At 37.2% G+C, this 144179-nt stretch overlaps 1 long non-coding RNA gene and 1 pseudogene across 1 annotated transcript; one reads left to right on the top strand and one right to left on the bottom strand.

The window, feature by feature from the left end:
- The first annotated feature begins 6035 nt into the window (after nt 1-6035).
- Nucleotides 6036-113119, top strand: LOC140632535 (uncharacterized). Its single transcript, XR_012030135.1, has 2 exons — nt 6036-6170; nt 112985-113119. It is a non-coding gene; the product is annotated as an uncharacterized lncRNA (long non-coding RNA).
- On the bottom strand, nt 67518-68391 carry LOC140631600 (leucine zipper transcription factor-like protein 1; annotated as a pseudogene).
- Nucleotides 113120-144179: the final 31060 nt, after the last annotated feature.

The raw sequence follows: 144179 nt of genomic DNA on the forward strand, positions 1-144179 counted from the left end.
ACAGTAGGGAAGGAGAATTTCTTCATATTCTGGAACCCTCAGTCTTTGCCTTTAAGGTCTTCAACTGATTGGATGATTTCTACATTCCCACATTCTGGAGGGTTATCTGCTTAACCTAAAGTCAACTGATTTCAGTGTTAATCGCATCTACAAATATCTTCACAGCAATATTTAGACTGGTGCTTGACCAAATAACTGGGTACCATAACTTAGCCAATGAGGAACATAAAGCTAGCCATCATACAGTAGATGCAAATATCCAAAAGGAAGCACTAAGCAATGGAACCTAAATGTTGATCAATCAGAAAAAAACCTATTATGATCAAATTAGTTTTATGACAGGAAATGCCAGAATGGCTTCACATCAGACCTGGGCTTTTAAATCTTATTCTTTGGATTTCAATTAGCCTGTTGATGATCTACTCAATGCTTCCAAATTGATGTACTTAAAATTAATTTCAAATTCTAATACTTTGGTTGAAATTCGCCTTGGAAACTATGGTATACTGCTGGATGGGATCTGAGAAGAAAGATGACAACGATGTGGGATATCTGGGAAAGGAAGCTTCCATTGACAAGCACCTCTTCCTTCTTGGTCCTTCACATATCTTTGGTGACAGATGGTCTCAGTGAAGGTCTGCATTCTTACACATCTATTGGTTTTGGATTGAAGATTCTGTTTTCTGAAAAGCTTGTTGGATTTTTCTTGCCTGGTTTTAGAAAGAGATGTATGCTATGTGTATGATTTTTTTCCTCCAGAAGATACTAATATATATATAGTTGTATAAGCCTTCAACCAAGAATGACGTCACTTAAAGTGGAAGGATACCACATATTCACATTGACCTTTCTTTTGTGATCCAAGTCATATTCTGTCCATACTAATTTACATATGAGTGCTCAAGTTAAGAAAAGCAAAAAGGCAAAAAATGTCCTTGGACCTTTGCAAAAATGACTCAAACTGTTAAAAAGGTGACAGACATTTTGAACATGGGCAGTTATTTGATATTATGGAGTGATTGTTAATTGTTTTAGTTGGTGTGATGACTTTTCTGGCAATTTTGAAGCATAATTATTACATAGATAAATATAAATTATAGAAATATATCCTGAAATATTTATGGATGAAATAATATGTCTGGGATTGCTTTGAAATAATACAGAAGGAGGAAATAGGTGGGGATATGGGTCAACTAACTATGAGTTGCTGATAGTTGAAGGTGTGTCTTGGGTATATGGGAGTTCATTATTAATTCTATGTACTTTTGTTAGCATTTAAAACTTTATGAAATAAAAAGCTGAAAAATAAAGTCAGAGTTTTAAAATGCTCTACAGATAATTCAGATCTTCTTCCTGCTGTCAAGTCAGGTCTTGGTTCTAGGAATTATAGGGTTGAATAGAGAGAGGAAAAAGACCAGGCACAGAGCTGGTTATTGCAGGTTGTGATTGTGTGTATTTGTGTGGATTTTTTTCTGTAACTATGTGTTTGGTCATCCATATAGTTCATTGATTAACTTCAAAATTTCAAATATACATCAAAAGCTTAAGAGTGTATGTACTGTTTTTATTTTTTAAAAGATTTTATTAATTTATTTGAAAAAGAGAGAAAGAGCACAAGTGGGGTGGGAAGGAGCAGAGGGATAAGGAGAAGCGGACTCCCTAGTGAGCAGGGAGCCCCACATGGGGCTCCATTCCGGGATTCCAAGACCTGAGCGGAAGGCAGATGCTTAGCTGACTGAGCCACCCAGGTGCCCCGGTATAAATGGGTTTTTTAGATGGATATATTGAATTGTCCTTATCCCTTTTAGTAGTTATGTGCAATTATATAGTAGCAATTGACATGTGAGATATCTTTAGTTCTCATATTTATTAACCGTGCTATCACCAAATTTTCAGGTAGACATTGTTACTTTTGCTTAATCATTGAAAAAAGTTTTAAAGATTAACTTTCCTTAACATTCATTGAGTTAGTATAGGCAGAAAATAAGACCCTGATAGAGATATTTTTAGCTCCCAGTTTACCAAATCTTCATGTCATCCTAACATTCTCATGAGTTTTAGTCACAATTTTTGTTTTTTTACTATAACAAGTCAAATACTTTAAAACTTAGGCATCATGGAACAAGTTCTGATAATGAAGTGCCAACTGGATTTTGGCCCCATTCCTTACATATTTGTCATCAAGAGTCAAAAGTAATAGGAAAGAAATTAGGCAGATGAAAGCAGCTTGGTTTTGCAGGAACGGAACTGACTTACAGTCAGAGCTGTGGAATTCTGAATTTTGCCACTGCAACTACCACCACCATCCTCTCTAATCAGTTTCAGCAGATGTGTTAGGTTGAATTAATATCCGGAAATCCTCTACTACAATGAAACTAAACATTTCTGCCTAAGTCTACAGTATTTAGTCATAGCTCATGTTTTTCCTTTTACGTTCCGAAACTATTATACATGGCCTGTCATTGAATTACCTTCAATCAATATTCTCTTATTGAGTTTTGCCAGGAAGGCTGCTTGGTCTTTTGACCAACTAATATGGTATTAGGAGGCTTTTGGAACTTCTTTTTTTTTTTTTTTTTTTAAAGATTTTATTTATTTTTTCACCAGAGACAGAGAGAGAGCGAGAGAGAGAGAGAGGCAGAGACACAGGCAGAGGGAGAAGCAGGCTCCATGCAGGGAGCCCAACGCGGGGCTTGATCCCTGGTCTCCAGGATCATGCCCTGGGCTGAAGGCGGTGCTAAACCGCTGACCACCCCCCACCCCCACCCCCGGTTGCCCAATATAACAATGTTTCCAAAGTCAAAATTTTAAATGAATTCTCTTTGTCTGCTTCTTTGATTTCACTGACTTGAGTACAAGTTGATTCTATTTTAAGGTAATCTCTCTGTTATGTTTAACCACCAAGTATACCATTTTTTAAAAAAAGATTTTACTTAGAGTAACCATTACCCCAATTTCTTATATATGATTAAGTAGAAAACATTTTGTAGCTACTTATGTGGACTTGGAGGGAGTTCACCACTTGTTATAGAAAGACTTACTACTTTGCCTAGAGAAGACGTGAAATGTGTATACTGCACTTGAGATCTCCATAGGCTAGAATGAAGAGCCACAAAATGGGTAGAAGAGTCAATAGTCATTATCTTTCCAGGTATAGTTTATTCCTTTTGTTTTTGCCTAATTCACTCTTTCAGTGCCAAGTTGGTAGAAGATTCCATAGGGGGAAAATCGATATATCTCTCTCATCTATTTATCTATCATCTATTATCTATCTATCTATCTATCTATCATCTATCTATCTATCATCTATCTATCTATCATCTATCTATCATCAGGTAAATTGTGGGCAGGGAACAAAATCCAAAGCTTATTTTTGCTTATGAGTAATTTTTAGGTAATTTTGAAGATGTTATACTAGTTTTTATACCATGGTAACCAATGTAGTTCCTCTGGAAGCCAGTTTGCTGGTGACAGAATTGCAAAAGTCATGAACAAATAGCATTTTGCCTTTGTATAAATCCATATGATTGGTTTTAAAATTAGGGAGCTTCTACCATTTTCAATGAAAGAGCCTAAGGAAAAAGGAAAGTATATTAATGACACATTATGGTCACATTGTTCCTCCCTAGCCATTGAAGAGCACATTATAATAATAGAGGTATTAATTCTTGCTTGTCCCACCATTAAACAAAGATATAATGATGATCAGGGTTCTGAATGGAAAATTTCATTTGTGTAAGTAAATTATCCTACAAGCACTAATCCTTAAAGAAGCACAGAAGAGGTTAAAACAAGAACAGAGAAAATTTCAAAATGTTTCTATGGTCATGTAGATGGCTGCTTCAGAGTTTAATCATCCTCCATTTGCCTTTTAACAGACTGGGCCCCTCATTTAGGTATCACTTGGAACAGCCAAGTAACAATTCCTCTGCAGCATGGATTCAGGTGACAGTGTCCCATATCCTTCAGTGGCGATGCTATTAGAGGTCAGATCCAACCACAAAAATATACACCACTGAGGTATTGGTAGGAAATTAAATCTAAGAACTATTCTCTTCTATTTCAAAGTCGTTCTTTCAGAATTGGGTCTTTTTCACTTGAAAAGATCAATATGTTTTAGAAAATGCCTAACTTCTTATTGAATAACTAATTTGCTGAATAATAAAATTGGTTCAGAAAAATCTGAAGTTGCCATCTATACAGTTTTCACTCACATGATGAAGAACAAACCAAAATAATCTTTGCATTAGGTGCCCAAACATGGAGAATAAAGAAAAAAACCCCAAAGACCACTGTTTGTGCAATTCTTGACCAAGCATTGAAAAGTATGATATGAAATGCTTATTAAACACCTTATAGACACATATTAACATTCTCATTAAAATTAACCTGATCTTGGTTCAATAAACTTGTGCCACCAAGAAATGTGACATCTGTAAAATGTTTAAGCTCAGTAATTGGGTCACAAAAATACTAAACAGAGACCTAAACTCACTTGGAAATGTTTACTTTTATTTAAAAACAGAATTCTCAAGTGCCTCTCTGCTTTGTGATTTCATCCAGGACAAGAATGAAAATACTGAAATGTGGCAGGATTTCTAACAGGATGAAAGCCAAGAAACACTGAAAACACAGTCTTGAGATTTCCGGTTTAATTTCCAGGACAAAGAGATTCATTGTCAGTTTATATCATCTTTGCTACATGGATACCTGGATCAACAAAAGCTGTTGACCTCTGTGGGGTCACCCTGTGCCCCATTTTGGCTCTGATTTTGCACTATTCCTCACAGTAGTGAAGTGCTGGGATGAAGCCAGGCTTTCTTTACCACATTGGCTCCTAATCATTCCCAAAGGAAGAGCTGGAAAATATTTGGGATTTTTCTTCTATACTTTCACATTGGTTTATTCTCAGAGCACTTATCATTTGTGTTTTCAGCCACATGTTGGGTAAAGATGGAAGAAGCATTTAACTACTTTTTTTCCCTAAAGAGCAATATATTTTTGTTAGTATAGTGCTTTGTTTTGTTTTGTTTTGCTTTGACACATGGCTTCTGTAAAAACTTTAGTCTTTCTCTTTGGACTTAAGTACCCAATTCAAGGGAATAAAAACAAACACCAGTGCCTGACTTTTTCATGTTACGAATTCAGTTGCTTTTCATGATCAATCTTTTTTATGGTATCATTCAACTTATTATCATCTTATACCTATTATATGTAAAATATAAAAAATATAAATTTTGTGAATTTTGTGACAAAATTCATTAATGCTATGGGTCTCATGTAGCTTTATTCTTCATACCTCATTTCCTTTCTTTGTAATCATACTTCATTTTTATGGTCAAATGTGGGAATAAGATAAAAAAGCAAGATTTTGTTAGCAGTCAAACCTTTCATATCACCTTGACAGATACAGTTTCATGAAATAGGACAAAGAAGAAGACAAAGAACTGTAAAGGGAAACAGAGGTTATTAAATTTGTCCAAAGGATGAAATTTGGTTCTCTACTCTCCTGATTTGTTTTGGGTCAGAATGCATTGAACAGATGTTATTATTTGTTCATTGCTGAAATCTGTATGTGGCTATGTTCTGGCGTGTCAGTGTATTTTATGATACTTTACCGTGTTTTTCATATCCATTTCCTTTTTTACATTCCCATAGCCCCCGCTCTGTGTCAACTTTTAACACCTTACACTTCAGAAATCAGCCATAGTTTCCTAGTTGGAAATGACAAACTTAGGTGACTGTCCACAAGAACAGTAGGGTTAAGCTGGGAACAAGTTGACCTGAGAGAGGCTAGGCTCAGTAGATAAAAGTTCTGGAGTCACCTTATTGCTCATTTGACTTCCTATCTTGAACCACCGCTGCTGAATCACTCTATCTATACCCATTGTCTTTTTACTACCTGAACCACTGCTTCCTAATAGATTCCTCCAGTGACTCAGCCACTAAACCAAAAGCTCCTGGTTTGACTTCAGTTTGGCAAGTAGGAATGACTGCTCTTCCATGTTCTATCCTGATATCTATCCCTCGTTTTTGTTCCCCATTTATGCTTCCCAGTCTCCTTCTGCTCTGCATTTGCTTTAGAGAAGCAGCACTTTACAGCATGAGACTTCAGCTTTCCTTGACATAGTGAAAATTATGGAAGAATTACGGCTCATCTTGATACTCAGGTATCAGTCACCAAGGGAATTGTTCTAGTGATTTGTCTTCTGTGTACACTGTTTGTTCCCTTTTTGGAAACACTCACCAATTATGTCTTTATAAATGCAAATTGTTCTCTCTATTGGAAGGGAAGATAGATGGTATTAAAGAATGTTGTTGTTTTTTAATCTGGCAAATTATCAAAATGAAAGAGAGGGTTTCTAAATTGACTAGAAGAATCTGCCAGGTTACATGATATCTTTTAGCGCAGTGGCTTTTTATGTTCTGATATAATTCATTTTAAAGAAATAAAATCAGTTCACAACACATCAATATTGCTATCCATTCCATGGCCTTGACTTATTTATATTTGTATCTTCTGATTGATCATTGAAGGAAATGTGTTATATGGTTTATGGCATCTTGATCTTTGGGTCTTTGTCTTGCTTCTCCCTGTTCTATGCTGGGTGTTCTGCTCTGTTCTTAGTTTTATACTAATCTTTTCTTTTTCCTTCTGGTATCTTTTTTTTTTCCTTCTGGTATCTTTTGATACTGAATAAACCACAGACAAGTCCGCCCTTTTGGCAAAAATTGCCAGTCACCCTCCTTTATATAACCTGGCCCTTAGTCCCCAACTTATATCCCAATTTTAACCCATCTGCTATTTTTAGGCCTGTCTGCTAATCTGCTTTCCCCAGCTCTGACACGTTTTATGGTTGAAACTAATTCCTTTGGCTCTTTTCTTTTTTAAAATTTTATTTATTTATTCATGAGAGGCACACAGAGAGTGGTAGAGACATAGGCAGAGGGAGAAACAGGCTCCCTGTGGGGAGCTGGATGTGGGACTCCATCCCAGGACCCAGGGATCATGCCCTGAGCCAAAGGCAGATGCTCAACCACTGAGCCACCCAGGTGCCCCGCCTTCAGCTGTTTCCAATCGTAGTCACATGGGATGGGATTTCCTTTTGCCCTGTTCCCAGTTCCTGAGAGCTTAAAACTTGATAAGTTTTACTTTTCTGGTCCAGAGAATCTTGATCCTCTAGTAAGGGCCTTCTGACATGAAATGCTGCTGATTACTTTTCATTTTCCTCTCCAAATTCATTCTTTACCCTTCTCTGCCAAGCTTTATTTCTTGAAAGCCTGACCTCTTTATGGATTGTGCCACCCAAACTCTCTTGCCTTCTGGTTTTCATGTGAGCTTAGTAATGATGGAAATTAGCAGACAGAAGATAAAAGAAAGTGGAATTTTATTCTCTCTGTTTCTCCTTGCCTTGTTTGGTCAATGGCCATCTTCCTTTACCTATAGTTCCAAGTATTTTAATTAGGTGGTCCTGTTCTTATGACTCTGGCCCTCACTAGGGTAACATGATCCTCTTTTTTTATCTCATCTAGTATGGAGGAGGTAGAAGCTTTTCATGATAGCTGGTCCTTGCATGTTTCATCATTCTTCATTGGTAGTCTTAATCTGGTCCACATTTTTTATTTTTTAAAGTCTTTATTTATTTGAGAGAGAGAGAACATGAGTGGAATGGGGGAAAGGGCAGAGGAAGAGGGAGGAGCAGATTCTCTGCCGAGCAGGGAGCCTAACACAGCCTATCCCAGGGCACTGAGATCATGACCTGAGCCAATGCAGATGCTTAACTAACTGAGCCCCCCAGGTGCACCTGGTCCACACTTTTGTAAAGGTACATTATTAAGGCTTCTTCAGTTAGTCCTTTGTAGCATCTATTTCTTACAGGATTTCTGACTGATACATAGGTTTGAGAATAAGACACAAAGCATATGTAATTGATGCTAATAGGTCTTTATAAATATGACTGCCCTTTGGGGGATGGTGATGTGATGGTCACAATATATGTCCCAGAGTTATATGTACATACATTTTAGGCAGATGAAAAACAGTTACTGTGAAGAGAGGATTGCTTGAGGAATATGGAGAGTTAGGATTTTCTCTCTAAGGGGATGAAATATTAGAATGCTTACACTTGGATAACATTCTACTCTTCTGCTAAGTTAGTACTTTATAGAATAGGCATAGTAACAGGCAATAGAATAGGCATATGGAAGGTTAGAGCAGAAGTTGAAGTATATGTGCATGAATCAGTTAGTCCACCCAGAGTAGATTTGGACTGCTTTTCTCCTTTGAGAATAATGAATGTCTACCATGCTAGGGTCAACTAGTGAATTAAGTGTAAAACTGCATAACCTTGGTGATTGGCTTTCCCCTCTGAGGCAGAAAGAAACAGTGGGCAAAGCTCCATCCACACCTCAAATAGGGAATAGTTGGAAGATTTTAGGATCCTGTTGAGGATACAACAGAGTCATTTCTGGTGGTAATTAGACTTTAGTGGCTCTGTGCTTCATAAGCTGAGCAAGAAGACACACCATGGGCATGCATTTTGTTAAGGGTAATGACACAGGATGCTGAAACTTTCTCTAAGACTGGTGAGGCTATCAGAGCAACAGGAAAAGTGGGACCATTAAGAAGTTAGATCATCCTGATGTGCACTCATTTTATGGGGAGACCTCTTTGTAAACATGACAGTGATGCTACATTCAAAGTTCAATTGTAGGTTACCAAATTATTGCCTTAATCCACTGGTCTACAGCCCAAACATGTCTATGTATCTTTAAGCCTATCAGCAGAAAATTTGGGGTATTCAATCACTGTGTGCAGACTCCAGTACTTTTGTCAAAAACGTTGAACTACACAGCCAGATTTAGGTGGGGAGTTTAGGAATTATCTGGTAAATTACTTTGTGCCAACAGTTAAATGGATTCATCCTGGACCCAGGTTGATTTCTTGGGGGGTGGGGCTCTTCAGCCAATCTGAACTGGCTGTCTATGGCAGACCAAATTTAACAGATCATGGGCTTTTAGACAAGGGACTATCACAAGCAGAATGAAGTGGAGTCATATTCAGGGAAATAATGAAATCCCTGTGTTTTAGCTGGGATTAAAAAAGAAGAGCAAAGAACTATATGTATGTAACTTTTTTTGGGGGGGGGAATATTGATTGAAAGTTAGTATTAAAAACAGAGTTCCATGTTCTAAAATTTCAGGTCACAGAGAAAGGGAATAGCAATAAATATTAATCTTTTGACCTGTATCAATTGAAATGGCTGATAATACAGACCCAATTCACCAGGTTTTTGTTCTGTGTTTATTGGGCAAGGGTGATTCCAGACAATCCCTCAGCTTTTGTCTGAATTAAATCTCTACTCTTTATGTTTCTCCAGTTTTGTCCTACTCAATAAAGAACCACACAACCCACACTCATAGTGAACAAAGCTATTATTTAATGGAATCTTTCCACTGTGAAACCAAATTATTTTAATTGGCTTAAAATATTACTAAATGCTGAAAGCCAAGTACATGACCTCCGGCCCTGCTAGTGTTTAAGATATCATACTCTTCATACTTTCTAGTGAAAGTCTCAGGCCTGTTTCTGAAGAAGGGCCAAATGTAAATAAATTCATATTGTTTAGATCAGGGTTTTGCCAATGTATATTATGTCTCATATAAGCCTTTATTATATAACTTCCTTCTTTTGGTTTTATAGAGTTCTTGTTTGTTGACATTCAGGGTGTGTCTAGAAAGTATATTTTTGATTAATCCTGCTCACCTAGGCAGAGTGCCCTGGACATTAGAGGATCTGCTTTATGCTTCATGGTTTATTTTTTGTGGTTGTATATTTCCTACATTTTGTTCATGTGCCCTTGGACTTCTTAGGAAAAGCTTGACAGCTCATTTTTATATATCAATAAATAAGTAAGTAATAGATCATGGATCAAAGGCCACAGCAGCAGTACCGTAGAGAGAATTATATTGTCCTAGGCACTTATGTACTTATAATGATGATATCCTTGGACTCAAGGCCTAACACATTTTTCACTAGGACTATTAGATTCCATACAAGATCAACAATTACAAACACTCTAGTGAAGAATATTAAAATTCAACAGACTTCTTTTACAGGCTTCAGAGTTTAGTATTCTCATATCTTCCTCTTTGGCCTGACTTCTTTCTGTATTTCAGAATTCCCTTGTTTGATTTCCAAAAACTACTCTGTTAATACCTCTTAAACCCAGGGGCATAATTGAAGAAGAATGAATCTTGGAATTTTCGAATCTTTAAAGGGCGACCTAGGAGGCAGGTCCAGTTTAGGAATTCCATCCAAGAGCAAGCATGTCTATCACTCTACATGCTCCAGGTCAAACTTTAGCACCTCTAGTCCAGAGGGGATTTTATCTTTTGTAAAATCCACCAGGTTTCCTTTGGGAAGAAAAGAGCAGGCTTGAGAGGGTGTACTCTTCAGAAGCTGTGTTCTAGAATGTACTTTCTGCATATGTGGATATTCATCTCCTTATTTAGCACTGTCTCCCAGCCCCTAGTATAGTGCCTGGCTTAGAGTAGGATTCACACATTATTTGTTGAATCCATGAATGAATAAATATAATTTTTAAAGGCAGGTAGAAAAAACCAACAATTTTGTAGGTAGTCTTAAATCTTTAACTTACACATATCACCTACATTTTAAAGCAATACAAAGGACATTTTATGAATAAAGGAAAATAAAATATAAGGAGATGGGGAAAAAAGGAGAGACAAAGTGGAAGGCAGAGAAGAAACAAGATTATAACACTTTGTTCAGATAATGTGATTGAATATTTTAGTATGATAGTATGCTTAGTTGTCTGTTAAATTATCTTGTTTTGACTTTTTCTGTTTTGTGGTCAATGTACTGGACTGACTTAAGCAAAATTACAGTCATTGAAATTTGTCTTAAAAGCATCTTCATCCCTTTCATCATTTCATTCCCAAGTAATTAGAATAACAATGTCAACATCAATAAAGATAGCTCACATGTTTAGAAGCTTTACTCTGTGCCAGGCATGAGCTTAATGGTGCTATATTCATAATTGCACTGAGTCCTCATAACTATTCTATAAACTAAATGCCATGATTTCTTAAATTCTACAGATGAAGAGATTGGAGATGAGGAGATTTAGAGACTGAGTTCCTTTGCCCAAGGTCACACAGAATGCATGTGGCAGGTTGGAACCTAGGTAGCCTTTCCCTATATCTCCTTTCTGGGTGTCGAGGGTCCTTAATGCACCCTCCTGGTATACAACCACACTACAGTGCTCACTCCTGCTATGAGGCCTCAGGGGGCCTACAGTGTATCTTGGCTTTCCTAATCTTACACCCTTCAAAACTTGTTTGTCTTGTGTGCTTCAGAGCCCCGCACTGAGAAATAAATCCTTGCTAATTGATTAAGAGCTGATAATGAGTTAATTTGTTGTTGTCATTCCAAGGAGATTTATTTATATATTTAACAGAGGCTTCCTGGAGATTGTGCTTTGCCCAGAGGAGTTACTACAATATTGAAAAGTTTAGACAGTTGGTAGATCTTTGGAAGAGGGACACTAATTTGGTCTAGGCTGACTTTTCAGTGCCCTTCACATCACACTAAAAAAGCAGACGTCTTTTTAGCATATGCTCTGGGAAGATGTGATGAGAGAGTAAGTGTTGCATGTTCCTTCATTATTTATAAGTAATTCTAGTCAGGCTCATTCATATGTATTACTCATTTCCCCTTTTGGCTATGAGAGCACCCAGGGAAGTTTTTGCCTGTATCCTTTGGGGTTTCTTGGGAGAGAGGGCAGTTTGACACTGGAGAAGAGAGACTGCATTGCTCTTTTTGATTGACATTTATGCTGATGCAGCAAGCAAACAAGTTTCTCTGTGGGTGTGTGTGTTCTGAATCAATTCAGAATTACTGTTTTTGTGGTATTGTTTGTTGTGTATGTATGTGTGGGTGGAGAAAAGGAGAGAGAAGATGAGAGAGGGTAGAGAGAGAGAGAGAGAGAGAGACAGAAGGAGAGAGAAAGAGAAAGAGAGGATAAAGCTCTGGATTTAATTAGAATTTAGTTCACATCTGTGCCTTTCTTTGAGAACCCTCCTGTATCCTAGCTGTGACACCTTGGGCAAGGTAACCTACTCCTCTGATACTCAAAATGTCTATCAGCTCTGGAGTGTTAGTTGTGCCTCAGTGTTGTCACGGCATGAGGCAAGGGAGCTGGGTTTTCTATCTCTGTTAGTTGTTAAGGGGCACCTTGTTTCCTCTGTTCATCTTCTCCCCAGTTCCCTGAACTTCTCATATCTCCCAGGTATGCATGCCTGAATACAAAGGGACTCTAGCAGCCTGAAGATAGTTCTTTTGAAAAAGAATGGGTGCTAGCAGTTAGAAGTTAAAGCATATTCAGTTTACATAGAGAGGAAGATGGTAAATAAGACTTAGAGAGCAATCACTCTCTTTCCAGGACTCACCAGTGAGGCCAGTTGCCATTGTCAAACTGAGTCAATTCTTATCCTCAAATCTGATTGCTAGCAAAGTTTCAGGAGACATGGGAAAGGCTGCAGTATAGAACTTTGATTCTCTCCTAGATCAGTATCCACCTAAGGCAGAGTTAGCCTTAGGACAAAGGTTATCTGCTCTTGGGTTGTCTGGGTGGTTCAGTTGGTTAAGTGTCTGACTCTTGATCTTGGCTCAGGTCAGGTTCTTGGGATTGTGGGATTGAGTCCTGTGTCGGGCTCTGTGCTTGGCATGAAGCCTGCTTGAGATTTTCTCTCTCCCTCTAACTCTGCCCCTTCCCCCACTTGCTCTCTCTATCTCTCTCTCTCAAAACAAATAAATAAAATTTTAAGAAAAAGTTGTTTGCTCTTTGTGTATTATGTCCTGAATCTTAAAAATGAGAATATTCTAAAAAAGAATCACATGAAGGGTAAAAACTAAAAGATAACTGGGGGAATCTATGCATATTCAAATATCCTTAAAAGCCAAGATATTTATGTTCAATTTTCAGGCAATAGTTTTATTCTATTCTCAGACATACTTATTTTTTTTAATGAGTTACTCATTTCTTTCAAAACATCTACATACTTAAAATGTTTTCCTTATGAATCAATTTTTTATTTGACAGAAGTGAAGATACTTGTGCCCATAAAAAATGCCATGTGTTTTTGAAGTGTTAGAAAAAACAGCTCTTTGGCACTAAACAAAGCTGAGGCAGGAACGTAGGAGAGCAGCTGCAGAATGACAGAAAAAATGTAAGATAATGAGACATGTGAGAGAATGTATAATTTAATGTGGGGCTTGAAGCAAATGGCGGGAGGAGGAACATAAATGAGAAAACAGTTAAAAATAGTGACTAAAATGACTTTAAATCCAATAAAACATAAAATGAATCAATTAGTGCTTAAACGTTGGAGGAGGCATGATGCTGTGAAAGAATCTGGAAAAGGCTGACAGATTTTTAGTCTATGAATTTAAATTCATAGGACCAACAATTTCTCTGCCTAGAGAGATTTATCTGCTGTTTTTTCTTCTTATACTAGTTGACAAAATGACTTCCTTTCTTTTCCACTTTCTGAGATGTGAATCAATCTGTTATAGAAGCCTCGGTTTTTAGTTTTCTGAAAACATTCCACAAGATGTATGGAAAAATGTGTTCAAGTTTTAGAAAATTCTTGGAACTCCTGCAAAACTGTGGATCTCCCTGCATATGGATATTAGAAGTACTTCTTAATTATTGACCAGAGGTGGCTCATTGTGCTGGGTTGATGGAATTCTGGGGAATGATGGCAAGTACCATGTGGCCCCCTTTGATGTCTATTTACTTCTCCCTGGTTTTTAATGATACTGTCCATGATCATTAGATCCTGAAACAAGAATGTTCAGAGACTTTGCAGTGACTGTGTATTCCACGGGAAATTATGGGAAGCTTTTAAGAACCTGAAAGCTTTTAAGAACAGTCTATCTGTCTTCCTGGAATAGTTTACCTGAAACTTGTATTCATGGAAGTAAAGGGCTGGATAGTTTCTGGAAATACTTCCTGTTTCTAGGAAAATAGTGTGTTCTTCATAACAAGTACTCACTCAGTACTGGTTGGATACATGAAGGGATAAAATAATAGGAAATTGAGGTTCACAGGTTATGCCAGCAAAATGACAAATTTTCACTTAGTATTAGGGGGCAATAAGAAATCTTTTATTTTTAACTAAAGTCCAGTCTAGCAAACATCTTTGTCGCACTTAGTTTTTTACATTTTCAAAAATCTAACCATTGATTTCTCTTATAATAGATGTGTGCCTCTAATGGATTAGTTTTCTAGTTTTTTTTTTCCAATTTTCCTCCAAACCAACGTTATGTGTAACAATCAGCTTAGCATGAAAGAAGCATGGTAGGTAACATGTTTCTTTCTAAGAGCTCTGAAATTTCCCTCCTATTATCTTATTCATTGCAAGAATATACTTTGTGGAGAAATCTGTTCAGACTGTTGTGACCAGCTATGGTCTTCTATTCCTATCCATTTACATTTAAGGTAGTATTTCTAGAACATGTCTGTGAACACACTGCCTCAGAATCACCTTGAATACTTGTAAAAATCCAGATTCCTGGACTCCAAGCAAACCAATGAAATAGATTTCTAGGGCTTGGGATATGAAATCTACATTTTTCCAAGATCCCAAAGTAATTCTTGTGAAAAGTTGAGAACCACTGGCCTAAAGCGTAGAGGGTACCTCAGGCAAAATTGTGCAGTAGGTTTTGTCTTCAGGGATGTTTGGCTACTCTTCCATATTTCTTCCCTGCCTTCAGCCCCTCTGCTTGTTACATCAGTGCACCCAAATATATTTTACAATGAATTTATACTGTTGTGTGAATGACATGATTTGTTGCCTATCTTAGATTGTATATTTTAAAAATATGACTGCTAAGGATAGTAAGCTAGGACTAAAAATGACTGCCTTTCTGATGGTGGGTTTTTAGTCATTGTAACAAGAGTTATTTGTGCGGGGGGGAGGGGGATGAGTAACCTCCCCAGCAACCATCACATCACTAAGGCAACCTTCAACCATTCACCTACTCACCAGATGGCCCTTCTAAAGTCACTTAGTGCAAGGTCTCTGGAAGCAGGAGTCTGAATAGGGATAAGGCAAAGCCAATAGCAATCTTTTGTTTCCCACTGTCACTTGAAAACTATTTAATTAGGGAAAATTCTTGCCCTATCCCCTATGAAAACTTCTGCAGTTTCATGACATTCTGGTCCTTCAAAGTAAAAAAATGCAGTCTCAATGGAGTCATTCACGGTGTCTAGTTTCATGTAATAATCAAAACTTTGAACTTGATTTAAAACTAAATCTTCCCTTTTCTCCAGCTAGGCTTTGCCTTGGGCCGTCTGTTCACAATGGCCTTTTTCCTTTTTTCCCATCTGGTATTTCTCCTCCTCTCTTAGCTTGATAACTACTTGATAAATATTTCCTATCCTGCCAGGATTGAACTAAGGGAACAGTGGAAGAGTAAGAGGGATAGGAAAGTTCTTATTGGATTGGTACTATCTCAGGATGGTTTGGCATTCTGAATTATAGAGTGCTTCAGTCAGTTCTTCAGAAACTGCCATTGGACCCATTTGATTGTGTGTCTTGTGATATGGATGATACTTAAGTTGTCTATCCCCTTCTCAGCTCATGGACCCCCCCGCCCCACCTTCATTCCTTCTTTCCTGCTTTTCTTCTCTTCTTCCATCTTTTTCTTTTCTCTTTGTTTGATCACTCCACACAGATGTGCTCACCCCAAAGTAATTCTCTCAAGCAGTATTTTAAATGGCTTCAAATAATATCAAATGCTCTCTTCCTTTTGTGTCAACACATATGGTTCTTTTTCCTCAATAAATCCTGGGAACACAGTCAAATTACAGTACAGCCGCAGCCTCTCCTTTACATTGTACTAGTTAGCCAGCTGTTTCAGATATCTATTGCTGCATAACAAACAACCCACACAGTGACTTAAAATAACAATGATTTGTTATTTCTAATGGTCCTTTGAATTGACTAGGTGATTTCTTTGCCTGTTTTGGCTGGGTTTGCTCACAAGCTGCATTCAGCAAGGGGGTTGGCTGGATTGGATCACCCAAAATGGCCTCATATGTCTAACAGTTGGTACTGGTTGTTGCCTGGGGTGTCCCTCTTCTCCCCTCAACCCGTGTCTTTCAGCAGGTGAGATTGACTTTTGAAGTAGCAGTCTCTGTATAACATCCCAAGAGAGAACAGTAGAAGTTGCAAAGCTTTTTAAGGCTTAGACTTCTAAGTCACTAAATGTCACTATTGTCACATTTTATTGGTCAAAGGAAGTCCAAAGACCAGTCCAGATTCAAGGAGTAAGGAAGTAGATGCTGTGTCTTGATGGAGGAAGTGACAAAATCACAATGCATAAGAGCTTAAATAGCATGATGAGAGGAATCTGTGGTCATATTTTGCAATTACCACATTGACTTTTTAGAGTTTTTCAGATTTCTGACAAATACCAGTTCACTGTGTCTCTCTATAACTTGCAGAAGATATATATTGAGTTCTCTTAGTGGTTCCATTGAAGAAACTCCCTCATCCTGGGCTTGAGGGAAGGCAAAACAGGCGACAGAAGGACACATAAAAAGCTCATCCCAAAGAAATCCTCTTTATAAATATCTCTCTAATTTCTGATACCCCATCTTTTTATTTCATCTGTGTGGCTAAGAATCAAGTAACCTGTTTATAGGAGACTTCTTTGTAAATTCTTTATGTGGTCTCATACCTCCTTTCAAATTCAATATTTATTGCATTTTGGCATCTTCATCCAAACTTTATCTTAACATTCTCTTATCTTATTTGAAAAAAAATTTCCCAGACAAGCTTCTCTCTAACTTCTGGGCAAACAATAACGAATAGGGTAGCTTTGGAGTCATATGGGCTCTGGTTTGACTCCCATTTCCCACTCAGTTCTTGTGTCTGAACCTTATGCGATCATCTCTGTAGTGAAACTAATAAGACATATCTCATGTGAGACTTAACGTGCATTTTGACAATCCCATTTCTTTTTATCAATTTGTCTACTGTGTGGTGTGACCCAGTTCTGGCTAATTACATGTGAGATGAAGATGAAGTCTGCTTGGGGTTTGCAAGAGAGCTCTAAAAGACAATGCCTCTTCCCTCCTTTTTAAAGTTAGGATGCTATTATGCAAGGACATATCTGGAGCTAGGGTAGTCATGACCATTCATCATGACCATTCATCTCATGAAGAGGTGTGAGACTCGAAGAAGATCCTGAATGAGACACTGAACCAGCCAGAAATGCCACTTCCAGAATCTTACTAAGTGAGGGAATTAAGTTTCTTTATTATTTTGTTACTGAGTGCTGAGTATTTTACTTGCAGCCCAAAGTATTCTAATTGATATATGATTATTATTGTATGCAGAGAAGGGGTTAGTACCTAACTTTTTCAGATAGATTAAAAGAAGAATAAGTAAACAAGGCTGAGAGACCATCCTATTAATCAATAGCAGTTAGGAGACTAGGGACTTTTGACTTCCGGGATATATTTCCAGTCAGCAAATATTTTACTGAGCACCTACTAAATGCAAGTCCTTAGAAGGTACTATTTCCATCATTGGACTTGCATATCAGGAGGCAGTGTGATGTGGGGAGAACACAAAGGTGGCAAAGTGAAGAGAACACAGGCTTTGGATCCATAGATAGCCCATTTCTGTCGCTTAAACAACATGTAATTTGGGGCACGTCCCCTTCCTCTAAGCCAAGTTCCCACAGCTATCATGTGCATTTATACTGACCTAGCAAGGTTGTGAGGAGGATTATATGTAAAAATAAGTAACGTAGTGTCTGTGAATTGTGTCCAAACTAGCTTTATTAAGATGTCAACAACGTGGTTGCTTTGGAATTTGTTCCCCAAAGGATGGTAAAACAATACAAAATTGTTCTGAAGGGCAATTTGGAGTCCTTGGAGCAGGAAGCAAGCCTATCTGGGAAGTCTTTATCCTAAGAGCAAACTCAGGGGTCAGAGACCAGCTCCAGTTGATGACAAGAGTGGTAGGTGGAACTGGAGTCAGAGGGGGCTATATTGTCTTAAAAATATATATTAAAAGCCTTAGGTCCATTCTTTTCTTCTCTTCCAACTGTTATAATAACAACCAGTGTATAATATACTTGGTTTCTTTCTTTTTCCTTCCTTTTCACTTGGTTTCTAAGATTGGTATTACCTGTTATTTTAACATTAGCCCCTGAGATAAACATTTAATGAGTGACTACTATGTGTTCTTTACTAAACACTTTCTATGTATTTTTTCTTTCAATCCAGGCACAAGCTCTATCAATTAGATACAACTATACCCCCATTTTATATATGATGATACTGAAATGTAGAGGTGAGGTGATTTGCCCGAATTCTTGCAGCTAGTGGCAGAGCTGTGGTTGGAACCCACGTGGTTGAATGACAAAGCTTGAGTGCTATCCTTCTACAGTGCACTGGTGATCACTCAACCCTATCCCAGAAGTTAATAAGAAAGATATGAGTAAATACCTTGATCTCTAGAAAATATAATGCTATTACATTTAAGAAAATAAAAATTAAGAAATAAACTTAAGATTTTTAAGAAAGGGCATAGAAGTACTATTTGAAGATCATTTATACGTACATCAGCTGCTTTGCATATCCAGCATAGTTTGATACCATGGGTGACTGGTGCAGACCCTCCATCTGAAGCAGACCAGACAGAGTCCTAACAGCAATAACCTTTAAATCAAGAAAGTTTACCCCAAATGTTCTCAACATAGCCTAAAGCCAGAAAAGTTCACAGCTCTACATTAAAATGTTAGAAAAAGATCACATTGCAGCAGCTGCTTATGTGGATTACCTAGTCTAGCCATTCTGCTAAGACTTAAAAAAACCTGTCTGAGTTGTAGGAAGAAAAAAAAGTAAGCCTCTAAAATATCAAGTTGGTGCTTGTTGGTAGAGCTGTGATTTCCCATTTGTTGCCCCAGAAGACTCAGGTGTATCTGAAATAGAGTCAAGATGTTTTTCCAGACTCTAAGGCAGTGGAAGGTTTCATTTTTGTACTTACCCTCACTCAGTCCTATGCTGTTTCCAGAACCATAGCTTCCCTTGAAAAAAATTTAATCCTTGAGGTGTTTCTCAGTGATCCAAAGCATATTAGGAAATCATAGTCTTATAGCCAGTTTATGCAACTTCTTTTTAAAACTTTCCTAAAAAATAAGATGAAATGGACTCTGACCTTTAATGATGTCTTCTGAATAAAAGCCAGTGATTCTATTATTTTGTGTGTGTGTGTGTGTGTGTGTGTGTGTGTGCGCGCATGTGTACACACTTGGCCCTTTTGAGATTTAATGCACCTTAACATTAAGATTTTTATCTTTAAAATATCAAAGCATGGTCTACAAGACACAGTATGATCTCCATTTTATAGAAGGGGAAACTGAAGTACAGCCTTGGAAAAGCTCTCACAATGGAATTAGAAACCGTTGTTGGGCTTTTCAGCTACTAAATTGTATATCTCTTAACTGAACTGCTTACATTCTCATTTCTCTCCATAGACCTCTTTTCAACAATATTGGTTTCTTGACTTTCCTTGTTGCTATGGTTATTGTTGGGGATTAATCACAGTAAGAAAAATGCTGAAAGTAGATCCACCAATAGAATATTTCCTTGTGTGGTGTTATTAAAGACCTGAGTTGTGACATCATAAATTTAATTCCAGTATTGCCATCTAGACTCATGGTAATGAAGTAGAAATAATTTTCTTTTCAGAGTTAAGAGATGCATTGAGAGGGAAGAAAGTATTAGAGTATAAAGGTTCTGGCCCCATACTACAATCTTTTTATCACAAGGAACAAAATAAAAGCTAAATCGTCAATCTAACATTGAGGATGTTTATGAAAAGTTGGGATTACCTGTAAAGTATCTGTGAACCTGAAACAGAGAGATCATATTTCTCATTTTGCTGCTTTTAATTTCAGGATATTTAGGCTTCTGTTGTGAAATGTTTTCTCAACTTAAAATTCCAGGTTTCCTCATGCATGGAGAGAAGTGGCATAAAAATATACACAACTGATGTCACTTCAAGAAAGGCCAATGAAATTCATGGTGTTGCTCTTGGAAGATAAACAGACTAAAAAGAATCTGCATGATAGATCTCTTGGTTTATCCTTTGCATAGTTTATTGGTTAAAATTTTGTTTGGCCACATGTAACCTATAGTTGAACTACAGTGGCTAACCAAATATGGGTTGAGTTTTCAGAGTGATCAAGGGCTATGGAGGTAATCATTCCAGGGTCAGTGTTTGAGGATGTCAACAAGGAATCAGGATCATTTCTTTTTTTGTTGTTTTCTCCCATCCTTAAAATATGGCTTTCATCCTCATGGACTTAAATTTCATTTTTAGGCATTATGTCCACATGTCAGGCCAAGGGCAAAAAGCAAAAAAGCAAAGGCACACATGAGCTTGCTCTATTCCTTTTAAATAATAAGTTTTAGAAGTTTTTCAGAATCCCATCTAATAAAGTTGCTTTTATATCTCATTGGCCAGCTGCAAAGGAGTTGGAAGAGGTATTTTAAAGTGGTAATATAATCACCCTGAATTTTGATGTTTTTTATTCAGGAAACAGTAGAGAGTAATTATTGGATGGGAAGACAGAATTAGGAATCATATTAATGCCTATGGGAAGGAAACATTATATTTTTTTTAAACGTTATACTTAATGCATTATATAAACTTATATGTTCCATTTTCCATAAATTTTTTCTACATTCTTCTGCTTTTTCTGGATTTCTGCGGCACTTTTTCTATTCTGTTAAATAGAGTATCATTGATCCTGTTCTATTCAGGTTAGTTGTTCACATGCTTATTTTTCTCAATCTAAATAGTGAGCTCCTCAAGGATTAGAGACCTCATTTAATTCACTTTGGAAATCTCATCATTTACTACCATGGCTGGCACACCAGAAGGAACTAAAAAGATTACTTGAATAAACGTAAGGACAAGGCAAACCATGGTAGGTCATGATCTCTAGGAAATAGACTCTGAGATTCTAGGGTCTATCTACATGCCTCTTTCTTGGTCTTTCATTCTTCCTCCTCCTAAGCACTTGAACATTCATAACCTTCTTCCCCCATCTGCACTTCTCACCCCAAGATTCTGCATACACCCTTGCCTTGGGCCAATTTCTTTCTACACGAAATGTATGCCCAGCATTACCTAAAGTCCTGTCCTTGGAAGGATTACTTCTCACCTTGAGCAGGATTATAGCACAGCAATAGCCCAGTGTTGGCTTGCACCACACAGCAAGTTGATTCACCAGCCAATAATGCTCACTTGTTTTTCTTCAGAGGAGTTTCTCACCCCCATTGCATTACAAGAGGTAAGCTGAATGAGGGGCTTAGATGCATCAGTTGTAGAGGACATGGGGGTTGGCTGTTTGCTTAGGGCACTTTCTTGTACTTTCTGGCCCTGTTTGTGCTTGATCTTTACTGTTCCACTTTTATCTATGATTTTTTATTTGATTGGTCTGAAAAAACTTTGGCCTGCTGGCTGAATCTGGTCTATTTTTGTAAATAAAGATTTATTGTATCAGAGCCACACCTACTCACTTGTCTATTGTTTCTATCTATAGCTGGTTTCATGACACAAGAGCAAGGGTGAGTACATGTGATAGCAACTCTATGGCTCACAAAGTCTAAAATATTTACTATCTGGCTTTTTATGGAAGAGGTTGGCTGATCTCTGGCTCAGGGAATCTGGGAATTCAAGATATTTGACTGAATCAACTGAGATGTTCTCATTCCAACTTTCAGAGTTCCATTCTTTCCCAATCGGGACCTTGGCCTTGGTAGAACAAAACTGCTGAGATTGAGAATTCAGCTCTCTTTGGAGCTATGCTACTACAGTCATTAAGTATTCAGTCTTTTCTGCTCTTTGGTGGCAGGAGATGGGATTCTCATTTGCCAAAATGCCCTCTGTCTTTCTCATTTCACCTTATGTTGGTGACTAATCATGATCAGCCTTCCATTGTCTTTCTCCAGTGCATCAATGGCTCCGGTAACAACCATGCAATTCCATAGTCCTTACGAATCTAGCAGATGCCTGAGATGTTTCTGCCAGTATATTTCCTTCTCACAATGTCCCGACCTAGTTCACAGTCAAGGCTAGCATTATGGATTTGCAACCAGCAGAACTGCACCAGGATCCGGAGCTTAAAGAAGTCCTAGGCTTGGCTTAACCTCATGCTGTCACTATCTTGAAATTCTTCTTCTCCTCCTCCTCCTTCTTCTTCTTCTTCTTCTTCTTCTTCTTTTTTGGAAATTCTTAATAATTTTATTTTTGCACTGTATTTTGTAAGTGAAGTCAAATGGGGGCAATGGGGTATGTGAATAAGCAGCAGAGATAGGTGCATTATATTTGACCATCATTCTTCACCATTTTATTAGCACAAAGCATTGGTCATGTTTCATGAATACAGAATTCTCCCAGCATATGTGGGAAGTCAGGGAGCTGCAAATCAAGTAGAAGATAAGCATTTTAAGGTTACAGCTAAGAAATGGGAGCTGGGATACAGAAGGAAAGAGAAAGATAGGGCATAGCTTCTTTTCTTTCCAGTCCTATATAACTCATCAATAAGCCAAAGATAGTGTTGGTAGGATATGCATATATAAAAAAGTTAAATGAAAACAGTAATTTTTGTGCAGTGTTTCCACTGTTCTGCTAAGAATGAAATACAGATATATGCGTAAGTTAGGAAATACAAATTGTATTATTTCACTGCCTCTGCATACAAGTTAAATAATCTTATATTTGCATTTAAAAATGATATTGCACAATATAAAAATGAGCAGTAAGACTCGAACTAATAATTAAAACTTTTAATTGACCACAATAGATAGCAAATTAAAACCATATGAGAAGTCAGAGACTGCAGAAGAAAATGAAAAAGCCTTATATTTAAGCAAGACTTCTGCTCTTCCCACTTTTATTTTGAACAAGGGGCCCCACAAAATCTTAAGTCTTTGCAATAGGTCCTGCAAATTAGATTGGTGGTCCTTTCACTTCTGAAGTTTTTCACAATTGCATTGCATGTTAAGGGCAATCAGTGTACCACTTACCACTAGCCTTCATTGCTGTCCAGTTGGTGATAAATCCAGCTCCAAAATCTTATTTCAGGGTGTGGTTCCCAGAACAGCATCTAGGAGCTGCCATCAGTTTGGTTACCCAGGTGAAAAATCTGGGATAGAGATTTGCTCATAGGTGCACGTGGGTATGATCTCAGGACTGTGAGAGGTGAGGGAAACAGGAAGTCAGAGGGAAAAGTTGCATTGTAATACAATTGCAACAGAAGCTTCAGATGATCTTATGGGGAGTTCTGGAGTAGGGATGGTCCTTTAGAGTTGTTCCCATTGAGATAAGGGGCTTGTGACTTTCTAGTGTCACAGTGATCAGACATTAGATACAGGCTGTATCTGGGGGAGGGGAGGTGTCATAATTTTTGGTCAGGCTTTCTCCTTCAGCTGAGGGCAATTTCTAGAGAACCACTTGGTTGAAAACCTCCTAGTTGAAAGCAGTTAACACTCACAGCAACTGGGGAATGAACACCTCAGTCCTGAATGCTGTTAGATATACTGTAAGATTATTTCAGTGGATTAATTATTATTATAAAAATAGTTGGGCAATACTAGTTTTAGTACAAGAAGACTCGTACCTTTTTTTTTTTTTTAAATAATTCCCTTCTACCCCTTTTTTGTTGTTATTGTTTCTCTGTTTCAGGCTCAAAGCCTACCCTATCTAGACTTACAGAGAAATGTGGAAGCTAGCATACTCTTTTTAAAAAGTGTTAGCCTTGTCACTCTATTATAATAGTAAACAAGTTAAACATATCAATTGCATGAGACAACTGTTGGGGCCCACAGTCTAAAGGTTACAAAACCATCTGTAGTATATAATGCAGTTTTAGAATTAAAAATAAAATACTCCCTTATGATTGATGAGATTACATATGGGATGGGCTGAGATGGCATGTGAATGTGTGCATGTGTGTGGGTATGTTGGTTGGGGGTAGAGTGGAGGGGACACACCTACAAGTTTGAACTGGGCAAGCCCAAAGGAATCATGCTTGGCCTAAATCCCATGGTACAAGTTTGTACTGGGCTGAGAAAGATGATGCTTGGTCCCGTGTGTGACACCTGGTGAAGAGGCTGAAAGGAAGGCATGCCTTGTCAGGGATTTTCCCAGATGTTTTCTGGCTTTCTCCACCATTGTCAGTGGCTCCTTTTAGACATACAAATCATGTGTACCATGCATTGCCAGGGCACTGTTCCCTCTGGGAGGAACCTGGCAATTGTTCATTCTCATTGGTATAATCTGGGTAAAGAGGGAAGATCAGCAAGAAATCAACCTTTTCCCTCCACATAATCAAGAACTCTGTATTTTCTGGTTTGAAGGACAAAATCAGTTTGTGCACTGGACAGAGTATCCAGGGTTATGGTGAGAACCAGATTGTGTTTCTTTGTTGGCTTGTTTTGCCCAGGGTAGTAGGATCAGAAGAATAGGTCAAATTTTCAGGGCAATAGAGGGAAGCTCAAAGGCCTGGCTTTGAATGGGAAAGACAGGTTGAACTTCTCAGACCTTTTTTTAAAATTAAAAAAAATTAAAAAAAAATCTTACCTCTCCCTCTCCAGTTATGGGCAAAGGAGTAGGAAGAGGAATGCAGAATTAGATCTAACCATTAGTTACAATTTTGATAAAGGAGCAGAGTATTACTCATTTCAGACCTTGAGACTGACTAATTTCATATGGTTAAGTAGAGTTTGAATTGCCATTAAATGAACTTAAAATAGAGGAAATGTATTTCATGAGGTAGGGAGAGATGCTGGTACATTATTGGTGCATCCTGAAAGACCAAACTTGGACTAAAATGTATCTTCATGAACAGAGCAGATTGTCCATCATAGTATCTAGTGAAAGACGGGACCACAGAAATATTCCCTGGTGTTTACATGCATCTTCATTGCCACAGAAACAAAATTCTGACTCCAGAGATTAATACAAATTCTTGTAAAAGTGGAAAAAAATCTCATAAATGCCTCCTTGATAAGGCATTCAGCCACTAGACTTTTCTCTCATTGAATACTATGTCCCTCTCACCTTCTAGTTTTTCTGGCCCCTAGGAAATAAAATTGTCACAGCATTCAAGATGACTTCTTTTCTCATAAAACAATAATTGCATTGTAAACCCCCAAGAATGCTGCAATAGGTGTCTCTCTGGTCCTTTATTAATGCTGCTGGTATTTGTCTAGCCTTAGAAAAGCTTTTGGCTCAATATCCTACTCAGATTTTTGGGCTATAGCTTGCTAGAGTTGTCAGGACAAGTAAAACATTTCCCTTTCAACATTCATTACAAGCAAAAAAAATCCTATTGTATTTTTTAAAAAGTGGCTTGTGACTCATCTCCTTTTTTGGGATGGAGTTATAGCTTAAGATTTATTTGGTCAATGGTACTTTTTGGTTGTGGAAGTAATGAAAATGTTTAGAAGCTGAGAGATGCTAAAATTCATATGAGTTTTATTCATTTGCTACACCTATAGGATGCTGGAGGACTGTATAGAAAGGTTTTAATGAATATATTTTATGGGTTCTTAGTATAACTTCCCAACTTAAGATTGAACTAAATTCCAGGTGAAATTCATATTGAGGGAAAATAATTAATTGACACTTTAGTGCAGACTTATTTTGACTAATATTTTTTCTTTTTTTTTAAGGATTTATTTTATTTATTTATGATAGACAGAGAGAGAGAGAGAGAGAGAGAGAGAGGCAGAGACACAGGAGGAGGGAAAAGCAGACTCCATGCCGGGAGCCCGACGCGGGACTCGATTCTGGGATCGCGCCCTGGGCCAAAGGCAGGCGCCAAACCTCTGAGCCACCCAGGGATCACCATGAGCCACCCAGGGATCCCCGACTAATGTTTTTTCATTTCATGTTTTTAAATGAAAAAAAATTTGTTTCTTTATAATATTAGATAAATGTTTATATGCTTAAATTTAAAAACTACTATATTTACAAGCAGGAAAAAACAGTCATGCATGCTGCCTTAAACATTTCAGAAAAGACTGACATGTAAGGAAAAAAATATATTCATAATCTCATCAATCAGAGATAATCAGCAGTAAAGTAGTGGTTTATAGGTTTATAGTCTATTTTTCTATGTGTATACATGCACAAGGAATTATATGGTACATGTTGGTTTGTGGTTTGCTTTTTAAAAAATTCATCAATAAATGAGCCATATCACTTCTTATCTTTTTAAATGAAATAACTGTATCCCTCTTTAGACGGCATGCTGTGGCAAAAATGGGAATATTCACATAGCAAATGAATTGTTCATTATTTTGTTAGCAATTTGATGGAAAAACTGGATTGGATGGAGGAAACAGCTTAAAACTTAAATTTTTTGCTTTGAATATCTTATGTAATTATATTGAAGGAAAATTTCTAAGGACAATGGGTTTTTGACTATCATAGAGCCAAAGTGGCCAAGAGTTGTCAAAGGCTCTCAGGGTATTATAGTGTTGTGGGTTTCCTGGGGATCTGCTGGACCTTGTTAGGAAATAAGAGGATGTATTTTTTCACAGATGTTAGTCTGGGCCTTCTATCTGATAGAAAGCATATGAAATACATTTTTGAGTCATTTTTTTGACTGCCAAGAGTCCATATCTAATTCTATAGTATTATTTGCTCCCAGATTTTTCCTTTCATTTTTATTTCTAGCAGTGTATAGAACCAAGACTGAATTAAGGCCAGGGATGGTTATGTGGAGGTTATAGGTATGTTATGTTTGAAAGTGCTTGGCTTATATAGACAAGATCAAAGTTCTTTTTAGTCAAAATGTAGTATACTTCTTTGCCCTTGAATCACGTGTTGTTTATGTAAAAAAAAAAAAAAAAAGATTATACAATGGAACTAGAGTCCAGTAAAAACTTAACCTATTTGGGGTTTTGTAGAAAACCATAGTTGACCAAACTTGTCAAGTGCTGCCAAAGGTGAGAAATGTGAATTGGTTGAAATTTGTCTATGTCTCCTGAGTGTGAACTCACTTATTAAGTGAATATCCGGACTGAGTCATGATGGGAATGCTCAAGAACATATAGGTGTGACTGCTGAGGTGTAACTGCATAGCCCACGTGGCCTTCCAAGTTGATCCAAAAGGAATGCCTGTTTGCTTTATCATACTCATTTCCCATATTTCTGAAATGAAGCTTATAGCCCAGAGAGGATAAAACTCCTGGGAAAATGTTGAAAGACATTGAAATTACCAGCAGTCTTGGCTTATGGTATCACATGACTCTGAATGCCTTTTGCTGATAGAATCATACGGTTGGAAATGATAGAAGGAGGTCATTTAGTTTATTCTCTTGCCCAAGACAGAACTATAAATGTACCACTGGTAGCTTTGCTCCTTGTGAAGATGGTGTTTCTTTAACAAGAAAATACCCCCCCCCCCAAGTAACTACTAATTTGTGTTTACTTTGGTTTTAGTCACAGTAACTCTGTCTCACTGTTGCAGAACAAAAAAGAGATATTGGATACTGAGTGATTAGGTTTCTCATAGAATTAGTTTGTAACACCAATGAAATTAAATGGTCAAAATGATCTAATAGAATAATAACAAGTTAAAGTAGTTAAAAATGCACACACACACACACACACACATCATGTCATCAGCAATAGCATAGTGTCATAGACATATTTTCAAAACCCTGTTTCCCAGTAATTAAGTTAAAGTTTGGGAAAAAGTGTATGAAAATCTCCTAGAGCATTTTACCACATCCAAAGCTTTTACCCTACATTCAACTGTGAAAACAATCAGCATTTTTCCATTTTTCTCATTCATAAAAACAACCAGTTCTCAAAGAAACAAATGGAATTCATAAAATTTTTTGAGGCTTTCCTAGGTTGAATTCATACTGTTAAAAATAAAACTTTCATGTTTTATTTCTTCTATTTCTGCCTCCAAAATGTATTTTGAACAAAAAGTCTTGTGCAAATCAATGCCAGATTTTCTGGTTACTGGCAATGAACATTAGACCAAAATAAACTTGCAAATAAGCACTACCTACAAGAAGATTACAGTTGGATTTGGGAATTAAGAGATAGGTAAACTAAAACAAATAGCAAATTAAAAGATAGCACAATACTGTTATAGATAGTGCATAATGAATTACCAGATAGGTGGTAAAGACAATAAAGACAATTGCTTAAGGTCAAAGGTGGAAGCAGATCAATCATATAATCTTTATTATAAAAGAGATTCAGAATAGATGATAACCTTTAAGGATCCTGTCAGGTAATAATCAAATGATACCCATTTAGCCAATGAGATGCAGTATGACTGTACTCACTGAGGTTTTCTTTCTTTCCTTGGAACTACAGAGAAAAATATAAAGAAAAGGCTCTTTCCTGTGGAGTTTATTGCCTATCCTGTTTATTGTTTATTATCCTCCTAGGGGAGACAGAAGTTTAAAGATATAAACAATGTACAGAATTTATCTTGATGCTATGCCTTTGTTTCAGCCAACCATGAAGCCCATATTCAGTAAAAATAAGCACAGAATTTTCAGTCCCCTTTGGTGATAGCCATCTTGGCCCACTTACTTGCTTCTGCCTTTGCTCTTCATGCCCTGTTTCATCACTATTAACTATATCTCCCTTAATCAGATCTTTTTGGATTTGTCCTATTTTCTTGCCATGTGCTTGCCCTTGAAGTTGGTAACAACTTGGGCTTCCTTACTTTTAACTCTGGGCAGCCTCTGGGGGCTTCTGGCTCTTCTGGCTGTTGAACCTTCTGTCTTGCCATTGACTCAGTACCTGGGGGGCGTGGGTGTATTTGGATTGTGTCTTGAAGGATGAACTGAATCCATATAAGATAAAATAGAAGAGCATTCAAAACCAAGGCAATAGCATATTCAAAGATAGAAAGCCATGAAAGAAGTTGGCACATTCACTATGCTGTGATAATATATTTAGATATTAAATCATCTTCAGAGGGACTTACATGGCTTCATATGCAATTTGACGGATTGAATCTTGGCAGAACCTACAAAATGGGCTGCTACAGTTGCTCTAATGCTAGGTATGTATAGGTTGAACTTTAGGAATGTTATCTTAGTACCACAAGTCTATCTTTGTCACCTTTGTCACTTTGAACAAGATTACTCACTTTGAAGCTTGTTGTAGGTCACCCATGATCTTTTGAGATGTTTTCTAGTTCATCTGCCACCTTTGCCACATCCCCTCAGAGCAAAGCCTTCAATTTTCATCCTATTTCTAAAAGGTCATCTTGAAAGAACTTCACGTTTGCGTGTGCTACTTTACCTCTACCCTTTAATTAATGCCAGATTTTCTGGTCACTTGGAAAGACCTGGAAAAACAATTAAACTCACATGCAGACACTGCCTACAAGGATATTACCGTTGTATATGGGTGATATTCCTTTAGCATAAAATATCTCCTAATATTTGAACAACTGATCCACCTAACTTCTCAGGAAAAAATTATAGCAAGTTAATACATGCTAGTTCTTTAAACAATACTTTTCCTTATAGTTTAGTGTACCTCACCTCCTACTTCTCAGCTCAGTTGCTGAATGACCCCCAAATACCTAATACATTTTAGAGAAATCCTTTTTTTTTCACTTTTGAGAAATCTTAACAGATCTTTCAAACCACTTTGTATTCTTTAAAAAGGTAAAAGGCCACAACCAAAATGCTATGCATGGGTGGGGCTGGTAAGGTCTTATGGTATGAAGTAAGAGAGCAACAACTATGGTAGTGAGTCATGGCAACATAATAAGTATATATGGAAATATAGGAGGTGGAGGATTTGGGAACCCGTGGCTATTGAGCAGAGAGGGCCTGGTATTGGTTTTATGGAATTAGGGTCTATGCAGAGAACATATATTGTAAATCATCTACATATTACCAACATGAAGTGAGAGTGGATAAAGTCACCAAATGAGATTGTGCAAAGGAAAGTAAGAAGAGAAATGAGGAAAGCATTTGAGGAACATGAATGTTGAGGCAGTTGAAACTTAATCAACTAGGATATCATCAAGTAGGATATGGCACCAACATAATAAGCCTTAGTGGTAAGCAGGAACATCACTAGAATTTGGCATTGAAACATGAGATACATAGGGGACATTCACAAACAGATATTTAGTTTTGATTGACAATATTTATCATCAGTAAAGGTGAGGCATAATTACAGACTGATGTCAAGTGGACAGATGGTAACATTTTTAAAAGATCTTTCATGGGAAACTTCAAATTTCAGAAAGTGACATTCCTAAATATACAAAATGGCAATAAGATCCAAGGTAGGAGTAATGAGATATTCAGGAAAAAGTTCAGGAGAAGAATGTGCTAAATCATATTTTGCTACTTTTTTCAAATTCTCACATTCTGACTTTAGTATAGATGTTGACATATTTTCTTTTCTTAGGCCATCCTTTCTCCAAAAGGCTAAATGTCCCTAAAATTTATATTCTCACTCTAGGTTGGTGATATGGCAGTCAGAAATTTTATTAGGAAAGGCCGATTTATTTAATCACTTTGCACAGGCAAGGAGTGGAATTAGACTTGGCTGTTCCACTAAAATGGACATCATCTGATGAAAAGATGCCTCATTAAGCTTCATGGTCTTCAAAGCTCTCTCTACTCTGTAGGGCATTCCCTGGTTGCCTCTAATTCTTACATAAAAACAAATACACAAACAATATGGAAATATGCTCATTTCTTTTTTTTTTTTTCACGATACATAAGGTTTTTGATTTTGCATTGGCAACTAGCTGGTCTCTTGAGACATGGTACATGATATCCAGAAACAAGTTTAGTGTCTGAAGAGGAACATTATGAAATCAGTAAGAGATCCTTGATGATCCAACTGAGCAAAATAATTTTTGTTTTTTTTTTCTGTGGATGCTCCACGCAAAAAAACGTATGGGAACCTGAGAGTTCTACTTCTCAGTTGACTCAGGATCAGTTAAATTTAATTTCTGTTGAGTCTTGGATCATGATTGGATAGAACTGTTGGTCGCTATAGGGCAGCTCACTCATTTCCTTTGACACATGTTCTTGTTTTGCCATGAACACTAAGTGACCTCAAACACATTTTTTTCTAAAATTGTAGCAACAAGGGACTTGAAAAAAAATGAAATTCATGAGACAGCTATCTCTTTTGGCTCCTGAAAAGGCTACTTCTTAACTGCCCCAAGAAAGATGAAATGATGTTACTGATCCTATTTCTCAGGAATGATAAATGGATGCTTCGGCAATAAATGCAAGAATAGATACTGGCTAAGAATGCTTTCAGAGATTTATTTTTGCCTTATATGTTTATCATAGACTCAACCAATTAAAAGTTAAACCAAACTAGAGCTTAAGACATCATTTTTTTTTATATTACAAGGATTTCAAATATAAAATCACCAAAGACCTCATATGCACTTTGAATATCTCTTCCCCTCCCCCAAATTCCACGTAAACAAAGCATGTTTCTTGCATTATACCATTAACTCTGCCAGATTATCAATTTTTCTTCTGAACAAAGTTGGATGCTTTCCGTACAATTTCCTTGTAATATAATTATGATATTTTGAAGGAAATAAAAAGTCATCAGGAAATATTTTTTAAAGATTATTGGCAAAGTTATCTGCTTAATTCTGGAAGGAATCAGGTTTAGTGCTTAAGGGACAAAAATGATAGAAGTCTATCTCTTATTTGGTCATCTGGAGAGAAGGCATCTTTATTTCTTGCAAAAGGAAAACAAAATCCTTCATCTCTAAAGAAATCATTAAGTAAAAGTTCTTTATGTGGAGTGGTGATGGTAGTAGGGTTCCGAAATCTTTTTGTTTGTTTATGTGTTGATCTATACCTCACATATTTTTTCCAAAAATGATTGAAGGTCACCAAGAGAATATGGTTGAAAGATTCAAGAGGTTTGTTACAAAAAAGATCAAAGTGTGTTACTTAGCAGGTGTAGTTCAGAATTAGATAATTTTTTAATGGGATAAATTGAAGGATATTTTCTTCTATCTAGGTATCTATGTATCTAATACATCATCTATCTATCTATCTATCTATCTATCTATCTATCTATCTATCATCTATCTATCTACTTTGGTGTTTATTTAACAAATGTTTATCCATTCCATTCTTTGCAGTTTTAAGTGCTGGGTACCAAAGAAAGTATAAGATTGAGACAGGCCTTTAGCTGCTATGTGGGAGATGAGTTGAGTGGTCTTCACTCTGTTGAGAAATTACATAAATTATTATTTACGATCAAAGAGAAAATTGTTCTTATACTCATCAGATGTTTGTTTTACTAGACCAGTGTTTCCCCAAACTTGACTAATCATCAAATTATCAGAGACATCCCTAAAACGTGAAGATTTCCAGCCTTCTCATTGGACTTTTAATCTAGTGGGCTTGGTGAGTGGGGGTGGGAATCCCTAGTTTTAACAAAGAGCCATGTGATTTGATACTTCGCAAAAGATAACATGGTACAGAAATATGAACTCAAGCTGGGTAGGGACCATATCTTGTTTACCTTGGTATTTGGTACTTAGCATAGTGCTGGGCACATAAAAGGTGCTTGATTAATCTTTGTTAAACAGAATATTTCACATCTGTACAAAAAAGCCTTTTTGGAAGGACTCATTTTTTGTTACAGTTCTAATTTCATTGCTATCTGGATTCTTCATCTCTTAATGCTTTTCCCACATAGTATAAACATTCTTCTCTGCTCACCATGTCTTAGCAGCCTCATGTCATCTGGATCAATAGCATCAGTTTGAATAGAAAATTAATGACCTAACAGGATATTACTCAGTGTCTTTTGGCCTTCAGCTGGCTGATCTTTATGTAGCAAATCAGTGTCTACAGAGCTGGGTGTAGATCAGTATTAATAATATCATAACCCGTGTTTATGTAATATCTTTTCTCTGAGTACTGAAATCCTTCTTCAGACATTATTTAGCAAGTACAATCTATTCAATCCTCTGTAGGTGTGTATGTTGTCTTAAGGATGCCTTATACATGAGTCTAGTTGATTGGACCACCAAGAATTTAGTAGCAATGATTCTTCCACCTGGCTGTAGGGCCTCCGGGTGCCTGAAAAAGGTGTGTCCCAACAAGCAAAGGCATCTCCCTTTCAAACGGGCAATAGTTTGACACTTAGTTTATAACTAGGTGTTACCTTAGCTGGAGGGGTGAAACAGGGCTGGGGCAGGCCAAGGGAGGGGTGTCTTGGCAAAGGGGATGTGGTCGATGTGGTCGATGGTAGAAGCTCAGATGGGAGGACAGGAAGAATCTGACCCAACAGGTCAAAAATGAAAGTGAAATTGAAGATTGGCATGCTGAAGAGATTTCCCTGAGGTCACTGACTGGTTGACATACCACGAATAAAACTGAACTCTGACCTAAAATCCAGTCACCAGACCACATCCTGTAGAGGGAATACTCAATGTCCTCAAAGGTCTAATCAGTGAACTTGGCTGGGATATGATTTGACATAGCTCTGTGTTGTCTGGGCAAGGTTAATTGAAAATTTGTTCTCTGAGTTTTGTTTTTCTTTTCTCCCTATTGAGCCTAGATTCTAGGAGAAAAATTCCTGGGGTTATTCATTCCATTGCTTCTGGGAACACATATGTGGAAGAACATATCTTAGTTAAGATAAATTTCTGTAGAAAATTAACAGGCACTGAGGCCTTTCCTGACAAGGCACATATTTCTGTACTGTTGGTTAGAATTTGATACCAGCTAGGATCAGATATTACATCAAATTTTTCTTTAATTGTAGATTGACTTCTGCATATTCTGAGAAGACAAGTATGAATCACAGGCTATCTAACAAGTTCCCAGTATTTGCCAATCTCTGTAGTAACTTGAAATTTTCCCAGTTGGCTTATAGCCAATGAGCCCTGTAGGCAATATAAGGTGTTTATGGAAATCTATTGTGCAGATTACTTCCAGGATCTTTTAACCCCAGGGATAGTAAATGTTTTACACAGTGAAGAATACTAAGGAGATGTCTAGTCCACTCCCCTACAACTTCAGCCTTCTCCCAGGTATAAATCTTACTTAGTATTCTCATTTAACTCATTACTCTCTATTAAGGCTGTGGCTGATGGAGTGAGAATTAGCTTTTTCAGAGAGTTTATGCATAGTAACCCCTTCAGAAACAAATCTAATGAGATAGTCATTAAGGAGGATTGTTCTAGAATGGAAAATGGAAAGTCTCATTGTCAGTACAAGGGAAGAGTCACACATTGCATGTAGCACAGTGACAAACCCAATTATCATTTTTGACTTATTATGTGATATTGTACAAGCTCTTTTATTCTTCTCCCTGGTCTCTGATAAGCCTTAGGAAAAGCCTACCTTAGAATACAGTGAATCTTTATTTGTTAACTATCATCTAAGAGCAGGGAATTAATTCCTCATCGCAGCCCTGTAGGATAGGTTTCTTCACTTCCATTTTACTACAGAAACTAAGCCTGAGTGAGGTTAGATAATTTTCTAAGCTCACACATTTATCAAGAGGTAGTAATAGGACTTTAATCCCAGCCTGCCTAGCTTCAGAATCCAAGCAGCACAACTGGTAATGGAAGTTTGGGGAAATAGATGAGTTGAAGACTATAGTTTTCAGCTTGGTTTCATAACCAAGTGTGGACCTAATGGAATTTTATTCTTTCCAGTATCTATCCCGATCTACATGCTGGAGCTCTCATTTTATCCCACAGATAAATATGACAGTCCTATGACAGCCCTGGTACTAAAGGTTCAACCATAATGAGAGACCCAAGAACATCAAAGAAAACTCAAAGTAGCAATTTTCAGTTACAGAAGACAGAGACTAACAGGTTTGACACAGAGAATATTCTCCAAAAATGAATATTTAGGTAAATGCCCAGTTGTATCTTACATTTTTTCTCCTAAACTCCCGTGTCCAGTGGCTGAGTGTAGTTCTGAGGGTTATTCTGTCTCTAAAGCCTTTAGAGAATTTCTAGGCCTGCCTTGGTGGGATAAAACAGTGGTTTAATGCAGTAGTTAATTTAAGGACAGCCAGCATTCCCTTTTAAGGTTTTCTAAACTATTAAGTGTTTTGGTACCTAGCATAAATTGCTCTAAAATTTCAAGTTTCATCTTTGAAGAAAGTGAAGGAATATATGACCTGAAAATGTAAACTTTATAAAAAAATTAGAGAAATCACTGTATGTCAGCTTTTTTGTTTTTTATTTTTTATTTTATTTAGAATATTTTAAAATAGGATTTAATTTTCAAAAATTTGTTTTTTCACATGACTTTAATAGGAGATACCTGCCTTATGCAGCATCTTGCAGTGGCAGTGATCTATGTAGTTTGTCAGAAGATTTATGTTTTTGTTTTTGCTCTCCCATTAGTTACTGTGTGTCTTGGAGCAAGTCACTCAACCTTTCTGAATTTCATGATCATTATTTATAAATGAGAAGACTGGGGTCCTTGAGATCTTATGGTCCCTGCCAGTTGTTAAATTCTTTGATCTTATTTCATTTGGTTTCTCATTTAAAAAAATTCCCTGTGGAATTATATTATATATACTATTACTGCTAATAATTCCTTGTTAATTGTTTTCTAGAATGCTATGGTATGAATTCATTAGTCATTAAGAATGAAGAGTTCAGGAAATACAGCCTTACATATACATTTTTATTAGGGGGAAAAGAGTGTGATTCCAAGTATTTTATGAAGAATCAAGTGTTGTACTTCTCCGTTAAGCTCTTTTACACACATAGAGAGATGAGGAATACATGGGTTGTGGGAAGCTGGGAGTAACTTTAATTTTATTCTGGAATGAGCATTTTATTTCCCAATATTTTAGTGTTAGAATTATAATCATGTCTTTGTTCTCTTCTTCTTTACTTTCTGGCCAAATAAGCATACATGTTGTTTTACATAGCAAGGGTGTTGATGGTGTCTGAAAGGAAAACAATCTGATTTTTGAGCAGATTGTTTTTTATGGGTCAGCACTTTTGTGACCATAACAGACCGTGACTGATTAAGACAAATGGTTGTTGGATGACTTGAAGGAAGGAGAGGTTCATTCAGTGAGTGACTAGAGAGGATAATAATTCTGGGTTTTTGAGAGCTGCCAGGAGTCTCCAGCCATCAAGCACAAATCTTAGTTATGGACACTGAAGCTTGGCAAAAATCAGGTCTCATTTGGAAAACTTCTTACACTTCAATATCTCTGATTCTCAGCTGAAAAGAAGTAATACTGATGATATCCTAATCAAAGACAACTCTGATAAGACTAAAGAAATGTGAAAACTAAATACAAGGCATGATCTTGGGATGAATTCTGGGCTGACAAAAAATGTATAAAGAATATCCCTGAGACAAATGGCAAAATTGGATTACTGACTATGGATTAGAAAATAAAATTTTGAATTTCCAAGATTTTAGTTACTATACTGTGATTATTGTCAGAGAATGATTGTGTTCTTAGGAAGTACACACAGAAGTATTTAGGAGGAAACAATAGTTGTGTATGTAATTTATTCTTAAAAAGTTTATAAAAATAATATATATACACACGTAGAAATAGTAACTGATGAAGCAACTTTGTAATTTTTTGTAAGTTTGAAAATAATGAATTACAAACAAAAAAAGATAAAAGATAAAAGACTGCCTGATTTGCAGAATTGGGGGGGGGGGCGGGGTGGAATGTGAACAGTTCATCACATTCCCTTTGGCCAGAACTGGTAAGCTGGTGAACTTCTAAACTAGAAATTCAAGGATTTAGCTGAAAATAAAAGCCTTAAGCTTATTGGTACCATGAAACCATAAGCCTCACTCTCTCTCCTTACTCAACATCACAACCTGTTCTTTTGTATCATTATCCTTTGTCCTGAGTCAGTCTGGGTAAGAGCTTGAATTAATCAGTTCCACTCCTTAAGAGAGACTTTCTAATACCTTGACCTAAGTCAGAAGAAATATGTGTAAAAATCTCCACAGGAATTGGGGGACAACTTCAGTATTTTTTAAGCTAGTGGGCCTTTTTTGTTGTAAGCCAAGGATTGTGGATTATATTTCACTTCTCTTCCACTCCAGCTTAGTCTTTTACCTTTTCTCACTGTAAAGGGAAAAACCCAAACCCTAGCTTTTATGGAACCGTTTTTTTTGGTCAAGTTCTACCACTCCAATCATGAGGAACAATACTGCACAAATAATACTGCACAGCAACCTATTGCCCTACTAAAGGTCAAATTAAAATTGACACATCTAATTCTATTTTACCTAAGACTCATCCAAGTTGTAAGGGGAAGGCATTGATGGGCTAATCGAAGGAGGGCAACATGTTAGGGTCTTTTATTTTAATGGGACTATTTGTTTTTACATGTGGATTTTAATTGCTTCTAGAGTATTAACAACATAATGCTGACGATACCAGTCTTGTATTTGCAATTCCCACCCAAAAGCCACCTTTGATCTTACTGGAGTTCATATTCTTAGAGCCCTGTGGAATAAAAGTTTTTTCTTCCTACTTCATGGCTACAAAAGCATGTCTGATTTGGGAGCTTCATATAAGCTGCCTATGAAGTAGAGGGTGCTTTGAAGGAGTCTGGTCAGCTGTAACATTCCTGGAGGAGCAGGATATTCAGATGGTACGATTTTTTTTTTTTTTTGAAACAAAAATCCACATCAGAGTTGTGAGGCTGAAGGAGGTTAGAAGGATACTTTTGCCTTCAGGGTGTTCCATCTCAGCCTCTGGGTACTAGTCTGGGCAGGTAACTAGTCTGAGCAGGCTATGCTTTAGTTGACACCTTCAGGATGAACAGACAGGGAGAAACTTGTAGTCATTTTTCTTGGCAGAAGCCACAACCCAGCCCAAGTTAATTATGTCTGAGAAGAAGAATAGTGTCTGGGCACCTGCAATTTTCAATTTGGTACCTCATTTTCCAGTGCCAAGTATTATATCAAGGCATTCAGATGTATCTTCACAAAGTTTCTTCCTGGTTTCACATCAGACAATGGGAATACCGTGTTTAGAAACTCCTATATAATTGTCACTGTTTACTGAGAACTTCATATATGCCAGAGCTGATTAAATGTTGTACATATTTCCTGTCATTTAATCGTCATAACAACCCTCTGAAGGAGATATGATTACTGCTCCCACTTAATAGTTGAGAAAACTGGGGCTTAGATAATATCTTGTCCCAAATCACGTGAATAAATAATGCAACACTGGTGCTTGAAATCAAGCCTACTGGACTGAGACACTCGAAGATTTGTATAAAGTTCTATCTAGGAATATTTTTTTCTCTTAACATTCCTATGAATTAGAGTGTGGGCATTGTTGGTTCTGATTTCATAGCAAACTCTTACTTAGGGGTATTTGTCCAGAACTACAAATTTATTAGCGTTTAACCCATAACAGTTATTTTATATATTATTTAAATATATTCCTTTTCATAATAATAAATATTACTAACAATGTACTGTCTTTGGAAAAGCTCTGAGTTAAGGATTAGGAAAAGCTGAGAAGATTACATTCAAGAGTATTTAACTTGCCTCTTTACTGACTCCTTCCCCACAAGCCATAAATATGCAAGTTTCTCATCTAAAACAACACAAAATAAAACAAACAAAACAAGAAAGCAAACAATGGTTACCTCTCTTAATCTTGCATCCTTCTCTAGTCATAGTCCTATTTGTCTTTTTTCTCTTAGCAGTCAAGTTTCTCGGAAAAAATGTCTACAATTATAGTTTCCTTTTTTTTTTTTTTTTTTTGGCATCCTGCTCATTCTCAAACCTACTGCAATCTGTTTCTTACACATATCTCCCAACTGCACTAAAACTTCTCTGGAAAGGTCATCAATTTACCCACTGTCAATTCAATGGATTCTTCTTCCCAGCAACATTTTATTATAAAATGTTCAATCATTTAGAAAAGTTGGGACAACTGTACAGTGAATACCCCTGTACTTAATACCTAAATTCTATAATTAATAATTAATGGTATTTTCTTTTTCTATCTATTGCTCTATCCATCCATCAATCCATACGATTCAAAGTAAATTGCATATATCCGTTTACTTCACTCCTAAGCACTTCAGCAGATATATCATTGAATAGAGTCTAATGCTATCTTTCTTGCTTGCTCGCTCACTTGCTTGCTTGCTTTGAGAGAGAGAGAGAGAGAGAGAGAGCAGGAGGAGGAGCAGAGAGAGGGGGACAAGCAGACTCCATGCTGAGCCAGTGCAAGGATTGATCCACAACTCTGAGATCATGACCTGAGCTGAAATCAAGAGTCAAATGCTAAGTCCACTGGGCCAGTTGGGTGCCCCTAATGTATTCTTTTAAATATCCTTCTTTCCTGAATTTCATTTGGTGTGGTAACTTATCACATCTTTATGGTAAAACTTCCAAATCCAGTCTTAACCTCTCCCATTCTTGTTATCCAATTGCCTAATGAACAGTTGGATATTTGAGTCTTATAATTCTCTTTTTTTTTTTCATTGTTTCTTCTTTACCTCTATGTCCTTTCCCCTTTCAATATATTTTCTTTTCCTTTTCTTTTGCCCACTCCTTACACATTGGTGTGTTCAGTCTCTCTGATTTTGGCTATATTCTCTTGAATCTCTGTGAATTTCCTCTATCTTAGATTTGGTTTCCCAAGAAATAGATTATAAGATGGAGGTTTACCTGTAAGAAGTTTACTGGGGAGTGCTCTTAGGGAACAACACAGAGGGAAGGAAGTGGGATTCTGTTATTGCAGAGGTCACAACTGACTCCAAGAAGAGCCTTAGAATTTGGATAGCACTTCAGAACTGTCCCAAATCAAGGCAAGATGGCTAGGTTTTTACTCATATATCAAGCAGTGATTGGAAACTCGGTGTCCACATTGGGCCTTTTTGCTAAAGCCTCTGTGGTGTTACGATAAACTAAAATCCAAACTTTGGGAAATCACAGCTCTGAATTGTTATGTATTATGGCTTTCCCTGATTAGAGACTGTACTATTTCTGAGAATCATTGTTTGCTCAAGAGAATCTGTGTGAGTGTTTGTGTATGTGTGTGTGCACACACACATCTATTCAAAGTTACCAGTGAGAAATTAAGGTATTCAAGAAGAATCTTGAGAGAAGGACATATCTTTATCACTCATTAGTAGAGAGGCCCTGAAGTATAATGAGATTGGGAAATGAGTATATCACATATGGCAGGGACACTGTACACTGCCGAACTCCAGGGGTTGTCTTTCATCTTATAACTAAACCTATTACTATCCCATTCAAGTTACCTGTCTTTCCCAATTACTTTATAAGACAAGCTCACAGTCTTGAATTTTGTATTTTTCTTCCCCTCATTTTTATTCTTTCTGATTTTTTGTCTGGTTGTTCTATCAATTATTGAGAAAGAGTATGTTGAAATTTTGACTGTATGATTATGGATTGTTATTTCTTCTTTTAAGTTCTATTCATTTTTGCTTCATGTATTTTCAAACATTGTTTTTAGGGTGCTTATATATTGATGATTATTATGTCCTCTTGACTTCTTTATCATTATTAAATGTCCCTCTTTATCCCTGATAATATTTGTTGTTCTGAAGTTTACTTTCTCTGACTTTAGTATACTCGCTGCAGCTTTCTTAGACTTAGTGTTTTCATAGTATATGTTTTTCCATCCTTTTATTTTTAACCAATCTGAGACTTTTATTTAAAGTGAATTTCTTGGAAACAACATATCCTTTGGTTTTACCTTATCACCCAATCTGATGATCTTTGCTCCTTTTAATTGGAATGTTTAGGCCATTTACACTTAATATGATTATTGTATAGTTCTATTTGAATCTATCATCTTGGTATTTGTTTTCTATTTATCCTATATCTCCTTTGTTCCCCTTTTTTCTTGCCTTCTTTTGGATGAATTGAATATTTTGTACGATTGCATTTTTACTACTGGTTTTTCACTAATAACTCTTTGCTTCATATTTTTGGCATTTGAAGTAGGATTTATAGTACACATCTTTAATTTATCACGTGTTACCCTCACATATTACTTCATATTTAATACAAGGGTCTTATAGCAATATTTGTTCAATTTCACTTCTCATCCTTTATGGTATTTTGTATATAAGCCCTACAATACAATATTATTATTATTTCTTTAAACAGTTATTTAATTTTTAAAAGAGATTTAAAAAACTTCTTTATATTTACGAACACATTTACTATTCCTAGTGCTCTTTATTCCTTTGTGTAAATCCAAATTTCCATCTGGTATCATTTCCTTTCCGTCTAAAGAACTTCCTGTAGTGCAGCTCTGTTGGTGATAAATTCTCTCAGCTTTTGTTTGTCCCAACAATCTTTATTTTGCCTTTATTTTTGAAAAATATTTTCACTGGATGTAGAATTCTAGGTTGACAGTTGTTTTCTTCCATCACTTTAAAGATGTCATATCATGAAAAGCAAGCCCTGGAGTTTTGTGTTACACAGCCTGCATCACCATATGTGGCAATCCCATGTCCCAATTCAGGCACACTTCGGGGCTTCTTTGCTAGTGTGATAAAGATATGTCTTCCTCCCTGAATTCTTCTTGAATCCTTCTAGTTTTCTACTAGCAGCTTTGGAAAGAACACACACACACACACACAGTTCCTTGATCAAATCATAATTCTCAGAGATAACACAATCTAATTCCCTATTAAAGCAGAGAAATATTTTTTTTTCCAAGTCAATGCTATCTGCCTGCAACACTTTATGTCATCATGCAGAGAACATTTGATTCCCCCTTTCTGATGTTTGGATTCCATAATGTCTTGCCTTGTGTAAGATATTGGATTAATAGTATAACTAGATAACAGGGTTATCTTCTAATGCCTTCTCTTCCTTATACAAAGAATTGGTGAGAATTTTGGAATAATAGTTTTTCCTTATATTGGGCCACTTCAAGTTCTTAATCTACTCCTAATTAGAGAGATGTGGCTGTGTGTATGTTTTTCACTTTCAGTTATAGTTGTATAATATTGTTCCTCTTCCCTTAAAGATAGAACTGATTATTCTATCCTTTGGGATCTCATTTTATCCTGAAGATCAGTGATAACACCTGTAACATTTCACTGCATTTGTTTATTTACATATCATTTTTTATTCTATATATCTTTAGAAGATTTAGGAGAAAATATGTAATTTGTTTTTGTTTCTACAATATTGCATAAAGCATTAGACATAATCCTCTAAGAAATATTTGTTGGTTGAATTAATGAATGAATGAAGTCCTATGTAATTATTTTGGTGCTATTGCCTGAATCCTGATATTAATCAAGGAAGTATGATGGTCAGTTTTGTTCAAAGAGTTTTGATTTTAGCACTATCATCCTGATTTTCTAATATGTATATTCAGTCTATTTAATGAAGTCAATATGAAGATTACAGCAAGGACTATTATTGGTGAAGTAAATCTGTGATCTTTGGGAAAATCTTTCAATGTAATCGAAACACTTGAAGAAATCAGTTCTTAGTTGCTTTTTGACAATATTTGGTGTCTAAAAATATGAAAGACCTAGTAGGAACTGGGTGGAAAAGTGGTTTGAAGTGGTTAAATTCTTTAGTACATGAGATCAAGACAAGACATAAAAATGTACAAAAAGGGATTGGAAACATGGCAATGGTGTAGATCCTTTGAGAATTCAGGCCTATCCATTTAGACCTCTCCAGATTGGTGCCAGAGGGGTCAGGAAATTAGGGCAAAAGAGTCTTTACTATCTTTTCTTTTTTATTGCTTGGAGTCCAAGTGGAATGCTTTGGCAGAACCCTAGAGGCTAATAGTTTGTCCAATCTAAATACGTTGTATTGAAAATCACCCTTAGGAATGAACAGTAGCCCACTGGTTCTTATAGCCCAGAGAAAATTTAAATTGTTTATTTTATAAGCTGGTCACATATCCATCCACAATTTCCAGAGTTAATATCACAGAAGCAGCACAATAAGACTCATGTATATGAAACTGTTTTAAAAAGAAGGAAACAGAACATTACTATATACGTATTACCAGTGGACTCCTGGGAGTACATTTATTGGAGGAAAGGGGGATGTGCGAAACTTTGTGTAATTTAGTTAGAGCTGTTTGTACTGAGAGAAGTTTGGTAAAGATTAAAAACTACAGAATCAGAGTTAACTTTATTTTTCAGAAAAGGAAGAGTCTTGTATGTTAAAAGGACAACAAAATTAACACTATTCTGTGCACTCTGGGCCACATCTGTGCTGCAGATTTGGCTATTGGTTGAGTGGTTGCATTCATTTTATAGATACAGATCTGGGAAAACAGTCATGACTTATTATGATTATAAATACAGTCCATGTAAATGCACATGTATGTGTTCAAACACAATCATAGATGCCCTTACATGCTCCTCCTGATAAATGGTGCTACAATTCTAACATAAGCTACATCTGCTAGGTTAATATTTACATGTGTTTTCCTCTAACAGCTGAAATTCAGAAGTTATTTGTGAACTAGTTATAGCTAGAACCATAAACTCAGAACTTTTCACAGCATGTTTTTTAATTTGATGACCCTAACTTTTGGTGTGTGTGTGTATTTGTTATATTTTGCTGCTGTGTGTAAACAAGTCAAACTGTATTTAAGGTAGCAGTTATGGATCTTCAAGATGGAACACAGCTTAGACCCAAATAGGATTTTTTTTCAATTATATTTTGAAATATTTTAAGCCCAGAAATTCATTTCCCTTAATCTCTGTTTATAAGAGACTAAATAACATGCCCTTGACCTTCTCAAAAATTTTGCATAGTGATTTAAAAATGGTTTTCTGAAGTTAGAGAGCTTGACTTTATGAGCGGGGACTATTATTTATAAGGTCTCTATTTTCTTATTAGTGATATGTGGCTATTAATGACATTGAAATGAGAAGGTTATTTTGAGAGGCATGTAAACTGCCTCTCACAGTGCTTGGTTCCTGGTGAGTTCTTAGTAAACACTAGGTATTTTAATTACAGTTAAAACAATTATTATAGTTCAACTACAAGAGGGGCTTAAGTAATATCACTTATTTACTCTCTGAAAAAGTAGTCAGATCTGTTGAAGTACTGGTAAATGGCTAGCTTCATGGAAAATCAGGTAAATGTAAATTACATTGTTACATGCATCACAGATATATAGGGTAAGAAGGTAGATACGGCCATGAATTTCACTAGGGCTTTTTTTTTTTTTTTTTTTAAGCATAGTGCTATGAGAGTATTAAGTCAAATAACAAGCACTATGAAATCAACACTGTTTTAATATCACATTAGCAATTACATGGAATTATCCTAGAGTGATTTCCAAGTGATTTATTCTATAACACAAACCAGTGCAATTGGTACAGACATACACAAGCATACACTTGCACGTGAGCATTGATTTAAGAACAAAGACTCCCTGAGGGAGTTTTAAAAACTGCTATGTCCCAGTGTGCTAGTCTATATTTTATATACATTTCTGAGTCAGCAGAAATGTGTGTAGAATTGTATTAAGTCTGATAAGTCCCTTGCTAGCTCATGAAGCCATAACCCATGAATTACTTATCCTAGGTCTGGAACATGTCATTATCACAAAATTCATTCCCTATGCAATCATCAGGGCTGATGGTAATTAAAGAACAGTTGGGGCATGAAACTGTAGTAGATTGTTAGGATTGTCTAGCGTATGGTAGATCAGAAACAGAGGTATTGCCTTCTGCTTTTTGTGGAAGCAATATTGTGCTGTAGGCTGGGCAACAGGTATTAACTTGGGGGCCTAATTATAATTGTTTGTCACTAACCTGTGGTGCCATCTGCAGCTAGTCACTTGGTTTCTTTTTATGTAGATGAACATACACTCAGAGGCTCATCTATATAGTTGCAAATAGTCTTCAGAACAAGCATTAAAGCAAATCACAGAGACTTATTCTGAAGTCCTCAGAGTGTAAGGGTCAAATCAACAAACCATTCCAGTAAGGAGCAAAGGCTGTCCAGTCTCACTTTGCATGGTAAATGTTGTGGGAGGATGAAAATAAACCTGTTGTTTGGCTCTCTTTATAACATGGAGTGGCATTCCTGCTGCTTAATCCAAATGGTATGGATCCTATGGTCTTTTTCAGTGGCTCTCAGTTTGGTCAGGGCATTGAAGAAAAATGAGAATCAAAGGTAGAGAACTTGGGTTTTGGAGACGGACGGTCAAGAGTTTGAATCTCAGTTCTGCCATATACTGTTGCCTAACATTGGGGCAAGTCATTTAACCTTTTAAAGACTGTTTACTCATCTATAAGATGGGGAAAAAAAATAGAACATTCTTCATGGTGTGGTTATGTGGATCATAGAAAATCTTTGGTATATTTGTTAGCTTGTAGTTAGCTACAAGTTAATAAATGTAAGGTGAAACCATTGTTATGCATTCAAATGGATGGCATAATTACCATTTTGGACTATGAAACTATAATTGAGATTTTGTAGGTATTAATAACAAGGGGATTCTTAGGATTATCTGCCAGGAAGATTCCATAAACCCAGGAAAACAGGGTGAGATTTTGAGGATAGTAATGATCAGTTAATGTCAGCATTACTAAGTGCTGTGGGAAATCTCCAACCCTGAAACAATTTAATAATATTTATTCCCAAAGGTTGTCTTGAAATGTAAATGAGATAAGGGAAATAAAGGATAAGCACAGTGTTTGATACATAGTAAACACTCAAGGACAATATTTTTCATTCTTTTATTTCTTGGATGTAGTTGCCTTGGACCTGCAACTTGGGTTTGTCTCAGGGTTGCTCGGGGCCACTTTAGGATCTGGTTCTTTCTCAGGGGTTCCCAGTAGGTGCCTGGGTCCAAGGTGGAGTCCACCTGGAGAACCCCTGGGATATTGGATTGGTTGCAAAACGGCTTCAGAGAGAGGGATCCTATAAGAGGGAGGCAGTATGGTATATACAGAAAGAGCCTGGGAATCCCTGGGTGGCTCAGTGGCTTAGTGCCTGCCTTTGGTCCAGAGCATGATCCTGGAGTCCCGGGATCAAGTCCCATGTCGGGCTTCTGTGTGGAGCCTGCTTCTCCCTCTGCCTGTGTCTCTGCCCCCCACCTCTCTCTCTCTCTGTCTCTCATAAATAAATAAATAAATAAAATCTTTAAAAAAAAAAAAAAAGGAAGAGCCTAAGGAAAAGTACTCAGGAATATTGCTTTTTAATCTTATTGGCCTTATGACCTGAGTGTTTTACCGATAATCTACTAATTTTTTTTCCTCCTTAAGATGGAGGAAATAGTCTATACCATAGTATCTATGGTGATATATAAATACCAAATGTCAAAAGTGACTTAATGAGAGTGCTCTGAAGATAGGAAAGCATATAAATATATGGAAAGTGGGAAATATATATGTTGAAATCAGTCTGGAGCCCCTCAAGTAGGACAAAGCTAGATCTTGATCAAATTGCAGTGGTCATAGATGATGTCAAATTCAAGTTTGTTCCTTCTGAAACCTCTTCCTGCATTTCTCATATGAGTCGAAGCTTGAGAAAGTAGCTCAGCTCAAATGCTAGACTCCTCCAAAGTCTCCTTTGATCTTCTGCTCCCCACTCCCTCAATGCTAAAAGTAATTGCTAAGATTTCTAAACATCTATAATCCCTTATCTGTATAAGCACTGTCCAACAGAAATATAATGTGAATCATGTATGTAATTTTACATTTTTTGGTAGCCACATTAAAATGTTAAAAAAAACAAGTTTGAGTAATTTTATTTTATTTTAAAGATTTTATTTTAAAATCTTTAGTTTATTCTTGAGAGACACAGAGAGAGAGGCAAAGACAGAAGCGGGGAGTCTGATGTGGGACTCAATCCCAGGACCCTGGGATTATGCGATGAGCCAAAAGCAGACACTCAACCACTGAGCCACCCAGGTGCCCCCAAGTTTGAGTTATTTTAATACTTTACTTAATTAAATACATTAAATGTTTTATTTAGTTTTAATATTTTATTTATGCCAAATATTATAATTTCAAAATGTAATCAATATAAAACACTTTAATGAAATATTTTACATTGTTTTTTTCATATTGTCCTCAAAATCCAGTGTGTACTTTACACTTACTGTACAAGCCAAATTTCAAGTGCTCAGTGGCCACATATGGTTAGTAGCTACATATAGTCAGTACAGGTGTCTATCTATCTTCCATGTGGTATTGAGGTGTGTCTTGTATTTGATGTATGTAAATGCTACAAATGTGTTATTGGACTGTGGACTTCTTGAGGATTCCTGTATGATTGGACTTTGTTTCCTTCACAGTGCATGACACTTCATTTTGTGTATAGTAGGTACTTGCCCAGTGGATTGAATAAATTAGTATATTAACAAAGGAACAAACCAATGAATAAAAAAAAATGGAAACCCTGAAGAACTAGTTTTTTTTTTTTAAGAATTTTATTTATTTATTCATGAGAAACACAGAGAGAGGCAGAGACATAGGCAGAGGAAGAAGTAGGCTCCCCACTGAGCAGGGAGCCCAATGCAGGACTTGATCCCAGGACCCTGGGATCACGACATGAGCCAAAGGCAAACGCTCAACCACTGAGCCACCTAGGTGCCCAAACTAGTTTTTAAAAAAATCTGGGAAATACCACTTTGATCAATACAGTTGGGCTGTGACTACTCAATGCAACCAGTATTTACCAAGTACCTACTATAAGCAAGGCAAGTGCTAAATTCTGCAGGGTTTGTCATGTTTAATAAAGATACAGTTCTTGCTCTAAATGACCTTAGTTGCCATGGTCACCTAAGTTTGGGAAAATTAGTGTTCCATGTGCCAGCTTTGATAAGGGAGACATAATTTATCATGCTATTTATTCAGCAATCTAGGATTTTGCACACCTAACAAATTACATATATTTGCCTAAAAATTTGTCATTTTAACTATGCCAAACAACTTTCATAAAAGATGTGTTTTCCCCCCTGTATCCCACCATTTTAGAGGCAAGAAAAAGATAAGGGGGTATTTTAAATTCACATTACAAATTTGCAATAAGTTATCCCTGAGGAACTTAAGAACTTAATATTATCTTGTGCTTCAGGAGAAAAAATGGACACTGAGTGCTATAAATATATCAAAATCTAATCCAGTTTAATGGAATGGGCACAAAAATTTCCTCAGGGGAGTTCCCAAATTCCATGTTCTGAGCCTGAATACTTGATTTTGTTTTTTGGGTTTTTAGTCAGTAAAAAATGTTTACTTGTTTGATGACTTTCCTGATGAAGGATATCTTTGAGGGTCAGGAGTATTATCTGTCTGTCTATCTATCTACTTACCTACCCAACATCTATCCACTCATTTATATGTTCAATTATGCACCTACCACAATTCCTGGCTCGTATTGGGAGTTCAACGTGGCTTTTGCGTGAATAATGCAAAGTAAAACCCATGATGATTTTTATTTGTGATTCATTACATGTATCTTCTGAAATTAGTAATCTGCATTTTCCAGATGAGGAGAAAATGAATGACCAGGGTTATGCACCCTATATACTTTCTTATTCATGACTAATCATGCTCACAAATTTGTGATGTACTTTCCTATGATGTTTTTATTTCCTCATACCTTTTCCCCTTCATATGACTCATATTGTTACAACTCTTACATATTAATCATTTTGAAACCACAGTACTCTGAATCATTGATGGATCCTGGGTTACAATGAAATACATCCACTTGGAAATGAGAGCCCTTCTAGGAAACATCTTGGTGCCACGTGGCTCTTCTGATAAGGTTCCAGGCTACCAACTTGAGTCTATCTAGAGGAAAACGTTGGAATTGATCTTCAGTATTCTGTAGGGAACTAAGAAATCCAAGAGAGGTTATGAATACTGGCAGTTTCTCAAGACTTTTGTATCAATGTGAATGCACTGCTCTTTATACTTATTTCAACCATGTTATACTTTTTATAATGGAAGTGAGGAAATGAGTTTTTACATAGCAGCTCTCTAGTGGACATCAAACTAGTTTCCTTTTCTATTTTTGCATGTCATTAGATGCTGAATTTCCACAGTTTGTTTCTAGACATAAAACTTGATTGTCAAAGCCTCTTAGGCTAGAAGTCTTTAATCTTCCTATCTAACCATCTTAACAGAGGTTATATTTGTTTTCATAAACATACTAGTAAGATTTGGGCTTCATATGCTGACTGAATAACTGGATTATTGGAAGGTTGTACAGTTTGTGTTTTACTGGTTGTGAAATCAAAGGCTGTATAATCTCCATTTATGTTTAAGTGTCATCCTGTGCTGCCTACAGACTGGGGAGGTTACACATTGAATCAATCTTGAATTTTAAAACACTGTATGTCTTTATGTTATATATCTCAATGCTTTTTTTTTTCCACAGTTGAAAGTTTGCTTTTAACTATTTTTTTTAAAAAGTGTAATATATGAGCCAATTCTTTTGAAACATTTTCACTTTATTCTAGGATTATAAAGCTCTATAGGATCTCAACTTTCTCTTGAGCCAATTTGGTAAAATAGCATATGTTGGCAGAATATTCAAAATTGGAACTTATAGCTTATAATCAAAGCCAACGTTATCATTCCACATATTCCCATCTAAACCCATTTGTGGGTCTAGTTCTTCACTGTCCCTGGTCCCATATTTTCCCTTTAGAAACCTTTTACCCTTCAATTACAAGGGCAGTTTTATTTTCAGAATGTACATGTCATGCCTGTTGTAATAATTAAAATACAAACAAATGCTGGGCCTCACTCCAACTTAAAGCTTGGTTTCTCCCTAACTTAGGCCTGTCTCAGCCAGCCTTTAGGACCAAGGAGGGTCTGATGGCTTCTCTAGTTCCTCTGCCTTCTTCCTCTCTTCCTCTGCTCCCATTTCTCTGTGTAGTTTTGGCTCCTGCAAAGTGGAGGAAGGATAGGGGCAGGAGAGTCATATTTGCAGGACACAGTGGCAATCTGGCACTGAGTTTCTCTGCTAGAGGAACTTTGCCCTGGCGTGCTTTGTAGGCATTTTAGAGATGTCACTGCAGGGCCCCCTAGTACACCCCTCTTGACTCAGGCAGCATCTTGTCCTCAGCTGGGTAAATCTGCTAAATCTGTTTCTTTCCCCAGCAGATGCTCTTTTAGGTGGTGGTGTGGGCTGAATTGTGTTCTCCCAAAAAGATATGTTGAAGTTCCAACTCTTGGCTCTTGTGAATGTGACCTTATTTGTAAATAAGATCTTTGCAAATGTTATTCACTTAAAATGAGTTCATTAAGGCAGACCCTAATCCAATATGACTGGTGTCCTTATAAGAGGAGAAGATAGACACACAGGGAGAGCACTATGTGAGGGCAGAAGCAGGAATTATAGGGAGGCAACTGCAAGTTAAGAAACACCAAGGATTGATGGCCACCACCAGGAGCTGAGAGGACAGGAAAGACTCTCCATAGGCTCAGAGGGAGCTCAGTCCCGCTGACACCTTGATTTCAGACATCTAGCCTCCAGAACAGGGATAGAACGTGTTTCTGTTTTTAGTACCCAGTTGATCATACTTTGTTACAACAGCTTTAGGAAACTCATACAGATAGGATCTCTTTTGGGAGTACTCCATCATGACATTCCTACTTCGGGTTTCCCATTTGGTCTTTAGGGATTATGCATCTTTAATCTACCATTGTCAAGAAAGCAGTAACTCTTCAGTTTTGCACCTCAAATCTATTTTCAAGGGTGAGTCAGGCAGCAGTCCACTGTGTGTCCTAGGCTGCAGGAGACACACTTTTACCCATGGAGTAGGAGGAGAGCTGCCAGTGAGCCAACACTCTTTTAATTTCTAACAATTTCAACCCTTTCAAAGCCTCTCTTGTATGGGCTACAGGTAAGGAACATCAATTGCAGGCTCTGCACAAGTCATTTAGCACCTCACTTTGGCGATTAGGAGTATTTGCATCTGTTCTTTTAGTTTTTGCCTTTTGGAACCTCCACCAAAACTGAAACAAAAATGTTCCATTTTAACATTCTGACTTAAGTCTAAATTAATTTCTGCCAAATTGTCAAGTTTACTGATATTATGTTGGACAGAGATTTTTTTTTTTTTTTTTTTTTGCGTTTTAAAAGTCTCTATATTTGTAGTTATGTCCTTTTTTGGTTCTTAGGTTGCTTCTTTCTCCTTTTTTCCTTGTTCAAACTTAGTAATCTTTATTTTATGTACTGTTCTAGCCTTTTTAAAAACATCAGCTTTTGATTTTATTGATAATTCTGCTAATATATTTGTCATTGTCCATTTCGTCTATTTTTTGTTTAAATTTTATTAATTTTTATCTTCTTTCTTTGGTTTACTGGGTTTTGCTTAACTTCCAGAGATGGAAGCTTAGTTATTTGTTATAAGCAGTTTTTTTTCCAGTAAGTGTATTTTTTTTTCCGTGAGTACCGGTGTGGCTATGTAGCAGATGTTCATTAAATGTTCATCTACTCTGCCTTATTCTCTTCCCCAGGATCACAACCTGAGCCAAGGGCAGATACTCAACCACTGAGCTACCCAGATGCCCCATTTGATTTCTTCTCTAATCCAAAAGTTATTTAGAGGCTTTGGTTTTTCTGGTTGATACTTTGAAACTGCTACTGACCTTTTGTTGTTACCTTTTGAGTTGCTGTCCTTTTCATGCTAACTTTTAAATTTTAATTGGATTTTATTTTATCGGATTTCAATAGCATGTTATTGGATTACAATCAGTTAATATGGTTGCTTGACTCTGCTTTGGAAATTTATCAACATTTCCTTTATTTTTTAATACATGGCAAATTTTTGTGACTGTTCCATGTATTTGAAAAGAACATATGTTCTGTTTGTTGGGTACAAAGTTCTATGACACACCAGGTGATATGCTATATGTTGGCAAACTGAACTCCAATAATAAAAACAAAAAAACGAACAAAGTTCTATGACAATTTATAGATTAAACAACTTAATTGTGTATCACAAATTCTCTATATTGTCATTTGTGAATTAATTTTTAAAAATATTTTATTTATTTAATTGAGGGAGAGAGAAAGAGAGAGAGCATGAGCAGGGGGAGGGGCAGAAGGAGAAACAGTCTCCCTCCTAAGCATGGAACCAACCCCGGGCTTGATCCCAGGACCTTGAGATCATGACCTGAGCTGAAATCAAGAGTTGTATGCTTAAATGACTGGGCCACCCAGGTGCCCCTTGTGAATTAATTTTTTTAAAGATTTTATTTATTTATTCATGAGAGACACAGAGACAGAGGCAGAGACCGAGGCAGAGGGAGAAGCAGGCTCCATGCAGGAAGTCTGATGTGGAATTTGATCCCGGGACCACGGGATCATGCCCTGAGCCAAAGGCAGACGCTCAACCACTGAGCCACCCAGGCGTCCAGTGAATTAATTTTTAAATATACATGTGTTAAAAAGTTCTGTGATTTTGAGTCGATTTTTATTTGTATTTTTATAAGATTTTAATATTAAGGGCTGTCAGGAATACAAATATCTGAGACCCTGAAGTTTTAATAGTTTTAATATATTTTATATTTCATTAATATGAAATATCTACCTTTGTCACTCATTTGTCATTTTTATCCTGAATTTATTTTATCTCATATTGTTACTATACCTATTCATCTTTTAAAAATTATATTATTGTGCTAAGAATAGACCTACTTAATATGAGATCTACTTAACATGAAATATACTCTCTTAACACACTTTTTAGCAAAGGAAACAATCAGAGTGAAAAGGCAATGTATGGAATGGAGGAAAATATTTGTAAATCATATTTGATAACGGATTAATCTCCAAAATATACAAGGAACTCTTACAACTGAATAGCAGAAAAACTGACAACCTGATTTAAAAATGGGCTAAGGACTTGAACAGACATTTCTCCAAAGAAGACGTACAAATAGCCAACAATTGTTTGAAAAAATGTTCAATGTCACTGATCATCAGAGAAATGAAAATAAAAACCATAGTGAGATCACCTCACACCTGTCTGGATGGCTATTATCAAAGAGCAAAAGACAACAAGTGTTGGCGAGGATGTGAGAAAATGGAACCCTTGTACACTGTTTGTGGGAATGCCAAATGGTGCAGCCATTATGGAAAACTGTATCTGCTATTTAGCTTTTGTCTTAAATACCTTTTTGCCTTTCTTTATTTTTTAACCTTCCTGAATTGTTTCATTATACTTGGATCTCTGAAAAAGATATATGGCTATGTTCGAGATGGATGAGAACTTTTATCCTTTAATACATGAATTTAACCCACAGCAATTTATCACAGTTACTAATATACTAGAATATATTGTTGCAATTATATTTTATGGTTTTCTTTTGCGTGCTTTCTTGGTGTTTCTTTTTCTTTACTGATTTTTATATGACTTGGTTCTCTTTGTTCCTTTTTCCCTGCAAATGGTTTGGAAATAATATGTCCTAACTCTTAGTGGTTAGCCTTAAGTTTTTTAACAAGCACACTTAAACTTATAAAGAAAATCAACACCTAGAGTTGATCAGCATCTATATGTCTCCTCCTAGGACAGTAAGAACACCACCCCTCATTCTGCTATACTTCCCTGTTCTTTATCACATACCCCTCATTTCTTTCACTTTCTTTTTACCTTCTGCAACCTTCCAGCATCCAGTCAATAAATTTCACCTGCATTTTTTCCTCTGTGGAGTTGGGTAGATGAAATCGGGGTGAGGTAATTTCAGGTTCAGTTCTGCTTTGCTGATGGAGGTCTTAAATGCTTAAAGTTCTGAAAAGAGCTAAGATAAAACTTTCCCTTGATAATACTAATAATCTTGTGTAACATAGTTTTGATGAATTACTTACTCCAACACAATCATTGTCCATTATATGGATAATAATCATATCCATTATATGGATAATAATCTTGTGTAACATAGTTTTGATGAATTACTTACTCCAACACAATCATTGTCTGTATTCTCCATCTAACCAGAGATTCAGTCCTGTAAACCAAGAGAAGGGAATGTAGAGAGAAAGGAAAGGGGAGTAGAGAAGTACCATTCACACTGCAGCATTTAAAATGTATATATCACAAAATAAATTTTAGATGAAATAAAAAGACCGAAAATATAGGCAGTACAAGATTTGTAGCACATAAATATATAAAACCTTAGTAATAAGATTGCTTCTGAAAACATTAAGAAATGGAACATGACATGAAGAAAATTTGCTGAAAAATACAGTTAATATATAAAGATAATGACAATCATTAATAAGCAATACAAAACAAATTTAATTGACAATAGATGCTCTTTCTTTTTTCTTATTGGATTGGTGAAAAAATTTTAAATGAGTGAAAATACCAAATGTTGATGAAGATGTGGGAAAATTATTATAATGAAAATTCATTGCTGAAAGGACTATATATAGATTGATACAATTTTGTAGATGGATTGGTACAAACTTTTAAAAAATGTAGTTATTTCTATTAACCTAAAATGCAAATAAATTATAACTATTGGGAACCAAGATCTCACTGCTAAGAATTAATCCTATAGAAATAGCAAATTGATTTTTTAAAGACATTCTTTCTTCTTTCAACAAAAATTTTTAAAGTTTTATTTAAAATTCAGTTAACATACAGTGAAATACTAATTTCAGGTGTTCAATTTAGTTTTCAACACTTCCATTCATCTGGTACTCATCACAAGTACACTCCTTTTGACTGCCTACTAAGTGTCAGGCATATTCTATACACTTGAGATATATCAGTTAGTAAAACAAAGATCCGCACTTTTGTGGAACATACATTACCATGGGGAATCCTGGAATCTAAGCAATTATTTTTGAACTATTATCGGTTTTCGTGTGTAGGATGTGATATTACTTGGACAGGAAAGGTATCTATAAATAGCCAAAACTAAAGATGTTAATGATGAGGATTCATTTAAATGTGAATTAAATACCTAAAAGGCTGCCAAAATACTTAAGATATCTTGACTAAAATCCAGAGATAAAAATCTTATGTGACTTATTTCAGATTTAGTGTGTTTTACTTAATATGGTAAATCACAAAATATTTATTCCATGTAGTCAATTATCTTGTTTCGTCTTATGGAATAATGAATATCATTTAATATCTTAACAACTTATATTCATTTAATATATTAACCTTAAATGATATTCATTCTATATTTTCCATCCTTTATTAAGAAAAAAATATATCTACTTGTCTTAACACTTTTTGACTGTACTATATATAGCTTTCTCTTTTATTACACATACATAAGTTTTGAAAATATATAATTAAATTACTGGAATTATTTTTTATTTTATTTATTTCTTATTTTAAAGATTTTATTTATTTATTTTAGAGAGAGAAAAAGAAAGAGTGTGAGTGGAGGAGGGGCACAGGCAGAGGGAGAGAGAAAATCCTACAGCAGACTCCCTGCTAAGCATGGAGCCCAACATGAGGCTCAATCCCAGACTGAGATCATGACCTGGGCTGAAATTAAGACCCAGCCACATCACTGACTGAGCCACCCAGATACCCCTATTCCTTACTTTTATGAATAATTCTTATTTAATTATTCCTCATAGCCAAATGCTGAGGTTTGATGCATAAACACATATAATATTCTTCAAATAATGACTGACACATTAGTCACACAAAATATTGCTTTTATTACAAATTAAGAAATGAGAAAGTGCATAGTATTTTTATAACAAATTACAAATTATAACAAATTGTAATATACATTTATTACATTAGACCTATACCATAATAATCTTGATCTTATTACTTTCAGTAATCCACCTTTTAATGTAATCTCTGTGAATTTGTTTCTCCGTGGTTTTATATTTTGCAACCTATTAAGTATTTTATTTACATTAAATGAATCCTCATTAAAATGTTTATTTTAACTCAAAAATAAAGTCATTTTTTTTAATAATAGAAGATAAGTCTGACTTAACTCAAAGACTTGACAACCATTACTGTCTTTGCTAATTAAGTTACATGATGGGGAGTTTCTACATAAGTCATATGATAAAAATGATAAATTTGTAGCTCCAAACATATAACAATATGTATTTAAAGCATATAAAATAAAACTATTTTATTTTTAAAATTATATTGGAAAAATGTACTGAAATGAATGATAATTCAGATTTTCCATTCTTCCTGGGCATATCATGTTATACAAGAGACCACTAACTGAAAGAGCAACAGATATAATTAACAATAATTTGATAAATCTTGGTTGTGAGAAAGTGAATGATAAATGTATATGTAATAGATTTGACAAGTCAAGTAGTCAAGTATTTCTATTTCATTTTATTTTATTATTTTATTTTATTTTATTTTATTTTATTTTATTTTATTATTTTTTTGTTTGTGTGTGTGTGTGAGAGAGAGAGCACAAGCAGGGGGAGCGGCAGAGGGAGAGGGAGAGGCAGGCTCCCTGCAGAGCAGGGAGTCCAAAGTAGTGTAGAGGCAGGCTCCCTGCAGAGTAGGGAGTCCAAAGTAGAGTAGAGGCAGGCTCCCTGCAGAGCAGGGATGTGAGTCTTGATCCCAGGATCATGACCTGAGGTGAAGGCAAATACTTAACTAAATGGGCTACCCAGGCACCACTGCAAGTCAGGTATTTCTAATCCTTTGCTTTCAACAAAATTTCAGAATATCTTATTCAGGTTGCCAGCTGATGTGATTTGGCAGTGATCACTATGACATATTGGGTATTGCTAATAATTTCATATTTTAATTTTTCTTAGAATGACTTTAAGTAGTAAATAAAAGCCCCATGACAAATAGAGAGTGAGGTCTCAGAACAGAGAAGAGTTTAATATGTTACTATTGTTAACAGCATCTTTTCTCTAATTTTGAGCAAAGGGCCCTACATTTGTATTTTGCACTGGGCTCTGGAAATTATATGTATCTGACCCTGGTGCTCCCTTTATTTGGGAAAAGGGCCAACAAATAAACATAGCAAAAACTCCTTCTGGGGAGTGAAGGGGAGATGGGGAGGTAGGGGTAGACCAAGGGAAGGTTCAGAACTCCATAAATGTTCAGAATTTCCAGGGACTGGGAAGTAAGTTCAGTAAAGCGTGGGGGAGTAGCCTCTTGACTCCAGGACATGTTCTCTAGTCCAGCAATACCAATAACACAGTGACAGTTTGATGGCCTTCTGACTTCAGTTTGGTGTTGCTTTCTAAAATGGATATTGAGTAAAATGTCAGCAGGGAAATTTACTTTTTCTCAAAGAGAATTCAAAGTCTGAGGATGTGTTTGTTATAAAAAATACTATTAGGAAATAATAGAATAATAACCCTAATCTTTTGAAAGTACTTTTATAGTTGTCATTGCTAGATTCAGAGGACAGACTCTAGCATGAAGACAAGGGAGCTTCCTTGCTGGAACGTTTCAGTGACACTGGAGCCATATAATGTAGTGGTTGAAATTTAATATGAGCTTATGGAATCAACCAGAACTGAAGTTGATCCAAGCTTCTGTTCCTTCCCGGTTATATGACTGAACATCTTTTTTTTTCAGGTAGTCCCATCACATAGGCATGTTGTGAGAAAGAAAAGAAGTAATACTAGGATATCCTTAGCACAGTGTATGTTATGGAAAATCTAAATAAATAAACATTAATTTATTATCATTGATAAAATTTGGAAGCAGTTTTACTTAGGAGGAAATGATTCCTTTTGAGACTCCCCACTCCTCTTATTCCCCATATCCTTGTTCTTCCTCTCCCTTAATGCAGTCACTTATTAAGAATATAGAATCATAGGCCATGATTGCTGATGGAAAAATGCAGAAAAATATTCAGACACATTTAGATACTGTCCTGCCTCAAATAAGATGAATGAAAGTGGTGATTCTCAGACATCCTTCCAGTTTTGTTTGAGGATTATCAGTGTCCTAATGCAGTGTATAGTGGTTAATTCCTCCTCTAATCCATTTTTTCCCCCACAAACATTTGTTTAGTATCTACTTTCCTCAAACTCAAGGAGGTTGTAGTCTAATGGGTGGGCAATCATATAATTTTGATGATGTGCCACTATACAGAAGGGGATACGGTGTACTAGGGGAGCATGTGGGATGTCACCTAATGCAGTTAGAGTGATTTCTGGAATGCTTCTTGGAATTGATAACAGGTTAACTGAATTTTGAAGAACAGAAGTTAGCCAGATGGGTAAAGATGTCTCTGGTTTAGAGTTGCAAGTATAAAACATGGAGTTCTGTGACGAATTTGTGGGTTTAGAGACTAAGAGATTGAACAGTAACCATTTATTTTCCCTTGTTCTACTAAGCATATTGTTCCATTCATTACTTTATCCATTGTAATTCCCAGAAAATAGGAATTAAAGACTCTTTTGTGATCACATAAATGGTTAAAATAAACTTAGATAATAAAAGATCTCTTCGGCCTAAAATGATTTTATTAGGTGTTTCATATACTTAGAACTGGTGAAAAATAGCACCCTGATATTATTACTTCATATCTCTCTTAAATATTTTATTCTGCATTGATTCTGTTTTTCTTGAGAAAAACTTACTTTAGTCGAATGTCATGCTTATGAAGCAATGGATTTATCAAATACTGGCATTATCTCACTGTAATGACTCATCATTCTAACCCCTAGACTTTATATTCCCTTGAATGGCTTATGTTATTTATTTGTGGAAATTCCAGTGGGGTGGAATGCAGTTTTTATTTTTGCTTTCAATTCATGATTTTGTTATTTAGTCATCCTCAACAAGTACATATTGACCACTTATTCTGTTCCAGGCACCGTGCCAGATACTGGGAATGAAACCATGAACAAGAAGACTTTGCTTATCAGCAACTGACAGACTAATCTATGTGTTAGCAATAGAGGTGTGGATGGAGTCTGAAGTAGGCGTAGGATGAGTGGGGGGTGAGGATGTAGAGAAGCTAAAAGGCAGTTGCAATGAAGCTATAATGTAGGCAATGGGGAGAGGGGGGACAATGCACAGGCTCATTTGAGAGTATTCAAGAAAGAAAGATATCCCGGCTGAGAGAGTTCTCCTAAATTAAACTAGGGAAGAAGGGAAAGAGGAAAAGTTACGATTGCAAGAAACGTTTAGAATCTATGGAGATTCCCAGATAAAAGAAGCTCCAGAGACATAAGTGAGGTCTGGGGTTTTATAGTATCATTCAATCCTTCAGTCCACCAGACAAATCACAAATTCATGAGAGAGAGTGAGAGATTCTAGATGAATCCAGCAACAATGACAACATCAAAAGCATTGCTGTGATCAGCCCTAGTTTGCAGAATCATGAACAAATAGATGGCTGTTACTTTAGATCTCCATGTTTTTGGGTGGTTTGTTACACAGTAACATATAACACAAATACCTGGGTTAATCATCCATTTAAGCACAAGTTCCTTCACAAATCCCCTCTTGCATATCATCCACTGGGAAAATCCTTCTCACAAACTATGACATTATGCTATCCACAGGGAGCTCATAGCCTGGGGACAAGAAAATTTAGTCATTATCTAGTACCTCTTCTTGCTTTCTTACCATTATCAGCTTTAGCAAACACTTCCTAGCCTGAACTACTCTGGAATTGGAGGAAAACATCAGGAGTATGGAAGAGTCCAATCCAAGTTGCAGTTTTACTCTTGGTTTTAGTTCAATGCAGTTTGTTGTATTGCAACTAGAAGGCAAATAGGAATGTCCCTAAATGATTAAAAGAATTGTGTTTATTGCCAACAAGGAGGTATACTCTCTTAGGGTAATAAAAGACAAGACTTATTTTTTCCTCTGTAGAACAGTTAATTAAACCAGGAGTGTGAACAGCCCTTAGAGACATCTCTAATTTCATCTGAGGTGTAAGTGGTGAAGGATGCCAAAGAAAGAACTAAGATGGGATGGAGCAGAGAGCAACTTCTTCAAGGATTGGTTTTTGTATTAGAGGAAGAACACCTGGGCTGTGTCTTTTTAAATTATTATTATTAAAGATTTTATTTATTTATTTATTTGAGAGAGGGAGAGAGAATGAGCGGGGGGCGGGGAGGAGGGCAGAGAGAGAGAGAGAATGAGAGAGAGAAGCAGACTCCCTACCCCCTCCCAGCAGGAAGTCTGATGTGGCACCTGGCCTGTGTCCTAAAAAGATAATTTTCTACATCTAGAAGTGATTCGACGTTTTTTTTTTTTTTTTTTAATAAAGGAACTGAGGTGTAGGTAAGGGTGGATCATGAGTCTATCATCTTTTTCAGGAAGATTATTTTGAAAGTTTCCCTAATTATGTACCCCAAAATTATGAGTTGTCTTCAGCTATATTTTGCAATAGCAAATGGCAAGTTTTGCTGAGAGAAGCAGTCTTAACTCTCAGAAGGTAGTTCTCCAGAGTCTTATTACACAATAAGAGATTACAGAATCAGCACTTATTCTGGAAATTTGCAAGTTTGTGCTGAAGTGACCCTCCCTAAGCTTTGCGTATTTGGCAAAGAGAATGGGATATAAAAGGCAAACAGAGTTCAGCTATTTATTTCTTTATTAACTAAATGTAACAACCAGAATCCAAGTGATGACTCCATAGCAATGAACCAGTTTTGCTTTGCAAAGATTTGATGAAATATTTGATTATATGATAACAGTTGCCATTACATCACTGAAACTTGAGACAAGTATGAAAGAACAGCACTGTCTTATCGCTTCTAAACACTAGCATAAGTTGTCTTTGATATTGAGTTCTATTTATATGTCTTATGTAGCTAAATTTCTCTGGGAAAAAAAGTTTTATTATGCACTGGACCTTATTCAAGGTGATTTCTGACTTAAAACTCTCTCCTGGGCAACATTCTTAATAATACTGCCTTCTTGTCCTGCTGATACCCATCTATTCATTAAACCTTTAATCAACTCAAATGTTTGCCTATGCTCCTACAACTTAGCAGCCGGAAGAAGTGATAAAATTGCACAAAATGGTGCTACTGAAAATTTGTAGACAACTTTCAGATGGATTTTTTCACATCCATTGTCAGTTCTTGTACTAACTCACCAAAGGAGCAATTCCAAATTATTATCATTTTGCTCAAGCACAGTGCACACTCTTGTCTTTAGTGAAGTGGAGGGTTGAGAATTGGGAACTTTCAAATATGGCCAATGAGATTTTATTTTATTTTATTTTATTTATTTTATTTTATTTTATTTTATTTATTATTTTTTTTAATTTATTTTTTATTGGTGTTCAATTTACTAACATACAGAATAACACCCAGTGCCCGTCACCCATTCACTCCCACCCCCCGCCCTCCTCTCCTTCTACCACCCCTAGTTCGTTTCCCAGAGTTAGCAGTCTTTACGTTCTGTCTCCCTTTCTGATATTTCCCACACATTTCTTCTCCCTTCCCTTATATTCCCTTTCACTATTATTTATATTCCCCAAATGAATGAGAACATATAATGTTTGTCCTTCTCCGACTGACTTACTTCACTCAGCATAATACCCTCCACTTCCATCCACGTTGAAGCAAATGGTGGGTATTTGTCATTTCTAATAGCTGAGTAATATTCCGGCCAATGAGATTTTAAATTGGTGTAATATTTCTTGAAGATTATATTGGCATAAATTATAAAAGATTTAAATACACAGATTTTATTTCTGACCACGATGAAATAATAGTGGCTTCACTTCCTTTTTTTTCACTATTTAACTATTTTTATATCTTCTATATTTTGTATTTGTAAGAGCCTTAAATATAACAGATATCATTCTTTGGCTTGTCACGTATATTACAAGTATTTTCTATAATTTCTACTTTGTTTTATGATTTTATTTATTGAGATTGGAGCTAGGGTTAGGCAAGTGAGATGCCTAGGGTGAAAGTTTTAAGATTCTGGTCTTGCATTTGTGTAACCCCAAGAGTGAATGCCTCTTTTTCTTTTCAATATTATAAAAATTTTAAATAATCTCTATACCCAACATGGGGCTCGACTTTATAATCCTGAGATCAAGAGTCACATGCTCCACTGACTGACCCAGTCAGAACCCCAGAGTGATTGCCTCTTTAGGAGTAAGCTGCCAAAAGTTTCACCCAGGTTCTAACTCTATAATTTATGATATTCATATTTTGCTGTAAACAATTAGAAAGTTGAGCAGGCATATGAAATATCTGTTTTTAGTGCAAAATTTGATGTCTAAGAAAAGAAAAACAGTATGTCTGATATCTGTGATTTTCTGCCTGGAGGTACTTTCTGGATCACTGTGCAGGGAGGAGATCCCCCAAAAGTAGGTCAGTTTCACTAAGTTGAAGAAACAGAGGTAAGATTTCATGGTAGTTTAAACAATAGGAAGTGTGACACCTCTGGCTTTGCTTTGTTCTCAAGATTTCTTTGGTTATCCAGGGTCTCCTGTGGTTCCATACAGATTTTAGGATTTTTTTTCCATTTCTGTATAACATGCCATTAGAGGTTTGGTAGGGATTAGGTCAAATCTGTAGATTGCTTTGGATAGGTAGCATGGACATTTTAGCGGTATTGATTCTTTCAGTCCATTAACATAGGGCATCATTCCATTTCTTTGTCTCTTCTTCAGTTTCTTTCATCAGTGTCATAAGATTTTCAATGTGCATATCTCCCGTCTTCTGGGTTAAATTTATTCCTAGGTATTTTATTCTCTTTGATGCTATTGTAAATGTGATTGTTTTCTTAATTTTTTTCAGATAGTTCACTGTTGGTGTATAGAAATGCAACTGATTTTTTTTTTAATGCAACTGATTTTTGTACGTTTATTTTGTAAGCTAATTTTGTTTGTTCGTTCTTTTTTTTTTTAGATTTTATTTATTTATTCATGAGGGACACACAGAGAGAGGCAGAGACACAGGCAGAGGGAGAAGCAGGCTCCATGCAGGGAGCCCGATGTGGGACTTGATTCCAGGACTCCAGGATCACAGCCTGGGCTGAAGGCAGAGGCTCAACCGCTGAGCCACCCAGGTGTCCCTTGTTTGTTAGTTCTGATAACTTTTGTGGAGTTGTTAGGGTTTTCTATGTGTAAGATCATGTCATGTGCCAAAAGAGATAGTTTACTTCTTCCTTTCCAATTTGGATGACTTTTACATATTTTTTTCTTGCCTAATTGCTCTGGCTAGGACTTCCAGTAGTATATTGAATAAAGTGGTGAAAATAGGCATATTTGTCTTCTTCTTGATCCTGGAGGAAAGCTTTTAGCTTTTTACCATTGTGTATGACGTTAACTGTGGGCTTGTCATATGTGACCTTTATTATATTGAGGTACATTCCTTCCATACCTAATCTTTTGTGAGTTTTTGTCATGTATGAATGTGGTATTTTGACAAATGCTTTTTTTGCATCTATTAAGATGATCACATGATTTTCTCCCTTTTTTGTTAATGTGGTGTATCATGTTTATTGATTTGCATATGTGGAACCATTCTTGCATCTTACAGATAAATCCCACTTATTCATGATGTATGACCTTTTAACATATTGTTGAATTTAGTTTGTTATTATTTTGTTGAAATTTTTTTCATCATGTTTATCTGGAATATTGGCTGTAATTTTCTTTTCTTGTAGTGTCCTTATTCAGTTTTGGTGTAAAGATAATACTGGTCTTGTAAAATGAGTTTAAAAGTAATCTCTCCTCTTCAATTTTTTGAAAGAGTTTGTGAAGATTAGTATTAATTCTTTATATGTTTGGTAGGATTATCCAGTGAGTTTTTTTATTTGGTCCTGAGCTTTTCTTTGTTGCGAAGTTTTTGATTACTATTTTAATCTCCTTACTTGTTTCTGGTCTGTTCGGATATTCTACTTTTTCATGATTCAGCTTTGGTAGGTGGTATGTTCCTAGGAATGTATCTATTTATTTTAGATATCCAACTTGTTTGGCATATGATTTTTCATAGTACAGTTGATGCTTGAACAACATGGGTTTGAAGTGCAAGGGTCCACTTACTGGATTTTAAACAGCACAGTATTGTAAATATGTTTTTTCTTCTTTCTGATTTCTTAATAATATTTTCTTTTGGGCAGCCCCGGTGGCGCAGCGGTTTGGCGCCGCCTGCGGCCGGGGGTGTGATCCTGGAGACCTGGGATCGAGTCCTGCGTCAGGCTCCCTGCATGGAACCTGCTTCTCCCTCTGCCTGTGTCTATGCATCTGTGTGTGTGTGTGTGTGTGTGTGTGTGTGTGTGTGTGTGTCTCATGAATAAATAAATAAAATCTTTAAAAAAATAATATTTTCTTTTCTCTAACTCATTTTATTGTAAGGATACAGTGTATAATACATATAACATACAAAAGATGTGTTAATGACTGTTAATGTTATCAGTAAGGCTCTGTTCAACACTAAGCTATTAGTTAAATTTTTGGGTAGTCAAAAGTTGTACATGAATGTTCTATTGCATAGGGGGTTGGTGCTCTGTTTTTAACCTCCACATTATTCAAGGGTCAAGTGTAATTTCTTAAGCCTTCTTATTTCTGTGGCATCATTTGTAATATATCCTCTTTCATTTATAATTTTATTTGAGTTTTCTCTCTTTTTTTTTCTTAGTCTATATAAAGGTTTGTCAATTTTATTTATTTTTTGCAAAACTCATTCTCAGTTTATTGATCTTTTCTATTGTCCTAGTTTCTATTTTATTTATTTCTGTTCTAATGTTGTTATTTTCTTCCTTTTGCTAACTTTGGGTAGTTTGTTCTTTTTCTGGTTCCTTGAAGTGTAATGTTGGGCTGTATATTTGAGGGCTTTCTTTTTTCTTAATATAGGCATTTATTGTTATATGCTTTCCCTAGAACTGTTTTTTCTGCATCTCATATATTTTGGTATACTGTGTTTGCATTGTTGTTTCTGGATATTTTTTTTATTTCTCTTTCAATTTCTTCTTTGACCCATTGGTTGTCTGGGAGCATGTTGTTTAATTTCCACATATTTGTGAATTTCCCAGTTTTCCTGTAGTCATTGACATATAGTTTTGTACCCAACTATTAGACTTTTATAGAATACTCCACATCTCCACACAACATTAGGAGATTGTTTATGGTTTTCAAGCATACTTGGAATGTCCCATAAGACCATGTGCCGGAACATAAAATAGGTATAAATAATTTTAAAATTATTGAAATAAAAATCATAGAGTATGTTTTTGACCACAACAGAATTAAACTAGAAATTAATGATAAAATATTGTCTGGAAAATTCTTAAGTATTTGGAAATTAATAAACACTTCAGAAAATAACAATCAAAAGGAAGAAATCAATAGGGAAACTAAAAACATTTTAACTTAATGAAAACAAAGGCTTAGGATGTAAAATTTTGTTGGATGCTGCTAGAACAATGCTAGGAGACATTTAAAGGTTAATAGTGTTCATATTAAAGTGAAGAAACATTGAAAATCAATTATCTAAATTTCCATCTTATGAAGCTAGAAAAACAAGAACATGTGAAAGGTAATTTAGAATAAAAGAGGTTATTGAAGATAGAGAATATGGACAACTAATAGAGAAAAATCAAACCAAGAACTGGATGTTTGGAAACATAAGCAAAATTGGCAAACCTCTAGCTAGGAGGTTTGATCAAGGAAAAGGAGGAAGGGACAACTTGCAAATATCAGGAATGAAAGAGAGAATAGCACCACAGATACTACAGAAATTAAAACAACTTTCAAATGTGCATATCCCTAAATCTAGTAAAGAAATTGAGTAAGTAAATTTCTTTCTACAAAGAAAACTCTAGTACCAGGTGGACTTACGGGCGAATTCTACGAAATATTTGAGGATGAGATAATACCAATCATACCAACTCTTTCAGAAAATGGAGTAGAAGGCAATAACTCCCACCTTATTTTATGTGGCCAGCATTACCTTGATTCCAAAACCAAAGAATTACAAAAAATGAAAACTGAAAGGCAAATATCTCTCATGAACATAGATGTAAAAATCCATAATACAATATTAGCAAATTGAATCCAGTTATTTCTGAAAAGGGCAATACACCATGGCCATGTGGAGTTTATCTTAGAAAAATGTTGGTTTAACATAAGAAAATCAATAAGTGTTATTTACCATATGAATAATAAAACATAAAAACAATATAATTATTTCAATAGATGCAGAAGAAATATTTGACAAAGTTTAGCATTCATTTATGATAAAATTATCCAGCAAACTATGAATGGAAGGTAAATTCTATGAAAATATACAATAATTATATTTAAAAAATTTATTACTAAGGTAGAGAATGAAGCTAGGCTGTTCACTTTCACCACTTCTATTATCATTTTATTGAAAAGCTTAACCAGTGCAAAAAGGCAAGAAAATAAAGGAAGAGGTATACACAATGGAAAAAAGAGAAGAAAAACTGTTTTTATTCTCCTATGACATGATTGAATGTGTAGAAATACTAAGGAATCTATACTTACCAGACCTGAAGGAAAATTAGCAAGGTCTTTAGAAACAAGGTTAATATACGAAGGTTAATTGCATTTATATATATTAGCAATAACATTTTGAAAGCAAAATTTCAAATATTTGATTTTATGGCATCAAAATAGAAAATTTTAGTAGTATATCTAACAAAATATGTGCAAAACCTGTATACTGTTACAAACATGGGTAGGAAAATCTAAGTAAGACCTAAATAATTGGAGAATTATGCTGACTGATTGGAAGACTGTTTTGTTACAAAGGTCAGTTCTTCCCATATTGATCCATATAGTCAACCTATTCTCAATCAAAATCCTTGCAAGTGTTTTGGAAGAAATGCACAAATTGATTCATATATATATATGGGAACAATATATATATTGGTCCACTGGTCAATTGATTCTAATATATATATTATATATATCATATGTATATATATATAGGTCCAATTAATATTCATATGCCAAAGTAATTAAATGGGGGGAAGGAAAATCTTTCTAAACACTAGTGCTGAAAAACTGGATATCCATTTGGGAAAAAATGAATCTAAACCTTTATTTCATACTCATTTACATAACACCCCACAAAATTAACTCTACATGAATCCTATGCCCAAGCATAAAATTTAGAAGTATAAACCTACAGGAAGAAAGTATAAAGAAAATCTTCTGGACTTCAAGTTAGGCATAGATATTTTTTTTACTTTAACATTTATTGAAATGGTGTACTCTTTATACTAATGCAAAAGGATAAAACTCTTCTTCCCACTCTAAACACCTCTTCTGTACCATAAAGAATTCTTACTGCATTGGAACTAGAACTCTAAAGCTCTCAGCAAAGGAGTTTGGGATGACTGGACAAAATCAGTCAGCAGGTTCCCCTTTTCTCAATTAAAAAATAAGGAGAGGGAGAGGGAATATGACAAATTGCTTCACATATATGCTAGGTAAGAAATAAGAGGTAAGGTAAGAAATATGGAGGTAAGAAATAGTTCATACTTTCACAGTGTCAGCTTCCAGAAGAAATCTTCAGGTTTTAATCTTCAGGTTTGTATTTGGCCAGTCATCTCAGATCTTTGATTTGTTCATTTTTCTTGGTGTGAATCTCTTTCATGTTTCAATAAGCTGTTGTTGTTGGAATTTCTCTTCTAATTCTTTTTTAGCCATCCCCAGCTGCTCCTGAACCCTGAGTAGGTCATGCTTGGCCATTGCTAGATTCTCCTCCAGGGACTTCTGGTTTTCTGTCTTGTCATTAAGTGTCTTCTGAAATTCGCTCTTTAAAGCAACAAATGTGTTTTCCAATCATTCAAGTCTTGGGCCTTTATAAAATCCTTGTTATTTCCTTGGTCAAGCTGTAGATCCTGCAGTTCCCCTTCTAGCTTTGACTTCTCATCTAATGCATGTGTTGCCTATATTTCAGTGGCCTTCAGCTGTGACTTCAATTTCTCATTCTCCTTGAAATCTTAAAATTTCCTTGTTCAGAAGTTCTGTTGTTTTACTCTCGTTAAGTGGTGCAAGTTTCGGCTTCGTGATATCTATGATGGGTGTTCTATTTGAAGATGTAAATTCTGCAACTTGTTCTAATAATTCTGTTTTCAAGTTCAGAGATACCTGTCTGTAGCTTGAGGTACCTTCTCAGCTTGTGAGAAAAGCTGCTGCAGAAGTAACACACTGGTATGAGCTGTGTTTATGAGCTCAAACTCCACCTTGCTGTAGACCACAGCGGGCAGCCCTCTCAGGACCTTGGAGACCTCTTCTACAGTGAAGGTCTCCTCTACCAGCCTGCTTTGCTTGACGTCTTGAAGGCAGGAATCTATACTTTTGAGTCTTAAGCCTCTTTTTGAACAAGCAAAATGCATGTACTTAGTAACTTCATTTTGATTGTGATCATTTAAGCGCAACTCTGCCATGGCGGTAGCAGAGGTTGCAGCCCTGAGAAGCTCCACCAAGCCTATGGTCACTGAGGGTGTTGGGCCAAAAAACATAGGCACAGATTTCTTCCTTCCTTCCTTTCTTTCCTTCCTTCCTTCCTTCCTTCCTTCCTTCCTTCCTTCCTTCCTTCCTTCTTTTTTCTTTCTTTCTTTCTTTCTTTCTTTCTTTCTTTCTTTCTTTCTTGCATTTATTTGAGAGAGGGGGAGAGAGAGCGTGAGTGCATGAGTAGGGGGAGGGGCAGAGGCAGAGGGAGAAGCAAATTCCCCACTGAGCATGGAGCCTGTGGGGGCAGGGATGGAGGAGGAGGGGGCTCAATCCCAGGGCCCTGAGATCATGATCTAAGCTGAAGTCAGATGCTTGACTGAGTCACCCAGGTGCTCGGGCACAGATTTCTTAAATGGCATACCAAAATCATGATCCATTACGAATTATAAGTTGGTTATTATTAAAATTAAAATCTTTCTTTAATGAGAGATTTAATTTAAATAATTAAAAGGAAAGATACAGACTGAGAAAAAGATTTACAGTACAGATATATTTTTAAAGGATTGTACTCTAGAATTTATAAAGAACACAACTCAATAATAAGACAAACAATTCAGTTAAAAATAGGGAAAAATCTGAGTAGACACTTCAAAAAAGATATAAAAATAGCAAATTAGCATATGAAAAGATGTTTGACAGCGATATTTATTAGGAAAATGCAAATTAAAAGCACAAAAAGATAACACTGTACATCATATCCCAGTAGAATGGCTAAAATTGAATAGACTGACAATATCAAGTGTTGCGAGGATATGGAAGAGCTGAAACTCAGGTTGCTGGTGGAATGTAAAGTAGTAAAACCACTTTGGAACAGTTTGGCAGATTTTTATAAAATTATCTATATATTTACAACACAACCCAGTAATTACACTCCATAATTTTTTAAAGATTTTATTTATTTATTAGACACACACACACACACAGAGGCAGAGACACAGGCAGAGGGAGAAGCAGGCTCCACGCTGGGAGCCTGACGTGGGACTCCATCCTGGGTCTCCAGGATCACACCCTGGGCTGAAGGCAGTGCTAAACCACTGAGCCACCCGGGCTGCCCCACTCCATAATTTCTACCCAAGAGAAACCCACATATCCACTCAGATTTGTGTGTGAATAAAGACATTTTTATTAATAATATCCCAGACTGGAGTTAGCCCAATTTTTCATGACCAGATAAGTGATTAAATAAATTTTGTTTATACCCATGCTACAAAATGCTGTTGAGTATAAAAAAAGAATGGACTATGGATATGTGTAATAATGTGAATGAATCTCAAAAATATGTTGAATGGAAGATGCAAACATAAAAGATTACATACTGTATGATTTCATTTTTGTGAAATTCTACAAAAAGAAAATCAGGTCAATACTGACAGGAAACAAATAATTGATTTCCTAGGGCAAGTGGTGGGGCTAATGTTGACTGTAAATGATCATGAAGAAGCTTTTTATATTGATGTACTCTATATCTTGACTGTGGTGGTAGTCACACGGATGTATTTGTCAAAATTCATTTGTTAAAGCTCATTAAACTGCATGCTTATATTTTTTTTCTGTAAATCAAATCTCTATGAATTTGATCAAGAAGAATTAAATGTAATTATAATTTGAAACAACAATCCCATTTCCCAGAATTTATCATAAGAAGTTGGACAATTGTGAAAAATGTATGAACAAGAATATTTATTCCTGTTGTCTTTGTAATCTTTACAAATCAAATTCAACTCCATTCCCATCAACAGAAGATGGCTGAATAAATCCATAGAATGGATTATTCTGTGGCCATCGGGAAGTGTGAACTAAAGCTGTGTGTATAGTCCAAAGAAGTTGCTTATAATAAAGAAGGAATAATGTATAATGCAGAAGGGATTTGTGCATAAACTGTAAATGTGTATTTATCTCTGTCTAAATATATGTATGTATGCATGTATATTAGAGTTCTCCAGAGAAACAGAATAAGATGTGTGTGTATACAAGTGAGATTTATTTTAGGGACTTGATTAACACAATTATAGATGTGTGATGAGTCTGGTGGGGATACTGTCAGGCTGCAAAGAGTTGCAGTTTTACTCTAAAGGCAGTCTGCTGTAGAATCCAGAACTGCTGTTGCAGATGAAGTCAAAAGACAGTCTAGGGGATCCCTGGGTGGCTCAGCGGTTTGGCGCCTGCCTTTGGCCCAGGGCACGGTCCTGGAGTCCGGGGATCGAGTCCCGCGTGGGGCTCCCGGCATGGAGCCTGCTTCTCCCTCCTCCTGTGTCTCTGCTTCTCTCTCTCTGTGTGTGTCTATCATAAATAAATAAATAAATAAATCTTTAAGAAAAAAAAAAAAAAGACAGTCTACTGGAGAAGTCTCTCTTGCTCCGGAGAGGTCCGCCTTTGTTCTATTCAGATCTTCAACCGATTGGATGAGATCCATCCACATGGTGGAGGGCAATGTGCCTTACTAAAAGTTCACCAATTTAAATATAAATCTAATTCAAAACAACCTTACAGAAACATCCAGAATAATGTTTGAATAATGTTTATTATCCAGAATAATATCTGGATACCCTGTAGTCCAGCTGACACGTAAAATTAACAATCACAGTATATGTGTGCTTACCCACAGAAATGTCCTCCCTCCCTTCCTTTCTTCCTTCCTGCCTTCCTCTTTTCTTTCTTATTTAAATTAAATTAGCTAACATCATTAGTCTCAGATGTAGTGTTCAACAGTTTATCAGTTGCATAGTAACACCCAGTGCTCATCACATCACATCCCTTCTTAATGCCCATCACCCAATTACACTGTCCCCTCACCCACCTCCTCTCCAGCAACCCTCAGCTTGTCTCCTATAGTTATGAGTCTGTCATGATTTTTCTTCCTTTCTGATGACTTCCCATTCAGTTTTTCCTCTCTTCCCCTATGATTCTCTGTGCTGTTTCCTATATTCCACATATGAGTGAAACTATATAATTGTCTTTCTCTGACTTATTTCTGTCAGTATAATACCTTCCTGTTTCATCCATGTCCATGCAAATGGTAAGTATTCATCCTTTCTTTTTTTAAAGTTTTTAAAAATTTAAATTCATTTTGCCAACATATAGTATAACACCCCGTGCTCATCATATCACGTGCTCTCCTCAATGCCTGTCACCCAGTTATCCCATCCCTCCACCCACCTCTCCTTCCACAACCATTTGTTTGCTTCCTAGAGTCAGGAGTGTCTCATGGTTTGTCCTCTCTAATTTTTCCCCACAGTTTCCCCTCCTTCCCTTATGGTCACTTTCACTATTTCTTATATTCCACATATGAGTGAAATCATATAATTGTCTTTCTCTAATTGGTTTATTTCTCTCAGCATAATATCCCCCAGTTCCATCCACGTCAATGTATTCATCCTATATACCACATCTTCTTCATCCATTCATCTATTGATGGACATCTCTGCTCTTTCTACAGTTTGGCTATTGTGGACTTTGTTGTTATGAACATTGGGTACAGGTGCCCCTCTAGACCACTGCATTTGTATCTTTGTGGTAAATATTTAGTAGTGCAATTGCTGGGTCATAGGGTAGCTCTATTTTTAACTTCTTGAGGAATCATCATACTGTTTTCCAGAGAGGCCATACCAGCTTGCATTCTCACCAACACTGTAAAAGGGTTCCTCTTTCTCTGCAACTTCACCAACATTTGCTGTTTCCTATCTTGTTAATTTTAGCCATTCTGACTGGTGTGAGGTGGTATCTTATTGTGGTTTTGACTTGTATTTCCCTGATACCAAGTGATGTAGAGCATTGTTTCATGTGTCCCTTGGGCATGTGTGTGTCTTCTTTGGAGAAATGTCTGTTTACATCTTTTGCTCGTTTCTTGACTGAATTATTTGTTTTTTTGAGGGTGTTGAGTTTGATAAGTTCTCTATAGATCTTGGATACTAGCCTTTTATCTAATATGTTATTTGCAAATATCTTCTCCCATTCTGTAGGTTGCCTTTTAGTTTTGTTGACTGTTTCCTTTGCTGTGCAAAAACTTTATCTTGATGAAATCTCATGTTTGCTTTTGTTTCTCTTGCCTTTGGAGATGTGTCTAGCAAGAAGTTGCTGTGGCCAAGGTCAAAGAGGTTGCTGCCTTTGTTCTCCTGTAGGATCCTGATGGTTTCCTGTCTCACATTTAGGTCTTTCAACCATTTTGAGTTTATCTTTATGTATGGTGTAAGAGAATGGTGCAGTTTCATTCTTCTGCATGTGGCTGTCTAATTTTCCAAGCACCATTTATTGAAGAGACTGTCCTTTTTCCATTGGATAATCTTTCTTGCTTTGTCAAAGATTAGTTGACTATAGAGTTGAGGGTCAATTTCTGGGTTCTCTATTCTGTTCCATTGATCTATGTGTCTTTTTTTGTGCCAGTACCATGTTGTCTTGATGATCACAGCTTTACAATATAGCTTGAAGTCAGGCATTGTGATGCCCCCCAGATTTGGTTTTCTTTTTCAACATTCCTCTGGCTATTTGGGGTCTTTTGTGGTTCCATACACATTTTAGGATTATTCGTTCCAGCTCTGTGAAAAATGTTGACAGTATTTTAATAGGGATTGCACTGAATGTGTAGATTGCTTTGGGTAGCATAGACATTTTAACAATGTTTATTCACTTCTTTTTCTTTTAATGGTTTTGCACTGATTTTTTTAAACCAAAAGCATTTTGATATAATCAGAAAAAATCATCAATATAAATCTAGTCTGCTTTTAAAACTTTTTCATTGTATTATTTTTATTGAGATATAATAGTAATTGATGCATAGCATTATGTAAGTTTAAGGTGCATACAGAGTGTTGATTTGATAAATTTATATATTGCATTTATTTTGCCTTTATTGTATAAAATATACATAACAATATTTACCATTTTAACTATTTAAAAAATATTTTATTTATTTATTCATGAGAGATACAGAGTGAGAGGCAGAGACATAGGCAAAGGGAGAATCAGGCTCCCAACTGGGAGCCGGATACAGAACTGGATCCCAGGACCCTGGGATCATGACCTGAGCCAAAGGCAGACACTCAACCACTGAGCCACCCAGATGCCCTGATTTTAACTATTTTTAAGTGTACGGTCCAGTGGCATTAAGTAAATTTACATTATTGTGCAATCATCACCACTAACCATCTATAGAACTTTTTCATCTTCCTAAACTGAATCTATTTGTTTTGTTTTTAAGTTTTTATTTCAATTCCAGTTAGTTAACATAGTGTTATATTAGTTTCAGGTATCTAATATTCAACAATTCCATATATCACCTGGTACTCATCATAATGAGTACACTCCTTAATCCCCATCACCTATTTAACCCATCCCCCTACCAACCTTCCCTCTGGTAATCATCAGTTTGTTCTCTATAGTTAAGAGTCTGTTTCTTGGTTTGTCTCTCCCTCTTTCTTTTTTTCCCTTTGCTTGTTTCTTTAGTTTGTTAAATTCCACATAATAGTGAAATCATATGGTATTTGTCTTTCTCTGACTTATTTTGCTTAGTATTATACTTTCTAGCTTCATTCATGTTGTTGCAAATGGCAAGATTTTGTTCTTTTTTTGTGGCCAAATAATATTCCAGTGTGTGTGTGTGTGTGTGTGTGTGTGTGTATAGATATCTCTATCTATCTATCATCTATCTATCTATCTATCTATCTATCATCTATCTATACACTGCATCTTTTTATCCATTCATAATTGATAGACATTTGGGCTGTTCCCATAATTTGTAAATAGTGCTGCTAAACACATAAGAGTTAACGTATTCCTTTGAATCTGTTTTTTTTTTTTTTTTTTTAGTCTTTGAATAAATACCCCGTAGTGAGATTCCTGGATTTTAGGGTAATTCTATTTTTAACTTTTTGAGGAACTTCCATACTCTTTCCCATAGTGGCTGCACCAGTTTGCATTTCCACCAACAGTGCATGAATGTTCCTTTTTTCCCACATCCTTGCCGTATTGTTGATTCTAGCCATTCTGATAGATATGAGGTGATATCTTATTGTACTTTTGGTTTGTATTTCCCTGATGGTGCTTACCATGGGTATCTTTTTATGTGTCTGGTGGCTGTCTGTTATGTCTTCTTTGGAGAAATGTTCATATCTTCTGTCCATTTTTAATTAGATTACTTGTTTTTTGGGTATTCAGTTTTATAAGGTCTTTATTTTAGATACTAACCTTTTATTGGATATATCACTTGGAAATATCTTATCCCATTCTGTAGGTTGCTTTTTAGTTTTGTTGATTGTTTCCTTTGCTGGGCAAATGCTTTCTATTTTGATGAAGTCCCAATACTTCATTTTTGTTTTTTCCCTTTGCCTCAGGAGACATATTTAGAAAAAAGTTCCTACAGCCAATGTCAAAGAAGTTACTGCCTGTGTTCTTTTCTAGGATTTTTATGGTTAGAGGTCTGACATTTAGGCCTTTAATCCATTTTAATTTATTTTGTGTGTAGTGTAAGAAAGTTGTCCAGTTTTACCTTTCTTTTTCATGTTGTAGACCAATTTTCCTAACACCATTTATTGAAAAGACTGATCCATTGGATATTGTTTCCTGCTTTATTGAAGATTAATTACCCATATAATTGGGAGTTTACTTCTGGGTTTTCTATTTAATTCTGTCAATCTAAATATCTATTTTTTTGTGCAGTATAATACTGTTTTGATTGCTACAGCTTTGTAATATCACTTGAAGTCTGAAATTGTGATGCCTCCAGCTTTTCTTTTCCTTTTCAAGATTGCTTTAGTTATTCGAGGTCTTTGTAATTCCATGAAAAATTTTAGGATTCTTCTAGTTCTGTGAAAAATGCTGGTGGTATTTTGACAGGGATTGCATTAAATATGTAGATTGCTTTGGGTACTATAGATATTTTAACAATATTTGTTCTTCTAATCCATGATCATGGAATGTTTTTCCATCTCTTCGTGTCTTCCTCAATTTCTTTCATAAGTGTTCTGTAGTTTTAAGAGTACAGATCCTTTACCTCTGTGGGCAGGTTTATTCCTAGATATCTTATGGCTTTTGATGCATTTGTAAATGAGATCAATTATTATGTTGAGGTATATTCCCTGTAAACCTACTTTGTTGAGGTTTTTTTTTTTTTTTTATCATGGATGGATGTAGTGCTTCGTCAAATGTTTTTTCTGCATCTATTGATATAATCATATGATTCTTACCCTTTATCTTATTGATATGATGTATCATGTTGATTGATTTGCAAATATTGAACCACCCTTGCAACCCAGGAATAAATACCATTTGATTGTGGTGACAATACATTAAATACCTGTAAGTTGGATTCACTTTCCTAGTAGTTTGTTGAAGATTTTTGCATCTGTATTCATCAGGGATATTGGCTTGTAGTTCTCTCTCTTTTTTTTAAATTTTTTAAAAAATTTATTTATGATAGTCACAGAGAGAGAGAGAAAGGCAGAGACACAGGCAGAGGGAGAAGCAGGCTCCATGCACCGGGAGCCCGACGTGGGATTCAATCCCGAGTCTCCAGGATCGCGTCCTGGGCCAAAGGCTGGCGCTAAACTGCTGTGCCACCCAGGGATCCCTGTAGTTCTCTTTTTTATTAGTGTCTTTATCTCATTTTGGTATCATGGTGATTCTGGCCTCATAGAATGAATTTGGAAGTTTTGCTTCCTTTTATACTTTTTTTGGAATAGTTTGATAAGAATAGTTATTAACTCTTTAAATGTTTGGTAGAATTTGCCTGTGAAACTGTCTAGTCCTGGACTTTTGTTTGTTGGGAGTTTTTATTTTTATTTTTTATTTTTTAAAGTTTTTTTTAAATTTTTATTTATTTATGATAGTCACACAGAGAGAGAGAGAGAGAGGCAGAGACATAGGCAGAGGGAGAAGCAGGCTCCATGCACCGGGAGCCCGACGTGGGATTCGATCCCGGATCTCCAGGATCGCGCCCTGGGCCAAAGGCAGGTGCCAAACCGCTGCGCCACCCAGGGATCCCTGTTGTTAGTTTTTAAATTAGTGATTCAATTTATTTGCTGGTAATTGATCTGTTCAAATTTCCTATTTCTTCCTCTTTTAGTTTTGATAGTTTATATGTTTCTAGGAATTTATCCATTTCTTCTAGGTGGTCCAATTTTTTGGCATATAGTTTTTTATAATAATCTCTTATAATTGTATTTCTGTGGTTTTGGCTGTTATTTCCCCTCTCCCATTTGTGATTTTATTATTGTAGTCTGTTCTCCTTTTTTCTTGATAATTCTGGCTCGGGGTTTATAAATCCCCCCCCCCCCCGCCCCCCCGGCAGAACCAGTTCCTGGTTTCATTGATCTGTCCTCTTGTTTTTTTTGGTATCTGTATCATTCATTTCTGCTTCAATCTTTACTATTTTCTTCCTTCTGCTGGTTTTAGGTTTTGTTTGTTATTTTTCTAGCTCCCTTCAGTGTAAAGTTAGTTTGAGATTTTTCTTGCTTCTTGAAGTAGGCCTGTATTGTTATAAACTTCCCTCCTAGAACCATTTTTACTGTATGCCAAAGGTTTTGGACCATTGTGTTTTCATTTTAAGTTCTTTCCATGTATTTTAAAATTTCTTCTTTTATTTCGTGATTGACCAATTCAGTGTTTAGTAGGATATTATTTAGTCTCCATGTATTTGTGGTCTTTCCATATTTTTTCTTGTGGTTGACTTTAGTTTCATAGCACTGTGGTCAGAAAAGATGTATGGGAAGACTTCAAACTTCTTGAATTTGTTTTGTGGCTTAATATATGATCTGTTCTGGAGAATGTTCCATGTGTCCTTGAAAAGAATGTGTGTTCTGCTGTTTTAGGATGGGATGTCCTGAATATATATTTTAAAAACACCTGTTCTGGTGTGTCATTCAAAGACACTATTTACTTGTTGATTTTCTGTTTAGGTGATCTGTTCATTGATGTAAGTGGGGTATTAAAGTTCCCTACTATTATTGCTTTATTATGTATTAGTTCCTTTATGTTTGTTATTAACTGTTTTATGTGTTATCAGGTGCATATGTGTTAATATGTTGGATGCATAAATATTTACAATTATCTCTTTTTGTTACATTTTACTGTTTATTATTATAGTGTCCCTCTTTGTCTCTTGTTATAGTCTTTGTTTTAAAGTCTATTTTGTTCAATATAAGTATATAAGTGTTGCTACTCTTTCTTTTGCCACCCATTTACTTGATAGATGTTTGCCCATCACCTCCTCACTTTCAATCTGCAGACATCTTGGGTCTAAAAGGAGTCTTTTGTAGGCAGCATATAGATGGGTTTTGTTTTTATAATCCATTCTGTTTTTTCATTGAAGAGTTTAGCCCATTTCCAGTCAAAGTAATTATTGATAGATATCTATTTATGTCATTTTGTTGTTTTGTGGTTGTTTCTAAAGATTTTCTCTGATCCTTTCTTGTCTTTCTTTCATAGTTTGCTAATTTTACTGACATGCTTGGCTTTCTTTTTCTTTGCATATTAGTAGTTTTTGCTGTGTAGTTAGGATTATATTTATATATAACCTCTTCTGCAAATAGCAGTCTATATTAAGTTAATGGTTGTTTACATTTGAACCCATTCTTTACCCCTCTCCTCTCCACATTTTAGATATATACAATCATACTTTATACCTTTTATTCTGTGAATTCCTTTATTTTTTTAACAGAAATATTCAATTTTACTGCTTTTGTGTTTCCTGCCTTCATACTGTCACTTTTGGTATCTTCTTTCCACTCAAAGAGTCCCCTTTAATATTTCTTGAAGGGCTGATTTAGTGATCATGAGCTCCTTTAGTTTTTGTTTGTCTGGGAAACTCTTTATCTCTCTATTCTGAATGATAGCTTTACTGAGTAGAGTATTCTTGGCTGCAGATTTTTGCCATTCAGCACTTTGAATATATCATGCCCATCCCTTCTAGCTTGGAAAGTTTCCACTGAAAAATCCCCTTCTAGCCTTATGGGGCTTCCCTCGTATGTTACTGTCCTTTTTTTTTTTTTTTTTGTCTAATTGCTTTAATTTTTTTTCTTTATCACTATATTTCACCAAATAATTAAAACATGTCTTGATGTAGATCTGCTTTTGTTGGTTTTGTTGGGGGTTCTCTTTACCTCCCGGATCTGGATATCTGTTTTCTTCCCCAGATTAGGGAAGTTTTCAGTTTTTTTTATTTATTTATTTATTTATTTATTTATTTATTTATTTATTTATTTATGAGAGCAAGCGAGCAGAAGCAGGGAGATAGGGGAGAGGAAGAAGGAGGTTCCCCATTGAGCAGGGAGCTTGATGCAGGGTTGGATCCCAGGACTCTGGGGTCCTGACCAGAGCTGAAGGCAAATGTTTAACTGACTGAGCCATCCAGGTGACCCTCAGCTATTATTTCTTCAAATAAATTGTCTGTCCCCTTTTCTCTCTCTTCTTTTTCTGGGACTCCTATAATATGAATGTTACTATATTTGATAGAGTTACTGAGTTCCCTGCCCATTGTTGTTTTCTATCCATAATTCCTTTTTCTCTCTTTTGTTCATGATTGTTTTTCATTACTGTGTCTTCTAGGCCATTAGTTCATTCCTCTGCTTCTTCCAGCTTGTTGTTCATTCTATCAAGTATGTTTCTTTTTTTTTTTTCTATCAAGCTTGTTTCTAATGTCATTTGTTGCACTCTTCATCTCTGATTGATTCTGTTTATCTTTGTGTTAAGGGTCTCACTAATTTTTCCCCCTCTTTTCTCAAATCCAGTGAATGTTCTTATGATCATTGCTTTTAATACTCTATCAGGAATGTTACTGATATCTGTTTCAGTTAGATCTATGGGTGTGGCCACAGATTCCAAATGTATTTGGAATACATTTCTCAGTCTTTTCATTTTGTCTAAGTCTCTGTGCCTGTTTCTCTGTGTTAGAAAAGTCAGCTACATCTTCTGTTCTTGAGGGTAATGGCCTTATGAAGATTGGTCCTATAGTGCCCTGCTGTGTAGGGTACCCTCTTCACCAGGAGTGTCTCCAATGTGTGCTGTGTATGCTTTGCTGTTTTATCCTGGCCACTATAACCTGCAGGCCATTCATCTTCAGAGGTTCTCTTTGCATATTGTGAGCAATGTATTGTCCCTGGCCTGAATGTGGCACTTTTTAACTAGGTATGCTGGTATATTTGTGAGTTGAAATCTGTTGCTACCACACCACTGGAACAAAGGCCTCACACAACTCCAAGGTTGAGCAAGGCAATGTGAGCAGGGGTTTGGGCTGGTCTTCTGGAGACAGGAAACTGCCTCCTCTCCAAGAGAAGCACAGCGCTCTTTGTGCTTTATCTCACCCAAGCCCTTTAAAACTCCAGGTTTAATTTATTTTGATTTGAATTAAATTTAGTTAACATATATAGTGTATTGTTAGTGTAGTATCTGTATATCTGTGATAGACATATGGGCTTTTTCCATATTTTGGTTATTGTGGACATTGCTGCTATAAAAATAGACTGCATGTACCCCTTTGAATCACCATTTTTGTATTCTTTGGATAAATACCTGAATCATAGGGTAGCTCTATTTCTAACGTTTTGAGGAACCTCCATACTGTTTTCCAGAATGACTGCACCAGTTTCCATTCCCACCAACAGTATAAGAAGGTTCCCCTTTCTCTGCATTCTCACCAACATCAGTTGTTTCCTGAGTTGTTAATTTTAGCCGTTCTGACTGGTGTAAGGTGGTATCTCACTGTGTTTCCCTGATGGCAAGTGGTGCAGAGCATTTTCTCGTGTGCTTGTTGGCCATGTCTATGTCTTCTTCTGTGAAATTTCTGTTCATGTCTTTTGCCCATTTCATAATTGGATTGTTTGTTTCTTTGCTGTTGAGTTTAATAAATTCTTTCTAGATCTTGGATACTAGCCCTTTATCTGCTATGTCATTTGCAAATATCTTCTCCCATTCTGTAGGTTGTCTTTAAGTTTTGTTGACTGTTTCTTTTGCTGTGCAAAAGCTTTTTTTTAATCTTTTTTTTTCAATTAGCTTTTTTTAATCTTGATTAAGTCCCAGTAATTCATTTTTGCTTTTGTTTCCCTTGCCTTCATAGATGTATCTTGCAAGAAGTTACTGTGGCCAAGTTCACAAAGGGTGTTGCCTGTGTTCTTCTCTAGGATTTTGATGGATTCTTGTCTCACATTTAGATCTTTCATCCATTTTGAGTTTATCTTTGTGTATGGTGTAAGAGAATGGTCCAGTTTCATTCTTCTGCAAGTGGCTGTCCAATTTTCCCAGCACCATTTATTGAAGAGATTGTCCTCTTTCCAGTGGATAGTCTTTCCTACTTTGTCGAATATTAGTTGACCATAATGTTGAGGGCCCATTACTGGGTTCTCTATTCTGTTCCATTGATCTATGTGTCTGTTTTTGTGCCAGCACCACACTGTCTTGATGACCACAGCTTTGTAGTACAACTTGAAATCCGGCATTGTGATGCCCCCAGCTCCAGTTTTCTTTTTCAGCATTCCCCTGGCTCTTCGGGGCCTTTTCTGATTCCACACAAATCTTAAGATGATTTGTTCCAACTCTCTGAAGAAAGTCCATGGTATTTTTTTTTTAAGTCCATGGTATTTTGATAGGGATTGCATTAAACGTGTATATTGACCCGGGTAACATTGACATTTTCACAATATTAATTCTGCCAATCCATGAGCATGGAATATTTTTCCATCTCTTTGTGTCTTCCTCAATTTCTTTCAGAAGTGTTCTATAGTTTTTAGGGTATAGATCCTTTACCTCTTTGGTTAGGTTTATTCCCAGGTATCTTTTACCTGCAGCCCAGGAATAAATCCCACTTGGTCACAGTGAATAGTCCTTTTAATATACTGTTGGATCATATTAGCTAGTAGCTTGTTGAGAATTTTAGCTTTGATGTTCCTCAGGGAAATTGTTCTGTAACTCTCCTTTTTAGATGGGAGGTTGTCTGGTTTTGAGATCAAGGATAATGCTGGCCTCAGAATGAGTTTGGAAGTTTTCTTTCCATATCTATTTTTTGGAGCAGTTTCAAAATAATAGGTATTCTTTAAATGTTTGGTAGAATTTCCCTAGGAAACCATCCAGCCCTAAACACTTGTTTGTTGGGAGTTTTTTAAAAAGGATTTTACTTATTTCTTTGAGAGAGAACATGAGTAGGGGAGGAGCAGAGAGAGAGAGGGACAAACAGACACTGCACTCAGCATGGAACCTGACATGGAGCTCAGTTCTAGGACCCTGAGATCATTACCTGAGCCAAAATCAAGAGTTGGATGCTCTACCCAACTGAGCCATGCAGGCATCCCTGTTGGAAGATTTTTGATTACTGATTCAATTTCTTTGCTAGTTATGGGTCTGTTCAGGCTTTCTATTTCTTCCTCTTTGAGTTTTGGTAGTTTATATGTTTCTAGGAACTTATCCATTTCCCCCAGATTGCCTAATTTGTTGGCATATAATCGCTCATAGTATTCTCTTAGAATTGTTTGTGTTTCTCTGGTGTTGGTTGTGGTTTCTCCTCCTTCATTCATGATTTACTTATTTGGGTCCTGTCTTCTTTCTTTTTGATAAGTCTGGCTCTTGGTTTATAAATCTTGTTAATTCTTTCAAAGTACCAGCTCCTAGTTTCATTCATCTGTTCTACTGTTTTTTTTTTAATTCTATAACATTTATTTCTGCTCTGATTTTTATTATTTCTCTTCTTCTGCTGTATTTAGATTTTATTTGTTGTTCTTTTTTCCAGCTCCTTTGGAAGTAATGTTAGGTTGTATATTTGAGACTTTTCTTACTTCTTGAGGAAGGCCTGTATTGCTATATACTTCCCTCTTAGGACCACCTTTGCTGCATCCCAAAGGTTTTGAACTGTCATATTTTCATTTTCATTTGCTTCTATGTATTTTAAAAATTCGTCTTTAATTTCCTGGTTGACCCATTCATTCTTTAGTAGAATGTTCTTTAACCTCCATGTATTTGTGGTCCTTCCAAATTTTTTCTTATGGTTGACTTCAAGTTTCATAGCATTGTGGTCTGAAAATATGCATAGTATTATCTCAATCTTTCTGTACCAGTTGAGTCTTGATTTGTGACCCAGTATGTGATCTATTCCGGAGAATGTTTTATGTGCACTTGACAGGAATGTGTGTTCTGCTGCTTTAGGATGAAATGCCCTGAATATATCTATTAAATCTATCTGATCCAGTGTGTCATTCAAAGCCCATGTTTCCTTGTTAATCTGCTTTGATTATTTGTCCATTGCTGTGAGTGAGGTGTAAAAGTATCCTACTATTTTTGTATTAATATCAGTTTTTAAAAATTTTGTTATTAATTGGTTTATATATTTGGCTGCTTCCAAGTTAGAGACATAAATATTTATGATTGTTAGATCTTTCTGTTGGATAGGCCCCTTTATTTATACTATAGTGCTCTTCATCTCTTGTTACAGTCTTTGGTTTAACTTTATTTTTTATTTATTTATTTATTTTAATTTATTTTTTATTGGTGTTCAATTTACTAGCATACAGAATAACCCCCAGTGCCCGTCACCCATTCACTCCCACCCCCCGCCCTCCTCCCCTTCCACCGCCCCTAGTTCGTTTCCCAGAGTTAGCAGTCTTTACGTTCTGTCTCCCTTTCTGATATTTCCCACACATTTCTTCTCCCTTCCCTTATATTCCCTTTCACTATTATTTATATTCCCCAAATGAATGAGAACATATAATGTTTGTCCTTCTCCGACTGACTTACTTCACTCAGCATAATACCCTCCAGTTCCATCCACGTTGAAGCAAATGGTGGGTATTTGTCATTTCTAATAGCTGAGTAATATTCCATTGTATACATAAACCACATCTTCTTTATCCATTCATCTTTCGTTGGACACCGAGGCTCCTTCCACAGTTTGGCTATCGTGGCCATTGCTGCTATAAACATCGGAGTGCAGGTGTCCCGGCATTTCATTGCATCTGTATCTTTGGGGTAAATCCCCAACAGTGCAATTGCTGGGTCATAGGGCAGGTATATTTTTAACTCTTTGAGGAACCTCCACACAGTTTTCCAGAGTGGCTGCACCAGTTCACATTCCCACCAACAGTGTATGAGGGTTCCCTTTTCTCCGCATCCTCTCCAACATTTGTTGTTTCCTGCCTTGTTAATTTTCCCCATTCTCACTGGCGTGAGGTGGTATCTCATTGTAGTTTTGATTTGTATTTCCCTGATGGCAAGTGATGCAGAGCATTTTCTCATGTGCATGTTGGCCATGTCTATGTCTTCCTCTGTGAGATTTCTCTTCATGTCTTTTGCCCATTTCATGATTGGATTGTTTGTTTCTTTGGTGTTGAGTTTAATAAGTTCTTTATAGATCTTGGAAACTAGCCCTTTATCTGATATGTCATTTGCAAATATCTTCTCCCATTCTGTAGATTGTCTTTGAGTTTTGTTGACTGTATCCTTTGCTGTGCAAAAGCTTCTTATCTTGATGAAGTCCCAATAGTTCATTTTTGCTTTTGTTTCTTTTGCCTTCGTGGATGTATCTTGCAAGAAGTTACTATGGCTGAGTTCAAAAAGGGTGTTTCCTGTGTTCTTCTCTAGGATTTTGATGGAATCTTGTCTCACATTTAGATCTTTTCATCCATTTTGAGTTTATCTTTGTGTATGGTGAAAGAGAGTGGTCTAGTTTCATTCTTCTGCATGTGGATGTCCAATTTTCCCAGCACCATTTATTGAAGAGACTGCCTTTCTTCCAATGGATAGTCTTTCCTCCTTTATCGAATATTAGTTGCCCATAAAGTTCAGGGTCCACTTCTTGATTCTCTATTCTGTTCCAAATCTATGTGTCTGTTTTTGTGCCAGTACCACACTGTCTTGATGACCACAGCTTTGTAGTACAACCTGAAATCTGGCATTGTGATGCCCCCAGATATGGTTTTCTTTTTTAAAATTCCCCTGGCTATTCAGGGTCTTTTCTGATTCCACACAAATCTTAAAATAATTTGTTCTAACTCTCTGAAGAAAGTCCATGGTATTTTGATAGGGATTGCATTAAACGTGTATATTGCCCTGGGTAACATTGACATTTTCACAATATTAACTCTGCCAATTCATGAGCATGGAATATTTTTCCATCTCTTTGTGTCTTCCTCAATTTCTTTCAGAAGTGTTCTATAGTTTTTAGGGTATAGATCCTTTACATCTTTGGTGAGGTTTATTCCTAGGTATCTTATGCTTTTGGGTGCAATTGTAAATGGGATTGACTCCTTAATTTCTCTTTCTTCAGTCTCATTGTTAGTGTATAGAAATGCCACTGACTTCTGGGCATTGATTTTGTATCCTGCCACACTACCGAATTGCTGTAGGAGTTCTAGCAATCTTGGGGTGGAGACTTTTGGGTTTTCTATGTAGAGTATCATGTCATCGGCGAAGAGGGAGAGTTTGACTTCTTCTTTGCCAATTTGAATGCCTTTAATGTCTTTTTGTTTTCTGATTGCTGAGGCTAGGACTTCCAGTACTATGTTGAACAGCAGTGGTGAGAGTGGACATCCCTGTCTTGTTCCTGATCTTAGGGGAAAGGCTCCCAGTGCTTCCCCATTGAGAATGATATTTGCTGTGGGCTTTTCATAGATGGCTTTTAAGATGTCGAGGAATGTTCCCTCTATCCCTACACTCTGAAGAGTTTTGATCAGGAATGGATGCTGTATTTTGTCAAAAGCTTTCTCTGCATCCAATGAGAGGATCATATGGTTCTTGGTTTTTCTCTTGCTGATATGATGAATCACATTGATTGTTTTACGGGTGTTGAACCAGCCTTGTGTCCCAGGGATAAATCCTACTTGGTCATGGTGAACAATTTTCTTAATGTACTGTTGGATCCTATTGGCCAGTATCTTGTTGAGAATTTTTGCATCCATGTTCATCAGGGATATTGGTCTGTAATTCTCCTTTTTGGTGGGGTCTTTGTCTGGTTTTGGAATTAAGGTGATGCTGGCCTCATAGAACGAATTTGGAAGTACTCCATCTCTTTCTATCTTTCCAAACAGCTTTAGGAGGATAGGTATGGTTTCTTCTTTAAACGTTTGATAAAATTCCCCTGAGAAGCCATCTGGCCCTGGACTCTTGTGTCTTGGGAGGTTTTTGATGACTGCTTCAATTTCCTCCCTGGTTATTGGCCTGTTCAGGTTTTCTATTTCTTCCTGTTCCAGTTTTGGTAGTTTGTGGCTTTCCAGGAATGCGTCCATTTCTTCTAGATTGCCTAATTTATTGGCGTATAGCTGTTCATAATATGTTTTTAAAATCGTTTGTATTTCCTTGGTGTTGGTAGTGATCTCTCCTTTCTCATTCATGATTTTATTAATTTGAGTCTTCTCTCTCTTCTTTTTAATAAGGCTGGCTAATGGTTTATCTATCTTATTAATTCTTTCAAAGAACCAACTCCTGGTTCTGTTGATCTGTTCCACAGTTCTTCTGGTCTCGATTTCGTTGAGTTCTGCTCGAATCTTTATTAACTCCCTTCTTCTCTTGGGTGTAGGATCTATTTGCTGTTTTTTCTCTAGCTCCTTTAGTGTAAGGTTAGCTTCTGTATTTGAGTTCTTTCCAGTTTTTGAATGGATGCTTGTATTGCGATGTATTTCCCCCTTAGGACTGCTTTTGCTGCATCCCAAAGATTTTGAACGGTTGTATCTTCATTCTCATTAGTTTCCATGAATCTTTTTAATTCTTCCTTAATTTCCTGGTTGACCCTTTTATCTTTTAGCAGGATGGTCCTTAATCTCCACGTGTTTGAGGTCCTTCCAAACTTCTTGTTGTGATTTAGTTCTAATTTCAAGGCATTATGGTCTGAGAATATGCAGGGGACAATCCCAATCTTTTGGTATCGGTTCAGACCCGATTTGTGACCCAATATGTGGTCTATTCTGGAGAAAGTTCCATGTGCGCTTGAGAAGAATGTGTATTCAGTTGAGTTTGGATGTAAAGTTCTGTAGATATCTGTGAAATCCATCTGGTCCAGTGTATCATTTAAAGCTCTCGTTTCTTTGGAGATGTTGTGCTTAGAAGACCTATCGAGTATAGAAAGAGCTAGATTGAAGTCACCAAGTATAAGTGTATTATTATCTAAGTATTTCTTCACTTTGGTTAATAATTGATTTATATATTTGGCAGCTCCCACATTCGGGGCATATATATTGAGGATTGTTAAGTCCTCTTGTTGAATAGATCCTTTAAGTATGATATAGTGTCCCTCTTCATCTCTCACTACAGTCTTCGGGGTAAATTTTAGTTTATCTGATATAAGGATGGCTACCCCTGCTTCTTTTGAGGACCATTCGAATGGTAAATGGTTCTCCAACCTTTTATTTTCAGGCTGTAGGTGTCCTTCTGTCTAAAATGAGTCTCTTGTAGACAGCAAATAGATGGGTCCTGCTTTTTTATCCAGTCTGAAACCCTGCACCTTTTGATGGGGTCATTAAGCCCGTTCACGTTCAGTTACTATTGAGAGATACGAGTTTAGTGTCATCATGATATCTATTCAGTCCTTGTTTTTGTGGACTGTTCCACTGAACTTTTTTTTTTTTTTTTTTTTTCACTGAACTTCTTTTTAAATGGGAATTTTAAGAGTCTCCCTTAAAATTTCTTGCAGAGCTGGTTTGGAGGTCACATATTCTTTTAGTTGCTGCCTGTCTTGGAAGCTCTTTATCTCTCCTTCCATTTTGAATGAGAGCCTTGCTGGATAAAGTATTCTTGGTTGCATGTTCTTCTCATTTAGGACCCTGAATATATCCTGCCAGCCCTTTCTGGCCTGCCAGGTCTCTGTGGAGAGGTCTGCTGTTACCCTAATACTCCTCCCCATAAAAGTCAGGGATTTCTTGTCTCTTGCTGCTTTAAGGATCTTCTCTTTATCTTTGGAATTTGCAAGCTTCACTATTAAATGTCGAGGTGTTGAACGGTTTTTATTGATTTTAGGGGGGGATCTCTCTATTTCCTGGATCTGAATGCCTGTTTCCCTTCCCAGATTAGGAAAGTTTTCAGCTAGAATTTGTTCAAATACATATTCTGGCCCTCTGTCCCTTTCGGCGCCCTCGGGAACCCCAATTAAACGTAGGTTTTTCTTTCTCAGGCTGTCGTTTATTTCCCTTAATCTATCTTCATGGTCTTTTAATTGTTTGTCTCTTTTTTCCTCAGTTTCCCTCTTTGCTATCAACTTGTCTTCTATGTCACTCACTTGTTCTTCCACCTCGTTAACCCTCGTCGTTAGGACTTCTAGTTTGGATTGCATCTCATTCAATTGATTTTTAATTTCTGCCTGATTAGCTCTATATTCTGCAGTCATGAAGTCTCTTGAGTCCTTTATACTTTTTTCTAGAGCCACCAGTAGCTGTATAACAGTGCTTCTGAATTGGCTTTCTGACATTGAATTGTAATCCAGATTTTGTAACTCTGTGGGAGAGAGGACTGTTTCTGATTCTTTCTTTTGAGGTGAGGTTTTCCTTCTAGTCATTTTGCTCAGTGCAGAGTGGCCAAAAGCAAGTTGTATTGGGAAAAAGAGAAAAAGAGAGGAGAGATGGAAGGAAAGAAAAGAGAAAGAGAAAAAAAAGGGAAGTAAAAAAAAAAACACACAAAAAAAAAAGAAAAAAGAGAAAGAAAAAGAAAGGAGAAAAAAAGGGGGTGGGGGAAGGAAACAAATCAAAAAGCAAAACAAAACAAAACAAAAACAAAACAAAACAAACAAACAAAAAAAGAACCACGGGGGAGTATCTTCTGATTCTGTGTACTTTAAGTCCCTTGGCTTCTCCTGGGAGTTGTCAGTCTAGCTGGTGTTCTGGGGGAGGGGCCTGCTGTGCTGATTTTCAGGTGTTAGCAGTTGGGGGAGCTGCTGTGCCCCAGCCTGGTGCAGGGCTCAGTGGGGGTTGTTTACCCCGTGAGGCCGCAGGAGGAACAGCCCCAGTGGCGGGGCAGCTCTGGAGCCCTGGATTCAGCTCCGGCAGGAACTCCGTCTGCAGGGCCTGGAGGCTCCGGGCGGGGCCGCTGATCTGCTCAGCTGGGGCAGGAGCGTCCTCGCTGTCCTGGGCCCTCCCGGCCTCTGCCTGTCCCGGGGGAGGCGGGATCCTGGGCTGTGTCCCGGCGCCCTGTGCTCCGGGGCCTGCGCTGTTGGATTCGCGCTCCCGGGCCGCGCAGCCCCCTCCGCGGAGCCGCCGCCCGAGCGCCCCCGAGCTGCTCCGGGTCCTGCCGTGCGCGCTGCAGCCCTTAGGGAGCTCGGCGCACTCTCCTGGGCGCGCAGTTGCTCTGTTACTGTCCCGGGGAGCCCGAGGCATCCCCGCCCTCCTGGGTCCTGCTCCAACTCCCCACGGGCCCCTTTCCGCCCGGGAAGGTCGGTGCAGCTCCTGCTCCTCCGGGCCGGGGCTCTCCTGTCCTGGGGACACTCGCCCCGGCCTCAGCCCGGCTCCTTGCGGGGCCCCTCCCCCTTGGAGGCCTTTGTTTCTTTATTTCTTTTTCCCCGTCTTCCTACCTTGATAGAAGCACGAACTCTTCTCACTGTAGCATTCCAGCTGGTTTCTCTTTAAATCTCAGGCCGAATTGATAGATTTTCAGGATAATTTGAAGGTTTTCTAGGTAATTTGGTGGAGACAGGTGATTTGGAGACCCTACTCTTCCGCCATCTTGCTCCTCCCCCCTCCCAGTCTTTGGTTTAAAATCTAGTTTGGGGATTCCTGGGTGGCGCAGCGGTTTGGCGCCTGCCTTTGGCCCTGGGCGTGATCCTGGAGACCCGAGATCGAGACCCACATCAGGCTCCCGGTGCATGGAGCCTGCTTCTCCCTCTGCCTGTGTCTCTGCCTCTCTCCCATTCTCTCTTTGTGACTATCATAAATAAATAAAAAATTAAAAAAATATAAAATCTAGTTTGTTTGATAAAAGTATTGCCACTTGGCTTTCTTTTGATATCCATTAGCATGATAAATGGTTCTCCGTGCCTTCACTTTCTATCTGCAGGTGCCTTTAGGTCTAAAATGAGTCTTTTATGGCCAGCAATATAGTTAGGTCTTGTTTTTTTGATCCATTCTGGTACCTCGTGCCTTTTGATTGGAGCATTTAGTCCATTTACATTCAGAGTGATTATTGATAGATATGAATTTAGTGCCATTGTATTACCTATAAGGTTGGTGTTTCTGGAGATTTTCTCTGTTCCTTTCTATTCTTTTTTGTTTTTAGTCTTTCTTTCCCACTCAAAGCGTCCTCTTTAATATTTCTTGCAGGGCTGGTTAGGTGGTCATGAACTCCTTCAGTTTTTGTTTGTGTGAGAAACTCCTTACCTCTTCTATTCTGAATGACAGCCTTGCTGGAGAAGGTATTCCTGGCTTCATATTTTTCCCATTTAGCATGTTGAATATATTATGCCACTCCTGTCTAGACTGTCAAGTTTCTGTAGATTCATCTGCTGCTAACATTTGTCTTCCCTTGTAAGTTAGGGATTTCTTTACTCTGGCTGCTTTTAGGATTTTTGCTTTTCTCTGTATTTTGCGATTTTTACTATATGTTTTGGTGTTGGCCTGCTTTGGTTGATTTTGATGGGGGTTCTCTGTGCCTCCCAGGAATTTGATGTCTAGTTCCTTTCCCAGATTAGGGAAATTTTCAGCTATAATTTGCTCAAATAAACCTTCTGTTCCCTTTCCCCCTCTCTTCTTCTTCTGGGACTCCTATGATATTGGTCCTTCTTCATCTATTTTTACAGCCTTTTGTTTAAAATCTAGTTTGTCTGATATAAGTATGGCTATTCCAGCTTTCTTTTGATGCCCATTAGAATGATAAATGGTTCTTCACCCCTTCACTTTCAATCTGGAGGTGGCTTTGGGTTTAAAATGAGTCTCTTGTAAACATCATATTTATGGGTTCTGTTTTTTATCCATTATGATACCCTATGTCTTTTGATTGGAGCATTTAATCCATTTTCATTCAGAATAATTATTAAAAGATATGAATTTAGTGCTTTTGTATTACCTGTAAAGTCACTGTTTCTGTAGATTGTATCTGTTCCTTTTTGGTCTTTATTACTTTTAGATTCCCTTTCCCCTTTAATATTTCTTGCAGGGCTGGTTTAGTGTTCATGAATTCCTTTAGTTTTTCTTTGTCTTGGAAAGTCTTTATCTCTCCCTCTGTTCTAAATGACAGTCTTGCTGGATAAGCTATTTTTTGCTGCATGTTTTTCCCATTTAGCATGTTAACTATATCATGCCAGTTCTTTTTGGACTGTCAGGTCTCTGTGGACATGTTGCTGCAGCCTTATGTGTCTGTCCTTGTAGGTTAAGGACCTCTTGTCCTGAGCTGTTTTCAGGATTTTCTGTTCATCTGTAATTTGCAAGTTTCACTATAATATGTTGTGATGTTGACATATTTTTGTTGATTTTGAGGATTCTGTGTGCCTCTTGGTCTTGAATGCCTGCTTCCTTCCCCAGATTAGGGAAGTTCTCAGCTGTAATTTGTTCCAATAATCCTTCTGCCCCATTTTCTTGCTCTTCTTCTGGGACTCCTATAATATGGATATTATTTCACCTTATGGGATTGCTGAGTTCTCTATGTCTACCTTCATGATCTAATAGTTCTTTTTTTCAGTCTTCTTTTCAGGTTCATTATTTTCCATAATTTTATCCTCTATATCACTGATTTCCTCTACTGCTTCATTCATCATTATTTTTATGGGCTTCATTTGGGACTGGGACTGCATCTCAGTTACAGCATTTTAAATTTTGGCCTGACTAGACTTTAGTTCTTCTAACTTTATGCTAAGGGATTCTCTAGTGTCTTCTATGTTTTTTCATGTCCAGCTAGTATCTTTTGTAATCATCATTATTTTTTTAAAGATTTTATTTATTTATTTATTTATGAGAGAGAGAGAGAGAGGCAGAGACAAAGGCAGAGGGACAAGCAGGCTCCATGCAGGGAACCCAATGTGGGACTCGATCCCGGGTGTCCAGGATCACGCCCTGGGCTGAAGGTGGCGCTAAACTGCTGAGCCACCTGGGCTGTCCTATAATCATTGTTTTAAATTCTAGTTCAGACATCTTACTTATATCTGTATTGATTAAATCTCTAGCTGTGAGTATTATCTCCTATTCTTTCTTTTGGTGTGTATTTCTCTGTCTTGTCTTTCAAATGGTGGTTGCTTTTCTACTTATAGACTTGCAGCATTTGTTTCTCAAACCTCCGATTGATGTCTTGGGTGTTCAGAATGATTTGATAACTATCTAGATGTATTCATGGGATGAGACAAACTTAGAGTCCCACTACTCCTCCTAGGCTCCTTTTTTCCCCAAAAATTTTATTTAAATTCCAGTTAGTTAACATATAATGTAATATTAGTTTCAGGTATAGAATTTAGTGATTCATCACTTACATACAACACTCAGTGCTCATCACAAGTGCCCTCCCTAATACACGTCACCTATTTAGTCAATGGTCCCTGTCCACCTCCCCTCCGGTAACCCTGAGTTCGTTCTCTGTAGTTAAGTCTGTTTCCTGGTTTGCTTTGGCTCTCTTTTCCTCTTATGTTTATCTGTTTTGTTTCTTAAATTTTACATATGAGTGAAATCATATGGTATTTGTTTTTCTCTGGCTGACCTATTTCACTTAAATAATACTGTCTAATTCCATCCAATCATTGCAAATGGCAAGATTTTATTCTTTTTTTATGGCTGAGTAATATTCTATTATATACATATTATCCTATTACAATATATATAATATCCTATTATATATATGATATAGGATATGTATATATGATTTATATATCACCTCTTCTTTTTCCATTCATTAGTGGATGGACATTTGGGCTCTTTCTGTAATTTGCCTATTGTTAATAATGCTGCTATGAACATTGGGATGCATGTGTGCCTTTGAATTAGCATTTTTGTATCCTTTAGGTAAATACCTAGTAGCACAATTGCTGGATCATAGGGTAGCTCTATTTTTAATTTTTTAAGGAAACTCCATACTGTTTTTCAGAATGGCTGCTCCAGTTTGCTTTGCCACCATCAGTGTAAGAGGGTTCCCCTTTCTCTGCATCCTCAATAACATCTATTGTTTCCTATGTTGTTCATTTTAACCATTTTGACTGGTTTGAGGTGATTTTTTCACTGTAGCTTTGATTTTTATTTCCCTGATGATGAAAATCTTTTCACGTGTCTGTTAGACATCTGAATGTCTTCTTTGGAAAAATGTCTATTCATGTCTTCTACCATTTTATTTTTTTTTATTTTTTTAAAGATTTTTTATTTATTCATGCATGAGAGACACACACACAGAGAGAGAGAGAGAGAGAGAGAGAAGCAGAGAAACAGGCAGAGGGAGAAGCAGGCTGCATGCAGGGAGCCTGGCGTGGGACTCAATCCTGTGTCTTCAGGATCACGCCCTGGGCCAAAGGTGGCACTAAACCGCTGAGCCACTGGGGTTGCCCTCTTCTACCCATTTTAAAATTGGATTATTTGTTTATTTGGTGTTCAGTTTTATAAATTCTTTATATATTTTAGATACTAACACTTTATTTTATTTTTATTTTTTAGAAGATTTTTTAAAAAATTTATTCATGAGAGACACAGAGAGAGAGGCAGAGACATAGGCAGAAGGAGAAGCAGGCTCAGCGAGGAGCCTGATGTGGGACTCAATCCTGGAACCCTGGGATTATGAACTGAGTCAAAGGCAGATGCTCAACCACTGAGCCACCCAGGCACCCAGATACTAACCCTTTATTGGATATTTGTTTGTTTGTTTGTTTTTATCTCAACGAAGTCCCAATAGTTAATTTTTGCTTTTGTTTTTCTTGCCTCTGGAGATATATCTAGTTAGAAGTTGCTATGGTTGATGTCAAAGAACTTACTGCCTGTGTTGTCCTCTAGGATTTTGATGGATTCCTGTCTCACATTTAGTACTTTCATCCATTTTGAATTTATTTTTGTGTATGGTGTGAGAAAGTGGTCTAGTTTCATTCTTTTGTATGTTTCTATCTAGTTTTCTCAACACCATTTGATGAAGAGACTGTCTTTTTTTTCCATTGGCTATTCTTTCCTGCTTTGTTGACCATATAGCTATAGGTTCATTGGTGGGTTTTCTATTCTGTTCCATTGATCTCTGTGTCTGATTTTGTGCCAGTATCATACTGCCTTGATCACTATAGCTTTGTAATATAACTTGCAGTTCATAATGTGATGCTTCCAGCTTTGCTTTTTCAAAATTGCTTTGGCTATTTGGAGCTCTTTTATGGTTCCATACAAATCTTAGGATTGTAAAACTCCAGGCTTTAAGCTGCACTGGTTGCCAGAAGCCATGAAATTTGGCCCCTCTTACTTTCTAAGCCAGTTGCTATGGGTATTTGTCTTCCCCCTGCGTTCACCTGTGTGGTAGTCTGTTTCTTGCTCTTCTCTGAGTTCAACCCCATTGCCACCACAGTGGCTATGATCTGTTTCTCTCCCAAACTGTGTCTCTGTATATTCTACCTTCTTTGATGTTGCCTCTTCTCTACCTTTAGTTGTAGACTTTGCTCTGTCATTCTTAGGTCAGTTTGCAGGGTATTTAGGATGGTTTGATAGTTATCTAGTTGTATTCATGGAATGGGCAAGCCTAGGGTAATTATACTTTGTCACCATCTGTCCACTCCCTTGAATCTCTTGGTTTTTAAGTGTGGCATTAAATAGGCAAAGGACAGACATGTAAAATGCCATGATCTTATTTTTAAGGTGATCTCATTCTCCAGTATCAGATTTAGTTGTAATAAGCTTACATTTTAATTTTCCTCTGTCTGACCTTGATGCCTATTTCTCAGTTGGTTTGAATGCCTAATGGGATTTGAGAGGGGATGTTATGTATTCATGTATCTGCCTCCTTAAGTCCTAATATGGTACATAGATTCATCTCTACTGTTAAATGCGTAGATACTCCCCTTCACTCCCATGCCATAAATCCTCTTGGCTGCATGTCTGCTGATGGGTGTTAGAGTTGCTACATCATTACATTGTTTGTAGATGTACCACAAGAATGCTGTGAGCCCTAGCCCTCTTGGCTTTTAGGATACTACAAACTTAGTAAATGAGAATAATATATCATAACCTTTCCTGTGTGAGTTTCTGTGTGAATGTTTGTACCTGTAAAGGACATGGGCATGGATGCCTCTCTTGGGATTTTTCTCTTTATACTGAAGAACAGATTTTCATAGAATCAGGATAGCCCTATGTTCATTTTGTAGAGGTAGAATTGAACTATAGAGGAAGTAAAGCTATATGTCTGGTCACTTAGAAAAAGTTTTCTTTCCAGTTTGCCCGTAAAATTATGATTTTTTGAATAAGAAGTGGTATATTTCAGTGCAGTCTTATTCAAGTTATGTTCTTGATTAAAATTATTAGAATATGAATTCAGCAATAGAAGGATGTTGTCTAATTCAAAGCATTCAAAACTGAAATCAGAATATTAAAGTACTAAACTTATGTGTAATCTATCCAACTACTATTTTTCAAATGGGTAAGATAGAATATTTTTTATTTCCATCCACATTATTTTGTGCATTCAAGAAAATCTTGTGAAATATTATAAATAGACATCTACTTTATTAGCCCATTATATTTTTTTGTGCAACCTACATTTCAATAAATGCACCTCCAGGTGCTAAAAATAAAAACTGGTATTCTAACCTAGTTATCCAACAGAAATCAGTATTAACATTAGAAATTCAATGAGTGGCTATTGGTAAGGCAGTACATGATTTAAAATGGGGAAAACAATAAAACCAACTTTAGTATTGTTAGTAACTGAGATGAATATTACGTGCTTTGGGAACTATGTTTGTATTACATGTCACATCCCATTACAAAATATGTCACTAGAATGGAAAAGTTAATAGAAAAGAGCATATCCACACCCCTGGCCAATGGCTCACTTATTTAAAATGACATTCAATGTAAAACAGAGATATTTCCACTGTCTTTGGAATTCACTAATAAAATTTGGCTTGTATTGCCATATAACTCCTGCCAAAAGATTCACATCTAGTGCACATTTTCCTGTGCATTGATCCTAGAACTGTATTCTTCATGATCCCTTTCTACATTCTCTTGAATTCCCTCCCCACATTCCTGCTAGACTCTTGAACTAGACCATGGATTTTCTTCTATTGAAATTTCAAAATGGGTGAAAAGTATTTAAGGCAAGCCAGGAATTCTTTAAGAGCTTTTCTGAGATCTAATTATTCCAGATGATAAAGCATTAGCTTCTAATACATGTCAGGATTGGGTAGCATAATCTGCTGATATCTAAGGAATGTAGTTCAGTAATCACTTTGGTTTTAGGGTTTTCAGAGGATTGATTTGGATGGGTAATGGTTCTGTTGCTGAATCAGAATCCAATTTTAGTGATAATTTCAGAATCTCTGGTGATAAAATGGAGAAATATATGATATAATTGTTCAATTGAACAAATTTCCAATATAAGAAGCATCTATAAGAAGCATCTAAATAATTTCTGGGAACTAAAACTTCTTCTTGAATGTACTGATTTTACATACGAAGGTTATCACCTAATTTGTAAAGTGCCACAACTGGAATATGAGAAACTAGATCTCAAAGAGGAAAATACTCCTTGGTAAGGCTTGGCCTTACCAATAGCCACTCATTGAATTTCTAATGTTAATATTCAGTTCATTGGTCACACTAGCCACCTTTCAAGCTCTCAATAGCTTCATGCATCTAGTGACTATGATGTTAGACAGTATAGATATAGAACATTTGCATCATCATGGAAGGTTTATTGGACAGTGCTATTCTAAAGCATATAAGATTATAATATATTGTACTTTTTTATAAAATGAAACAAAACTTACATTATAACATTGTATTTTTTAAGATTTCTAAGGCAAGCAATAGGAGTCCCATTGCAAAAATTCTAGGCTTCCAGGCAACCAATAAGAAATCCTTACACAATCATGTGAATTTTACTCTGCATTGTTTATCTTATTTTACACTTCAGGAAACAGCGAGAGGTCACAGGACTTGTCCCATCATCCTTACAGGGTTAGTGAGTGGCTCAGGTAGAATGAAAGCTGACAGCCTAGACCACTTAATCTGTGGAGAATCCAGGTGCCAGACACAATGGGGATAAACATCACAAGTGAAGACAATCTCACATGGGCCTCTGGAAAACCCTTCAAAACACCGTGCAAGTGTTCTTTGTTACAGACTAAAATAGAAGAGTGCTTATTTTGTTTTCTTTTCAAATTGTCCTTGGAACTGAGAGCTTATTCACTTCATTACCTTCAGTAGACTTGTAGTGACTATAGAATTCATCAAGTTATTTAATACAGAAACATGGAAATATAGGAGATGGTTTTACATTTTTAAACTTGAATGGGGACATTCAGACATTAGGAAAAACTAATTAGCTCAACCCTTGGTAACAGTATAACTGACTTGATTAGAAATAGAGGCATGACATACTGGAACTGGCTTGTACTGGCTCACAAGAGCCCATTGTTAAAATTTCAGGAATTCTGCAAACCGGTTGTTAAATACAGCTATTATTAAAAGTTAAATTATGAAAACTTATAATTAAATAACCATATTAAAAACAAAGGTAAAAATACTCAACAATCATGTTTTCTAGTGGTTTTACTACATTATACTGTTACGTATGTTCTTGAGGTTATTTATGCTTACTATGTCTGGACAGCAGACATACCATATAAGGAATGCTGTTGTACATTTCCCCCCAATTACCTGTAACTGAAATGGTCTGTTCAATGTTCAGTTTCCCACTACATTTGGTGCATTTGGTGGGAAATCTTTTTTTTTTTTTTTAAGATTTTATTTATTTATTTGAGGGAGAGAGAGAAAGAGAGAGAGCACAAGCAGAGGGAGTGCCAGAGGCAGAGAGAGAGAAGCAAACCCCCTGCTGAGCAGGATCCTGGGACCCCAGGTCAAGACCTGAGCTGAAGACAGACTGTTAACCGGCTGAGCCACCCAGGTGCCCTTGGTGCCTTATTTTCAAGGAATCATGTTATACAGAGATGAGGAAAAATTAGAGATGCTTTCTGAAGTCTTACATATCCCATTTCTCTCTGTAACTTGTTAGAGAGCAAAGTGAACATTTGAATACAGTCTCCAAGCATATAGATGATTCTAGCAGTCAGAGAAAGGGTTAAAGGATGGTATTCCAGATTAAGGAAATAGCATGGTCATAAAAGTAGAGGAGGAGAAACATATCACATGTGTAACATTCAAAAAGATTTCTGTAACTCAGATGTTACCTAGATCTTCCCAGCCCTTTTGGTAAAATAGATTTAACACCCTAGTTCACCTCATATAGAAGTCCTATACAATAGGAACAACCTATTCCAATAACTCTCTGAATTTCTGGGAGAGTTAGAGTATCATGGAGACTTAGAATCTGAGTTCCTACTTCTTTTAAATTAGCTGAGTTTAGGGATTTCTCTCTTCAACTGTGCAGGTTACTCCCTAGTCCCTAGTATGTCATCCAGATATGTCACTTAGCTCATCTCATCAATTCTACCAAAAATAACAACAAACACTCACATCAAACCTGTGAATGTTCATATGCGTGCATGTATGTGTTAGGTTCTTGCTATGAGAAGTGTGACCCACAGACCAGCAGAATCAGCCTTGCCTGGGAGTTTGTTAAAAATGCAGAATCCTAGGCTTCTATTCAAGCCTACAGAATTAGAATTTGATTTATATGTACATTGATGTTTGAGAACCACTAAAGGTAAATGGTGGTAAGAAGCAAGATATATATATATATATCTTAAAAAGGCGGGAAGATCTAGATGACATCTGTGTTACAGAAATCTTTTTGAACATTATACATGTTCTGTGTTTTTCTTTCTCTACTTTTATAACCATGCTGTTTTCTAATCTGGAATATCATCCTCTAACCTTTTCTTTGACTCCTGGAATCATCCATATTCTTAAATTTCAATTCAAATACTCATTTTGCTCTCTAAGAACTTACAGAAAGAAACAGCAGATGTAGAATTCCAGAAAGCATTTCTAATTTTTCCTCCTCTCTATATAGTGTGACTCCTTGACAGAAAACACCAGATATAGTGGGAGTTGAAACAGCAAATAGACCATTTCAATTATAGGTAGTTGTATGTGTCCTAATTTAAAAATAAATTTGCTGGGGGGATTTAAATGTATAAGCCCTGGGTATTGACGATCTTTGGGAAAAGTGAGAGTAGTGATTATTGATATCTCCATTTCATTTTTAAGTGAGATGGTCATACCATTGGTCTAAAACATCCTGATGTAGAGAGACAACTTCCCTTCGATCCCTTTCTCTGATGTTACTTCAATAAATTATTCATTAGATATAATGATAAGCAGCCAGGGAGAACATTTGGGTGAATGCTTTGATCTTGTTTGTACACCAAACAAGGTAACAAGTAAGGCTAGGTTCCAGACAGAATTGTTCTAGCTCTGTATAGAGGGCAATCATATGTCAGGGGATGTGGGAAAAGGGAAGGCGTGTGAGTAGAAGCAGCACTGCCTGTACAGTGAAGAAGCTCAGAATCTAGTACTAGTTCCAGCAATAAGATTGTTTAGAGACTTTGGTTTTCTTCCTCTGGGTTGTATCCCCTTTCTTAGTCTCTTTTGTGATCAGTCATCGGAGTACAGAATATCCCAGGTCACTAAGTATTAGTATTATACTCAGTATTATTTACTCAGTATTATTTACTTTGGGGCCTATGGGACACCTAGAACTGCTACAGCTTTTCCAAACTCACACAATATCGAATCCAACAATTTTTGTAACTTAGAGAACAATGATTTTGCTCATCTTGTCATTTTCTTAAAACTCTTTCCCTTAATTACCGATAACATTTTATTCTTGTCTCTGCTGTATTATCAGCATTGCTATTCCGGTTACATTTATTGGAATACAGTGGATGCATTAGTTGCCTGGATGTGAAACAAATGCTAAATAAAGATGTTTTTTTCTTTTCTCAGTGGTGCTTTAGCCTTGAATAACCTATTTTCTGTTGTGGTAACAATGTTATATGAAAACTAAGAATAATTATCGGAGATCAGGGATAATTCTTATTTTCAGAGGAAACTGAAGTCCTTCCTGAGTCTTGCCTACCAAAAGTCAAATCCAAGTACATTATTGTAGAAAATCTAGTGAAGTTTATTTTTTACTTCCTTCCGCCTTCCCGCAGGGATATGCCTAATGATGAACCTTTATCAAAGATGTGGTTTCCTCATGTTACCTTTTGCTTTTCTAGTTCTTCCTCAAGTGTCTGACATCCTAAACTTATTGCCTTGGCTCAAACCTCCCTCTTTCCTCCTCATTTCTCTCTGAATATTTGTTCTAATACTGGTTGGAAAGACTTGACAACAGAATTCACAATAAAATGTTGATGTGTTTGATCCTGTTGAAAAAAGTTTACATTTCAGGGTTTTCTTGTTTAGCCAAAACAAATGAATACTTATGTACCACATCTTTATCCATTCATCTGTTGATGGACATGAGGCTTAGGGGAAAGGAGGGAAAATGAGTGGGAAAAATTGAGAGGGAGACAAAACATGAGAGACTCCTAACTGGGAGATGAACAAGGGGAAGTAGAAGGGGAAACGAGCAGGGGGCATGGGGCGACTGGGTGACAGGCACTGAGGAGGGCACTTGATGGGATGAGCACTGGGTGTTATACTATATGTTAGCAAATAGAGCTTCAATAAAAAATATATAAAACAAATGAATACTTATGTTAGAATAATCAAGAGACTGGTTAGCAGTCCTAAAATTTAAGCCAAACCTCCATTCCTCCTACATCTAAGGGTGGCCTTTGTCCCAAAAGGCCATTAAGAACAGCCAATATTCAATAGGACAGAGGAGCTGGAAGGCATGAATCAGAGCCCCAAGAATACCGCTGTTCAGTTTAAACAATGATATTTTACCTGTATATTTAGTATATAGTAGGCTGTTGGTACCCATCTAGATCCCATTTACCATGCTTGTGTGCCCATCCCTCATCTATGAGTGTCAGCTCCTAAAGACAGAGTAGTCTCTGTCTCTAGACAATTTCTCATGACCTAATGGGAGATACTTCATCTTGTCTGCTATGCCTCGTGGGTAGGAGAGGAGTTGAAGACAGCAGTGCAGAGACCCTTTGCCTTAATGTAGGAACAAATCTGTGATACATTCATGCTTCAGAATTCCTATATATATTAGGCAAAGCTGATCTCTAGCTGAGGCTTCATTCTTGTTTAGTTTTATCATGGCATATCCGGTTTTCTTTGCCCTCTTCTGAAAATAATATTTGAGTAAATTTGTCATACAAGAATTCCATCTCAGGCTCTGCTCCTAGGGCATTTGGTACTAGGAATAGTACTAAGAAGTGCTCTCTGCAGACAGGATTCTGGAGGTGGGTTAGTCACTGGCCAGATGGCAGTGAAAACCCCATCTTGGGTAGCTGGAGCCTTGATAGTTCCTGACATGCTGCAGAAGTGCAGTTGCTAAGATGCTCACCTATGGTGAATTGGCATAGGGTACAGATGGAAGGAGGTATACTAACTGGTTCAGTGTTTCTGGCAATTGAAAGGTACAAGGAAAAGAGTAACTCTATGGATTGTGAAATGGTTTGCTTTTGCAAAATGGCATTTATATGTTGAAGAGAGATGATGACAATCTCCAATCTATTAATCAGCAGTTTAAAGCAAAATATAAGTCAGAAATCCTCTAATTTCTGTAGATTGAAGGCAGACAAAGCCAATAGCCTGGAACAGGACTTAACTGCAAGTGGCAAGAAACTTTAGAGAAAGTTGAATTCTCAGCCTTAGAAGGTCTCCTAATCTAAAGGTAGAGGTTTGATATGAGAGAAATGGGAGCCTGAGATGGGAATATCTAAATAGATGCATTTGAGTACCTTGAATTCCTAGATTTTCCTTAACTCTCTGAGTTTTCAGAATTGACCTTTATCCTTTATTGGAAGATAAAATTTTCTCTCTCTTGCTTAAAGACCATGTAAAGATCTCAAAGGAGAAAGGCATCTTTGGGAAAATCTTCCTCAGGAGCTGTTTCTATTTGTCTTTCTGCCTACCATACCCATAACTTGGGTCAAATTTCAGCAAAATTAGATTGGAGAATTGTTAGCCTATTAAAGAAGAGGTATTGAATACAAAAAAAGCCGCTGGACTTAGTTAACACGTACTGTCAGGATCAAAGAGATGATGCCTAGGAGTGGATCTTGAAGCTACTGGGAAGGATTAGGGATAGTATATTGATATGGGGGCACTTTTCTGTGACACAGGATTTAACACTCTGGCAGAGGTCCAAAGAGGCATTTTTAATGCCCTACTGGGATGGCTCTTAGAAGATTGGAAAAAGCAATGCCATGCATCAAGTGTTAGCAAGCTTTTTCTGTAATGGGCAGGATAGCAAATATTTTAGAACTTGAGTGTAATATAACCAATATATAAACAAATGGGTGTAGCCAATAAATTGGGTGTTCCAATAATACTTTACTTACAGAAAAAGGAAAGGGCTGGATCTGGCTCAAGGGTCATAGTTTGCCAACTGCTGCTCCACACTTAATGAGATAGAGGTGCCAACATTTCTGTGGCAGACTATGAAGGAAAGTATTAAAAGGCTTAGAAAGTAGGCATGTTAGAATGGGGCTGTTACTTAAGACTGGAAAAGCCACCATTTGACTGTATTCCTTGGGAGGTCCTGGAGGAGATTTTACTTATTATAACAATAAGGAGTGTGCCAGTAAGAGAGAGCCAGTATTTTTAAGTAGCTATGAGGTGGCTGTTCTATACACTAGGGCTGAGTAGGAGATGCTATTACAGACCTGGGGATGATAGGATATGGGAATAGCCAGGTGGTAGCACTTAATTGTTAGAGCAAGGTGGGCATAGTTACCATAATGCGCAGAAGCTTGGAATGGCAGCCAGGAAGGGATTATTCACAGGGATCTATGGAGATTGCTAATATAGCATCACATTCCTAGGGGCAAGATAGATGGGCAACAAACAAGGGTATTTATTGCTTAATAAATGTAGCAATCAGAATAGATCATAAATATGTGATCAGAAAGCCGAAGGCAGCTGCCAGAAAAGTCACAATTCCTTGCCCAGTTTATCCTGAGGAGATTCTTAGACATACAGCCCATCAACTGAAAGAGCAGTCAGAAATCCATGCAAAAAGACTTAGCAACACCATGAGTATATACAGCAGTGAGATACTCCATCTTTCCCTCAAAGATACCTACTGCCACTTACCTGGGTAACTAACTGTATACTTTGGAGAAGGATACACCCTAACATTTCACTAACTGATGGATCCCTGTCTTTGTTGATCCTGATGCCTAGGGACCCAAAGTCCCTCATTTGTCCCCTGTTAGAGTAGCAACATACAAGATCAGGTAAAAAAAACAAAACAAAACAAACCCAAAGTCTTGGTCTATGTCTATTCGCTCTGTTCACTGGGGTTAGAGACTCACCTAGTGGTCATTTCCTCTATTTTTGAATGCATAATCAGAAAGAACATACTCTGTAGTCAGCAGGGCTTTCATATTACTTCCTTGACCTTTATTTTTATTTTTTAAAATTTATTCATTTATTTATTCATGAAAGACACACACACACAGAGGCAGAGACATAGGCAGAGGGAAAAGCAGGCTCTCTGTGGGGAGAGAGTTCCCCAATGTGGGACTTGATCCCCTGACCCAGGATCACCCCCTGACCTGAAGGCAGACACTCAACCACTGAGCCACCCAGGCATCCCAGTTCCTTGACCTTTAGAGTAAAAGCTATTGTAGTCAGAGAGCCAGGTAGAAGTATTTGAAACTGCCTCCACCCTGTCAGAATAAGTAAAAACAATATCATTTAAAATGATATTTTTGAAAGGGTTGGTAGATTAAAACCTAAGGGATGCAGGGCTGGTAATCTTTATCCCAGTTAATTCACCAGTCTTGTTCTTGCAAAAACTGGATGTCTCATGGGAGGATGACAGTGGACTAATGCAAACTTAACTAATTGCAGCTGCTGTGCCAAATCTGGTATCTTCATGAGAGCAGAATAACACAGCCTCCTTATGTGGTATAAAACTATTCAGCTGGCAAATACATGCTTTCCATATCCATAAAAAATGAGAATCAGAAGCAGTTCCTATTCATGTGGGGTGGGCAGCAATACACATTTGCAATCTTATCCCAGAGAATTTTCCTCTCTTTGTCACAACGTAAACTAAAGCAACTGGATCATTTGGTCATTCTGCAGAAAGTACATTGGCCCACTTTATTGATGATATCTTATTAATTAGATCTGATGAGCAAGAAGTGATTAATGTATGCCTTGGTAAGACACATGTGCTCCTGAGGGAAAGAGATGAATTCTAAAAAGATTCAGATTAGTGACACATTACGTGTCATTTAACATTAGTGACTTTTTTTTTTACAGGTTCCAGTGTTGTGAGGCATGTTAGAACATTTTCATTGAATATAAAGGATGAATTGTTGCACCATACACTTCCTAGCACTAAGAAAGGAGCACATTCCTTAGACCTGTTTGGGTTTTTATTATATATTTAGGAGTATTGGTGTGACCCATTTTTTGAGAAGATGAAAGGCTGTTTTGAGTGGATCTCAGAGCAAGAAAGAACTCTGAAGCAAGTCCAGGCTGTGCAACAAGCAGTTGTACTCTTGAACAATATGGTCTGACAGACTCAGTGGTGCTAGAGGTATTTCTACTAGAGAAAAGCACAATCTGGAGCATCTGGAAAGTCCCAATAAGGGAATTTCAGCAAAGGGTTCTGGATCAAGGTCATGCCACCTGTAATAGAATTACTTCCCATTTGTAAAACAGATCCTGGAATGCTATTAAGCCCTGGTATAAGTTGAACATCTAATCATGTGGTACCAAGTGACCATTCTGACATAACTTCCCATTATGAGCTGGATACTATCAGCCCACCAAGTAGTAAATTTGGGCCCAACATCAATCCATTGTAAATTGGAAGTGGTAGATCCAGGCTAGGGCTTGGGCAATTCCAGGGAGCAAAAGTAAGCTGCATGAAACACTCATGTCACAGACCAGTGTTTCACCAATGCCTCTCCCTCAGCTCACATCTACAGCCTCTGGGGCTTTCTTACAAATGGATGATGAGAGGCAAAAGCCTGAGCTTGGTTTGCAGATCATTCAACTTGATATGTGGCTATAAACTAAAAATGGACTATTGCTCTGCTATAGCTACATGCAAGGGTGCGACTGAATGACGGTGGTAAGAGGAAATCCTTCAAATGGGCAGTTATTCAGTGATTTAGTGATTTGACTTAGTCACTTTGTTGGAGTGGAAGGTGGCCTGAGATATGGTGTTTGCAGAACCATGAGTGGTGGTGAATGGTTTAGCTGGTTGGATATATGTAAACTCATGGGCAGTGGTGAATGGTGTAGCTGATTGGTCAGAAGCTTGATAAGAGCAAGATTGGAAGATCAGTGATAATGATGTCTGGGAAAAAGGCATATGGTCAGAACTTTAGAAAAGAGTGCAAAGTGTAAGTAACTTTATATTGTACCTTAATGCAGAAGATGTACTAAACAACTAACCAGACAAGATAGATATCAGCCTTCCTCTCCCCTCAGTCACGTCAGGGCTTGTGCAATGAGCTTCTGAATGGAGTGTCCACAGTTGGAGGCCATAGTGAGTGAATCTTTGAATGACCCAACAATTTAAGTTCTCTCTCATTTGCAAATACTGCTGTTATTAATGTCCAATCTATCAGCCACCAAGACAAATACTGAGTCCCTACTAAGCTGCCATTTCTCAAGGAGACCAAGGAGTTATTTGGGGGAAAGTTTTTGCTTTGATCTCCCTTTTACCCTAAAAGGGACAATGATTCATTCTGCCAGGATTTTCTTGTATTTCAGGGTGTATTGACCTTTCCTACCTTGGCTGTAATCACCATCCAAATGTTCCCAAACTATCTAATCTATTGACATAAGATATCATTTGATATTGGCTTGAACAAAGAACCAAGTTATGGCAGGGCGAGTGTGATGATAATCACATGACCATGGGATCCACTGGTCCTACCACCTAACACACCATTCCAAAACTGGATGGCCTGGTAGAGCAGTAGAATTGCCTCTTTCAGGTGAGGTATCAACTTGAGGATGACATCTTGTGTGGATGGGGTACCATCCTTCAGGATGTGAGGTATACATTAAACTGATGGCTATCATATGCTGTTTTATGTGTCTGAGAACCAACAGGTAGAAGTAGAAGTGGCTGTACTCACTATTACTTCTCTTGACCCATTTGGGAACTTGTGCTTCTCATTCCTGCAACTATAAGCTCTGTGTATCTGGAGGTTCTAGTTGTCAGAGGGAGAATTCTTCCTCTAGAAGACATAGTAAAAATCCATTTAAACATTTGGTGCATGGTTATTTTGGGGCTTTTCATGCCAGTAGATCAGCAGGCTAAGGTTATAGTTACATAATGGTAGGATAATTGACCCCAGTTATCATGAGGAGGTAGGGCTTCTGCTACATGATGGGGGCATGGAAAAGTGCTTTTGTTACTAAGTCGATCCATTTGGGTATCTTTTCATTTTACCATGTTCAATTTTAAGTGTAAATGTAACCATAGCTACCACAGCCTGACAAGGAGATGGTTATTAGGATTTAGTTTCTCAAGAATGAGGGCCCACCAAGCAAACTACTTACTTAGTCACAGATGCTGGCTATAGAGGAAATCAGTTACAATGTTGGAAGCAACTGCAGCAGTTGGTTGATTGTAGTTTGATCTATTAAACTACATTTTGTAGTCTTCACTGAATTTGTAAGTGATCTAAATCTTGGAGAAACTATTCCTGGAAGGAGTAAACTTAATGTGATAATCAGGTGGGTCTGAGCAGTGTGACGGGTAGACTGTAGTTGATGTTGGTGTCCTGTGTAGAACCTCTTTAAAGGAAGGTGTACTTAACTCCTAGCTGCTGTGAATGTTGGCTGCCTAATGGCTCATAGCTGCCTCCTTCTCTGGAGGTTTGCCTTTGGCCAAATGGGAGCCCTCCTTTGTGGGAGATGACTCTTCTCTCCAGAAGATTGACCCAGGGTACGAAAATATGGCTTCTTTGCCTTAAGATGGGACCAATTTTATGATGCAGTTCTTGCTTCAGAGCTCCCTGTGAGATCAGCCTAGAGTTAGTCACTATATATATATATATTTTTTTTTTTCCTTAGCTTCCTCCCCTCTCCCTGACAACTTTTGCAATGAAGTCCTATTACACTGATACAATAACTTATAAGTAGCTGGAGTGAAAGGAGAGATAAGATTATCTGCCCTACCTTGCATGCCTTATTTTCCTTCTCCTTATTTTATTTTCTCAATAAATTGTTGCACAAGAATCCTCATCATAGGCTCTCTTTCTAGGGAAACTGACTTACAATAAAGCATAAAACAAATTTCCAGGAATGTTGGTTGTTACTAATTTTGAACACCATCAGTTATAACCAAAGGATTTCTCAGTAAAGAAAGATTTGATCCAAGAGCTATCCCAAACATACCAAACATATGTATATACACACGTACATGTATATGTACATAGGTTATGTGTATGTGTTTACATAAATAATAGATACTGTGTATGTTGCATTGGGTAAGTAAGCCAAACTTCTACTCCCCAAAATGGTTTGGGACCCTTTACCTTATAGCAGCCAGGAAATGTGAAGGTTCAAATCCTAAGTGGTGGGCATGCCTGTTTCAGTGACTTGTGAGCACATGTATCTTCTTCTTGGAAAGGAATGTAGGCTGTATGCCTGCCTGGGAGTGCCTGGAATGAATGCATGACTCAATCACATGTCTTGGAAAAGAACCAGTAGACTCATAGCCCGCTGACTAGAGCACAGGTGAAGCCGTTTTGGTTTACAAATGTACTTTGGGAAGATTTTATATTAGGCAATAATTAGGACCTTCAAACTAGGCACAAATCTAATTTTTTGAACTTGGACATAAGTGGACTTTTGTAGTTAGAGATATGACATTAATAATTTTTAAATAGCTGAAATGAGAAGGAGAGATAAGATCATCCATCTGCCCTGTAGACAGAGATGGCGTGTATACTTTTAAAGTTATGATAATGAGAGAAGATATTCAGTGACTTGCAAAAATCAACATCTCAGCAGGAATAAACAAGATAGATCAGAAGATCTGAATCTGAAAACTGTCCAAAATAATAAAAACAAACAAACCACTTTATTTGCATGCTAGAAGCCTTACTGAAGCCACATGTGTGGTTATTGAAATATTCGATAAATGTCAAAGTTGTTCTGGCCCAACATTTTAGTACATTTGGTCTAGTTTCATTAACTATATAATTTTGAAGTTGGCTTTGTCAGCAATCTTTCACATGCCAAAAATACCAAAAGAAAACATAGACAATTGATTTTATCTAATAATAAATAAAAGTTGTTCAGGCCCTTTTCTATGAAGGCAGAGATGCTTCAAATCCCTTTAGGGATTTACCCATCAATTTGCTTAGGGTGAGAATCAATGAAAAGAATGTTAAAGAAGGCTGATATGGGGCATAAAAAAGAGGGCTCCACAGGAGTAGAGAAAGAAGTCAAGAGAGCAATGCCTGAATATTTGCTCTAGACAGGTGAAAATCTGTGGCACAAATACAGAGTTGAGGGTTGCTGTCTTTACAAATTCTACTCGCTGAGGTCCTTGTGAAATTTCTTCCGGGTCTTTGAAATTCTGGCTCTAATAGCATTTCTTCCAAATTCAGCTGTATGTGGTTGGTCTGTTATTCTTCCTGCCTGTTTCACACAAACTTGACCAAGAATATATCACTCAAGAAGATTGCTGTGGCAGGCTATCCATTTATATTGCAACAACTCCGATATCACAGTCCCTGTCCTTGGAGTCATCCAGTATGGGCTGGAGATTTGGAACTTGATCAGGATCTAATCTAGGCAAGTGATAAGATGACATCAAGACTGGTGCTCAAGTCTATGGAAGCACCTGATATGGGTACTTCTCCAAACCCAGAATACTCTTAAGAGTCAGCAAATCTGGACTGGAAATTTTAGAATAAGATGATTTGCTATGATTTTTCTGGTAGTTTTTCTTTTCCATCAGGTCATAAATGTTATGAGAACAGCTTTTCTTATTATATTTAAATTTATCCAGTGCTAGCTTAGGTCTTGGCCCAAAGTAAAAAACTCAGAATAGGGATATATTAAAAGAAAAATAATGGTCATTTTGAAAGAGCCTAGAAAGTTCTGTGTAGATTATGATCTAGAAGATTCTGAAGGACGGAAGGCAGATGGTTCTTATTTTTGTAAGCTTGTTCCTTCATCCAGGTGGTGGTTTTGATGGGCCTCTGGGCTGAAGGTCTCTACTTGAGTCATCTGTCTGCTGAGAGGCAACTGTTTCAAGTGAACAATGTTGGACAATGTTATTGTAATAGAAGAATTTCAACTGGTACATCAAATAGGTTAGACTTGCAAATCTTAAGTCATGTGTACATAAACAGACAAAAAAAAATTCGGGATCCCTGGGTGGCGCAGCGGTTTAGTGCCTACCTTTGGCCCAGGGCGTGATCCTGGAGACCTGGGATCGAATCCCACGTCGGACTCCTGGTGCATGGAGCCTGCTTCTCCCTCTGCCTGTGTCTCTGCCCCTCTCTCTCTCACTGTGTGCCTATCATAAATAAATAAAAATTTTTAAAAAAAATTCCAGCTGAAGATTTAAGTTTTCTGGAATGAGAGGAACCACTAAGTTTAGAGTATGGAACATAGAGGAATAAAAAGGGCAAGAATGAAGTTGCAATGTTGTACTGCAAAGTGTACATATAGAGGAGGCCTGAATGGGAAGTTGTGGTGGTGAGAAGAGAATCAAGTGTGGAAAGAAGTACATCCTTGCTCTCAGCCTCCTAATTTCCTAATAAAATATCAGAATCCAGTCTCTTGGGTATTGGCATACATTTACATATTTCTTTATGGCTTTTAACTTTTTAAAAGTCTCTGAAATAGGTAGAAAAGAGGTCTGTATATATGAGGTAGCCAGTACTTTTTAACTGATTAATTAATCTCTAATTTCATCTACTAGAAATTCCAGGTATAATAAGTGTACAACAGGAGCAAATTTTTAATTTTTTATTGCAAATGAGTTCTACTTTTCTTTATTATAGAATAATATATAATTCTGGGGGCTTGCTGCTTATTGATTTGTCTTCCAACATTCATTTACTGAGTGCTTGCTCTCAGACACTGCAATAAGCTTGGGTGTTACAAATATAATAAGATAGATTATTGGAGCAAAACTGGCTTCATAGGTATGCAACCTTTATAGTGGTACAGGGTCGCATTCTCAGAAGGCCCAATGCTTGGCTTAAAGCTCAGGTGTCCCTGTCCTGAAATTTTTAAAGATTTTTAACAAGGGGCCCTGCATTTTCATTTTCATTGGGTCTATGAATTATGTAGGTGGTTCTGCTTCTGAGGCTTGTCTGAGGGGAAAAAACACATTTAAATAAGTAACTACAATACAACAATATCTCATACAATATGATAATGTTAACAAAAAAGAAAGCAATAAGCATATATCCAGTGTCGTGTTGTGAATCCCAGAAGGTATATCTATATGTGCTTGTGTGAGGTCATGTTTTCATTTAGGATGTGTTATTTTGGTGAGGATTGTAATACATATTTGTACCTTATAACTCCATTTTGTGAAGACAATGCAAAGTTGTTATTAATTTGTACAATTAGTTTAGCAAAGCCTAAAGTACAAAGAGCCAGACAGTATAATTTGTTAAATAATTTTGCTTCTAACTTATCACGCACTATTCTTACTTCCTGTTGGGTATCATAACGGAGCAAACTTAAGGAGAGGGAGCAGAGAGTATGATGAAAAGGATTGTGTGTGTCTCTGTGTGAGCATGTATGTGAATGTGTATGCAAGCATTTCAGCTGAGGACAGGCAGGTAGACATTTGCTTATTAATTGTTTGCTTTAAGTTGGTAATAAATGCACTTTAGTAATCTCACATGACTAAATTTTCAGAGGAACCTGCTAAGGCTAAGTTAAGGTAGGTATTTAGTGCAGACAAAGATCTGTATTTAGAGACAAATTTAGGACATATAAGGATGAAGATAAAAAGAAACTTAAAAATAATGGTCTTATCATATATATATATATATATAGTTATATAGTTATATAGTAATTCCATGTTTTATATTCTAACTCATTTCTTTGGCCAATTAGCAACAATAGCCCTTTGTCTTTTCATCAAGTGGGTTTTTTTTTTTTAAGGAAGCAATTTAAATGTCAGAGTTGAGAATTGGAATACCAAAAATTTTTACTCTTTTCCAAGATGTGTTTTGAAGCTGTAGGCATATATTGTCTTTAAGGATATTTTTTTTTTTACTACATGACATGAGCAATTCTTTTTTTTTTTAATCGTAAGAGTTTCCCTTTCACCCAGCATTGTCCCTCTTTAAAAACTGAGCTTTCCTGCTCTTCATCCCCTCAAACAAAACAAAACAAAACAAAACAAAACAAAACAAAACAAAACACAAAAAAACAAAAACAAAAACAAACAAACAAAAAACACACAAAAAAGGCAGCTACCCTCAAATGCCAAATGGAAGGATTTCCATGTCATTCAGAGGAGAACAGTGACAGTGCTTTTTGTTTTCATTTATGAGAATTGGGTTTTCACCTGAGCTGTAGTCTACACATCTAGAATCACGCAAGGTAAAAGAAGAATGTATTGGATATTGAGAAAGTATTCAACTGAGATGGAAAGACAGAGGCCTTGACAATAATTTAATATGATAAAAATAAAGAAGAGGTTATAAACCTAGAGGCTTAGGCAAGAGAAAGGAGGTAAGTTAGGTACATGGGACTCTTCAGTTTTGGTAACACTCATAATAAAATGGGCATTGTCACAGTTAAAGCAACATTTGTAGATGCGAGTTAAAAAGGGAGATGTTTTCTAATTTGAAAAGATATCTGCACCCCTACGTTTATTGCAGGAATATTTATAATAGCTAAGTTATAGAATCAACCCAAGTGTCCATCAATAGATGAATGGATAAAGAAGTTACACACACACACACACACACTCACACACACTGGAATATTACTCAGCCATAAAAAAGAATTAAATCTTGCCATTTGCAATAATGTGGACAGACCTAGAGGGTATAAGCTAAGTAAAATAAATCAGTCAGAGAAATACAAATACCAGATGATTTCACTCACAAGTGGAATTTAAGAAACAAAGAAGAAAAGAGACAAACCAAAAAACAGACTCTTTTTTAAAATAAATTTATTTTTTATTGGTGTTCAATTTGCCAACATATAGAATAACACCCAGTGCTCATCCCATCAAGGGCCCTTCTCAGTGCCTGTCACCCAGTCACCCCCCCACACCTCCCTTTCTACCACCCCTAGTTCGTTTCCCAGAGTTAGGAGTCTCTCATCAAAAAACAGACTCTTAAGCACAGAGAACAAACTGATGGTTATCAGAGGGGATGTGAGAGGGGAATGATGAAATAGGTGACTGGGATTAACAGTATACTTATGATGAGTACTGAGTAACATACACAATTGTTAAATCACTATATTGTACACCTGAAACTCACATAACACAATATTAATTATACTAGAGTTAAAATAAAAAAATAACAGAAGAAAGGAGATGTGTGCAGGGTAAGAAGTTTGAGAGAAGGAACATATTGACAAAAATTTTCTTAAAAATTCAACATACATAAACCCTACAGAGTGCTGTTATGCAACACAGAAGTGTGTCTGTACAGGTAAATTCTCGGAAAATAAAGCAGTATGAATAATTTTTACAGTTGTACATATTGGAAAGATGATTAGAAAGTATGCATTTATTTGAAGAGGCCAAGAGGATCTGTCTCAGTTTCATAGATAAGTGTGTGTAGGTTGTGATTTGTGGTTTTAGAACCAAGGTGCCCAGAGGGAGGGTAACACAGCTAGGTTGGTGGCTGCAACCTTTGTTATTACCATCATCATCATTAGGCAACAAGGACACTGTACATTTTGGGGGTGCTGAGCCCCACAAGTGTGATCCAAATATCAACAGCCTAAATATTTCCAATCCTCCCAGATTACTGAGGTCACCAGTCCAGCCTCAGTGCCAACTGGGTAACCACTATCCTCAACTACATTCCTTATCTCCCCAACCTCTAAGGATTCCAGGGGTTCTTATTTCTTATTATTCCTAGTCTCTACTGTGAATCTTACTTTATGTGACTGCTTCTCTCTTCTTCATATCACTTTGCCCCATTCTGGACACTGCCTTGCTTATTTCGGTTCCCCAAACTGCCAATAAAACAAGGCTGAGCATGTGGCAGAGTTTTACTTTGAGGGTATTTGCTGCAGACTGAGTGTTTGTATCCTACCCAAATTCACATTTTGAAACCTTAATCCCTGGTATTGTGGTATTTAGAGATAGGTCCTTTATGAGGTAATGAGGTCATGAGAAGAGCGCTCTCATGATAGGATTTGTGCCCTTTAAAGAAGAGACAAAAAAGAGTTTGCTTTCTCTTTGCAGTGCACACTGAGGATAGGCCACGTACGGACATAACCAGGAAGAGGGGCCTCACCAAGAACCCGGTCATACTGGCATCCTGATCTTGGACTTCCAGCCTCCAGAACCATAAGAAATAAATGTTTGTTATTTAAGCCACACCGTCTATGGTAATTTGTGATAGCAGCAGAAACTAGACAGTAATAGAGTGATTACATGGTAAAACTATAGAGACAAAACAAGAAATAGAATTTATCATTGTTCTAACATTCATTACCAATTTCCTATCTTCACATAATTTTTGCTTTACCTATGACCTCCTTAAGTTTTGGTTGCCTTCATCTTTTTGTCTCTGGTTCTATCTGCTAGCCTCCAGCCCCCAAATTCCTATTAGTTTTTTAGGCAATACGATTTAGTTTTCAGCCTGCTACTCTAAACTAGACATGTAGTTGAGCATGTTTTAACAGAAAGGACTTTCTACTGTCTGTGGCTCTCATTTCACAGCATAAAACTTTTAAGAAGCTCTGCTAATCTAAAAGGCTTTCTACCATATATGTCTAAAATTTAACAGTAGAGGGAAAAAAACTAGCAGAAACTCTGTAATTTTTCTTTTAACAAAATCAAAACTTTAGACAATATTTCCCCTCACTCATTAGAGCACAACACATGGAATATTTTGTTCTCCTTCCTTTAGAAACACAAATTGAACACAAATGATACTTGTAATTTTAATGATAATAAAGGGATAAATAGAAAAATGTATTTATACAAAAATCTTTAAGAAACTTTATAAGTCAAACTTTGTGTCCGAGATTTTCACATACCCAATTTCTTTAATTTTTACGAACAACCTGGTGGCTAGTTTTTAATTTCACATATTGCTGAGATATTGACATTCAGATAGAAATGTTGACCAATGGGTCATTACATTTCACATTGTGTTCTTAGTCCGACAAGTTAATACTCTGTTCAATTTCATATACTCTAAAATGATCAGGATTATAGTAACAGATTCATACTACCTTAATCCAAAAAAGGCTGATATATAGTCCAGAATTCCAAAATTTTAATTTATAATGGAACACTTCCATCCTCAATTACCATAACTTTTGTGTATTACATCCTTGGGGACTACTTCCTTCTTCCTGGAATCAATGTATTTGGGGGTCAAATTAATAATCATAAATATATCATTGGAAAATAGGAAGAAGGGTTGCTTAGAGATATTTTACCTACATTCAGAAAACCTTGATCAGCTATGAATACCCCAACATCTCTTCCAAGTAAGCGTTTTCAGTGCGGGCCACCCTCTTTTCCTTGACAAATGTTTTCTTAAGATCTAGCTAATATTATTGATTAATACATAATCTAGCTAATATTATTGATTAATACATAATCCAGCTAATATTATTGATTAATACATAATCTAATATTAATCTATTAGATTAATAATCTAATTAATACATAATACATAATTAATTCACAGAGCTGAGAAAGAGTCCAATTCTCAGAGTGTTGGATTGCCCCAAATCATAGTTTAGGTACTCTACAGAGAAAACGGAAGGCTGAGATTAAGTGACTCATTCAGTGTCCCAAGGGGAGCAGGTGCTTGTGTGTTTTGCTTCTCTACCACAGAAGGAGAGCCACTTTACTTTAAACTAAATTGCTACAGCATCAAGAGCTATTCTAGGGGAAAAATCAAATCAATATGACTGAGTAGACCCTTGATTTATAAGAGGAATAATATTATTAATGTGTAATCTGGACACAAAACATTGCTAAATGTATATTTACATCTGTTCCCTCCTTTCACTTTCATCAGAGGGAAAGATTCTTGCCCTCTCCATCAGATTCTGGGGTCTCCTTTGGGGTAGAGAACATTAGTAATGGGCAGAGGAGAGAAAAAAATTAAAGAGAAATCCAAGAGGTTGAGTTGATTTACCTAAGAACTAGGAGTGGGGGTGGCGAAGGGGAGAGCAAAAACTTTTATGGACTTTTTAAAACAGATTTTATTTATTTATTTGTGTGTGTGTGTGTGAGAGAGAGAGAGAGAGAGAGCAAGAGAATGCAAGCAGGGGGAATGACAGAGGGAGAAGGAGAAGCAGGCTTCATGGGGCTTGATCCCAGGACCCCAGGATCAGGACCTGAGCCGAAGGCAGACACTTAACCAACTGAACCACCCAGGTGCCCCTCCTTATGGGCTTTTTATCAGGGAGGACATGTTTTGCTATAAAATGCCAAATGAGAAGCAAAGGATAAAAGATTCTAGAGCAGCTTCCATAAGGGAGGACCAGAGAACAGAAACAAGGAGTTTAAAAATTATAACTCTGTGTTATGAATTAGATTCTCTTTATTGGTCTTTGCATAATGCAAGCAAAGAGTAGAATTATTTTAATTACACTTAGCTACTTTACTGGATTGTGTTTCTTTGAGTGAGACACCTTGGCAAGGTTAAGTCACTTGAAGCCCTGGGATTTATTTGGATCACAGTTGGAGGAAAGACACATTGTTCCTGAAAATTCATTTATTTGAAGTAAGTTTGGGCCTGGCTTCATGGGTATGCAGCGCGTGCAATGGCACAGGTCCCTGTACACATAGAACCCCATGTTTGCCAAATGTAGTCTGAAATTCTTGATAATTCTACCTCAGAATTTGTGGATTTTTTTTTTAGTTACTGAAAAGATTTTTAAAATTTAAATTCAATTAGCCAATATATAGTACATCATTAGTTTGAGATGTAGTTTTCAATAATTCATTGATTGCATTAACACCCAGTGCTCATCACATCACATCAAATTTGTGTTTTGTAAGTGAGGTCTCATGGAACAACAGAGCATGGGCATAAAAGTGAGCTAGTTGGAGTCAGGCCATGTTTGGGAGTGGGGCCTAGTGGCAGCTGTCCTAATGTCAATAATATGGAGCATTAAATGGCACAGCAGAGTACAGCCTCCTGCCCACTCTGATTCATGAACTGAGCTATTCCTGGTGCAGAGTTTTTTTTTTTTTTAATTTTTTATTTATTTATGATAGTCACAGAGAGAGAGAGAGAGAGAGAGGCAGAGACACAGGCAGAGGGAGAAGCAGGCTCCATGCACCGGGAGCCTGATGTGGGATTCGATCCCGGGTCTCCAGGATCGTGCCCTGGGCCAAAGGCAGGCGCCAAACCGCTGCGCCACCCAGGGATCCCCCTGGTGCAGAGTTTTTAAGATCCTTGGGGTCATTCATCTGCCCAGAGTTGGGCCAGTGGGAAGGGGGTAATGGTTGACTGACTTTTTCTAGGGTAGCTCTTGGGAGGGGGAACCCCTGCTGGAACCTGATGAAGCAATTGCACATACTCTACTTCCCAAGGCCAGATATTCAGGGTCTGAGGGTATAGGGTGGGAGTGCTCTGGGAAGGTCTTCTCTCTCCCCCCACAAGTTTTCTTGTGGCCTCGAGTGCTCCTTTGATTGCTTTTCATTTGTGGGCATGCTCTTCCTACTTCCTGCATTGTGTCTGACTTGTGTTGGTCTCTTCTAGTCAGTTCAGAGGGCCTGTGGGGATTAACCACTAAATACAAACTGAATATTTCTGGTGTTTCTCCACGTCAATTAAATACTCAAATATTTCCATTTAGAACTGGCACTGTGTAGTATAAATATGGATGGTAACATTCAAGCTAGTAATTTAAAATGTTAATTTTCCTTTACTTAGGATGACATTAAGTAGCAAATATAAAACAACATGATAAGTAAAGAGGGATCATTGGGAAAATGACAAAACTTTATATTTTAGTTTATTTAATGGCATTCCTCACCCCTACCCAGGTTTTTGAACAAAGGCTCTGTGTGTTTGTGCATATTTGTTTTGTTTGCACTGGGACTCCCACATTATGTAGCCAGCTTTCACGAAAGAAATTTATTAATTTTATTTTATTATTATTTTTAAGATTTTATTTTATTTATATAAATAAATAAAATAGAGAGAGAGAGAGAGAGGCAGAGACACAGGCAGAGGGAGAAGCAGGCTCCACGTAGGGAGCCGGATGTGGGACTCAATCTCGGGTCTCCAGTATCACACCCTGGGCTGAAGGTGGCGCTAAACCACTGAACCACCCAGGCTGCCCTACGAGAGAAATTTATTAGACGTCATTGATAGAAGAAGGGAGAAGGCTTGTAGAAATGGATTCAGGCTTGAGATGGAAATGCACTCAAGATGCTTTACTGCTGGAGATGATAGAATTACTTTGAGTGGATAAAGTGCTGCAGAGCACAGGATGGCGCTAGGATTCTATGGTATGGCATTTCAAGCCATGACTTTAATAGTATATTTATGGAACTTTCATTTTTTTGGGAAAATGAATCCTTCCATCAACTGTAGCATGGAGCGTTGCTTGAATATAGGGGCCATTTGAATATTTTGACACTTAATGAATTTTCCCAAGATTTTTATATAATTCGGATGGTGTTTGTGAGGTTGTCTACCAAAACTTGTGTTCCACCTTCCAAAATGTAGTTATCACTGCAAAGTGGCAACCCAGCCAGGGACTACATTTCCTAGTCCCTCTTAATGCTAAATAGGATCATGTGATCTGGCCAGTAGAATACAAATAATGAAAATCGGGTGTCATTTCTAGGCAAAGGAGTTTAAGAAATGGGCGTACTTTTCTTGCTGCTTCTTTACTCTTTTTTAAAAGATTTTATTTATTTATTCATGAGAGACACACACACACACACACAGAGAGAGAGAGAGAGAGAGAGAGAGAGAGGCAGAGACACAGGGAGAGGGAGAAGCAGGCTCCATGCAGGGAGCCTGATGTGGGACTTGATCCCAGGTCTCCAGGATCAGGCCCTGGGCTGAAGGCAGCGCTAAACCACTGAGCCACCCAGGCTGCCCACTGCTTCTTTACTCTTTTGTGGGTCAGGTGTAGAGAGATCCAAAGCTTAGGAAACAATAGAGACACAAGATGGAGGAAATCTCAGTTCCCCAATTGACACATGGAAGAAAGCTACCTGTAATGTGCTTATGGAACTTGGTCGTGTAATGACCAGTAAATAAACTTCTCGTGTTAAGCCTCTAAATCTGGGAAATTTCATTGTTATATAACTAGTCTGCTCTAACAGCTTTCACCAAACTCTGTAACAGACTGTCTGTAATCTTTAAAAAAAAATTGAATCTATACTCTGATTTTACAGATGAGGAAATCAAAGTCTTGGCACCTAAATTACTTTTTCATATAAATGTAAATAGCTGCTAGCAGGAACCAGAGATAGATACTAGAGCTCCAGTCCTCTAGTCCAGCTTTCTCCTTTTGGTGATAAATTCTAAATTTAAAATATTTATCTATGGCATGCTTTTGGAAGCATTATTAGGTAGAGAACTGCAATAGCATTTCTTACTTAAACATCATATTAGTACTAAACTAGTCAATATATATTTTTTTAATGTTATATTGAGCATTATTCAATTTTATTAATCACAAAGTCAATCTTTTTCCTTTAAACATAATTTTAAAAGTTTCATAAAATTTTAATCTTTTGCTGTGCATGTTTAATTTTAAATGAAAATCACAAGAGGGCTTGATTCACTTATGAACAATTTTCTTTACGGCAAACTTTGTTAGAATGTTCATTAAAATCTCCTAAATGAAAAAAGAAATGCCAGTGGTGAATGCTATAGTTTAAAATTGAATGGCATTTTTGGAGAATGCCAAGAGATTTCTATGAATTCCATCACCAAACACTCTGCTCCATCAAACAAAGGAATCAGATAAAGAAAAAAAAGCACAAGAGAAAGAATGTGGACCTTGTCTTCTGCTTGAAAATTGAAAAGGAAAAAGGGTAAAAATAATCTTGTGCTTCTAGATTTTTGGTAAAAATCTTGGTCAAAGAATACTTTTGTAGGAAGATAATGTAATGATATATCCTTGTATAAGTATAGGAAAAATATTTTGGGTGGAAAATAGTGAATGTAGTGTATGTTGAGAGTGGTTCTCCTGGGGGAGGATTAGGAAGTTTTCATCATTTGTGTTAAGTATTTCTGTAATAATAGAATTTTGAGAATTAATAACTGCTTCTAAAAACAAAAAACCTTAAGTTAGGCACAGAGACTTGAATCAGACTATGCACTGTATCAGTTTTGCAAGATATTGAGCAACGTGTTCTAAAAATCCGTTATATCTTATAGTTAAGGAAACTATCAAAGGTGAGGTTTTAAGGCATAAAGTCATCCATTTGAGAGAATTTAGAAGTTGTAACTAAAGGCTTCTAGATGGAGAGATAGAGAGATATTTGTTAGGATTTTGTTGTGATGTGAATATATCATCATGCCCTTTACCCAAATTTCCTTTCCTGGTTATTCAAACTCTCATAACTATTTCCATAGTTAACACTGGTTTACTACATTCTTGGAATGGGGGTGGAGATGGAGACAGGAAGGAGCAGTATTAACTGAGAGAGAAAGCATTCTTCAAGGCAGGCCATGATCTGCAAAAATATCTCTGAGGTATCTCTCAAAGGCACTCCTGTTCTTAATTTTTGTTGAAACCATGAACACCTCTTTGATGTACTGGGTCTAGTAATACACACCTTCTTCCTTTCCAGCCAGCCATATGAATTTATTTACATCACAAGCCTCTGCCAGAGGCCAGGAAAGAGATCTGTAGTAATTCCAAACACAATCAAAAAAGGAAGTGGCTCAGTAGTTTTCATAAAAGTCAATGACACCTATCAAATGGCATTAGAAATATTTAGGAAAGACTATTCATAATTGCCTCAAACTAACATGATAGTACCTGTCTCAAATGAAATTGCACATCACTGGATGGTCTTTTAAACATTCATCCAAAGTCATGCAGTCAGCAAGACAGTTCTAGCTGCCCAGCAAAACAGATGTTAAGTGGTAATTGTGCTTTGAAATAGAAATGAAGTCAAGGGTCTTCTATTGCTTTTGAGTATCTAAAAGGCATAACAATTTAAATGGAAACATTCCTTTATATTGTACTTTTTTACTCATAATTCACATTGTGTTGTCTGTGTGTACAGTCCCATCTATTTTTATAATTAGGAGGAAATCCTAAAAGCAGTTTCTACATAGAACTGCTAGTAAAATCAGCTGTATAACATTAGGCCTGTATTCACCTTATTATGTTGGAAGCAAATTTAATTATAAAAACAACTATATGCTGGCTAGGCAAACATAAGATGATTAATTCTTCAACTTATAAATTAAACAATAACTATGCCATACCACATCATACATTGATAGCTCCATTTTTAAAAACCAAGTCTTTTTTATCTAAAAGAAGTTTTTTCTGGTTCTCAAACTAATACTCTCATTTCTAATATCATCACTAATTCTTATGTACTGATTTCAAACATGCTCAGTAGTACCAGGAAGCATTTATTTTTGCTCAGTTGTATTATTTTAGCAAGTCTTACAGTACAAGCCTTTAAACAGCAATTTGCTTTCATAATCTGTGCCTCTGTGATATTTCATTCCAGCAGTTTAGAGAGTCTTCCAGTCACTCTCTTGTATGATTCAACCTCAGGACTTCCTAAATGAGAACAGAAGGCTCACTCAGCATTCTTTCCCCACTTTGGGGTAACAATGACCTTTCCTCATTACTTGAGGGCAGCCCAAACTCATGATTATGATGACATCTGCCAAAGATGTAGGACTGTTATCTTGTTCTAGCACTGAATAGTCAAGGGAGTTTGGCTAACTCATGTGTGTATGTGGATGCACGTATGCATATATATTGTATATATATATTTGCCTCTTTAGAAGATCAACATGTATTTACACAACACACTGATTTTAAAGGATCAATTAATCTTTAGATAGTAATGAATATATTCTATGTAAGTATACAAATTGCTAAGGTACAATTTAGTAAAGTACTGTTTTGACATGCAAAGCACTGACAGCCAAAATCCTATTTATCAAGTCTTAGGCTGTTGCTCACATGTTTCAAACAATATTCCATATTTAAAAAAATGTATCAGGGCACTTCCTTGAGATTGTGTTAGTAATATTTTCTAAAATTTGAAGGCCCAAAATTTAAAAGAATCAGCTGAATATATCCAGATACCCATATGTTTGGCATTATACCTTAAAACCCCTTGATATTTTTGTAGAGAACTCTTATCCTAATGTTTGAAGGCAGGTAGGTATGATCTATGTTAACTATGAAAATAAGCATTCATCCACAAATGGCCTTGCCCAGGCTTTGCCCAGGACTTTGCCCAGCATATGCTTAAGGGAGTTGGGCAATGCATTTAATGGAAATCAGGTGTTATGCCTTAGACACATAAAGTAGACTCTCATCATTACCTAAACATGGGATTTTACATTTGAAAGAGACACAAACTGCTATTGTTACCCATAGATACTAGTACTTTCTTGGACTAAGTTCCATTCAATGATAAATATATGACGACTTGTCTTACTTTTCTTTTTTTAAATAACTGTCTCTTTTTATTACTCTTGCCTTCCTCTCTTTCTATCTCCCCTTCATCAAGTTTCATTGGATATATCTGCTCTATTCTATCATCCAAACTTAGAGAACCAATTACGGTGTATTTCTTTAGGTTTCAAATCTAGGCTCTCTTAAAGAACTTAAACTGATACATACAGATGGCTAATCGACACATGAAAAGTACTCATCACTCATCATCAGGGAAATCCAATCAAAACTACAATGAGAAATCACTTAGCACCCATCAAAATGGCTAAAATGAACAACACAGGAAAAAACAAGTGGTAACGATTATGTAGAGAAAGAGGAGCCCCCTTACACTGTTGGTGGAAATGCAAACTGGTGCAGCCACTCTGGAAAACAGTGTGGAGGTTCCTCAAAAAGTTTAAAATAGAACTACGCAATCCAGCAATTGCACTATAGATATTTACCCAAAGGATACAAAAATACTGATTCAAAGGGATACATGCACCCCAATGTTTATATCAGCATTATCAACAATAGTCAAATTACGGAAAGAGCCTAAATGTCCATTGATTGATGAATGGGATGAATGGGTAAAGAAGAGGTTATATATATATATATATATTCGAAGAGGTTATATATATATATATATACACATATATATATATATTCGAATAGTACTCAGCCATCAAAAAGAATGAAATCTTGCCATTTGCAATGACATGAATGGAGCTAAAGAGTATTATGCTACGTGAAATAAGTCAATCAGAGAAAGAAAAATACCATATGATTTTACTCATAGGTAGATTTTAAGAAATGTAACAGATGAACATAAGGGAAAAAAGAGAGGTAAACCATAAAACAGACTCTTAACTATATAGAACAAACTGAGGATTGCTGGAGGGGAGTTTGGGGGGAGAATGGGTCAAATAGTTGATGAGTATTAAGGAGGGCTTGTGATGTGCGCTGGGTGTTGTATTTAAGTGATGAACCACTCAATTCTATACCTAAAACTAATATTACTCTGTATATTAACTAACTGGAATTCTAATAAAAACTTGGAGAGATAATAAAAAACTTAAGTTGATTACTCATATTAATCAACACTAGTATATTGATACATTATCCTTTCCAGTTAAGCTCTTTGTAAAATTTTATTTTATTTTATTATTTTTTAGAGATTTTATTTATTTATTCATGAGAATACACAGAAAAGAGAGAGAGGGGCAGAGACACAGGCAGAGGGAGAAGCAGGCTGGGAGCCCGACGTGGGACTCGATTCCAGGTCTCTAGGATCACGCCCTGGGCTGAAAGTGGCACTAAACCATGGAGCCACCTGGGCTGCCCTCTTTGTAAAATTTTAATGATGATTCTTTCTATATCAGCTTTCAGACTGGTTGTGTAGTACAACAGAAAGGAATATAGAATTTGTAATGAAAATATTTGGGTCAAATTCTGATTTTTCTACTTAATCCTAGACAGTGAATCTTCCAGAACTTTAATTTTTCATCTATAAAATAGAAACACAAAGAAAATCCTGCAATATGTCATAATATGGATGAAACCGCAGGGCATTATATAAGGTTAAATATACCAGTAACAGAAGGATAAATATCAAATGGTTCCACTTATATGAGGTACCTAAAATATTCAAACTTATAGAGCAGTGAGTGGAGTGATAGTTGCCAGAGGCTGAGGAAAGATGAAATGGGGGGTTGCTAACAAGTATAAAGTTTCACTTATATAAAATGAATAAGTTCTAGAGATCTGTTGTACAGCATAATGCCTATAGATAATACTGTATTATATACTTAAAAATCTATTAAGAGAATAGATCTCATGCTAAGTGTTCTTAAAACAATAAAAATAAAATTAAAATAAATTTTGAAAAATCCAATACACTTATACTTGCCTCAGACATAATGGATACATTTTGGGGTTATCTGCATAACTTATTACAAACCAATTGCTCTGAAATTTCCCATTGCCCATAGGTGGGCTATGGCAGCCATGTTTTCAGTACCTAGCCCCAGCCTGCCAGCCAAAAATGATTGGATCAGGAAAGGATATCTTTTCCAACTGGGCTGATCAGAGTATACTCTCCTGGGAACTTGAATTGATACTGAGTAGTTATAATTTAGCTGGGCTGGTCACTTGATCAGAGGAGGAATAAACTGGGAGTCTTGATCGTCAAGTTGGGCATAATGAAACAGATGTACAGAGAGAAACAGAGCCAGAGATGAAGAGTGAGACCCTCAGATCCTCCTGGCCTTCCCAGGTCCTGGTTCCAGCCATTTTTGAGACTGGTTGCCGTTTGGGTTTCATGAGATAATGATGATGGTGATGATGATGGTGATGATGATAATGATGATGATGATGATTTTTTTTTTCTTAATATTCGATCTGGGTTTCTTTTATTTGCTACAAGAAGCCTTGACTAAGCCATCATAGGTGTGCTATGAGGATCAAATAATATTTAGGAGCCTTTGTAAAACCATATTGAACTATATACATATATATATATATATATATATATATATACACATTTTTTATATAAATATATTTTTAAAAGATTTTATTGTTTATTTATTTATTTATTTATTTATTTATTTATTTATTTATTTAGAGAACAGGGGGAGGAGCAGAGGGAGAGGGAGAGAAAGAATCTTAGGAGACTCCATGCTGAGCACAGAGCCTGACTCAGAGCTCTTTCTCACAACCCTGAGATCATGACCTCAGCCAAAATTAAGAGTTGGTTGCTCAACCAACTGAGTCACCCAGGTGCCCTGAACTATGTGCGGTGTAGATAGCTATTGCTCTACCATTTCCAGTTAAAGAGAGAAGTAAGAATAAATTTGGCCTAGAATTGAAGAAAAGTAGCCCTGAAAAATTGGAATTGCCTAATTTAACATTTTTAAGCCAAATAAATTTTGTCATCTATATTTTTGGAAGTGATTGGCAAAAATCTAATAATATAATAAACTGAGAGAATTAGTGGAGATCCTAAATCTTCATATATAAAAACATCAACCAGTAGAACTGAGATTAGTGATTGAGAAGTGGAGGCATAAAAACAATTGTTAACAAATATGCTCTTTTCTTATGTTTTTTATTATTTTGTTTACCTGTGACTTTTAAGTATATATTTTGTGTTCATTCTTTCCAACCTGAGGGTCAAGGTTGCCTGGCCTGAAGACATGGGAGTGCAAGAGTAGATTTAGAGAAAATGGCCCTTAAGTTCATATATACACCAGTCATTATCTATAGATGCGATAAATATTTTACTTTGTATTAAAAATGGCTGATCTTTATTAAACGATTACCTAATGAATTGTATGATTTAATTCTCACAACAAGCCTAGATTTCATCTCCATGATATAAATGTGGTATCTGGGACTTAGAGTGATTTGGTAACTTTTCAGTGTCAGTTCTCCCAAACTCTTAATCCATAATTTCCAGTATAAATATTATTAGGTTGAATGAAATTGCCATTTGTATAGGCTGAGAACATGCAGATATTAGCAATTTCATGATTCATGTTATTATTTTCTATAAGCTTAGGTGAAGCACTAATGCATTTAAAAACATAACTGAATCTAATGTAGTTTAGCAACATGTATTTTCCCATGATGCAGAAATTGAAAATATAGTTAAGGTCTTATGAACACTAATGCCTTTGGTTTAATTGGGAGATGACATCTCAGAATAACATGAATAAGGGAATAGGCGAAGTGAAGCAGGGAAGAAAGAGAAACAAATACTAGATTATAAATTTCTGAGCTTGCCACAGCTTAACACACACCCAGACACACAACATGCACACACACACACACATACACACACACAGAGCTAGTTACTCAGGCATACAGGGCATCTTCTTATGCACACTGTACCTGGAACAGTCTGTTAGGGACTTGAAGACAAAGGAGTTTATCTCCTGGTCACTTTCTGTTACCTCACTGAGATACCCAAAGGTCAAAGTTCAACCTCTCCAGGGTAAGTTATCTGGTCTGTATGGGAAGATCTCTCTCTCATCATCTGCATCTGGAAGTTGTGGGAAAAGTCAGAACCCACCATGGGTTTGGTCTGACTGGTCTATATCCACTATTGATTCTGACATAGTATGCTGACTAAAGGTGGTGTTGACACCTAGTTCTCACTTGGGGGAACCGTGAGAGAGCATTAGACTATAGGCCAGGGCGGGAACAACTGAGGACTCCATTCAGCAAGTGACTGAGGCCCAGATGGCTGGGTGAGCCAAGAAAATCTGGGCAAGCTCATAAACTAGATCTGGTATGGGAGAACCTCAATCTTATTTGAAGCTTTGAAGAATTCCTGGTAATCTACAAGGCTGAAAGTTATAGAAAAACATAGCATCCCCGTCCCCCCATTAAAAGATTGATTATTTATTTTTTCTTGGATTGCCTTGCAATCAGTCATTCCTAATGAAACCACAAAGTTTTAATATTATGCTTTTAGATTAATATAATCTCCCCCCCCCACACACACACTGGAAATGATAGCAAACTAACGAGCAAAAAACTAGTGTGCAATTTAGGAAAGATTGACTAAAACCACTTATCTGGTACAAAAGGATGTTACATCATTCATAAATATTCAGGGCTCATCTCTATTTGAGAAATAGAGATTTTCTCTTTTGTCCCCCGGGGACCACAAATTAAGTTTTATTGAAATATAGTCATGCTTATTTGCTTACATGCCATTTTTGCTTTTGTGCCACAAAGAAGAGTTAAATACTTGTAACAGAGACTATATAACCCACAAAGTCTAAAATATTTACCATCTAGCTTTTTATAGGAAAAGTGTGCCAACTTGTGCTTTAGGTTGCTATCTGTATTCTGAGATTCCCCAAGGATTCCACAGACACAATTTTATATAAATACAGCTTGCCATCAATTGCCCAAAATAAATTTAAAATTCGGCTAAGATGCAAGGACATTAATAATTACCTGTTCTTAAAGCTCAAACTTATATATGCTTTTATGAAAAAGAACTGGGATATGCAAACAAAGTGCATATGTGTATTCCTCTATCTGAAACAACTTAAAACTACTTGAAGACTTTGGATGTGTGTTTCTTCCCACACATAATTTAGAGCAGTTCTGAGTGAATGTTCTCAATTGGACATGAGGTTCTGAACACCCTAAGAATAAAGACAGTGTGTACTCTTGGCCAGTTGAGAAGAGTTGGTTATTTTTTGTTTGCCCTGACAAGTTGTCCCACCTCCCTCTTCAAAGACTTGTCTGAGTCAGCCACCTTTTCTCTAATTTCTTTTCTTAGACTCTTCCTACCTCTCAAGATCAAACCTGTTTCTGATAATTTCACAAACTAATCAACAGTCATTGTGCATAAGGCTGGGAAGGAAAGCTAGCAACTAAAAAAATACTTTGACTTTTATTCTCATTGGAAAGACAGCACTTTTCATGACACAGTGACCCTAAACACTGCTGTATAGTATAGATCCTGAGAAATATTCAATTCTTCCAGATAGCACTTGATCACATTACTATTGTTGTTGGATAAGTCCCATTTCAGTATTGGCCAGAACTGACCTTTCATAGTTGATCCATTCTGAACAGCCCATGGCTTGAGGTGTTAGGATGTTAGCCAAACTGAAAGAAATATAATACTAGAACACTGTGTATTTCTATTTTTTTCTCTTTAGATAGGTTTTCAAGAAGAACCTAGGGATGGGAAAGTTGAATGGGGAGGAAGAGGCAAAAGAAAGGAGAGTAAAAGGCATTTTTCCATAATCCTGTCTTAGGATGTTGCCATTACAGCAGCAGCCATATGTTGGCTGTTAGTAGCATTGTCCCTACTGTTCTGCTCAGTGATATTACAGCAATCCTTTCTGGTGAACAAATGACAAGATAATGTGTTTGTCTGCCTGAGTGTGGAGCCTGCTTATGAATAGAACAGAGTAACTCACTTTTAGAAAAATCTTGCTTGTTCATTTCTTTCATGAACAAAAATCCTTTTCCTACCTAAGACCTATACCACAGAAGACAGACATGTTGGAAAAGGTTCCCAACAGGGGGGCTTTGGGTATCTGGAAACCTCATTTACTTGGCATGTACCTTTCAAAACTACCATGTTTTCTAGTTTTAAGACTATTTGTTAACTTTAATTGCAATTCACTGTGAAGCTGGCTAAAATTCAATAGCTAAATGGGCTAAAATTCAATAACTAAAAGGTCAATTACATAAGGAGTGGGCAAACTCGACCAGTTTGGAATTGGCTCAGGTTTTCATCTTATTTCATCTTATTCTTTCATGGTTTCAGATTTGATTTGAATATTTGAATATTTGGAATTGGCTCAGGTTTTCATCTTATTTCATCTTATTCTTTCATGGTTTCAGATTTGAATATTTCTTAAAGTTTAGAGCATAATATTTTAGAAAAACATACACAAGAGGAAAATAAGATTAAGTCCCAGTGTTGTGTGATGATATGACAAGTGACAGCATGATTTTTAAAAGTTCATAGTAAATACTTGAGCAATATATTATTTTATCTGCAACTTTCCCCCACCACCCAGAATTGTACTACTTTTTTTGAGACCATTTTGGTTCCTCTATATCAATTCATTTTTGAAATATTAGGATATGGAAATAGCCACACAGGAAATAATGTCTGAAGGTTGAAGAAAAAGACTGAAATATCTTATCTATTCAGACTGAATATCAATGTCTGGCTACAGTTTATCGATTAGCTTGTGACAAAATTAAGTCCTAGAAGTAGCTTGAGTCAAAGTACTGGAGGTTTAAAATAAAAGGCCAAAATGTCATCAGTTAACTCAATTTAACATTGTTATAATTTTTTAAAACACTTATTGCCTGCCCAATGATCTGGAAGACAAGGGAAGGTATCCAACTCTGTCATTGTCCTTGAATAAAGCAAGGCACAGGAGATAATTAATGACCCTTTAAGGCAAAATGGGATGTTAATACATTTCCAAAGCAGTTCATACTTTTCCAAGACTCTCACTTCACAATAAGTGAAACATAGATGGGTCAAGTGTTATTTTTCAAAATTTTACAGATGGAAGACTGAAATTCCAAGGGAATATTTAATTTGTCCAAGATTATGCAAGAATAAATGGTATACTGTGAGTTAAATAAGGTAACATAGTTTTTTTTCATTATGGGACTCCTAAGGTAATGGACACCAATGTTGAGAGCCAAAGGACATGGCCACTTAGACAAAGCTACACATATAAAAAGAGGTTAATGGCAGCTATTTATGAATCCACTTGAGTGAGTTGTTTCCTCTCCTGAAGCTAGAAGTGCTCAGCTGGTGCTCCAAAGTTCTGACATGCCCATTACTAAAAAGAAGCATAAAAACAGGAACAGACAATCCATATACTCTGTGTGTGTATAAACATGTGTACATATACATATATATGCATATATTTAATAAACCCGTACATACATTTTTTTATCTTATCAATTATTTGCTTTATGCCAGACATTGTTCTGGGTGCCAGGAGCACAGCACTAAATAGTAATAAAATAAATAATAATAAAATAAATACATATTAAATTAATAATATGAAAATTTTTTGTCTTTGTTGGCAACTAAGTTTAAGATTATAATTAACAAAAGCACAATAAACACACTCATATACCATTCATGAAAACATAAAGTGGTACCAGCATTTTGGAAATGGTAATATATATCTAAAGCATTCTAAAATGATAGCTTTAGCACCAGGATTTCAATTTAAAGCAATCTGTACTAAGTAGATAGGGATGTATCCAACCATACTGTATATATGAAAGTTGTTTAGGAGAATAGATGCCTGTGGTGATGGATGTTAACTAAACTTATTATATTGATCATTTCAAAATATATATACATACATCAAATCATTATGTTGTACACCTGAAGTGAATACAATTATATCTCAATAAAATTTTAAAAATGAGGGTATGGACCAGATCAGTGATTGCATATTGGTGGCCTAAAGAATACTTGAAGTCCACAGATATGTTTTGTTTGAGCTGCATATTTGTTTTGGTTTAGTTTTTTGGGGCAATGAGTTGTATTAAATTTGAATTTCTTTATGGTGGCCAGTTTAGACACTGGCCTGATGACTCCTTATAGTCTTAAGTATGATTCACAAATTTATGTACTTGCCTATTCTCTTGTAGGCTTTTTAGATTGCAAATTGAGAATTAAATTGTCTCTCAGAGATAGGAGGGCCAAGAAGGCGGAAGAGTAGGGTCCCCAAATCACCTGTCCCCACCAAATTACCCAGATAACCTTCAAATCATCCTGAAAATCTACGATTTCGGCCTGAGATTTAAAGAGAGAACACCTGGAATGCTATAGTGAGAAGAGTTCGCGATTCTGTCAAGGTAGAAAGACAGGAAAAAAGAAATAAAGAAACAAAAGGCCTCCAAGGGGGAGGGGCCCTGCGAGGAGCCGGGCTGAGGCCGGGGCGAGTGTCCCCAGGACAGGAGAGCCCCGGCCCGGAGAAGCAGGAGCTGCACCGACCTTCCCGGGCGGAAAGGGGCTCGCAGGGAGTTGGAGCAGGACCCAGGAGGGCGGGGATGCCCTCGGGCTCCCCGGGACAGTAACAGACACCTGCACCCCGGGAGAGTGCGCAGAGCTCCCTAAGGGCTGCAGCGCGCACGAAGGGATCCGGAGCAGCTCGGAGGGGCTCGGGCGGCGGCTCCGCGGAGGGGGCTGCGGGGCAGGAGCGCGAATCCACCAGCGCAGGCTCGGGAGCACAGGGCGCCGGGACACAGCCCAGGATCCGGCCTCCCCCGGGGACAGGCAGAGGCCGGGAGGGCCCAGGACAGCAAGGACGCTCCTGCCCCAGCTGAGCAGATCAGCGGCCCCGCCCGGAGCCTCCAGGCCCTGCAGACGGAGAGCTCCGTGGTTACTGCGGGGGCTGAATCCAGGGCTCCAGAGCTGCCCCGCCACTGGGGCTGTTCCTCCTGCGGCCTCACGGGGTAAACAACCCCCACTGAGCCCTGCACCAGGCAGGGGCACAGCAGATCCCCCAACTGCTAACACCTGAAAATCAGCACAACAGGCCCCTCCCCCAGAAGACCAGCTAGACGGACAAGTTCCAGGGGAAGTCAAGGGACTTAAAGTACACAGAAGCAGAAGATACTCCCCCGTGTTTTTTTTTTTTTTTTATTTCTGATTGCTTCCCCCACCCTTTTTTCCCCTTTCTTTTTATTTCTCTTTTTCTTCTCTTTTTTCCTTTTGTTCTTCCTTTTTTCTTTTTTTCTCTTTTCTTTCCTTCTTTCTCTCCTCTCTTTTTCTCCTTTTCCCAATACAACTTGCAAGGCCACTCTGCACTGAGCAAAATGACTAGAAGGAAAACCTCACCTCAAAAGAAAGAATCAGAAACAGTCCTCTCTCCCACAGAGTTACAAAATCTGGATTACAATTCAATGTCAGAAAGCCAATTCAGAAGCACTATTACACAGCTACTGGTGGCTCTAGAAAAAAGCATAAAGGACTCAAGAGACTTCATGACTGCAGAATTTAGATTCAATCAGGCAGAAATTAAAAATCAATCGAATGAGATGCAATCCAAATAGAAGTCCTAATGACGAGGGTTAACGAGGGGGAAGAACGAGTGAGTGACATAGAAGACAAGTTGATGGCAAAGAGGGAAACTGAGGAAAAAAGAGACAGACAATTAAAAAACCATTAAGACAAATTAAGGGAAATAAACGACAGCCTGAGGAAGAAAAACCTACCTTTAATTGGGGTTCCCGAGGGCGCCGAAAGGGACAGAGGGCCAGAATACCTATTTGAACAAATCATAGATGAAAACTTTCCTAATCTGGGAAGGGAAACAGGCATTCAGATCCAGGAAATAGAGAGATTCCCCCCTAAAATCAATAAAAGCCGTCCAACACCTCGACATTTAATAGTGAAGCTTGCAAATTCCAAAGATAAAGAGATCCTTAAAGCAGCAAGAGACAAGAAATCCCTGACTTTTATGGGGAGGAATATTAGGGTAACAGCAGACCTCTCCACAGAGACCTGGCAGGCCAGAAAGGGCTGGCAGGATATATTCAGGGTCCTAAATGAGAAGAATATGCAACCAAGAATACTTTATCCAGCAAGGCTCTCATTCAAAATGGAAGGAGAGATAAAGAGCTTCCAAGACAGGCAGGAACTGAAAGAATATGTGACCTCCAAACCAGCTCTGCAAGAAATTTTAAGGGGGACTCTTAAAATTCCCCTTTAAGAAGAAGTTCAGTGGAACATTCCACAAAAACAAGGACTGAATAGATATCATGATGACACTAAACTCATATCTGTCAATAGTAACTCTGAACGTGAACAGGTTTAATGACCCCATCAAAAGGCGCAGGGTGTCTGACTGGATAAAAAAGCAGGACCCATCTATTTGCTGTCTACAAGAGACTCATTTTAGACAGAAGGACACCTACAATCTGAAAATAAAAGTTGGAGAACCATTTACCATTCAAATGGTCCTCAAAAGAAAGCAGGGGTAGCCATCCTTATATCAGATAAACTAAAATTTACCCCGAAGACTGTAGTGAGAGATGAAGAGGGACACTATATCATACTGAAAGGATCTATCCAACAAGAGGGCTTAACAATCCTCAATATATATGCCCCGAATGTGGGAGCTGCCAAATATTTAAACCAATTAATAACCAAAGTGAAGAAATACTTATATAATAATACACTTATACTTGGTGACTTCAGTACTTGGTACAATACACAATACTTGGTAGCTCTTTCTACCCTCGATAGGTCTTCTAGCACAACATCTCCAAAGAAACGAGAGCATTAAATGATACGCTGGACCAGATGGATTTCACAGATATCTACAGAACTTTACATCCAAACTCAACTGAATACACATTCTTCTCAAGTGCACACGGAACTTTCTCCAGAATAGACCACATATTGGGTCACAAATCGGGTCTGAACCGATACCAAAAGATTGGGATCGTCCCCTGCACGTTCTCAGACCATAATGCCTTGAAATTAGAACTAAATCACAACAAGAAGTTTGGAAGGACCTCAAACACGTGGAGGTTAAGGACCATCCTGCTAAAAGATAAAAGGGTCAACCAGGAAATTAAGGAAGAATTAAAAAGATTCATGGAAACTAATGAGAATGAAGATACAACCGTTCAAAATCTTTGGGATGCAGCAAAAGCAGTCCTAAGGGGGAAATACATCGCAATACAAGCATCCATTCAAAAACTGGAAAGAACTCAAATACAGAAGCTAACCTTACACATAAAGGAGCTAGAGAAAAAACAGCAGATATATCCTACACCCAGCAGAAGAAGAGAGTTAATAAAGATTCGAGCAGAACTCAACGAAATCGAGACCAGAAGAACTGTGGAACAGATCAACAGAACCAGGAGTTGGTTCTTTGAAAGAATTAATAAGATAGATAAACCATTAGCCAGCCTTATTAAAAAGAAGAGAGAGTAGACTCAAATTAATAAAATCATGAATGAGAAAGGAGAGATCACTACCAACACCAAGGAAATACAAACGATTTTAAAAACATATTATGAACAGCTATACGCCAATAAATTAGGCAATCTAGAAGAAATGGACACATTCCTGGAAAGCCACAAACTACCAAAACTGCAACAGGAAGAAATAGAAACCTGAACAGGCCAATAACCAGGGAGGAAATTGAAGCAGTCATCAAAAACCTCCCAAGACACAAGAGTCCAGGGCCAGATGGCTTCTCAGGGGAATTTTATCAAACGTTTAAAGAAGAAACCATACCTATCCTCCTAAAGCTGTTTGGAAAGATAGAAAGAGATGGAGTACTTCCAAATTCGTTCTATGAGGCCAGCATCACCTTAATTCCAAAACCAGACAAAGACCCCACCAAAAAGGAGAATTACAGACCAATATCCCTGATGAACATGGATGCAAAAATTCTCAACAAGATACTAGCCAATAGGATCCAACAATACATTAAGAAAATTATTCACCAAGACCAAGTAGGATTTATCCCTGGGACACAAGGCTGGTTCAACACCCGTAAAACAATCAATGTGATTCATCATATCAGCAAGAGAAAAACCAAGAACCATATGATCCTTTCATTAGATGCAGAGAAAGCATTTGACAAAATACAGCATCCATTCCTGATCAAAAGTCTTCAGAGTGTAGGGATAGAGGGAACATTCCTCAACATCTTAAAAGCCATCTATGAAAAGCCCACAGCAAATATCATTCTCAATGGGGAAGCACTGGGAGCCTTTCCCCTAAGATCAGGAATAAGACAGGGATGTCCACTCTCACCACTGCTATTCAACATAGTACTGGAAGTCCTACCCTCAGCAATCAGACAACAAAAAGACATTAAAGGCATTCAAATTGGCAAAGAAGAAGTCAAACTCTCTCTCTTCGCCAATGACGTGATACTCTACATAGAAAACCCAAAAGCCTCCACTCCAAGATTGCTAGAACTCATACAGCAATTTGACAGCATGGCAGGATACAAAATCAATGCCCAGAAGTCAGTGGCATGTCTATACACTAACAATGAGACTGAAGAAAGAGAATTAAGGAGTCAATCCCATTACAATTGCACCCAAAAGCATAAGACACCTAGGATAAACCTAACCAAAGAGGTAAAGGATCTATACCCTAAAAACTATAGAAAACTTCTGAAAGAAATTGAGGAAGTCACAAAGAGATGGAAAAATATTCCATGATCATGGATTGGCAGAATTAATATTGTGGAAATGTCAGTGTTACCCAGAGCAATATACACGTTTAATGCAATCCCTATCAAAATACCATGGACTTTCTTCAGAGAGTTAGAACAAATTATTTTAAGATTTGTGTGGAATCAGAAAAGACCCCGAATAGCCAGGGGAATTTTAAAAAAGAAAACCATATCTGGGGGCATCACAATGCCAGATTTCAGGTTGTACTACAAAGCTGTGGTCATCAAGACAGTGTGGTACTGGCACAAAAAACAGACACATAGATCAATGGACAGAATAGAGAACCCAGAAGTGGACCCTGAACTTTATGGTCAACTAATATTTGATAAGGAGGAAAGACTATCCATTGGAAGAAAGACAGTCTCTTCAATAAATGGTGCTGGGAAAATTGGACATCCGCATGCAGAAGAATGAAACTAGACCACTCTCTTTCACCATACAGAAAGATAAACTCAAAATGGATGAAAGATCTAAATGTGAGACAAGACTCCATCAAAATCCTAGAGGAGAACACAGGCAACACCCTTTTTGAACTTGGCCACAGTAACTTCTTGCAAGATACATCCACAAAGGCAAAAGAAACAAAAGCAAAAATGAACTATTGGGACTTCATCAAGATAAGAAGCTTTTGCACAGCAAAGGATACAGTCAACAAAACTCAAAGACAACCTACAGAATGGGAGAAGATAGTTGCAAATGACATATCAGATAAAGGGCTAGTTTCCAAGATCTATAAAGAACTTGTTAAATTCAACAGCAAAGAAACAAACAATCCAATCATGAAATGGGCAAAAGACATGAAGAGAAATCTCACAGAGGAAGACATAGACATGGCCAACATGCACATGAGAAAATGCTCTGCATCACTTGCCATCAGGGAAATACAAATCAAAACCACAATGAGATGCCACCTCACACCAGTGAGAATGGGGAAAATTAACAAGGCAGGAAGCCACAAATGTTGGAGAGGATGTGGAGAAAAGGGAACCCTCTTACACTGTTGGTGGGAATGTGAACTGGTGCAGCCACTCTGGAAAACTGTGTGGAGGTTCCTCAAAGAGTTAAAAATAGATCTGCCCCACGACCCAGCAATTGCACTGTTGGGGATTTACCTCAAAGATTCAGATGGAATTAAACACCGGGACACCTTCACCCCGATGTTTCTAGCAGCAATGTCCACAATAGCCAAACTGTGGAAGGAGCCTCAGTGTCCATCGAAAGATGAATGGATAAAGAAGATGTGGTTTATGTATACAATGGAATATTACTCAGCCATTAGAAATGACAAATACCCACCATTTGCTTCATCGTGGATGGAACTGGAGGGTATTATGCTGAGTGAAGTAAGTCAATTGGAGATAGACAAACAGTGTATGTTCTCATTCATTTGGGGAATATAAATAATAGTGAAAGGGAATATAAGGGAAGGGAGAAGAAATGTGTGGGAAATATCAGAAAGGGAGACAGAACATAAAGACTCCTAACTCTGGGAAACGAACTAGGGGTGATGGAAGGGGTGGAGGGTGGGAGGTGGGGGTGAATGGGTTATGGGCACTTGATGGGTTGAGCACTGGGTGTTATTCTGTATGTTGGTAAATTGAACACCAATAAAAAATTAATTTATTAAAAAAATTGTCTCTGAGACTAAAGTCAATTATGTTTATTTTTTCCTGGGATCTCTGGAAAAAAAAAAGATGTTCTCAAGACTTAATTTCTAGGAATTGATCTCATTTACAATTGCACCAAAACCCATAAGATACCTTGGAATAAACTTAACCAAAGAGGTAAAGGATCTGTACTCTAGAAACTACAGAACACTTATGAAAGAAATGGAGGAAGACACAAAGAGATGGAAAAACATTCCATGTCAAGGATTGGAAGAATAAATATTTTTAGAATGTCTATGCTATCCAGAGCAATTTACACATTCAATGCAATCCCTATCAAAATACTAATGACCTTTTTCCACAGAGCTGGACCAAATAATCCTAAAATTTGTATGGAATCAAAAAAGACCCCAAATAGCCAGAGGAATGTTGAAAAAGGAAACGAAAACTGGTGGCATCACAATTCCAGACCTCAAGGTCTCTTACAAAGCTGTGATCATCAAGACAGTATGGCACTGGCACAAAAAGAGACACATAGATCAATGAAACAGAATAGAGAACCCAGAAATGAACCCTTAACCCTATGGTCAGCTAATCTTCAACAAAGCAGTAAAGAATATCCAATGGAAAAAGGACAGTCTCTTCAACAAATGGTGCTGGGAAAATTGGACAGCCACATGTAGAAGAATGAAACTGGACCATTCTCTTACACCATACACAAAGATAAACTCAAAATGGATGAAAGACCTAAATGTGAGACAGGAAACCATCAGACTCCTACAGGAGAACACAGGCAGCAACATCTTTGATCTTGGCCACAGCAACTTCTTGCAAGACATGTCTCCAAAGGCAAGCGAAACAAAGGCAAAAAATGAACTATTAGGACTTCATCAAGATAAAAAGTTTCTGCACAGCAAAGAAAGCAGTCAACAATATTAAAAGGCAACCTATGAAACGAGAGAAGATATTTGCAAATGACATATCAGATAAAAGGCTAGTATCTAAGATCTATAAAGAACTTGTTAAACTCAACACCCAAAAAAACAAATAATCTGTTAAGAAATAGGCAGAAGACATGAACTGACAGTTCTCCAAAGAATACATACACATGGCCAACAGACACATGAAAAAATTCTCCACATCACTTGGCATCAGGGAAGTACAAATCAAAACCATAATGAGATACAACTTTATACCAGTTAGAATGTCTAAAATTAACATGACAGGAAACAACAAATGTCGCTGGGGATTTGGAGAAAGGAGAACCCTCTTCAACTGTGGTGGGAATGCAAGCTAGTACAGCCATTTTGGAAAACAGTATGGAGGTTCCTCAAGAAGTTAAAAATAGAGCTACCCTATGACCGAGTAATTGCACTATTGGGTATTTACCCCAAAGAAACAGATGTAGTGAAACAAGGAGCGCCTGCATGTTCATAGCAGCAATGTCTACAATAGCCAGTGTGGAAGGAGCTGAGATGTCCTTTGACAGATGAATGGATAGAGAAAATGTGATTTGTGTGTATATATACAAATATTACTCAGCCATCAGAAAGGATGAATACTTACCATTTACATTGGATGGAACTGGAGAATATTATGCTAAGTGAAATAAGTCAATCAGAGAAAGACAATTATATAGTCTCACTCATATGTAGAATATAAGAAATAGTGCAGAGGATCCTAAAGGAAGGGAGGGAAAACTGAATGGTAAGTCATCAGAGAGGGAGAAAAACCATGAAGGCCTCTTAACTCTGGGAAACAAACTGAGGGTTGCTGAAGGGGAGGTGGATTGGGGGATGAAGTAACTGGGGGACAGGCATTAAGGAGGGCACGTGAGTGATGAGTGCTGGGTGTTATATGCAACTGATGAATTATTGAACACTACATCTGAAATTAATAATGTACTATGTGTTGGCTAATTGAATTTAAATTAAAAAAATAAAACAGAAAAGCCGAATGGTTGAGGACAAATTTCATTAGTTAGGTAAATTGCATTATTCAAGGAGAATTAGGTAAAATGAATAGTCTCAAGATCAGGTAAATCGAAGTATCAACTTGAAATTTAAAAAAAATTGGGGATCCCTGGGTGGCGCAGCGGTTTGGCGCCTGCCTTTGGCCCAGGGCGCGATCCTGGAGACCCGGGATCGAATCCCACATCGGGCTCCCGGTGCATGGGGCCTGCTTCTCCCTCTGCCTGTGTCTCTGCCTCTCTCTCTCTCTCTCTCTCTCTCTCTCTCTCTGTGTGACTATCATAAATAAATAAAAATTAAAAAAAAAAAAAAGAAATTTAAAAAAAATTAATTAAACTTAAGAATTCTGCTATAAGTCAGTCACTTTTGAATTTCAGAGATATAGAGTATTTACTGTAAAAAGTATTGCAAATGTATACAGGAAATATTTACTTTTATATAATATATCACAATAATAACAATCTAAGTATCCATAGATGGACAGAAAAAGTGTTAAATATAGAGACAATAAAATATTATCCAACCATAAAAAAAAACAATAAAATACTGCCTTCTGTGACAGTGTGTATGGACCTTGAAGGCATTATGCTAATTTAAATAAATCAGAGAAAGACAAATACTATGATGTCTTACTTATATGTGGGATCTAAAAAAATCCAAACTCATAAAAATAGAGTAGAACAGTAATTATCAGGGGCTGGGTGGGTGGGGAAATGGGGAGGTGTTGGTCAAAGTGTACTAACTTCTAATTATAAGATGAATAGGTTCTGGGGATCTAATGTATAGCATGATAACTATTGTTAACAATACTGTATTATATAGTTGAAAATTACTAAGAGAATAGATCTTAAATGTTCATAACCACAAAAAAGAAAAGTTACTATGTGAGTCAATGGAGGTGTTAATTAACCTTGTTGTGGTAGTTTTTTATGATATATACATATATCAAACCATCACATTATACACCTAAACTTACACACTGTTATAAGTCAACATATGTTAATAAAACTAGAGAAACAATAATAAATGTTGTATTTTAGATAGCTAATAAGAAAGTAATCATTAAAATGGAGAGAATTGTATCCAAAAGAGGCAAAATTTGATAAATGACATATAAAGTTTTTACATTGAGAAATATATATTAAAAATAGGAAATTGGGAGAGGAGCAAGATGGTGGAAGAGTAGGGTCCCCAAATCACCTGTCTCCGCCAAACTACCTAGAAAACCTTCAAATTATCCTGAAAATCTATGAATTCGGCCTGAGATTTAAAGAGAGACCAGCTGGAATGCTACAGTGAGAAGAGTTCGCGCTTCTATCAAGGTAGGAAGACGGGGAAAAAGAAATAAAGGAACAAAGGCCTCCAAGGGGGAGGGGCCCCGCGAGGAGCCGGGCTGAGGCCGGGGCGAGTGTCCCCAGGACAGGAGAGCCCCGTCCCGGAGGAGCAGGAGCTGCACCGACCTTCCCGGGCGGAAAGGGGCCCGTGGGGAGGTGGAGCAGGACCCAGGAGGGCGAGGATGCCCGCGGGCTCCCGGGGACAGTAACAGCAACTGCGCGCCCTGGAGAGTGCGCCGAGCTCCCTAAGGGCTGCAGCGCGCACGGCGGGACCCGGCGGGACCCGGAGCAGCTGAAGGGGCTCGGGCGGCGGCTCCGCGGAGGGGGCTGCGCGGCCCCGGGAGCAGCTCGGAGGGGCTCGGGCAGAGGAAGAGGCTCCGTGCGGAGGGGGCTGCGCGGTTCCAGGAGCAGCTCGGAGGGGCTTGGGCGGCAGCTCCGCGGAGGGGGCTGCGCGGCCCGGGAGCGCGAATCCAACAGCGCAGGCTCCGGAGCACAGGGCGCCGGGACACAGCCCAGGATCCGGCCTCCCCCCGGGACAGGCAGAGGCCGGGAGGGCCCAGGACAGCGAGGACGCTCCTGCCCCAGCTGAGCACATCAGCGGCCCCGCCCGGAGCCTCCAGGCCCTGCAGACGGAGTTCCTGCCGGAGCTGAATCCAGGTTTCCAGAGCTGCCCCGCCACTGGGGCTGTTCCTCCTGCGGCCTCACGGGGTAAACAACCCCCACTGAGCCCTGCACCAGGCAGGGGCACAGCAGCTCCCCCAACTGCTAACACCTGAAAATCAGCACAGCAGGCCCCTCCCCCAGAACACCAGCTAGACTGACAACTCCCAGGAGAAGCCAAGGGACTTAAAGAACACAGAATCAGAAGATACTCCCCCGTGGTTCTTTTTTTGTTTGTTTGTTCTTGTTTTTGTTTTTGTTTTTATTTTGTTTTGCTTTTTGATTTGTTTCCTTCCCCCACCCCCTTTTTTTCTCCTTTCTTTTTCTTTCTCTTTTTCTTCTTCTTTTTTTTTTTTCGTTTTTTTTTTCTTTTTCTTCCCTTTTTTTTTTCTCTTTCTCTTTTCTTTCCTTCTTTCTCTCCTCTCTTTTTCTCTTTTTCCCAATACAACTTGCTTTTGGCCACTCTGCACTGAGCAAAATGACTAGAAGGAAAACCTCACCTCAAAAGAAAGAATCAGAAACAGTCCTCTCTCCCACAGAGTTACAAAATCTGGATTACAATTCAATGTCAGAAAGCCAATTCAGAAGCACTATTATACAGCTACTGGTGGCTCTAGAAAAAAGTATAAAGGACTCAAGAGACTTCATGACTGCAGAATTTAGAGCTAATCAGGCAGAAATTAAAAATCAATTGAATGAGATGCAATCCAAACTAGAAGTCCTAACGACGAGGGTTAACGAGGTGGAAGAACGAGTGAGTGACCTAGAAGACAAGTTGATAGCAAAGAGGGAAACTGAGGAAAAAAGAGACAAACAATTAAAAGACCATGAAGATAGATTAAGGGAAATAAAAGACAGCCTGAGGAAGAAAAACCTACGTTTAATTGGGGTTCCCGAGGGCGCCGAAAGGGACAGAGGGCCAGAATATGTATTTGAACAAATTCTAGCTGAAAATTTCCTAATCTGGGAAGGGAAACAGGCATTCAGATCCAGGAAATAGAGAGATCCCCCCCTAAAATCAATAAAAACCGTTCAACACCTCGACATTTAATTGTGAAGCTTGCAAATTCCAAAGATAAAGAGAAGATCCTTAAAGCAGCAAGAGACAAGAAATCCCTGACTTTTATGGGGAGGAGTATTAGGGTAACAGCAGACCTCTCCACAGAGACCTGGCAGGCCAGAAAGGGCTGGCAGGATATATTCAGGGTCCTAAATGAGAAGAACATGCAACCAAGAATACTTTATCCAGCAAGGCTCTCATTCAAAATGGAAGGAGAGAGAAAGAGCTTCCAAGACAGGCAGCAACTAAAAGAATATGTGACCTCCAAACCAGCTGTGCAAGAAATTTTAAGGGGGACTCTTAAAATTCCCATTTAAAAAGAAGTTCAGTGGAACAGTCCACAAAAACAAGGACTGAATAGATATCATGATGACACTAAACTCGTATCTCTCAATAGTAACTCTGAACGTGAACGGGCTTAATGACCCCATCAAAAGGTGCAGGGTTTCAGACTGGATAAAAAAGCAGGACCCATCTATTTGCTGTCTACAAGAGACTCATTTTAGACAGAAGGACACCTACAGCCTGAAAATAAAAGGTTGGAGAACCATTTACCATTCGAATGGTCCTCAAAAGAAGCAGGGGTAGCCATCCTTATATCAGATAAACTAAAATTTACCCCGAAGACTGTAGTGAGAGATGAAGAGGGACACTATATCATACTTAAAGGATCTATTCAACAAGAGGACTTAACAATCCTCAATATATATGCCCCGAATGTGGGAGCTGCCAAATATATAAATCAATTATTAACCAAAGTGAAGAAATACTTAGATAATAATACACTTATACTTGGTGACTTCAATCTAGCTCTTTCTATACTCGATAGGTCTTCTAAGCACAACATCTCCAAAGAAACGAGAGCTTTAAATGATACACTGGACCAGATGGATCTCACAGATATCTACAGAACTTTACATCCAAACTCAACTGAATACACATTCTTCTCAAGCGCACATGGAACTTTCTCCAGAATAGACCACATATTGGGTCACAAATCGGGTCTGAACCGATACCAAAAAATTGGGATTGTCCCCTGCATATTCTCAGACCATAATGCCTTGAAATTAGAACTAAATCACAACAAGAAGTTTGGAAGGAACTCAAACACGTGGAGATTAAGGACCATCCTGCTAAAAGATAAAAGGGTCAACCAGGAAATTAAGGAAGAATTAAAAAGATTCATGGAAACTAATGAGAATGAAGATACAACCGTTCAAAATCTTTGGGATGCAGCAAAAGCAGTCCTAAGGGGGAAATACATCGCAATACAAGCATCCATTCAAAAACTGGAAAGAACTCAAATACAGAAGCTAACCTTACACTAAAGGAGCTAGAGAAAAAACAGCAAATAGATCCTACACCCAAGAGAAGAAGGGAGTTAATAAAGATTCGAGCAGAACTCAACGAAATCGAGACCAGAAGAACTGTGGAACAGATCAACAGAACCAGGAGTTGGTTCTTTGAAAGAATTAATAAGATAGATAAACCATTAGCCAGCCTTATTAAAAAGAAGAGAGAGAAGACTCAATAAAATCATGAATGAGAAAGGAGAGATCACTACCAACACCAAGGAAATACAAACGATTTTAAAAACATATTATGAACAGCTATACGCCAATAAATTAGGCAATCTAGAAGAAATGGACGCATTCCTGGAAAGCCACAAACTACCAAAACTGCAACAGGAAGAAATAGAAACCTGAACAGGCCAATAACCAGGGAGGAAATTGAAGCAGTCATCAAAAACCTCCCAAGACACAAGAGTCCAGGGCCAGATGGCTTCCCAGGAGAATTTTATCAATCGTTTAAAGAAGAAATCATACCTATTCTCCTAAAGCTGTTTGGAAAGATAGAAAGAGATGGAGTACTTCCAAATTCGTTCTATGAAGCCAGCATCACCTTAATTCCAAAACCAGACAAAGACCCCGCCAAAAAGGAGAATTACAGACCAATATCCCTGATGAACATGGATGCAAAAATTCTCAACAAGATACTGGCCAATAGGATCCAACAGTACATTAAGAAAATTATTCACCATGACCAAGTAGGATTTATCCCTGGGACACAAGGCTGGTTCAACACCTGTAAAACAATCAATGTGATTCATCATATCAGCAAGAGAAAAACCAAGAACCATATGATCCTCTCATTGGATGCAGAGAAAGCATTTGACAAAATACAGCATCCATTCCTGATCAAAACTCTTCAGAGTGTAGGGATAGAGGGAACATTCCTCGACATCTTAAAAGCCATCTATGAAAAGCCCACAGCAAATATCATTCTCAATGGGGAAGCACTGGGAGCCTTTCCCCTAAGATCAGGAACAAGACAGGGATGTCCACTCTCACCACTGCTATTCAACATAGTACTGGAAGTCCTAGCCTCAGCAATCAGACAACAAAAAGACATTAAAGGCATTCAAATTGGCAAAGAAGAAGTCAAACTCTCCCTCTTCGCCGATGACATGATACTCTACATAGAAAACCCAAAAGTCTCCACCCCAAGATTGCTAGAACTCATACAGCAATTCGGTAGCGTGGCAGGATACAAAATCAATGCCCAGAAGTCAGTGGCATTTCTATACACTAACAATGAGACTGAAGAAAGAGAAATTAAGGAGTCAATCCCATTTACAATTGCACCCAAAAGCATAAGATACCTAGGAATAAACCTCACCAAAGATGTAAAGGATCTATACCCTCAAAACTATAGAACACTTCTGAAAGAAATTGAGGAAGACACAAAGAGATGGAAAAATATTCCATGCTCATGGATTGGCAGAATTAATATTGTGAAAATGTCAATGTTACCCAGGGCAATATACACGTTTAATGCAATCCCTATCAAAATACCATGGACTTTCTTCAGAGAGTTAGAACAAATTATTTTAAGATTTGTGTGGAATCAGAAAAGACCCCGAATAGCCAGGGGAATTTTAAAAAAAGAAAACCATAGCTGGGGGCATCACAATGCCAGATTTCAGGTTGTACTACAAACCTGTGGTCATCAAGACAGTGTGGTACTGGCACAAAAACAGACACATAGATCAGTGGAACAGAATAGAGAATCCAGAAGTGGACCCTGAACTTTATGGGCAACTAATATTCGATAAAGGAGGAAAGACTATCCATTGGAAGAAAGACAGTCTCTTCAATAAATGGTGCTGGGAAAATTGGACATCCACATGCAGAAGAATGAAACTAGACCACTCTCTTTCACCATACACAAAGATAAACTCAAAATGGATGAAAGATCTAAATGTGAGACAAGATTCCATCAAAATCCTAGAGAAGAACACAGGCAACACCCTTTTTGAACTCGGCCATAGTAACTTCTTGCAAGATACATCCACGAAGGCAAAAGAAACAAAAGCAAAAATGAACTATTGGGACTTCATCAAGATAAGAAGCTTTTGCACAGCAAAGGATAC

Source organism: Canis lupus, chromosome 4, assembly GCF_048164855.1.
Source record: "Canis lupus baileyi chromosome 4, mCanLup2.hap1, whole genome shotgun sequence".
Lineage (NCBI taxonomy): Eukaryota > Metazoa > Chordata > Mammalia > Carnivora > Canidae > Canis > Canis lupus.